At 42.5% G+C, this 144,179-nt stretch overlaps 3 protein-coding genes across 4 annotated transcripts; 1 reads left to right on the top strand and 2 right to left on the bottom strand.

Annotated features, from left to right (window-relative positions):
• Positions 1–39,494: 39,494 nt before the first annotated feature.
• LOC135505573 (rho GTPase-activating protein 18-like) lies at positions 39,495–84,170 on the bottom strand. The gene is made up of 15 exons (XM_064924640.1): positions 83,968–84,170; positions 53,209–53,411; positions 50,719–50,942; positions 50,304–50,364; positions 48,397–48,563; positions 45,340–45,505; positions 44,551–44,642; positions 44,274–44,351; positions 43,876–44,035; positions 43,442–43,524; positions 43,135–43,341; positions 42,883–43,029; positions 42,287–42,414; positions 41,900–41,955; positions 39,495–39,675 (listed from the first exon to the last, which is right to left on the bottom strand). Exons 1-15 carry the CDS (start codon positions 84,105–84,107, stop codon positions 39,581–39,583), a joined length of 2,007 nt encoding a protein of 668 aa, XP_064780712.1. The 5' UTR covers positions 84,108–84,170; the 3' UTR covers positions 39,495–39,580.
• Positions 84,171–87,177: 3,007 nt separating this feature from the next.
• tmem244 (transmembrane protein 244) lies at positions 87,178–89,393 on the bottom strand. The gene is made up of 6 exons (XM_064924638.1): positions 89,289–89,393; positions 88,801–88,886; positions 88,431–88,507; positions 88,163–88,288; positions 87,739–87,783; positions 87,178–87,591 (listed from the first exon to the last, which is right to left on the bottom strand). The coding sequence occupies exons 1-6, from the start codon at positions 89,391–89,393 to the stop codon at positions 87,494–87,496; spliced, it is 537 nt and encodes a 178-aa protein (XP_064780710.1). The 3' UTR covers positions 87,178–87,493.
• Positions 89,394–92,059: 2,666 nt separating this feature from the next.
• On the top strand, positions 92,060–141,417 carry LOC135506025 (lethal(3)malignant brain tumor-like protein 3). 2 transcript variants are annotated; one of them, XM_064925366.1, is made up of 22 exons: positions 92,060–92,263; positions 93,867–93,991; positions 95,639–95,750; positions 96,971–97,136; positions 98,178–98,325; positions 99,024–99,108; positions 99,372–99,466; positions 99,768–99,872; positions 100,231–100,366; positions 101,005–101,096; positions 101,789–101,940; positions 103,769–103,845; positions 105,040–105,125; positions 105,280–105,390; positions 108,957–109,071; positions 113,065–113,167; positions 114,908–115,063; positions 115,387–115,488; positions 125,172–125,263; positions 132,287–132,444; positions 132,537–132,599; positions 134,548–141,417. In XM_064925366.1, the coding sequence occupies exons 2-22, from the start codon at positions 93,884–93,886 to the stop codon at positions 134,689–134,691; spliced, it is 2,406 nt and encodes an 801-aa protein (XP_064781438.1). In that variant the 5' UTR covers positions 92,060–92,263; positions 93,867–93,883; the 3' UTR covers positions 134,692–141,417. The 2 variants fall into 2 exon arrangements, with proteins under 2 accessions (XP_064781438.1, XP_064781437.1); XM_064925365.1 differs by having other exon boundaries at positions 92,061–92,263; positions 132,284–132,444.
• The last annotated feature ends 2,762 nt before the right edge of the window (positions 141,418–144,179 follow it).

The raw sequence follows: 144,179 nt of genomic DNA, 5'->3' as shown, positions 1-144,179 counted from the left end.
TGGATTTTTAAGTGTATTGATGCCTCTCAAAGGTACTGTATGAGTGCAAGACTCACTCAGATGAACAAAAATATATATTGGAAGAAACCAAAAAAAACTAAAAATCCACCCTAAACTACATAATCAGCACCCAAGCTCTTAGCCACTATCCATCATACAGATAGATCCGGTGGGATTCATCCTTCCTCGGGCCTGGGAGACCGGCACTTCTACTGGCAACATTTCCTGTACTTTAACAGATATGTCTTGAACTTCCATAAAAATGTCAGCTGCTTTCACAACAATGCCAATTTTCTATGGCCTGTTTTCTACTTGCACAGCACAACCATCGTGATGAAGCCAGGAATCTTCATTTGTCAAAGCACATTTTCTGGGGACCACAAGTTGTAATGGGAACATTCACATGTTGCCGTTGGTCCTTCTGTAACAGCGGCGGGGAGAGCATTCCCTCCCCGTCCTCCACAACCCTTTTCACTGTACTGCATACCTAATGTAACACCCTGTCCTATTCTGACTTTAGTTACCTGTATCTGTTTCACTTTTACCAGGCACTCTGAAGACCTGGCTTCATGATTAGCTTTGGAGTTACTACACTGACTGGGTTTGTCCTCCAGGCATGTCTCCACGTAATGAAAACCCTCACATCTGGCACATCTAGTCTGCTCCTTACCTACAAACTGATGCTTCATCACTTCATGGCAGTGAAATCCTTGCAGCACAGGAGGCATGAATTCTTTAACTGTGTAGCTAACATTTGATAACATTGCCCGAGAAAGGAGAAACTCCAAATCAAACCACCATACGGGTCAGACAACTCCATGATTTACTTCTTTTTTTTAACCTTCAACCGTACTTCAATCAACAAAGAATCATCGTGGACAGGTCTTCCCACTCTTCAGACACCGAAGCCGCTCCTTAATTTAATACTTCATCCTCATTCTCTGACCATGATCTCTCTTTTGAATAACATTTCAAGACCATTTCAAGGTCAGCTTTATTCCATCTACATAACATTGCAAAAATCAGAAACTTTCTGTCCAAAAATGATGCAGAAAAATTAATCCATGCTTTTGTCACTTCTAGGTTAGACTACTGCAATGCTCTACTTTCCGGCTACCCAGATAAAGCACTAAATAAACTTCAGTTAGTGCTAAATACGGCTGCTAGAATCCTGACTAGAACCAAAAAATTTGATCATATTACTCCAGTGCTAGCCTCCCTACACTGGCTTCCTGTCAAAGCAAGGGCTGATTTCAAGGTTTTACTGCTAACCTACAAAGCATTACATGGGCTTGCTCCTACCTATCTCTCTGATTTGGTTCTGCCGTACATACCTACACGTACGCTACGGTCACAAGACTAAGGCCTCCTAATTGTCCCTAGAATTTGTAAACAAAAAGCTGGAGGCAGGGCTTTCTCCTATAGAGCTCCATTTTTATGGAACGGTCTGCCTCCCCATGTGAGAGACGCAGGCTCGGTCTCAACTTTTAAGTCTTTACTGAAGACTCATCTATTCAGTAGGTCCTATGATTGAGTGTAGTCTGGCCCAGGAGTGTGAACGGAAAGGCAAACGGAAAGGCTCTGGAGCAACGAACCGCCCTTGCTGTCTCTGCCTGGCCGGTTCCGCTCTTTCTACTGGGATTCTCTGCCTCTAACCCTATTACAGGGGCTGAGTCACTGGTTTACTGGGGCTCTCTCATACCGTCCCTGGGAGGGGTGCGTCACCTGAGTGGGTTGAGTCACTGATGTGATCATCCTGTCTGGGTTGGCACCCCCCCCCCCTGGGTTGTGCCGTGGCGGAGATCTTTGTGGGCTATACTCAGCCTTGTCTCAGGATGGTAAGTTGGTGGTTGAAGATATCCCTCTAGTGGTGTGGGGGCTGTGCTTTGGCAAAGTGGGTGGGATTATATCCTTACTGTTTGGCCCAGTCTGGGGGCATCCTCGGATGGGGCCACAGTGTCTCCTGACCCCTCCTGTCTCAGCCTCCAGTATTTATGCTGCAGTAGTTTATGTGTCGGGGGCTAGGGTTAGTTTGTTATATCTGGAGTACTTCTCCTGTCCTATTCAGTGTCCTGTGTGAATTTAAGTGTGCTCTCTCTAATTCTCTCTTTCTCTCTTTCTTTCTGAGGACCTGAGCCCTAGGACCATGCCTCAGGACAACCTGACATGATGACTCCTTGCTGTCCCCAGTCCACCTGGCCGTGCTGCTGCTCCAGTTTCAACTGTTCTGCCTTATTATTATTGGACCATGCAGGTCATTTATGAACATTTGAACATCTTGGCCATGCTCTGTTATAATCTCCACCCGGCACAGCCAGAAGAGGACTGGCCACCTCACATAGCCTGGTTCCTCTCTAGGTTTCTTCCTACATTTTGGCCTTTCTAGGGAGTTTTTCCTAGCCAACGTGCTTCTACACCTGCATTGCTTGCTGTTTGGGGTTTTAGGCTGGGTTTCTGTACAGCACTTTGAGATATCAACTGATGTACGAAGGGCTATATAAATACATTTGATTTGAGTATCTTCAACTCCTTCAAACTCAATCCCTCCATGGTCACTATTAACAAGAGGAAAAAAGTACTCAGAATCAGTCGTTTTTGTATATTTGCGAGGACCAAGTTTATATTTGGAAGACGTAGGTTTATATTCGAGAGATGCAGGTTTGAGATTGCTTGGCGCCATTCTTCCTCCACTTTAGGATCCTCAACCTGGGGTGCATTCATTAGTCGGATTCCGTAGCAAAACATTTTGTCTGATGCAAAAATAACCCGTATACCGTTTACTCTAGGAAGCAAACGGAACAAAATATGGAGGGACCTATTCGTCCAATAGAAACTCTAGTTTTTGTTACGAATTCTTTTCTTTTTGGAGTAATTCGACTAATGAATACGACCCTGGAAAAGACACGCAGGATGTGTGCCCTCTTTCTGTGTGGATTGTCAGGCCTTCCTCTGTAACAGTGGGTCTTTAAAAAACATGTTCATTTATTCAGGAGAAACTGGAAGGACATGACAAGTCTACACATGATTTGTTTTGTGTGTGTGTGTGTGTGTACTGTGCCCGCAAGTGTGTGTTTTGCTTTCCTATTGCTTGTGGCATGTTGAACACTCATAATGGGCTGCCAAAAGCCGTTTCACACTCTATGTTAAATTTCACGCTTGAGATCCCTTCACCCGGTGCCGCTCCTGTTTAATCTCAAACCAGCAAAAAAACTCCAGGATTCTCCAAAGCCTAAAGAGTAGAGGACCAAGGACGGCTATCTTGAAGTGTTTTCAAAGAGCGATTGTGCCTTTTGAGGGAGCACTGGTGTGTGTGAGGGAATGGTATGAAACTAAACTTAACAGGGTGAAGGAGGAAGAAGCTGGGGCTCAACCCATTCCACCATGTCCCTCACATTGAAAAGCACTTCTCTCAGGCTGTGCCCCCTCCTCGGGTGGCAACACAGTCGCCCTTGTAAATACAGTAATGCCCCCTGGTAGAGATGTTGCCAGGCAACAAGCTACCATTAGCACCCCCATGCCCTTTGGGTTGACCCCTTGACCCCCAGTAGGGTGGTGTGTGTGTGTGTGTGTGTGTGTGTGTGTGTGTGTGTGTGTGTGTGTGTGTGTGTGTGTGTGTGTGTGTGTGTGTGTGTGTGTGTGTGTGTGTGTGTGTGTGTGTGTGTGTGTGTGTGTGTGTGTGTGTGTGTGTGTGTGTTATAGCATGTGATGATGACTGTTCTGGGCCCTTCATTAGTAATATGCAAAGATTGCATCATATTAACACCAGTATCAACCTCACCACCCCTCTACCACTGCCATACAAGGTCCTCTACCAGTTTAAGAACATGACAGTGTAACTCAAGGTGAATAGAAGGCACCCAAACACTTCCCTTTGTGTTCTCTCCAAAGAGAGTATTACATTATTTCTGTATAAAACAATTATATGATTATTCGATTTTAAAGATAAAGATTCTAAGCTGATATATAAAAAAATAACTTGGATTTTGCTAAGATGAACAGATTCAGTCGTGATTAAGTTACCCACCTGGACAAGGTGCTGTGTTAATATCTCTCAGCTGTTAGTGTCTCTGTGGGAGACGTAGAGCCCGTCACACACCGCGGCTTCAAACACTCCTCAAATCCACTCCAGACGACACCATAGCTCCACTCCGTTTAGCCACCTTTCCTTCTCATGCAAGAACAAAGACACAATCACCAGTATCTGTAGCAGTGATATATTACACACACAGCAGCCTTTAAACTTGTTGATAACGAGCGGTTTTGATAACAAGGGGGAATTTTCCCCAAATCCTCGGAAAGCAGAGGAGATGGAACTGGAGATATAAGACACAACAAAGATGCAGATTATTACTAAAGGGCATCCTGAGGGGGGCCAATGAAGATATCACTTGATTGCTCCCCTCTTGTGGAAAGCCAGATCATTGGCTCAAGCTGGGCTTTTAGAGTCCACTGAGCGTGATGCCCTTATACAGTCTCCGGTGCTCTGCTGTTTGTAAGTCTGTGAGGAGATATATGACAGGGGGCCTACTGGCATAACACTGATGAATTGGGCTGGGGTGCAAAGTTAAATACAGGGAATCGAGGGTCTGCTCACACACACTTCGCCTGCCAGAACTGTGGTGATTTAATGGTAGATGACCTTTCGGCACAGTACCCCACTCTGACTCTTTCCCCTCTGCGTGTGTATGTGTGTGTGTCTCCCCCACAGCACATGCTCTCGCCATATAATTCGCTGGAGAGGCGCCTGCAGCTGGCCGGCAGTAACCTAGGCAGCCTGGTGACAACCTACTGGTTAAATAGCCCTTGCACAGCCTGGAGGTGTGTTTCGGGTTATTGGCCTGTTAAAAAACAAATGATAGTCCCAATAAGCGCAAACCAGATCGGATGGCCTATCGCTGCAGAATGCTGTGGTAGCCATGCTGGTTAAATGTGCCTTTTAATTTTAAATAAATCACTGACAGTGTCACCAGCAAAGCACCCCCACACCATCATACCTCCTCCTCCATGCTCCATGATGGGAACCACACATGCAGAGATCATTCGTTCACCTACTCTGAATCTCACAAAGACACGGTGGTTGGAATCAAATATCAAAAATTTGGACTCATTAGACCAAAGAACAGATTTCCACCGGTCTAATGTCCATTAGTTGTGTTTCTTGGCTCAAGCAGGTCTCTTCTTATTGGTGTCCTTTAGTAGTGGTTTCTTTACAGCAATTCGACCATGAAGGCCTGGTTCACGCAGTCTCCTCTGAACAGTTGATTTTGAGATGTGTCTTTTACTTGAACTCTATGAAGCATTTATTTATTTTGGCAGCAATCTGAGGTGCAGTTAACTCTAATGAACTTATCCTCTGCAGCAGAGGTAACTCTGGGTCTTCCTTTCCTGTGGCGATCCTCATGAGAGCCAGTTTCATCATAGCGCTTGAGGGTTTTGCGACTGCACTTGAAGAAAGTTCTTGAAATGTTCCGTCTTGACTGACCTTCATGTCTTAAAGTAATAATGGACTGTCGTTTCTCTTTGCTTTCTTTGAGCTGTTCTTACCATAATATGGACTTGTTTTGTTTTTTACCAAATAGAACTATCTTCTGTATACCACCCCTACCTTGTCACAACACAACTGATTGGCTCAAACACATCATGAAGGAAAGAAATTCCACAAATTAACTTTTAACAAGGCATACTTGTTAATGAAATGCATTCCAGGTATCTACTTCATGAAGCTGGTTGAGAGAATGCCAAAGGTGTGCAAAGCTGTCATCAAGGCAAAGGGTGGCTACTTTCAAAAATTTCAAATATAAAATATATTTTGATTTGTTTAACACTTTTTTGGTTACTACGTGATTCCATATGTGTTATTTCATAGTTTTGAAGTCTTCACTATTATTCTACAATGTAGAATACAATGTAGAATGTACAATAATTGGGGCGGCAGGGTAGCCTAGTGGTTGGAGCGTTGGACTGGTAACTGGAAGGTTGCAAGTTCAAACCCCTGAGCTGACAAGGTACGAATCTGTCGTTCCACTCCTGACCAGGCAGTTAACCCACTGTTCTTAGGCCATTATTGAAAATAAGAATTTGTTCTTAAGTGACTTGCCTAGATAGATTATAGAAAATAGTAATAATAAAGAAAAACCCTGGAATGAGTAGGTGTGTCCAAACTTTTGACTGGTACGGTAGAATGTTCTGTTGCAGAAAGATCTTTGGATAGAGCTCTGTTACCAAAACAACCCACTGTCTAAAAGACATCTTTACTTCTCATTTCTCTGAAGAAAACACATTCTGACATTGACATTTAAACAAGACCACTCTGTTAGGTTGTTTGGTTTAGTCCTAGTCTGTTACATAAGCACAGCTAATCTATTTTGTGATTCACTCATTCTATAGTCCTGACATTGTTGTTTTGTTCCTCGCTGCAGAACAAAGATATATCTTTTCTTTTGAAGCCTTGGTTATTGTAAGAAATCCATATATTTTCATTGACATTGGTTCTTTGTGTATGTACTAGGTTGTCTCTTTTGATTTGAACACACAGAACAGTACTTAGCTATTGACCTTGATTTAGCTTTTATGAATGGTCTAAATCAACTCTGACTGCTGGTTCTGAAATAGATTGTTTGGACCAGTCACTCTGAGGCTGTCCCTTAGACCATTGGGGGCCACAGGATTCCGGATTGGAAACGTGCAGTTAACACACTAGGCACAATTTCAAATAAAATAAAATCAAGTTGTAATAGTCACATGCGCCGAATACAAAAGGTGTAGACCTTACAGTGAAATGCTTACTTACGAGCCCCTAATCAACAATACAGTTTAAAATAAATATGGATAAGAATAAGAAATAAAAACAAACAAGTAATTAAAGAGCTGCAGTGAAATAACAATAGCGAGACTATATACAGGGGGGTACAGGTACAGAGTCCATTTGCAGAGCACCGGTTAGTTGAGGTTATATGTACATGTAGGTAGAGTTATTAAAGTGAATATGCATAGATGATAACAACAGAAAGTAGCAACGGTATGAACACAATTGAACTTCTATTCCATGTTGGTTCAACATAATTTCATTGAACTGACAATATAACAAAAGTTGATTCAACCAGCGTGTGTCCAGTGGGAATTGTGCATCTTGAATAAACACTCTGAACACTGGCCCATCCTGGATTGGTTTGTCCATCCAACTGATTGAATGTGTGTGTGTTCTCTCCCAGGTGACCAAAGTGTCGGCAGACGGCGAGCAAACAGACGGCGATGCTGAGAGAATCCACAAAAGAGCAAAAGACCTGGAACTATTCGTCAAGAACAACCTACTGGCTGCAGAAGGTACAGTACATTTGTCTACATTCATATAACATAAGATTCTCCCATAAACGAGCACATCTAAATGACATTCCTGCTGTACTGCTGCAGAGCACTGATTCAGTGTCGTAAAGGCCAGAGCGTCAGGATATTGTGGAAATCAGTGTCTGGGCTCAGTGCTGTGTCCTCTGCTCTGTGATTAGACGCCATTGTTTTGTAACATTTTCTACTGGGTTGAAATTGGAAGAAGATTCTGTTAATAAAGGGCCTGGTCGGTGCAGAGCGCTGGAGCGGTGTTGCCATGTAAAGGCCTAATTAATAGGGATGGAGGATGGGTTCTGGAGAAGGAGGTACAATCAGAGAGGGCTGGCATGTTGAGGCTCCTCACCATGGGTGACATGATTAGTGTCAGCAGGGAACCTTTCTCCCCCAGCCTCGCCAGCATGGACCATCCCTGCTACAGTTGAGGTCAGACGTTTACATACACCTTAGCCAAATACATTTAAACTCAGTTTTTCACAATTCCACAATTTTCATAATCCTAGTAAAAATGCCCTGTCTTAGGTCAGTTAGGATCACCACTTTATTTTAAGAATGTGAAATGTCAGAATAATAACAGAGAAAATTATTTATTTCATCTTTGATTTCTTTCACCACATTCCCAGTGGGTCAGACATTTACATACACTAAATTAGTATTTGGTAGCATTGCCTCTAAATTGTTTAACTTGCCTCCCACAAGCTTCCCCCAATACGTTGGGGGAATTTTGGCCCATTCCTCCTGACAGAGCTGATGTAACTGAGTCAGGTTTGTAGCCCTCCTTGCTTGCACACGCTTTTTCAGTTCTGCCCACAAATGTTCTATAGGATTGAGGTCAGGGCTTTGTGATGGCCACTCAAATACCTTGACGTTGTTGTCCTAAAGCCATTTTGCCACAACTTTGGAGGTATGCTTGGGGTCATTGTCCATTTGGAAGATCCATTTGCGACCAAACTTTAACTTCAAGACTGATGTCTTCAGATGTTGCTTCAATATATCCACATCATTTTTCTTTCTCATGATGCTACCTATTTTGTGAAGTGCACCAGTCCCTCCTGCAGCAAAGCACCCCCACAACATGATGCTGCCACCCCCATGCTTCGGCTTGCAAGCGTCCTCACTTTTCCTCCAAACATAACGATGGTCGTTATGGCCAAACAGCTCTAATTTTGTTTCGTCAGACCAGAGGACATTTCTCCAAATAGTACGATCTTTGTACTCATTTGCAGTTGCAGTTTATCTATGGCGGTTTTGGAGCAGTGGCTTCTTCCTTGCTGAGCCTTTCAGGTTATGCCGATATAGGACATGTTTTACTGTGAATATAGATACTATTGTACCTGTTTCCTCCAGAATCTTCACAAGGTCCTTTACTGTTGTTCTGGAATTGATTTGTACTTTTCACACCAAAGTATCTTCATCTCTAGGAGACAGAACCCGTCTCCTTCCTGAGTGGTATGACGGCTGCGTTGTCACATGGTGTTTATAGTTGCGTACAATTGTTTGTACAGATGAACATGGTACCTTCAGGCATTTGGAAATTGCTCCCAAGGATGAACCAGACTTGTGGAGGTCTGCAAGTTTTTTTCTGAGGTCTTGGCTGATATCTTTTAATTTTCCCATGACGTTAAGCAAAGAGGAACTGAGTTTGAAGGTAGGCCTTGAAATACATCCACAGGTACACCTCCAATTGACTCAAATGATGTCAATTAGCCTAGCAGAAGCTTCTAAAGCCATGGCATCCTTTTCTGGAATTTTCCAAGCTGTTTCAAGGGACAGTCAACTTAGTGTATGTAAACCTCTGACCCACTGGAATTGTGATACAGTGAATTATAAGTGAAATAATCTGTCTGTAAACAATTGTTGGAAAAATGACTTGTGTCATGTACAAAGTAGATGTCCTAACCGACTTACCAAATCTATAGTTTGTTAACCGGAAACGAGTTTTAATGACTCCAACCTAAGTGTATGTAAACCAACTTCAACTATACATGCTACAGCAGGTGGGACTCGCACTGCCAGAAGCATACGGCACAAACACCCACATGAGCAGAGACACAGACACACATGCACACACATTCAAAGGAATGTACACAAAAACCACATGCACACACAAACACACACACTGTCATAGGAACGCAAACACACACACACACACACACACACAAACTTTCACTGAACCTCAAACACAGTCTCTAACCGATTAGAGGATTGGACTGGTTCAAATGGGCTATTTACATGTCTACTGATTGTCGGCAATGACTGACTTCAGTGATGCCATCCTCATTTACATAAAAATGGTATATTCTGAAATATTTCCAAAAAAGAACACACTCAAAGTGGGATGCACAGAGCATGTCTCCCTTGACTTCCTCGCAGAGATTCATGATCACATAGAGTTTCTTGTAAAAGCATTAAGGAAGAGATTGGACTGTTTTTTCATGCTGATGTATTCGTAAAGGAGACAATCTGATTATGCAATCCACCAAACATTTAAGTGTCTAATTGCCTTTGAAACATGCTATGTAACTATTCCGTGCCGGAGTACTTTAATAGGTATATATTTTGTCTTTGTAATCACATTAAGTGTTTACGTTTGAACTGTTCAGGAATGTCGGGAATGCATCCAATTAAGCCTCATTTTCAATTTGATGATTTATATTCAAATTAGAACCCAATTGGAGCAACTTCTCTCTCCGTTTCTTTTGAACTGATTGGGTTTAGATTTCAAAGACCACATTCATTTGATTACAGTACATTGGTCTGCCAAACAGAATTGGAATGTCTTTGAATCAACTTATAAGAAGCCTCCATCGCCATTGAATGGAAAGTAAAAAGTGCTTTTGTTGTGATCCACTTTGTTCTGCCTTGCTTTGAGCAACTCATCTAATCTGGGCACTCGCTAGCTGCTTCTGTAGCTCATCCCTCTGTGCTCTACAAGCACACACACAAAGGCTTGGCTGTACGCAAATAACACACATACGAAGATGAGCTCTTTGCTGATGATGGCGTCTAGTGTAGTGTAGTAATACACACTTCCTGTACTAACTAACTGGCCCTTGGGTGGTTTCGAGGCCAGTGTGGATTTGGCATGTTTTTTTGACGTTAGCAGCATAGCAAACAGATGCACAGCCCTCCTCTCTCTCTCTCTCTCTCTCTCTCTCTCTCTCTCTCTCTCTCTCTCTCTCTCTCTCTCTCTCTCTCTCTCTCTCTCTCTCTCTCTCTCTCTCTCTCTCTCTCTCTCTCTCTCTCTCTCTCTCTCTCCCTCTCTCACTCCCCTCTCCCCTCTCTCTCTCTCCTCTCTCTCTCTCTCTCCCTTCTCTCTCTCTCCCTCTCTCTCTCTTTCCTTTCTCCTCTCTCGCTCTCTCCACCTCTCTCTCTCCTTCTCTCTCTCTCCACCTCTCTCTCTCTGTCTCTAATGGTCATCATGGCAGCAGCAGGATAAAAACCTGGGTTTTGATGAGAGGAGACATGTATCAAACACTGTTTGATTTATAACACATTCTGTTCTCAGCCTTTCAGCTAGAGGTGACAGTGTAGGACAGAGTGTCAGGAGATAGAAAATTGTGCCTTAAGGCAGTGTGTGTGCGTGTTCCTGCGTTCGTGTAAAACTTACAATGTCCTCTATCCTCCAGCTCTGAAAGTCAAGGCTAAAGAGCTGAATGAGACTCTGGGAAGGAATGGAGCTCCAGAGAAGAGCCTGAATGAGATGCACCAGGAGACCATGGTAGCCAAGCACCCCAAACACCAGCTGGGAGGCAAGAACCACATCTCAGAGGAGGAGCTGGGGTAAGGCCTGACTGGTCAACCCCAGATACCAACCTCTCGTCAACATCAGATCACAGACTATAATGTCAGTCTATTATGGTTCACACAGGGATGGGACTAGTGTATCCAAGCATAGCAGCACACCACAGGAGGTTGGTGGCACCTTAATTGGGGAGGACGGGCTCGTGGTAATGGCTGGAGTGGAATCAGTGGAATGGTATCAAACATGGTTTATATGTGTTTGATGCCATTCCATTTGCTCCGTTCCAGACATTATTATGAGCCGTCCTCCCCTCAGCAGCCTCCACTGCAGGACACAGGTCACACCACATATGCAGCACACAGGTCACACCACTCACCTCATATTTTTAGGAAGGTATCCCCTGCTTTGCCTGGGCCACTGTAATCACAGCTAAATTAATGCCGTCATATAGTAAACAAAGAGGTGATCTATTTAAAAACATATTTGTGTACTGTAGTAATTTTTTAATTTGCATATTTATTGATTCACTGTTTTTTTAAATATTATACAAATAATTTTGCGGCCAAGCAAATCTCAACTGAATGAAGGAAGTTTACTTTTCTTATGTGAAACCTTAATGAGCTAATTAAAAGTTGCCTGAGGTGTGTGTGTGAGGAATATTATTAATTCTAATCAAACCAGTTTACTCATGTTTCCTTCTGGCTGAGGCCTGGATGAGTCATGCAAAAAGAAAGAGGGACATCTAGTGGCTGGTTTGATCCACAAATGGAGGAGAAGAAGAAAGAAAGGAGAGAGAAAGAACATGTTCCTCTCCTCCTCACGCTATACAGTACTCTGATCTTCCCCTTTCCCTTTCCCCATCGCTCTCTCTTTATCTCTCTCTTTTTCTCCGCCCCATTCTCTTCCCCTCTCTTCTTCCCTCTCTCTTTCTCTCTCCCTCTCTCCCCTCCTTCTCATTCCACCCCTCCACTCTCGCTCCCCAGACTGGCAGAGGCCCTGCACCAGAAGGTGAAGCTTCTCTTTGGGGACCCCCACCAGGCTACGGAGGACCTGAAGGCCGAGGTGACCGAGAAGGGTGACCACCGGTCCAAGCTGGACGAGGCCCAGGCCCTGCTGAAGGATGCCCAGGGGAAGAGCAGGGAGGCTGGGGCCCTGTCTGGACAGAACCAGTGCAACCTCACTGCCCTGGAGGTAGGCAGCTTGTACACACACACACACACACACACACACACACACACACACACACACACACACACACACACACACACACACACACACACACACACACACGCAACCATACACCTCCCATTTCACCCTTTTGATAATGGGTAGTGGTGTCTATTCACAGTTACGGTACATACACCGTTTTGTGTTGTAGTTTCTGTAAAGTTAGTTGGGCTGATTGTGTTCTCTGGTCTGCTTGCAGAGATGGAGGGATTCTTTGAGCTCAGTGAAGAAAGGAACTGAAGACTTGCTGGAAGACAGAGAGCGCATTCTGGCTGAAGCCAATGGGCTCTCAGACAACATCAATAAGGAGATTGATATAGTCTCTAGACACCACACACACACACATCTTAAACTCAGGCCTGTCAAGCCCCCGTCATTGGGAGAGGAAGACACACTTTTACTCTGTTGGAATGCTTTCATGTCAGACAGATGTTGCCTGGAGCACTATTGGACTTGACCTTTTCCCGACCGGGCCGTTATTTGTACATATGTCCCACCTGCATCAAGCCAGGGGTTCAGCTTCATCTCTCTCCCTCTTTCTTTCTCTCTCTTTCTGTTAGTTTTTCTGTCTGTCTGTGTTGCTCTCCTGCTCTATTTGTCTTTCTGTCCGTCTGACTCTCTCTTTCTCTTCTTCTTTCTCGCTCTTCTGTGTAGGATCTGGAGGAGATGGAGCGTGAGCTGGGTCCTCTCCATGAGCACCTGGACTACAGGGTGAGTCGTCTGACTAAGGGCCCGAGTGACAACACCCTGACTGATCTGCTGCAGGACGCTGAGAACCATGCTGCCCAGCTCAACGAGTCCTCTGGCATCCTGGACAGGTACGGGACAGGCTGACAGACACACATACATCAGACGTGTAGAACTTCTGTTTGCTGTACCTCTGTTATAATGATATGGTGGATTGAAAGTAATTGTTGCTCTTTAATATTTTGTTCATGTGTTGGATGGTGTCCTAACCAAGTCTCTTGCTAACCAAGAACCTGTCCTTTAATGCCACGGCAGCGTTCAACGCGTACAACAACATCATCGAGGAGGCGCATAAAGAGGCAAAGCAGGCCAGGGCACACGGGACAGAGGCCCTTCGGCTGGTGAGTGCATGCACACACACACACCTACACACACATCACACCTTGTGTGTGTGTGTGTGTGTGTGTGTGTGTGTGTGTGTGTGTGTGTGTGTGTGCGTGCGTGCGTGCGTGAGTTGAAGGATTCAAAGAGGACCCCTGTCTCTAATGTGCTGAGCAGCAGAGATTTGGCGTTCAAACGTTTTTGCATTTCCTTATTCACTTCCATTTGTCACACTGTAGAGATCAAAGTCCCAGCGCTGTCGTCCTTATTATCGTGACTCGCCCTCCTGCAGCAGGAGCCAGCGGAGGTGAAGAGAAACCTTTTCCCCCTCTCTTTCTTCTTCTCTTCTTCTCTCTAAAGGAGAGAGGGAGAGGCTCAGAAGTCTGAGTGGGAACATTGGTCCCCTCTGTGGAAAATCTCCTCAGCCCGTGTGTCCTCTGTTCAAAAACACAGCTTTATACTCCACACATTATTAATACAATGTTGAAAACGACTACGGTCGTTTTCCAAACTGTGTTGCTATTTTTTTATTAATTGATGTGCTTTAATATATTCAGTTATGATGAATACTCTAAGAAACAGAGCCGTATTTACCTGGGGTTCTCTCTATGAGGAATATTAATCAGCATTTGTCCTGTTTGTACATTGTGTAGTACCCAGGGGTACGTATGTTTGCACGTACGTAGTACCACTGTATGTTTGCACGTACGTAGTACCACTGTATGTACGTAGTACCACTGTATGTACGTAGTACCACTGTATGTTTGTACGGACGTAGTACCACTGTATGTACGTAGTACCACTGTATGTTTGTATAGACGTAGTACCACTGTATGTTTGTATGGACGTAGTACCACTGTAGAATGCATTATTCTGATAATCACACTTACATTCTTGGTGCACGCACGCACGCACACGCACACACACACACACGCAGGCCTCAGGACCTAAAGACTCTTTGAAGAATAACGCCAAGAACTCTGTTCAGAGGAGCATTCAACTGTGGAACAAAGCCAATAAGTTAAGGAGCAATGTGAACAGTAAACTCAGTCCCCCCCATACAACACCCACCAACTGTGATGATAAACGGCAGAAATATTTCAAAGAACTGTCTGAGGACCGGTTGCTAAACAAGTGGCGGATGCGGTCTTTTTCAGAGACCGCTGAGAGTGTGGGCAGTCTCCAGGCCCAGGTGACAGCTGGTGGCTTGAAGAATCAAATCAAATGAAATGTATTGGTCACATACACATGGTTAGCAGATGTTAATGCGAGTGTAGCGAAATGCTTTTGCTTCTTGTTCCGACAATGTAGTAATAGGGGCATAATTGGGGCGGCAGGGTAGCCTAGTGGTTAGAGCGTTGGACTAGTAACCGGAAGGTTGCGAGTTCAAACCCCCGAACTGACAATGTACAAATCTGTCATTCTGCCCCTGAACAGGCAGTTAACCCACTGTTCCCAGGCCGTCATTGAAAATAAGAATTTGTTCATAACTGACTTGCCTGGTTTAATAAAGGTTAAAAATAAATAAATAACCAACGAGTAATCTAACCTAACAATTCCAAAACTATTACCTTATACACACAAGTGTAAAGGGATAAAGAATATGTACATAAAGATATGAATGAGTGATGGTGCAGAACGGCATAGGCAAGATGCAGTAGATGGTATCAAGTGCACATATGAGATGAGTAATGTAGGGTATGTAAACAAAGTGGCATAGTTTAAAGTAGCTAGTGATACATGTATTACATAAAGCTGCAGTAGATGATATAGAGTACAGTATATACATATATGATGAATAATGTAGGGTATTTAAACATTATATTAAGTAGCATTGTTTAAAGTGGCTAGTGATATATTTTACATCAATTTCCATCAATTCCCATTATTAAAGTGACTGGAGTTGAGTCAGTGTGTTGGCAGCAGCCACTCAATGTTAGGGCTTGCTGAAAGATCTCGACAGTACATTAGGGAAGCTAAATGCAATCCCCAATGGTAAGCACACAAACAACACTATAAAATGCCTTTTGTTTTAAAGGAAGAAGTTAAATATTTCTCATTGATATTGCTGGAGAAATGTGTCAGGCTGAGCCCAGGATGTGGGACCAGAGCGGATGGATAGTAGTATAGTGGTGTAGGTATTGGATTAGGGGACATCCTCAAATCAAATCCAATTTTATTGGTCACATACCTTGTATATGTGTTTAACAGATGTTATTGGTCACATACCTGTATACGTATAACAGATGTTATTGGTCACATACCTGTATACGTATTTAACAGATGTTATTGGTCATATACCTGTATATGTGTTTAACAGATGTTATTGGTCACATACCTGTATATGTGTTTAACAGATGTTATTGGTCATATACCTATATATGTGTTTAACAGATGTTATTGGTCACACACCTGTATACGTTTTTAGCAGATGTTATTGCGGGTGTAGTGAAATGCTTATAGATCCAACATGACAGATGTCGAAGCAGCACCATCCAGGTTAAATATGGGAAAGTATCAGTCACTGAGGAAACTGACAGACAGGCTGTATGGTGCAGTAGAAACATCTGAAAGGTGAGCAGCAGTTCACAGAAAGGTTTCTTTAAGTCATGCATGACTGACTACCTTCAATAGTCCGTACCATGTTGGATTACCGTTCTCTCTCTGATTTACAGTAAGACTTTGATTATTGCTTTCAAGATTAAATGAGTACATACTGTATCGTCCAGATGCAGAGGCTAAGCTACAGGCCATGTCCAAGGCAGGAGATGCCAATGACACAGCAAATAATGTGCTGGCCAGAATGAGAGACATGAACCTGAACTTGATGGGCCTGCAGAGGAACAACAGCAAGCTGGAGGACGACATCATCAAGGCTAACAACATGATCCAGGATCCTGAGGAAAAACAGTAAGAGATCTTCTGGGTGTTGTAGTTCTTAAGCGTAGTCAAGCCTTAGCTACAGTATCTACTGTATATGAAATGATTGTCTGTGCCATATCATGAGCTGATTGACTCAAAATGCATATATTTTTTCAAACCTGTATTACTCTGGCACGTTTGTCTCACACAATGACATTGTATAATTCTGTATCTCACATATTACTTTCTTTCTGTCCCATTTTTCTTTTGAACCCCAACAGCTATAAGTATGTCAAGAAGAAAGGACCAAGGCACTCTTTATATAATTAATTAAAATGCCTTTATTTGTATGGCATATTCAATAGAAACAGGGCCTTCTTGAATGCATAGCAATCTTTCTTCTCATAACAGCTTTCAGCTCTTTACCTTTGATGCTTCTAAATAAGTGATTAAGATGCCGCCATCTCTCTGCTGATCTCTGACTAATAGGCCTGGCTCACAGAAAGCAGTGGCTGTGAACGTGCTACAGTAGTTAATAAGGAAGAGTGATGTTTTTAGACTGATGTCTCTTCCCTGTGTGTGTGTGTGTGTGTGTGTGTAAGGGTTTTCCTGTGGTGAAGTAGAGGAGGGCCAAAATGCAGCGTGGTTATATTGATTCATGTTTAATTAAAACAGATAAACATGAACACTACAAAACAATAAACGTGGAAAACCAAAAACAGCCCTATCTGGTGCAAAACACAGAGACAGGAACAATCACCCACAAACACACAGTGAAACCCAAGCTACCTAAGTATGATTCTCAATCAGAGACAACTAATGACACCTGCCTCTGATTGAGAACCATACTAGGCCGAAACATAGAAATACCCCAAAACATAGAAAAACAAACAGACTGCCCCCCCAACTCACGCCCTGACCATACTAAATAAATACAAAACAAAGGAAATAAAGGTCAGCACGTGACTGTGTGTGTGTGTGTGTGTGTGTGTCCTTACGTGCGTTGTGGTGGCTAATTTCTCCATTACCAAATGAGGAGAGTTACAAACTTCACACACGTCAGAGTTATACTTGAACTACATCTTTAATAATAAGAGCTTTGCATTAGCAATGACTTTCAACGATTCGCCATTTCTAATGAACCGTTGATAGTGACAACACAGAAGTACAAAGGTCTTTTATAGCCAAGATACACCCCTCTCAACCTACATGATGAACCACAGACCTTCAGGAACAGTCAACAAAGGAAGACTTTATAATGAGAAAGGAGTATCCCTTAGCCAGATAGCATTAAATTATCATTCAGTTTGGTCCCTAAAACGAGGTTCTAATCTCGTTCCTGGTACTTCATAGCACAAAAACATTACCTCATGTTATCTGGAATGCTCTTTAGGTTTTATCACCCAACGACATCGTAAATCTCCTCTGTCAGTGTTATCTCATAGAGGCCCATCCTCAGTAGAACACACACACAATAGTTAACAGAATACTACATTCTGTCGAATAAAACCACCATTATAATGCAATACAAGCACTATAACATAATCTTGCAATTTTCCACGACAGCGTGTGTTTGTTCGTGCTTGTGTGTGTTTCTGTCTGCCTGTGTGGGTGTGTGCTTGCGTGTGTCTGCTTCTACATGTGTGTGTGTGCCCATGTGCGTGCCCGTGTGTGTCTATCAGTCCATGCAGCGAGGCCCAAGGTGAAGGACCTGAAAGACAAGGCAGGCAGACTGCTGGAGAAACTGAAGCCCGTCCAGGAGCTACCGGACAACCTGTAAATCCCTGTAAATCCCTCCACCCAGCTTTACCCTGTGGTTCACATGCATTGCCACCGTTTGAGTGAAGGCTCGGTTCAAAAAAGAACAATTAAATCAATGTCAAGGCTTTTCTTAAATGTATTTTTTTTACAAAAGTGTAAAATAACAAATTGTTTCTCTTGCCTCTAAAGGACCTTGTATTTTACTTCTGTCACTACACAATTGTGTTTTTTTCCTGAGTGTTCCTTGGGCCTTTTCATTGCTATTAGCTTGTGAGCATCGTAGAGCAAATCATATCCGTGTTCCTGAGAGTCTAACATTTTCAGAATGGGAACATAACTGTTTGTAGCTAAAATCGGTCAGATTTTACAGCTTTACAGACATTACAAACACTGCTGTAGCTCAGCTTCCGTCCACCTCACAAACTAGTAGCAGGCATCTACGGATTCAGTGGAAATAAGACACATCCAATAGAAGATCCCTGAGCGTTCCTTGGGCTTTTTAAGTGCTCTCTGTCTGGTGATCCATGTGATGTCTCTCTCCACAGATTAAAGTGCCTGTGTCCTCCAGGGGAGACTGTGTCCGTGCATATGGACCAGAAATCAAGAAGGGTCGCTACAACACCATCAGTGTGAATGTGAAGACCACCTCCCCTGATAACCGACTCTTCTACCTGAGTCAGAGGACATAGCACCACACTGGGATGTTAGTCACCTCGTGTGTGTGTATACAATCCCCCAGTAAATCACTGAACCATAATAAGGGAAACCTCAGGGCAACAAATAATGTGTGCGAAACGTAACATATTAGGGCCATTTAGTGTTCAGGTTTGGCTCATCTCTATTCTGGGGTGTAATGTGTTGTTGGCCAATTCATTTCCAATCATTCCACCAGTGGTTACTTCCCAACATACTAGATAAATACCAATTATCTTAAAGTCAGAGAGAAAATAATAAAAGGTTACTTGTTTCCCTGTGTGATCCCCAGGAGAGAGGAGGTGATATTGCCTCTATATACTGCAACAGCAACCACAGCAACCACAGCAATTAGCCGCCAGTTCAAACCGGACTATTTCATCTGTCTTCATCACTGATTTCCCTGGGGAAATCACATTGCTGTTGTTCATCTCTTGATTTGCCTGTGATTCTTCCCCATTATCTTATTCTAATGTGTCCTGCTCTGTTCTCCTGCACTGTGCTACCTACACTACACTACAGCAACCAAGAGAGACAGAATAATAATGGACCTGTAATGTTATCAGATAGGAGATTGCAGTGCTGCATCTTATTGGCTCATCATCTGTCTGCCTCGAGATTGACTTCCTGGCAATTGAGATGTGTAAGGGCAAGGTCAACTTCCTGTAGGATGTGGGCTCCGGAGTGGGTAACGTGGAGTACCCTGACACGACTATAAACTATGGCAACTGGCATCGCATCGTGGCCTCGCGGTAGAATACCATTGTTATTCATTTTCTATACCAGATATTTTTCAGAGCAAAGATTATACAGGGATAGAGAGATTTGTCTATCAGTTTACTTATTAATTCATTCAGATTTTAGCATTGATTGTGCCAGGTAAGCTTCTTATTCAAAAATCAGACTTCTCCAAAAAAACTAAGCTAGACTAGCCTACTTTAACAACAGCTAACTAACTAACCAAAAATACAGTGGGTGGTCCGCCCAGTTCTAACAAAGTCTACCTACGGGTAGTGTATGCACATGGGCGTCTTGTCTTGGTTTCCCCTTTTCCCACCAGCAATCAAACACAAACACCATAACCAAAACAATACTCACAGGTGAAGACAAAGTGCTATGGAGGTGCTCAAACAAAAGAGCGGTTAATGCACAACGAGAGCGTGAACCACAGAGACCTACAGACACGGCATTTACAGAGAGATTGAGCTCTAGAGCAAACAACTGACATGGTTTTTAAACCAAGGGAAAAGAACTGTGATAGGGTAGGAAAACAGGAGGAGGTGTGTCTTCTGATTGATGATTTATTGGTGACTGATTGGGGAGTGTTGATTTTCACCTGTGAGGGGAGAAGGAGAGCAAACATAGGATACATACATACACACACACACAGGATACCTGTATCCGTAACACCTGTATTGACGCTTTGCCTGTTTTATGGTTCGTCGGAGGGCATAGGGATTTCTTATTCGTTTCCGGGTTAGAGTCCCGCTCCTTGAAAGCGGCAGCTCTATCCTTTAGCTCAGTGTGGATGTTGCCATGGCTTCTGGTTGGGGTATGTACGTACACTCACTGTGGGGACGACATCATCGATACACTTATTGATGATGCCAGTGACTGATGTGATGTACTCCACAATGCCACCGGAAGAATCCCGGAATATATTCCAGTCTGTGCTAGCAAAACAGTCCTGTAGTTTACTATCTGCTCAATCTGACCACTTTTTTATTGACCTGGTCACTGGTGCTTCCTGCTTTAGTTTTTGCTTGTAAGCAGGAATCAGGGGGATAGAATTATGGTCAGATTTTCCAAAAGGAGAATATTATTGAACCAGCAAGTAATACCTTTACCCTTGTTAGTTTCCTCCCACCCCAGCTACGGTGGCCATCGTGGACATATACTCCAATGAAGAGGAGAATCTGGTGCTGTCATTTCAAGGCTCTGCCACTTGGCTCAACCTCAAACTCTGTGTCTGCATACTGAACACTACCTTTGATCATCAATCTCACTTGGGTTAACATGTGTAAAGGTCTGTAAGAAATCCCAATATGGTCATTTGGAACATTCTTCAACTAAAGTTGAAGATTTGAGTTTCCATTAGAACACCTCTGTCTGCTCCCGGACCTTGAGTCAGTGTCACCGTGTCATTGTCGCTGGCCTCTCTGGTGTTAACTCTTTAGGAACTGTCACATAAATAGTAACAATAGGTTATGTAGATATGACCTTCACAGTCTTCGGCAGTATGAGAGGTGTATTCTATAGGTCTTTAAATCACACATGGAGAACTGAATATACTTTTTAAGTTTCTGTCTACATGTGTCATACTTGTCTTATTATGCATATACTTGTATCTTTTGCTCCTACAGTATTAAAGCAAGGTAATACATGTACTGTTAAAGTTTATTGTATCACCTCTTGCATGTACTTAGCATAGCCCATTACTCTCTAAAGCATCCCTGGTACCCTGGCTTTATCATACAAGTTACCATGCATTTACTTCACAAAAGTATGCTTACTTAGCTCATTGTAAATAAGAATTTGTTCTTAACTGACTTGCCTAGTTAAATATATATATAAAAAATAAAACATTTTTATATATACCTATATATATATATATGTGTATATATATATATATTATTGTAGATGCTTTAATGCAATATATGCTGGCCAAATTGCAATTGAGACAACTCTCTCTTCTCTTTACAGGTCAGAGGTTACCAAGAAGAGGTATGCTGGCTGTATGAGAGACATTGAGGTTAACAGAACCCGCTGTAACCTGCTGAGCAGCTCAACCCTACACCAGCCTGACCAAAGACTGCTCTGTAGAGGTCAGTTTAGCACATCTTCTCTTTCATCTTCCTCTCTTTTTCATCACCCCTTTAATTATTCAGAGTTACAGGCACACTCATGAAATATGGCCAAACATTTTGCGAAAAAAACAACTAGAATAATAAAAACGAGTGGGGCATATAAATAACAGATAAATCGCTGCTTCTGAAATAGTTATTTTAGTTAGGGGAGAATAGTTATACACACATTCACACCACAGACACAGAATGTAAAAGAGTGTAGCAAAGAATTGAGTGGGAGAAGTCATTTTTAATTTAGCAACGGCTGGTTTGTACGTCTCAGGTGTGTTCAGTTGTGTTTGTAAAATGTTTGCAAGATTTCACACTCACTTCAGTAGACCTACATCCATTTCTTGTTGACCCTGTGTCAATCCCTGATGATGCATCTGAAAATGCATACTGTGCTAATAAACTCTACTCTAACAGAAAAGGTTTATTATTATGTTCGATATAACTCTGAAATTGATATGGACATTATAAACAAAACAACACAACGTTATACTATATTGTTCTATTATACAGTATTCAGATTATAAAAAGAACTCTGCCAATTACTGATGACTTTCAAATGATTGTGCTGTGAATGAACACCATGACTGGTCTCTCTCTCACCAACAGAACCTCCATACAGTGAGCTTCTCCAAGCCAGGCCACGTGGTACTGAAGACCATGCCCTTTGACGCTGGTATGGAGATCAGCCTGTCCTTACGCAACCAAGAGTGACAAGGGCATCACCCTGTTTGGCAGTGGGGGCACCAATGGGACCAGCTCCCAGTTCCAACTCCCCAAGAGGAGACAAAGGCAGTCTGGGGAGGTAAGAGGAGGTGGATGAGACACACATGCATACACGCATACACACACACATACACTCCTCGTACACACACACACACACTCCTCGTACACACACACACACACACACACACACACACACACACACACACACACACACACACACACACACACACACACACACACACATAAACACTCACTTCAGTGTTACAGCTATCAAAGCGTGCTAACACAGCACTAAGTCCTCTATAATGTCACCTCCTTGTTCTTTATGTCATTGGATCCTATTACCCAGTAGAACTGGAATGGCTGTTGGAGTTGTTTCTTGGTTCCTGTAATTGAATAAGGAGCACTGTGCTGTCTGGCTGAGTTGCTTTGAAAAACTAACAGCACATTGATAATCAACTCCTGCTGTGTGCGAGGCTCCTTATTAAACTAACTATAAAAGAGATGGATTGCCTGTGAGGTTTAATGATTATACTTTCACCCGACAGCAAACAAAAATTGATAATCTTTCACAGAGGGCTAAAGGCTGGGAGATTTGCGATGACAGTTTTGATTAAAATATGACTTTCTACATCTCTGTTAGGGCACCTTTCATCTCTCTCTCCATCTCTCCTTCTCTTCATCTGCAGACCACCACATCAATTAGTGCCTGTGGCTGCTGGAAATGATAGTGGGTTTAACCTCTAACATTCTCCCTGCAAGTGTCGTTAGTAAGAAATACATTATACAACAGTCCTCTGATGGATCACGTCCAATTTAACGATGACCCTTTGTAAAGGTCCAGACCGTCACCTTTAAAAATCATTAGACCTTGTAAATTAAGTGAGTGTCATTTCGAATGAGTACACGTCGGCCTCATCTGTCTCTCTGTCCTCGTCGTTCATTCTGTCAATTTGCGCAGGGGACAGGAGGAACGCGTGCTGAATCAGACCATAGTTATTGTAGCAGTAGCACTTCCCCTCACTCTCCCTCACTCTCCCTCACTCGCCCCAGGCAAACTCCCTCTGTGCATACTAGTCTGCAATTCCAACGCTGTGGTGGGATGTGCTCACCATCTCGCTGGACTGATTACAGAGAATTTAATCATAACAAGAGGCACTTAAATCTATCTACTTCTTGTCTAGTATGTTTCAGAGAGGGCTGCGCTTTCTTTGAAGCTCTGCCCAAACAGAATCCAATCAAGGCGTGTAGAGAAATGGAGGACTTACATAAACGCTACAGGCCCTCAGGGTTGAAAAGCATATCGGTATGCAATTATGTAAAGTTGACTTCCTTTCTCAAAGTATCTGAGGTTTCATCATTATTGAACAGATTTTTCTTAATGTTTCTGGGCATAAAGTTCTTATTGTCTTTGAACATTGAAAGCTCCACATTGTATGAAGCCTGTCCTGACTTGCTCCATATTGTATGAAGCCTGTCCTGACTTGCTCCATATTGTATGAAGCCTGTCCTGACTTGCTCCATATTTTATGAAGCCTGTCCTGACTTGCGCCATATTGTATGAAGCCTGTCCTGACTTGCTCCATATTGTATGAAGCCTGTCCTGACTTGCTCCATATTGTATGAAGCCTGTCCTGACTTGCTCCAGATTGTGTCTTCTAACCAATGGTTTTATGCACTGTGTGTTTATGTATTGATTATCTGTATAACCCTGTGTCCCTGAGTCTATGCTGAGGTTGTGTTGGTCATTTAGATTGGGTGGTCCCGCCTCACGCACCCTCTCTTCTCCACTGCCTCCTGCAGCCCTTCCTGGCTGTGTTTCTGAACAAGGGGCCCTGGAGGTGCTAGTGTTTACAGGCAGCCACAGCCCACGCAAGGTGTTCCGCAAGCCTGACCAGGGCATCCTGCATGACGGGAGAGAACACACCCTGCGCATTGAGAGATTGGGCAGCAGGTAAGATCACACACACACATTGCTATACACTGAACAGCCTCATATTGCACAATAACTTGTGTGTGTCTTAATGAACAAGTTTCAAGCCATTCTTTTTTAGCTAGCTCTACACAGAGCTGGCTCAAAATGTCTCACTGTCCTGCGTGTCTCTGTCCAGGTCATTTGCAGTCCAGGTGGATGAGGAGCTGAAGAGGGAGCAGGGCCTTCCCAACGAGCAGCTAATGGGCGTCAAGAGACTGTTCATCGGGGGTATCCCCGCTGACATAGAGTTCAGCTCCCAGAGACCCAACGTTCACTTCGAAGTCTGCATCCCAGCAGCGCCTATTATCTCCCTACTATCTCCATATAACGATTCATTATCCTGATCATAGATATTGGCTCATTATTAGTAGATATTATTCATGGAAGGCTATGTGGGAGGTGTTGTAAATGTGAAGTATTTGTTTCATGGTGCGTTGGTTTCTCCCAGTTAAACAGGTTGTAAATGCAGTCATTTGCCCCCTTGACCTGTTTTGACTGTTTTTGTCTATAGATGATAATACATTCATATCATTAGGCTCAGGGCTCTCTCTCGCTTCCCAGTGGACTAAACACAGGTCACCCATATTTAGCTGGCTGTAATGGGGCTATCCTCTGTGATAACCATGTTCATAATTCAACTGATTACACATCATCACCCATTAACACGCTTTCTGTGTATTTGTGTGTGTGCACATCCATGTGTGTGTGTGTTTGCTTGTGCACGCCCTACAGCCTCACAGACTTCTCCCAGCCCGTAGCTTTTGAGAACGCAGAGATTGGCCAGTGTAACAACCTGGCCCCTCCCCCTCCCCCGCTTCCCCTCCCAGAGGAGGAGCCTGATGAGAAAGAGAAGGCCAAGGAAGAAGACGTGTCCCAGACGGTCCAACCTGAGGCTCCACCACCCACCCCGACACCAGACGGACCCTCTCATGTCCCACTCGTATGGGTATCAGGGAGTAAAAGATGAAAAAATGTCACATTAAAGGACTAAGTTCCCAGCCTATGATGGAGTGATATATTATCCCCATAAAGAGCTGTCATCTGTCCCCAGCACAGCTCAGCCAGACAGACCGGTTGGCCCTGAGTCTAAATACACCATCAGAGAGGTTGATGTGGCTGGAATAAAGAATGGGCCGTTTTCCAATCCATTAGGTCTGCTTTATAGGTAAAGCTGCAGTGTTGACAGGGCTCTTTCTCATAGCTCCACTGCTCCATCTATCCTCTCTAGCTGACAGCTGAGGTACTGTAGCAGTATTCTCTCTGTCCTCCTTGCTCTCTCTCTCTTTCTGTCTCTGTCCTCCTCTCTCTTTCTGTCTCTCTGTCCTCCTCGTTCTCTCTCTTTCTGTCCTCGCTCTGTCTCGATCTCTCGGGCCTCTTCGATATGTCTCTCTGTTTATCTCTCTCTCTCGCTCTCTCTCATCCATCCTTCCAGACTCATTCATTCTCTGCTAACCAAGCTGCCTGCATTGGCCAACACCACCGGTATTTTCCTCAAATATTCTCTCAATGTATCTCCATAGTATGTGTCATTGTAGGCAAATTAATAGATTGCTACACTATTGCCACTGGTAGTACAATATTTTCTTGTAGAACTAATCTTTTTCTTAGCATTGTTCCTCTAGCTACCTGCTGTGCTGACTTTCGCCATTCATGACATCAGTGACATCAGACGTGTGTCTGTGGAACCTTCATTTGAATGGATTTCAGCCATAGACCTTCAACACCAAGCCTCCTGTGTGAGGAGATGTGTTGCTCGTGAAATATACATGCACACACTTTCCATGTCCATATTCCAAGTATTGCCAGAAGACATTTGACTTTCAATAGGGATTTTCTTAATTTCTTTCTAAGTAAATCAATCTGGTTTTAGTAGTTCTGCTTTATAAACAGGCTACATATGATATATGCTGTACCATGTGCAGTGTGAAATAAGTGTATGCAGTGTAAAATAAATGTATCTTTAAGCAATGGGAGCCTTCGTGGCTCAACAAGAATATAGAAAGAAAGGACCATTCTACATTGAGAGAGATGTATTGTATAATGCAAGGTCAGAGGAATAGGGATGTATTCAAGTTCTGAACAGAACAAAATAAGTGATTCAGATGTTGGCCTTGCAAAAACAAATGTACATTTTCTGATAGACTCAAAAGCACATCCATGTCTTTTTCAATAGCACCATCTATTGGCACGTTAGAATAGCACTTCATCTAGAAACAGAAAGCAGGTCAACTATATTCATATTAAAATGAATGTTTGCATTGTGTTTTTAATGCATTCTTTGAATGAGATCATCTTAGCTAATATGAATGGTTTAAGACGACTGCTACTCCCCCGTCCTCTACAGGCCTCCCGTGCTGCCGAGGAATCTCCAGTGGTCTTAGAAAAAGCCAAACAGTTTGGGTTCTCCAAAAACAGTCATGTTGCATTTGAATTTGATGACACAAAGGTCAAGAACAGGTATATAGAGTTTCAATTTCTTTGAAAAGTCCCAATGAGACCTTTCTTTTCTAGATCATGCGTCAGTTCTGTAAATATCATATTGGACTGACTGTTGTGAATCTGTTTGCTTACAGGCTAATCATAGAGTTTGAGCTGCAGATCAGGCCTGGTGTTCTACATGCCGAGGATCAATCACGCTGACTTCGCCACCATTCAGGTGGAGGGCATGGCCCACCTCGGCTACAACCTGGGCCACGGCAACATCTCCGTTATCAACGATGGACACTAGTACAAGGTCTGGGATCACCTAATGTACCTCTGGAGTCACAATAGTAATTTAGCATGGTGTACAGTCTGTTGGCAGTTACCATCAGTTCTATTTCACTGTTTGAGTGAGTTTAGATTGTGAGAGCAGACAGCTAAATACTGTGTCACAATGACACAACTACAAAACCACATCATTTTCTATTTGACTAGTTCATTGACCAAAACAGGAGGCAAGCAAAGTAATCAGGAACTACAGCTCTTTATTTCCATCATGTATTAAAGATATGTATTGTTATTGTCCTTATTTACCTCTGACTCTTTCCCTTTCTGCGGTCTCCGATCCAGGTGGTGAGAAAGAAACAGAGAGGTGTACTGGTGATAGACAACCACTACTCCAAGCACACCACCAGCCCCAAGAAGGCTGACATCCTGGATGTGGTTGGCATGCTTGTACATAGGTGGCCTACCTGTCAACTCCACCACCAAGAGGATCGCACCAATACGTTCATACACGCTTCCTCACATTGCATTTGTAGGAATTAAAACACAAAGCCGTATACACTGTATTACTGTACTTGTATGTATTTACATGTGATCAGTTGAAAGGGTTGATGTTCGAAGTAATCATTTACAATTTATGGGAAAGATTCAACAGTAAATGAAACTTCTCAGTGTAAAGTCATATGTTATAGCATAGTTAAAGGTGTGTTGTGTTCTTCTAGGTCTTGTATCGGCTCAATGGCAGCATCGGGAACTTCAATATGCTGGGTATTGTGTTGGACATGGATACGCCCACCTCCAACCACCAAGCGGGCAGCTGGTTCATCATCACTGAGAAGGGAACCTACTTCGATGGCATTGGATATATTTAAAGCCGGTACGTTCTGACACTCAATTTAGAACTATAACTATAGGAAAGACTCCAGGCTATAGTAGCATACCTATAAGATCCTGGGGTTTTCCTGACCAGGCTATAGTAACATAACTATAGGATCCTGGGGTTTTCCTGACCAGGCTATAGTAACATAACTATAGGATCCTGGGGTTTTCCTGACCAGGCTATAGTAACATAACTATAGGATCCTGGGGTTTTCCTGACCAGGCTATAGTAACATAACTATAGGATCCTGGGGGGTTTTCCTGACCAGGCTATAGTAACATAACTATAGGATCCTGGGGTTTTCCTGACCAGGCTATAGTAACATAACTATAGGATCCTGGGGTTTTCCTGACCAGGCTATAGTAACATAACTATAGGATCCTGGGGTTTTCCTGACCAGGCTATAGTAACATAACTATAGGATCCTGGGGTTTTCCTGAACATAACAGGATCCTGTTTTCCTGATAGTAACATAACTATAGGATCCTGGGGTTTTCCTGACCAGGCTATAGTAACATAACTATAGGATCCTGGGGTTTTCCTGACCAGGCTATAGTAACATAACTATAGGATCCTGGGGTTTTCCTGACCAGGCTATAGGAACATAACTATAGGATCCTGGGGTTTTCCTGACCAGGCTATAGTAACATAACTATAAGATCCTGGGGTTTTCCTGACCAGGCTATAGTAACATAACTATAGGATCCTGGGGTTTTCCTGACCAGGCTATAGTAACATAACTATAGGATCCTGGGGTTTTCCTGACCAGGCTATAGTAACATAACTATAGGATCCTGGGGTTTTCTGGGGGAACAGGATCCTGGGTTTTCCTGACCAGGCTATAGTAACATAACTATAGGATCCTGGGGTTTTCCTGACCAGGCTATAGTAACATAACTATAAGATCCTGGGGTTTTCCTGACCAGGCTATAGTAACATAACTATAGGATCCTGGGGTTTTCCTGACCAGGCTATAGTAACATAACTATAAGATCCTGGGGTTTTCCTGATCAGGCTATAGTAACATAACTATAGGATCCTGGGGTTTTCCTGACCAGGCTATAGGAACATAACTATAGGATCCTGGGGTTTTCCTGATCAGGCTATAGGAACATAACTAAGATCCTGGTCAGGAAAAACTCCTGACCCCACAATGCAATATATCCTATCAATCACAAAATATAACTCCTCGTACACCAAAGTTTCACAGATCCAATTTTTATGACAGTATAATGACTCCCTGTCAAAATAAAGGTGAAATAAAGATAGATAACTTATTATTCAATCTCGTGGGATTTGTTGTATCAGTTCTGACTGTTCCCTGTATGTTCTGTTCTCTGGTCCAGTGAGTTCCTACTGGGTGGAAAGTGTGGACGTGTCTCTGGAGCTGGAGTTCCGTATGTCCCAGAGAAACAGGGTTCTGCTGGCCGTCAGCAGCCAGGTGGACACCAAGATGGAGGGCCTGGACATCGTACTGCATGGCAGAAAGGTACACACAAACATGCAATGCAATACAATAAAATTATAATCAGACTATACACTCTCTTCTGTAAGCCTAACAACAATGAGTGTGCAAAGCTATTGTACTGTATTAAGTCAATAATGGGTTTCAACAGAATCATGGCTGTTCATAAATAACAGTCATGTTTTATGACAAACTGCCTACTGGACAAGCCAGGTGTATTCTTTTTTTTTTTTTCTTTTATCCCATTTTTCTCCCCAATTTCGTGGTATCCAATTATTAGTAGTTAGTATCTTGTCTCATCGCTACAACTCCCGTACGGGGTCGGGAGAGACGAAGGTCGAAAGTCATTCATCCTCCGAAACACAACCCAACCAAGCCGCACTGCTTCTTAACACAGCGCGCATCCAACCCAAAAGCCAGCCGCACCAATGTGTCGGAGGAAACATCGTGCACCTGGCGACCTTGGTTAGCGTGCACTGCGCCCAGCCCGCCACAGGAGTCGCTGGTGTGCGATGAGACAAGGATATCCCTACCGGCCAAACCCTCTGTGACGGTCAGTGGCACTCAGTCACTGTCCACAAGCTCCGCCATAGGCTGGAGATCATTGTGGACGGCAGGAAGGAGCAAGCAGAGAGCCCCAACACCAGGTCCAACACCGCTGACATCTGGGACAGGTACATGATACGACAGCACTCACCAAGCATATCACACCTGGGACATGTTCAGTAGACGTGCCGTTGTGGAACAGTAAACATTCAGTTAGAACTGTATCATGTAGAACATCATGTAGAACAGACATGCCTCTGGAATCAGGTTACATATTAACTCCTGAACATGACCCTGGATACTGTGTGGGACATTAAAGTTGTGCCAAACCATGCTTCACTACAACGTTGAAGATGTTTGTGATTTACTTCCTATCTAAACCTCAGGAGATATTTAAAGTTATAACCTCCAGCAGTCATCGGCTTCCTGACTTATGAAATAGATTCATGAATTTGTTTAACGGGCCAGAAAATTACAATCATAAATCAACCATTGTCTTTTATCTCTTTTCCAGAGAGGCTCAAGCAGTTTGGCCTGACTACCAGCACTTCATTCAAATGAATGAAGATGACAAAGGCATCCAAAGTGTTGGAGGTTCAGTTCAACAGGGGCCTGGAGTTCAAAGGGTTTCAACCCCTCACCTGCCCAGCCAATGCAGCCTAAACACAGACTACCAAAGTCTGTCACTGCCAGAGGTACAGCAGCAGCACCAAAACACATGGAGACACAACTTACAGGACTGTAACTTCTCTCTCATTCTGGATCAGCGGGCCAACCAGCTTTATACCAAGGGTTTGGATTGCATTTTAGAGTGTGAAGTTTACAATACAAGTGAGTGGAACCTTTAGGAAGACATAGTATAAAATCATGGTTCATTTAAAGGACTATAGATCCTCTTCTTTATCCTGTATGTCCTAAGCCTCCTGTGTCTGTCTGTCTAAACTACATGTGATGTAGCATACGGTATGTATGTTGTGGTTGGAATTTAAGCAACAGATATGTTTGTAATTTTATTGGGAAGTTCATAATTTTCTTGTAATAATACCATGATGTATGAATGCTTAATTCAGCTGTACAATTGTCTTCAGTGCTATAACAACTATCTTTTCTGATTCATTTCATTCTTATGAGCTGTATTGGGAAACACCCCCGGGGGGGATAAACTCCCCAATCTGACGGACCAAAGGCTAACGACGCATGGAAACGGAGAACCGACTACGAGCATGGAATGTGTATGTGGAAAGGTCAGCAAGAATGCCCAAGGCCTAAAGATGAATTCATTCTGGATTAAATGTTTGGATGGGAAAGTAGCAACACAACGCACAGGTAGCAAACCTGGTGAGAAGCAGGAGGAGCCAGGCCCAGTGTTAACCCACAGAGCCCAGAGCCTCCATGCATTGCAACAAGTCCCTCCTGAAAGATCATCAGAGAAGCTTTGCATCAAGTGGCTGCAAACCTGCAAGACAAGTGTGGTAACAGTTCATCGAGGATTCAGACAAGGTGCTGGGCGCAACAGCAAAGGGAGACGCAGACAGGAGGCTACAAACTATAACAACAATCTTAGTCAGCCTCGCAGCGGAATGGTTTGGCGGTGTGAAGCAGAAGTCTACGAGAACAATGTACACCATGAACTAGAGAGCTGCAAAAATCCACAAAATCAGGCAGGAACTGAAGGTCCTCAAGAAACAAAGAAACAGCACAAGGAGGCCAGTGAGGAGCATCTTGAGAAAGATGAGTAGGGCTGAATGACATAGAAGATGGCGGAAAGAATGAGCCAGGAAGCGAACTGCCTTTATAGCCAATCCCTTTGGTTTCACAAAGCAGCTGCTAGGAAAGAAGCTCAGTGCGAACCTGGCTTGTCCAAAGAGGAGATTGACAAGCACATCCAGGGCACATACAGTGACTCCGACAAGGAGCAGGAGTTACATTTTACATTTAAGTCATTTAGCAGACGCTCTTATCCAGAGCGACTTACAAATTGGTGAATTCACCTTCTGACATCCAGTGGAACAGCCACTTTACAATAGTGCATCTAAGTCATTAAGGGGGGGTGAGAAGGATTACTTATCCTATCCTAGGTATTCCTTGAAGAGGTGGGGTTTCAGGTGTCTCCGGAAGGTGGTGATTGACTCCGCTGTCCTGGCGTCGTGAGGGAGTTTGTTCCACCATTGGGGGCCAGAGCAGCGAACAGTTTTGACTGGGCTGAGCGGGAACTGTACTTCCTCAATGGTAGGGAGGCGAGCAGGCCAGAGGTGGATGAACGCAGTGCCCTTGCTTGGGTGTAGGGCCTGATCAGAGCCTGGAGGTACTGCGGTGCCGTTCCCCTCACAGCTCCGTAGGCAAGCACCATGGTCTTGTAGCGGATGCGAGCTTCAACTGGAAGCCAGTGGAGAGAGCGGAGGAGCGGGGTGACGTGAGAGAACTTGGGAAGGTTGAACACCAGACGGGCTGCGGCGTTCTGGATGAGTTGTAGGGGTTTAATGGCACAGGCAGGGAGCCCAGCCAACAGCGAGTTGCAGTAATCCAGACGGGAGATGACAAGTGCCTGGATTAGGACCTGCGCCGCTTCCTGGGTGAGGCAGGGTCGTACTCTGGGATGTTGTAGAGCATGAACCTACAGGAACGGGCCACCGCCATGATGTTGGTTGAGAACGACAGGGTGTTGTCCAGGATCACGCCAAGGTTCTTAGCGCTCTGGGAGGAGGACACAGTGGAGTTGTCAACCGTGATGGCGAGATCATGGAACGGGCAGTCCTTCCCCGGGAGGAAGAGCAGCTCCGTCTTGCCGAGGTTCAGCTTGAGGTGGTGATCCGTCATCCACACTGATATGTCTGCCAGACATGCAGAGATGCGATTCGCCACCTGGTCATCAGAAGGGGGAAAGGAGAAGATTAATTGTGTGTCGTCTGCATAGCAATGATAGGAGAGACCATGTGAGGTTATGACAGAGCCAAGTGACTTGGTGTATAGCGAGAATAGGAGAGGGCCTAGAACAGAGCCCTGGGGGACACCAGTGGTGAGAGCGCGTGGCGAGGAGACAGATTCTCGCCACGCCACCTGGTAGGAGCGACCTGTCAGGTAGGACGCAATCCAAGCGTGGGCCGCGCCGGAGATGCCCAACTCGGAGAGGGTGGAGAGGAGGATCTGATGGTTCACAGTATCGAAGGCAGCCGATAGGTCTAGAAGGATGAGAGCAGAGGAGAGAGAGTTAGCTTTAGCAGTGCGGAGCGCCTCCGTGATGCAGAGAAGAGCAGTCTCAGTTGAATGACTAGTCTTGAAACCTGACTGATTTGGATCAAGAAGGTCATTCTGAGAGAGATAGAGGGAGAGCTGGCCAAGGACGGCACGTTCAAGAGTTTTGGAGAGAAAAGAAAGAAGGGATACTGGTCTGTAGTTGGGTCAGTGTAACATCTATATACACCCACCAGCACCGGTCACAGAGTTTGACAACAGGGAGCTACTCCTGAAAGAAGTACAGAAAGTTGTGAAGAGGGCAGGGTCTAGCTCAGCTCCTGGACCAAGTGGAGTCCCGTACAAGGTCTATAAGCACTGCCCTCTGTTACTCAAGCGGCTCTGGAAGATCATTAAGGTCAGCTGGAGGAGAGGCAAGGTTGTACAGCAGTAGGGATTGGCCGAAGGAGTTGGATCCCAAAGGAAGAGGATTCTGAGAGAATCAACCAATTAAGGATCATCTCATTGCTAAGTGTCGAAGGGAAGATTTTCTTCAGCATTGTAGCCAGGCGGCTGGCAGACTTCCTCTCTAAGAACGGCTACATCGGTACATCGGTCCAAAAGGGACCTAGGTGTCTGGAGCACACAGGTGTGGGACCCAGCTCATCAGAGAAGCGCAATAGGACAAGGGTGACTTAGCAGTGCTCTGGCTTGTCCTTGCCAATGACAAAAAATGTATCCCTCTTAAGCTGGTGCAGACTACAATGAAAAAACACCATGTCCTAGACAGTGGCAGACCTCATCCTAGACTACTATAACAGGTACAGCATGAGAGTCTCATCAGGGTCAGTAACATCAGTGGTACAGACTGGAGGTGGGAATCATCACAGGCTGCACCATCTCCGTGATCCTGTTTGCCCTGGCGATGAACATGATCGTGAAGTCTCCTGAAGCTGGGGTGCAACAAACAACAATCGGAACCGTTATGGATGAACTGACAGACACCACAGAGTCATCGCCAGGAAGCAGGTGGATTCTGTAAGGGTTGTAGAAGCTGATTGGATGGGCGAGAATGAGCTACAAGCCAACAAAATTGAGGTTGATGTTGTTGAAGAAGGTCAAGGTCGTAGACAGATTCCACTTCGTCATCGCAGGAACACCAATCCCCACAGTCTCGAAAAAGCCAGTGAAGAGCCTAGGCAAGGTGTTTAACAGCAGACTGAGGACACAACATCAATCCAGTCCACCTGTCAGGAGCTGGAGACCTGGCTGAGAGCAGTTGACTGGTCAGGACTTCCCGGTAGTTCAAGGCGTGGATGTATCAGCATGGCATCCTCCTGAGAATACTCTGGCCACCGCTCATCTACGAAGTCACCATCTCCACAGTCGAGAACTTGGAGAGGAAGGTCAGCAGCCATCTCCAAAGGTGGCTGGGGTTTTCCAGAAGCTTTAGCAGCATAGCTCTCTATGGGAACAGCAACAAGCTGAGGCTGCCCTTGAAGTCCCTGGAAGAGGAGCTCAAGGTCACTCGGCCGAGGGAAGTGAAACACTACCAAGGGGAAGGAGAGACACAGGCTGGTTCAGGAGGAGATGAGAGCAGCTGTGAAAGAGGTCCATCAGAGCAGTGGGAAAGAGACAGCAAAAAGCCTGGGCGAGGTACGACCAGGCAGTGTAAGCGAGCTCGGCCCAACTGTCAGAAGATCACATTCGTTTCAGCCAGGCTCAAAATCCAAAACAAAATCTAAAGTACGAGGGACTGGTCATCGACTGTTGGAAGTAGGGTGTGGAAGGCTAGGTGTGTGCCTATCGAGGTAGGCTGTAGGGGTTTAGATGGGCAATCCCTCTTCAGAGCCTACAGTACACTCAGCATCAATGGATCGAAGAGGAGGAGAGCCATCAGCAACAACGTCAAGGCAGCTGTAAAAGCCTCAATATGGCTCTGGATCAAGAGAGGAGATCCTTGGGGCGCAGCATCATGCCACCTGGACACAAGTCGGGTTCTGATCAACCTCGGCCGGGTCACACGCTTTCTTCAGCCTCCCAGTCTATTAGGACTATCAGGTTTAACTTCTTATGGGCAGCAGCGCCCCACCCGGCCAACATCCGTTGAAATTGCAGAGCGCAAAATTCAACTTTTATAAAATCAAGTGTAATACATCAAAATAAAACTTGACTTCTTGTTAATCCAGCCGCTGTCATATTTCAAAAAGGCTTTATGGCGAAAGCATACCATGCGATTATCTGAGGACAGCGCCCCACATACAAACACATGAAAAACATATTTCAACCAGGCAGGTGCGACACGAAAGTCACAAATAGCGATATAACAAATGCCCTACCTTTGATGATCTTCTTCTGTTGGCACTCCAAAAGGTCCCAGTTACATCACAACTAATCAAACCTTAGGTACCCTAATATGTAAATAAACAATCAAATTTAAGACAGAGAATCGTTATTGTCTTTAACGGAGAAAAATACCAAAGAACGCGCTCTCTTCCACGCACTTGGAAACACTACAGCCAAAATGGGAGCCGCCTAGAAAAACTACTCATTTTTCCAAAAACCAGCCTGAAACTCTTTCTGAAGACTGTTGACATCTAGTGGAAGCCCTAGGAACTGCAATCTGGGAGGACTTGACCTTATATTAAAAGTGATAGCCATTGAAAATAGTGGGAGGCTGATTTTTTGTTGTTGTTGAGATGGTTTGTCCTCAGGGTTTCGCCTGCCATATCAGTTCTGTTATACTCACAGACAGAATTTTAACAGTTTTAGAAACTTTAGAGCGTTTTCTCATGTATATGCATATCCTAGCTTCTGGGTCTGAGTAACAGGCAGTTTACTTTGGGAACGCTTTTCATCCGGTCGTCAAAATACTGCCCCCTACCCAAGAGTGTTTAAGGAAGTGAGATTATAGTGAGAGTGTACCACTACATCCAAGTGTAGAAGTAGAACTGATTCATCCATCCTGTGCTGCTCTGCATCAGTTGTCATGATGAGGGCTCTGTTCAGACTGACCCAGGAAAGAGTCCTCTCCTTGGGGCAGAGAGAGGAGAACCACCCTGGAGCTCTAAGGCAGCTCCACTCCAGCTCAGCACTGGTGAACAGACAGCGTAGACATCACCATGACCCAGTCAGGTAAGGTATGATGTCTTAACTGTGTGTGGAGTCGAGCTGGAGCGCACATGATAACATAGCTCAAAGTGTGAACAACTCTCTCTCTCGATCTCTCTCTTTCTCAACCTCTCTCGACCTCTGAATGCTCAGCTATGAAAAGCCAATTGATTTTACTCCTGAGGTGTTGACAATGCTGGTCATCTTTGAACGTCTTGAAGAAGGATCTGGCCTAAATAGCCATGTACTCTTATAATCTCCACCAGGCATTAGCATTTACGTCTCAAACTGCATGTTGTATTTGTGTTGTGGACATCATTGTGTGGCAATATTTAGGTGGGGTTCTGTTTAAAGATACACGGAGGACAGAGGCAGTCAGGTCGATACAGACAGCTCAAGAATTATGCTTATATATGCAAAAAAAAAAATGAATTTTGAACAATTATTATGTCTCTAGACTGCAAGAAAAAGGTGTTTGTATTCAACATTCTCTAATTTACTTTGCTCCCTCAGATGTTTGCACATGACCCCCCCCAGGCAGAGTTCACATTTGTTTTCATGTTCAACATAATCTCAAATGATTCACAAATTGCCACGTAAATTGTAGACTAAATGTAACCTTGCTTACAGTATACCCTTGACATCTCTGGTTTCTTTGGCTCTTCAACAGAAATGTCTTATTTTTAAGAACATCTCACATTACAAGTATTCTGGATGACACCGTGGAAAAGGAACAATAGTAAAGGTCAGCATGCTGCACAAAGCTCACTCCAACCCACAAGTGCACACATTTTCTTTTGACTTTCAAAATATGAAATGTGGCGTCGTGTCTCTCTGTGTGTCCCCTGCAGGCCATGGTGACCTCTGTGTGTGGCCTAGTAAAGTCTAGCCAGCACCAGCCACCTCAGTTTGCCCAAGTCCCCTTCCACCACTACAGCCAAGCCCTCCAGGCCCCTATAGAGGCCCATCAAAGGAAACATGGACTACTCATGTAGGCACAAGCAAAACAGAACACAATATTCTCCTTTGGGAAAAATGTGTTCACTTTGATTTTCTATTATTGTTGTTTTTAATGTATTTTATTGTGTATACATGAGAACATTACACATTAAATATGAGCAATTACACATTTATAAAAAGTGTAGTGGTCATTTCAGAAGTAGTATAACATACAGTATACAACATCAAAATGAACATCTTTCAAGTCATATTCACAGTATCAAGAACAACATAAGGGCAGGTAGAGTGTATAAAATACAGTACATATCTGAAATAATGTTATTCATGTTTTCTAAATTGAAATGATCGGTCATACATTGCATTATTCAAAACGGATCCCTCCATCGAAAGTACCTTTTGAGAACGACACATGTTAATGTTATTAGGAAGCGACCTGGAATTCCAGCTTAGGACCACAGCTTGAGAACCGGTTCTACCCAACACATATTCATATGAACACAATTTTGGCTAGCAGGGTTGAGGTCAATTCCATTTAAATTCTAGTCAATTAAGAAAGTAAACCAAATTCCAATCCCAATTGTTCCCAATTGAAAAGCATTGAAGAGAATTGGAATGTCAGGGTACTTCCTGAATTGACTGAAACTGAAATAGAATAGAATTGACCCGGGTAGTTTGGGGAGGCCTGTATGCTACGTTTTAGTTATCTTACAATGGAGAATAAGCTGCAGAGTAAAGAAAATCCTATTAGTGTTTAAATGATGTCTTAAATGTCTATCATTGAATGTAAAAACATTGTCGTTGTCATTTTTAGAACAATCCATTACAATATACTGTTTCCTCAACTGTTGTTTTCTTGGTTTGGGGCATTTACTGTATTGATCAATACCACCACAGATTATAGTTCAGTGGCTCTCCTCAACTCCTCAAGCTCTTGGCAGTTGGACTTCCAGTAGCATACATGTCAATCAGGGGAGTGCTTTATCCCAAACAGTAAGTACCCTGTACACAAGTGGACCTAACACACCACAGGGCATATATTTCACAGGAAGAGCCCTCATCTACTTAAACTGTATTCTAAACTACAGCATCAAAGGACAACAACTTTAACACTTCTGTAATGCCTGTTCTGCTGGGTCCAGTGGTCAGCCTTAACGTTACCCCCATACGTTATCCTTTAAAGGCCCAGTGCACTCAAAAACATGATTTTCCTGTGTTGTATATACACTCACTGGCCAGTTTATTAGGTACAACACCCCGTTCACAAAGATGCATCACACCAATAGACAATTAGACACGTGGCCGTGGCTTGCTATATAAAGCAGGCAGAAAGGCATTCAATTGAACGTTAGGACGGGAAAAATTTGTGAGCTAAGGGACTTTGAGCATGGTATGATCATCGGTGTCAGGCGCACCGATTCCAGTATCTCAGAAATGGCCGGGCTCCTGGGCTTTTCACGCACGACAGTGTCTATGGATTACCAAGAATGATGCGAAAAAACATCCAGTCAGCGGCAGTCCTATGGGCGAAAACAGCTCGCTGATGAGAGAGGAGAATGGAGAAGGAGAATGGCAAGAATCGCGCAAGCAGGCGGGCCACAGGTAGGCAAATAACAGCGCAGTACAACAGTGGTGTGCAGAACGCCATCTCAGAACTCACAACTCGTCGATCATTGTCACGGATGGGCTATTGCAGCAGACGACCACATCAGGTTCCACGTCTATCAGCTAAAATCATAAATTGGTTTCAGTGGACAATTGAGGAGTGGAAAAACATTGCCTGCTCTGACGAATCCCGGTTCTGGTTGCATCATGCTGATGGCAGAATCAGGATTTAGCATTCGCAGCATAAGTCCATGAACCAATCCTGTCTGGTGTCAACGGTACAGGCTGGTGCCGGTGATGTAATGGTGTGGTGAATGTTTCCCTGGCACACATTAGGACCCATGATACCAATTGAGCAATATTTGAACGCCACAATTTGTAGAAACCACGCCACAAAGAATTCAGGCTTTTCTGGAAGCAAAGGGGGGTCCTTCCAGGTATGAGATGGGTGTACCTAATAAACTGGACAGTGAATGTATATTTCCACACTATGAGGTTGGAAAAAGTCTGTGAAATTGTATAAATTATGATAATGCCCTTTTAGTGCAAGAGCCGTTTGAAAAGACCGCCTGAAATTTCAGCCTGTTTCAGTGGGATGGAGTGAGGCCTGCCTAGCGACCTCTGCCAATAACAGCTAGTTATCAGGTTACATATCACTCCCATTAGGCTCGTGCAATCAGGCCCCTCACTCAGACCCGACAGTCCTATCAAAATTCATGCTTGAGAAATTGTCCTTTGCAAATAAGCTATTTTTGTTTCATTTTTACCATTTTAATAGAAAACAATCACAGTAAGGTACTTTATTTGTTACCCAGAAATGATTTGATATTGAGATAAAAATGGCTGCATTGAACCTTTAAGACATGGCTGGCAGGGTGTGAGTATCCTATCTCTGGATGACCCACTTGATGACCCACTTTGCACTGGGGTTCAGCTCCAACAGGTCTTTCATATAGGTATCCTCATCCAGACAGCGCTCCTCTGTTCAGGAACAACACACAGCAAATAACTAATCAGGTACTGTCTGACATATTGGGAAGGTGACGCTTTGAATATGGTCTGAATATAGTCTACTGTAGGATGTTGTCATATCTAAAAAAAATATGTAAGTACCAGTCAATAGTTTGGACACACCTACTCATTCCAAGATTTCTTTATTTTGTTGTTTTCTGCCTTACATCAAAACTATGAAATAACACATATGGAATCGTGTTAAACAAGTCAAAATATATTTTACATTTGAGATTCTTCAAAGTAGCCACCCTTTGCCCTGATGACAGCTTTGCACGCTCTTGGCATTCTCTCAACCAACTTCAAATCAAATCAAGGTAGTCATGAGGTAATCATGAGGTAGTCAACTGGAATGCATTTCAATTAACAGGTGTGCCTTGTTAAAAGTTAATTTGTGGAATTTCTTTCCTTCTTAATGCGTTTTGAGCCAATCAGTTGTGTTGTGACAAGGTAGGGGTGGTATACAGATAGCCATTTTTGGTAAAAGACCAAGTCCATATTCTGGCAAGAACAGCTGAAATGAGCAAAGAGAAATGACAGTCCATCATTACTTGAAGGACAGTCATTTCAGAAAATTTCAAGAACTTTGAACGTTTCTTCAAGTGCAGTTGCAACAACCATCAAGAGGGATGGTGAAACTGGCTCTCATGAGGACCGCCACAGGAAAGGAAGACCCAGAGTTACCTCTGCTGCAGAGGATAAGTTCATTACTTACCAGCTTCAGAAATTGCAGCCCAAATAAACGCTTCACAGAGTTCAAGTAACAGACGCATCTCAACATCAACTGTTCAAAGGAGACTGCGTGAATCAGGCCTTCATGGTCGAATTGCAGCAAAGAAACCACTACTAAAGGACACCAAAACGAAGAAGAGACTTGCTTACGTCAAGAAACACAAGCAATGGACATTAGACTGGTGGAAATCTTGTTCCAACCTCCATGTATGTGTGAGAAGCAGAGCGGGTGAACGGATAAACGGATGATCTGCATGTGTGGTTCCCACAGTGAAGCATGGAGGAGTAGGTGTGATGGTGTGAGGGTGCTTTGCTGGTGACACTGTGTGATTTAATTATAATTCAAAGCACACTTAAACAGCATGGCTACAACAGCTGTCTGCAGTGATACGCCATCCCATCTGGTTTGAGCTTGGTGGGACTATCATTTGTTTTTCAACAGGACAATGACCCAACACACCTCTGGGCTGTATAAGGGCTATTTGACCAAGAAGGAGAGTGGTGCATCAGATGACCTGGCCTCCAGAAACACCCGAGCTCAACCCAATTGAGATGGTTTGGGATGAGTTGGACCGCAGAGTGAAGAAAAAGCAGCCAACAAGTGCTCAGCATATGTGGGAACTCCTTCAAGACTGTTGGAAAAGCATTCCAGGTGAAGCTGGTTGAGAGAATGCCAAGAGTGTGCAAAGCTGTCAAAGGCAAAGGGTGGCTACTTGGAGTAATCTAATATATCAAATACATTTTGATTTGTTTAGCACTTTTTTGGTTACTACATGATTCCATAGTTTTGATGTCTTCACTATTATTCTACAATGTAGAAAATAGCAAAAATAAAGAAAACCTCATGAATGAGTAGGTGTGTCCAAACGTTTTACTGGTACTGTATATTAATGCCACAGAATACACAGTGCACAAAACATTAGGAACACCTTCCTAATATTGAGTGGCGCCCCCTTTTGCCCTCAGAACAGCTTCAATTCATCGGGGCTGGGACTCTACAAGGTGTCGAAAAAGTTCCACAGGGATGCTGGTCCACGTTGACTCTAATGCTTCCCATAGTTGTGTCAAGTTGGCTGGATGTCCTTTGGGTGATAGACCATTCTTGATACACACAGGAAACTGTTGAGCGGGAAAAATCCAGCAGCGTTGCAGTTCTTGACACAAACCTGTGCGTCTGGCACCTACTACCATACCCCATTCAAAAGGAACTTAAATATTTTGTCTTTCCCATTCACCCCTGAATGGCACACATACTCAATCCATGTCACAATTGTCTACAAGCTTAAAAATCCTTCTTTAACCTGTCTCCTCCCCTTAATATACACAGATTGAAGTGGATTTAACAAGTGACATCAACAAGGGATCATAGCTTTCACCTGGGTTCACCTGGTCAGTCTGTACACTCAGTGTATTTGAGATGGTTTGTGTGTTGAATGACTGCACACCACCATGGAATACTTACTGATATTGCCCCCTATTTCATAAAGGCACAGGTCTTCTCTCTTCACAGACACAGAGCTAGAACACACAGATGACATAGTGAGGGATAAATAAAAACCTGTGTTACAAATATAGAGTGACATTCCAATAGAATGTCAGAGCTATGACATTTTAGTTTTATGTAACAGATGTGGGGAAATCTGAGCCATGCCATGCAGTGTCACTCAACTGAGTTGGGGCAGAAGTAACAGTCTCCATAGCCTGCTCAGTTATACCACACACAGGGTGTAAAAGTCTCTGTACTGTAATTTAGCTGGACTCAGAATGCAACCCATTTGTGTATGACGGGCTTGACAGTAGTTCCCCAGGGAGGACGTGGACAGGGGAGAGGGAGGGGTGTTGGTCTCACCTCTTCTGGCTGAGGAAGTGACTGAGGACGTCAGACGCCTGCAGCTCTTCAGTCAACTGGACAGCCATGGAGACCTTAGAGAACTGAGGGGCCTGGACCCTGATGAAGCCCTGAGAACTACTGTCCGCCTAAGGATAGACAACAAACATGTCTCCGCTAACCATCATAATAGTGTACACACTATAGTGTAGCTACTGTACTTCATACTACACCAATACAAACTGTACAGCAGCTATATTCTTGTACAACATATCAAGCGTTTCTTGAAAATTGCACTTCAATATCAATATACATTGAAGGTATTCAAATTCTATGCTAAATTATACAATTCGTCATAAATCCATATTCTTCATTATTAAGTAATTTTTCAAACAAAAACATTACAGTTCTACATATGTCCACTAGGCGTCACAGGGGAGCCATTCCCTTTTAACTCAGTTGAACCAGGAAGTGCAGAAGGCATTTGAGTTGAGTCATTCACATATTATCCTCTTGATTCACTCAGGAGCATGGGTGTTCCCTCAGCCATAACTGCTTTTCAGTTACCATACACAGGTGCTAGACAGACGGCCTCATTTGTTTTCTGCTGCTCTCACCTCTGAGGGGGGTTTCTCCTGTTTTTCGGGTTTCTCTCGGTCATAAGCAATCTTCTTTAAGAGTTTCCTCATGGCACGCTCTTTGCTAATTTTCTTCTGGTTCTCCGTGTTTTGTTTCCTGACTTGGTTCATTATGAATTTAGGAATCTGAAGTGAAAAATGTATAATAACATTACAAATACCAAAGTGTAATTTCAACTACAGTAGGCCTATAAAGTATCTATGTCAAAAAGGTAGAAGACTGGAGCGTACCGTCCAGAGCAGGTTTTGGTATCGGATGAGCAGTCTGACGATGTTGGCGGTCTCTGTGGCCATGGATAATTCCTGCTGCATACTGATCTTGTTGCGGAAGCCTTTAAACATGAATATGTTTGGAGCCATCACCACGGCAACGTTGTTCAAGGTCATCTTGTTCTGCTCTTTGTGGTCTATGACCCTCTGAAGGAACTCCATCAGCGCCTGAAACCATCATAAGATACATTATATTGTGTCCAACAGACACAATGAGTCTACACTGTATTGGCTCGAAAACTAGCACAGAGAAAGCAGTTCTATCTACCTTCAGTACATCACGGCTGGACTCTGGAAGTAGCAGAACCACTAAGTTGAGAGCCTGCAGCTGTTGCGTCTTAGTGGGCAGTTCTGTAAGGCAAGCAAGCAAATCACATCCACAATGGATTGGTTTACTAACCCATAACTCAACATATGATAAAACTCAATGTGAATCAAGGTACATTTGTGAAGGAGTATACCACAGGAGGTTGGTGGCACCTTCATTGGGGAAAACGAGCTCGTGGTAATTGCTGGAGCGGAATTAGTTGAATGATATCAAATACATCCAACATGCAGGTGTTTGATACCATTCTATTATTATGAGCCGTTCTTCCCTCAGCAGCCTCCTGTGGAGTAAACATATAGTGCACCAGTGTGAGAAAGTGTGTAGCATAAGGAGAGTCTGGTGCATAATGTAGTGCAGTATATAATGGGACTGACTGAGCACTGCCATGAAAGCAATGAGGTACTCCACAGTGAGCAGTGGGTGGGGCAGCTCCCTGATGAAGAGCTTGAGCAGGCTGGCTGCATCGTGCTGCTTCAGACTCTCCCATGAGAACAGGCCCTCATAGAACTTCCCCTCCAGCTCCACATGCACCGCCTGCCAGCAGGACACACATGTTAATATACACACATACATTGTAGGCTTCATCACATAGGCCTACAGTACAACACTCATCATAAATTCCACACAGTCTGTCACCACACCAGCCCCTCCGTTAGCCAAATGTTCATTTCTCCATTGCTACATTATGCTGATTTTACAGCATGCAAGTCCTTACCCAGACACCGTATAGGCATAAACCGTAAACCATCTATCAACAATGATGAACAATGACCTTGACTCTCGTGGCTGATCCGGGTATCCGTAGAAGCCACTCTGTGTCCAGACCTTCCTCCTCTATGTGAAAGATCAGCTGGAAACAATAGAACACTCATAAGCTTTAACCACCAAATCAACAGCACACATGAGAATACCATCACCACTACAGCAAACTGCAAAGATTTCTACTTCAGGGCACACATTTAGACATACCGTATGATTAAAGTGAACCGGGATCAGATTACAGTGCACCAGGATCCCTAACTGTGTTACTGAGAGGTTGTGCTGCTCACCCTCTGCAGTATGATTGGCACCTTGGTCCCTGGCTGTCTCCTCTGGTCCTGCTCCAATAGGGTGGCCAGGGGAACTCCAAACAGGCCAGACTCTAGAACACAGACACAACAAACATAAATTCCTCAGAGCTTCCTGAGACTAAGGGGGCTTTCACACCAAATTGGTTTGTAGTGTTTTTTCCAAACTCTGGCGTGTTTTCCCCCTTAGTTTGGTTCGTTTGGACAGGTGTGAACACTCTATCCGTACATGGGAGCCCACTAAACAATACACCATGGTTCGCTCAAAAAGGGTGGTCCATTCGTACCATGGTGCATTCCGCTACAGGTGGGAACACAGTTCGGACCAAATACAGGGAAAGAACCACAGGTATTATTGGTTACTTGAATGCGAGCATTGGATAAAATAACTTCATATACCTGAAACATTATGTGAGTAACGGAGCATTTATGATTATTGTGCCGTTTCCTCCCATATGTTGTTGGAAAACCAAAGGGAAAGTACTAGGCCTATGAAGTTTGGGACACACAGGTTATGCTTCTTGAAAATCGTAGATGGATTTAACGTGAGAATTTTTCTCCAATAAACAAATTACCTGCATGAACACATGTTTAGGCATTTTAGTTTGTTTGACATTTGGCAATGTGAAACCAACCGGAACAAATGAAAAAAATGTAACAAATAATTAAACTTTGATTCGAACTATAGCTCAAAATGGGATAGTTATTAGGGCACTTAGATATACTGTTATATAGTACTTCCATGCTAACAGTTGTAGCATACTGGCTCACCTTTGACCTTGAGTTTGACTGCTTTGTGGGCCTTGAGGTCGATGCCTGCCGTGTCAAACAGAGCGGTCATCTCTATCAGTACCAGGCGGTGCACCTTCTTCATATCCTGAGGGGACAGGTCCCCCATCTTGGTCAGCCCAGTCTTGTCTCTGCTTAGCTTGAAGTTCTGTCACACAGAGAAGAGAGAAGCAGAGGTTAACATAGGCAAGTTAGCGAACCCGACATAATTTGAGTATCTGTGGTTATACTTTAATGTCACCACCAGGTGTCCCTAGAGCCAGAGACTAAAATGCACAAGTAGGCTAGAATAGTTTGGAATGTGAAATGTATTAGACAAAAAGTACTCAAAGGTTCTGATTGATCATCTGTGCAAATGGCAGCATTCAATGTCATATAAAACTTATACTACTACACAAGCAGGGGGGGGATATAAGAAACAAGACATAAGAAAGCTCAGGATTTGTGTTGTTGACATTTCTTTGGGCAAAAAACTACTTCCATAGTTCCATTCATTTTTTAAACCAATACCGGTTTACATTCAGACGATTCCCGTGACGCCTGTGAGGGTAGTAGAACAAATGGAGAACACTGTCGTGTTCCTGAGAGTTAACTCGTTTGAAGCCCAAACGGTTCGGATGCTACAGACAGAAGTTGGCACATCGGTGGTACAGACTTCAGATGAGGCCCATGGGGCTCATGGGAGTCATGGGCAAAACGGAGAACACCATCGTGATCGTGAGTCTCCTCTTTCCATACAGTGGTCATATTAGTTGGGATGCTACATTAGTTTTTGTGAGAGGAACGATTTTCAGGATGTCTCTTGGTCTGGCAAACACCGCTGTAGCTCTGCTACTTTCTACCGCGGATGCGTAAGGCCAACATACTATGCCTTCAGGAAGTATTTTTCCACGTTTTGGTGTGCTACATCCTGAATTTAAAATATATATTTTTTGTCACTGGCCTACACACAATACCCTATAATGTTAAAGTGCAAGTATGTTTTGTTCAGAAATGTTTACAAATGAATAAAACATTTATAAAATACATAAATAATCCAAATGAAAATAAATATCTTGATTCAATAAGCATGCATCCTTTTTGTTATGACAATCTTAAATAAGTTCAGGAGTAAACATTCCCTTAACAAGTCACAGAATGAGTTGCATGGACTCATTCTGTGTGTAATAATAGTGCTTAACCTGATTTTTGAATGACTACCTCTTCTCTGTCCCCCACATATACAATTTTCTGTAAGGTCCCTCAGTCGAGCAGTGAATTTCAAACACAGACTTAACCACAAAGACCAGGGAGGTTTTGCAATGCCACAAAAAGAAGGGCACCTATTGGCAGATAAAATAAATAGACACTGACTATCCCTTTGAGCATGGTGAAGTTATTAATTACACTTTGGATGGTGTATCAATACAAAGTGTTATGTTTGGGGAAAATCCAATAAATCACCTAAATATCTTCATATCTTCAAGAATGGTGGTGGCTGCATCATGTTATGGGTATGCTTGTAATCATTAAGGATTGGGGAGTTTCAGGATTTAAAAAAACAGAATGTAGTAAGCACCAGCAAAATCCCAGAGGAAAAGCTGGTTCAGTCTGCTTTCCACCAGACACTGGGAGATGAATTTACCTTTCGGCAGGACAATAACCTAAAACACAAGGCCAAATCTACACAAGTTGTTTACTAAGAAGACAGTGAATGTTTCTCTGAGTGGCTGAGTTACAGTTTTGACTTAAATCTGCTTGAAAATATATGGCAAGACCTGAAAGTGGTTGTCTTGCAATGATCAAAAACCATTTGATAGAGCTTGAAGAATTTTGAAAAGAATAATCAGCAAATGTTGCACAATCCCTGTGTGGAAAGCTCTTAGAGTGTAATCAATGCCAAAGGTGTTTCTATAAATTATTGACTCAGGGGTGTGAGTACTTATGTAAATGAGATATTTATGTATTTCATTTCCAATAAATGTAATTTTTGAATATAAACTTGTTTTCACTTTGTGATTATGGGGTACTGTGTGTAGATAGTTGAGAAAATATATATTTATTACATTTTGAATTCAGGCTGTATACAACAAAATGTGAAATAAATCAAGGAGTATGAATACTTTCTGATGGCACTGTAGGCGAATGCGGTGGATTGAGACGCAGCCCAAACAAAAAAAATTATATCTCTAGTTTAAACAGACGGATTTCAACGGGAATTGTTTATTATGTTAATTATACTGAACAAAAATATAAATGCAACAACTTCAAAGATTTTTCTGAGTTACATTTGAGTTCATATGAGTTAATATGAGGAAATCAGTCAATTGAAATAAATAAATTAGGCCCTAATCTATGGATTTCACATGACTAGGAATACAGATATGCATCTGTTGGTCACAGATACCTTTAAAAAAAATTGACCTAATAATGGGCCTCAGGATCTCGTCAAGGTATTTTTGTGCATTCAAATTGCCACTCGATAAAATGCAATTGTGTTTGTTGTCCGTAGCTAATGCCTGCCCATACCATAACCCTGTCACCACCATGGGGCACTCTGTTCACAACGTTGAGATCAACAAACCACACGCCCACATGATGCCACACACATGGTCTGCGGTTGTGAGGGCGGTTGGACGTACTGTCAAATACTCTAAAATGACGTTGGAGACGGCTTATGGTAGAGAAATTGACATTAAATCATCTGGCAACAGCTCTGGTGGACATTTCTGCAGTCAGCACACCAATTGCACACTCCCTCAACTTGAGACATCTTTGGCATTGTGTTGTGAGACAAAACTGCACATTTTAGAGTGGCCTTTTATTGTCCCCAATACAGGATGCACCGGTGTAATGATCATGCTGTTTAATCAGGTTATTGATTACCACACCAGTCAGGTGGATGGATTATCTTGGCAAAGTATAAATGCTCACTAACAGGGATGTAAACAAATGTGTGCACAAAATATGAGAGAAATAAGCTTTTTGTCCATGACATGTAAACTTTACTCCAGCTGAGAGGCTCAGTCAATCTGTGTGGTGGTGTTAATGTTTACTCACAGGTAGCGTATCGTCTGTGTCCGTCAGAGCCTCACTTCTGGCCTTTGAGTCCTCCTTATAGCTGAGGGCCTGATCAGAGAAGGACAGCTCTAGGTTGATGTCAGTCTCAGGTTCAGACACACTCTGCTCAGAAGGGCCATCCCCATTCCCCTGCCCCACCACCTGACCTGTACACACACACACACACACACACACACACACACACACACACACACACACACACACACACACGTGTGAATCTGAACCATGGATATGCCAAACGTTGTCAATAAGCTAGATTGAATTCTCTATTGATAAGACTTAAAAAAATAATAATCAATAATTATAATATAATTTGAATCAAAATGAAACAACAACTTGTTTTAATATATACTATGTCAAAATACCGTTACAGGCACCATAATTGCTCCCCGTGGGCATATCATATTAAGGTAGACTATGGAGGCTTTTACGAACATCCAAATTAATAACGAGTGCAGGCTAAAATAATGATAAAAAGGGAGGTCCGCTCACTGTTTTGCTGCTTCCAAACTTGATCTTTTAATAAAGCTTTGGTGATTCATATTTATTTCAAAGCAGTCTTATTTCAACCCTTTATTGATATGCTGCTATTAGGCGAATGAATTTGGCAGGACAAAAAAACAGCCTTCATTGAGGGGAGGCTATAACTGGTTTTTAATCACATGAAAAACAAGGCATCTGTTTTTAAAAACAACAACATTTCTAAATAGGATGGGGTCAGAAGCATGAGATCATAAATCACATCACTTGTTGAATGGCACTGTGTGCACACGTAGGCCTAAATGTCTTTACACATTACATTTGCACGTCTTTACAAAATACTACGCTCCTGTCAATTGTATCGTTGCCTATGTGCGAGGCACATTCTCAAAATAATCTGCCGTTGTAATGGCATTATAGGACTGAATAGTTTGGAGGATCACGTCTTTGGTAATCGGATGAGGGGTACTCTTTGAAAATGGGGAAGGATAGCCTACTTGAACAAGCAAAGTGAATTGTGAATCATGAAAAAGCACGAGGGCAAAAACCTCCAAAATATTTCAAGGCACTCTCAGTAGACCATTTAAGACCCCTTTACTAAAGACTTGGCTAATGGAGTGGCAGGTAGCCTAGTTAGACCGTTGGGTCAGTAACCGAAAGGTCTCTGGTTCGAATACACGGAGCCGACAAGGATAAAAATCTGTCTGTGTCCTTGAGCAAGGCATTTAACCTTCATTTGCGCCGAACAACTATGACTGACCCCATAAAACAACACATTTCACAGCACCTATCTGGTGTATGTAACAATACAACATAATAAAAAAGATGCACCTATGTGAAACCAGCCTTGATTAAAGGGATATTTGGAGATTTTGGCAATGAGTCCCTTTATCTACTTCACCAGGGTCAGGTGAACTTGTGGATGACTGGACGTCTATGAGTATCTACTAGCATGCTAGCAGATACCCATAGACTTCCAATCATTGTGCAAATTCTAGTCAGCATTGGCAAGTGAAACTACCTCTAAATGGTATCCACGAGTTCATCTGACTCTGGGGAATTAGATAAAGGGCCTTATTGCCTCATAAACGAAATGGGGGGGAAACCAATAGTTTTTTTATGTTTCGAAAATACGAGATTCACCAGCATAAAAGGCACACCTCTCTTTCAATGGGCACTGAGAGTCACGGCAGGACAGGCTGCGCTGCCTCTCTCAAAATCAATGCCATTATCAACTGCATTACCGTTAAGACCTGCTTTTTGGGGGTCTTAAAACTCCCCTTTAGTGCTGCATGAAATGTTCACTTTTGCACTTGATTTTAAGGACACACCTCAAATGTTGCCAGTGTGCCAGTTTTTACATGATGAAATTGACCCTTGCGCCTACTAGAACTTGTGGTACATACCATCTGTCGTAATATTCATTTTTCTGTTTTCACTTCTCTCTGTTGACTTTGCTTCATCCTCCTGCAACATAATACAGAATAAAAACAGGCTCTCATCAGAATTCAATATAGCTTATTTTGCACAATTACTGAATCAAACAAGTTTATGTATCTGCTGATATTGTAGAAAGTCGATATGTTTCTATTACCAATTGTGAACAGACTAAAGACAAGACTCTCATTAGGATAAGATATCCAGTTACCTATTACCTCACATTCTGGTGTCCATTAACAGACCATCTCCATGTGATTAGTAATGATGTTAACTGACTGTGGTACACAAGTCAATGGGTTCTTTCTGCAGTGAAGCATCTCAGGCATGACTGAGTTCTAAAACCAGGTTTCTGAGTGTTAACAGGACTTGTGGTAGGCTGACCTTTGACTCCAGTGTGCCTGGGAGTTTGAAGATGTCTCTGACGTCAGGTATGTGGTGCTGCTTGTTCCTCTTCCTGATGGTTTCAAAACGTTTCTCTACGGCGGCAGCCTGTGTGCGCGTCAGTGTGAACAACAGCCCCATCATATCCTCGGGGTCCGACGCCGACTCGTCAAACAGAGAGGCCAGCCCTGCCTCAGTCAGCCATGCCTTCTCCTGTTCCCCCTCTACAGACAGACAGATGCACAAGTTCAGTTAGGTCGAGTCATATCAGTTGATGATACACCAAAAGAGCTGTAGTATGTTAATGGTAAAGTCTAGGTCTAAAGACTGAATAATAAAGATACAAACTAATTCATAGATTATTTCTGTGTAATTACTATTATATTATGCCATTTCTCTGTACCGAGGAGTGGGAATAGAAACAAACAAGGACATGAAACAGTGAAGGATGTCTCACTCCTAACCCAAACGTTTTTGTCCCACGACCCCATTTTGATCAAAAATTCTCACAACCCATGTGGACCATGTGTAATTAACAGCCAATGATCATTTGATAATTTGATAATTTGGGGGGGGGCTATGACAATCAATTGAAAAAACATTCTAACAGTATTTCTGATTGTCTTCAACTCACCATCACATACTTTTAATGTGGGGCTAATTTGTCTGACGTAATGTGTCTTATCTCACCACCACTAATGAAATAGTTGTGCTTGATGACTGTTTTGTTGGAGCTTCTCAAAGTCAGGGGGCGCGGTCGACAGTAACCACGTCATCTCTGCGTTCACATTCAACCCAGATCGACATTTGGTTTTAACGCAGACGAGAGCACTGAAACCAGCTTCACACAGATATGAGCTGGCGAAGGGTACCATGAGTTTTAATCCTAAATGGGAGACAGCAGGATATTCCCTTTGAGTCAGGAACCAAAATTATTCCGTAGTGACACATGAATGTGTTGTCTGCAGCATTCGGTCACATGACAGCTCGATCAGCTGTTCGACTTCACTTAACGGCATGTCAACTGAGCCATTCAAACGGATTGGGAAGAAAGTCCCAAAGTGCTCTTCCAAGCGTTGGAGGTGAGCAGTGTTCACTCGTGTGGGACACTTACTGATGCTGTTTTCTGTTAGAAACATGCACAGCTGAGCGAAGGCATGGTTCGCTTTCGAAAAACTCTCTCTCCAATAAGCATTCTTTCCTCTGAATCCACTGATCATCTGTAGAATGTTTTTGTATTTCCCCTGCATGCTTGCGTTCAGTTAGTTCCCAAATACTGTATGTCTGTTACATAGGCAAGGAGACATTTCATTTTCATTACATCCATTGTGAATGACAGTTACTCTCTAAATGCAAAAAATCCCCCAACATTAATTGCGAACAAAGGTAAATCCATGGGCATCTCGGCCCTCACAGCTAACGTCCATTTGGAGAGGATAAACTGGGGATTTTGAGTCGTTCAGTCAGAGTTTCCTCTCGATTGCTCACAATAGCATCAATCATTTGTTTAACAAAGTAATCTGACAAAGGTATTGATTGATGTGTTTGTGTGCCTCTGTCACCCCACACATTGTTTTCACCATATCAATTGCGGCCAGTAATATCAAAGTCTCTGCAATAGTGTGTGGTTTCATAGTGTAACAGGCCTAGCCATTCACCGTGGGAATAATTCAAGTGCAACGGTCAAGTGCAGCATTTTCCTATGATCTAAGAGCGCTCTCTGGTTGAATTTATTAATTTTAATTTAGATTTTTAAGGTTAACCACATTCCAATGATTTTGAGATAGACTATATTATAATAATTTTTTGGGGGGGTTGTTGTTTTTCAGAATTTTGGGAATTCTCTCGCGACCCAATTTACATATCAGATGACCCTTCGTTTGGGAACCGCTGCCTTAACCGGTCATACACCAACATTCGTGATATAAGAAATAACAGAAGGAAGTTCCTACGTTTAGTGCTTCAGACAAAACAATGCATTTCAACTTTATAAACAAACTTCTGCAGGGCTTTTTATAGGCATTTCCTGCCCCTGTAGGATCAAGCCAGGCTATTGTATTTTGTGGATGAAAGAAATCAGTTATCATTATGTCATTAGAACGGACCAGTATGTACTGCATGTGCTCTACTAAAAGAATCCTTTCAGACAGTGATCTAGGTAAATCACAGTCATATACTGTACCATAGAAATAGAATGAATTCATTATATTTCTAATGTACATAGTACATACACACTGGCAGACTTACCGTTAGGCAGAAGAGGCAATTGCATCAAGTGGCCTCGTAAGCTGAGCATAATGAAAAAATATTTATTATTATTTCTTCGCTAAAGCCCCCCTTGCTCAGCTCATCACTCTCATTCAATCTTGTTTCAGCAGGTTGGTCTAAAATGTTACTTTGAAGCAGCAGGGCATATAGTCCTTCCACTATAACAACCCCATCTCATCTCTACTTCAATTGACACTCCTGCTATAGTGTAGAGCTCCATACCATCAGGCAACTTCAGCTGAACCACCTCCTGTGGCTCTGCATCCCCCTTTCCCTCGCCGCTAAGGGTGATGTTCTCCACCTCTGTCCAGTATTCATCCATGAACAGCTCGTCCAGTGAGTCCCGGGAGTTACAGCAGTGGTATGGGGGCTTTCCTGAGGCCTTTTTGGGGCGGCTCTGGACACTGTAGAGGCCTGTCCTGCGACTGAGGAAGAAAGAGGGTCAAAGTACGAGGACTAGTTCAGTGTGAATTTTATTAGGGTTCAGGTGAGTTATAAATATTACAAGCCATACCATACAACAATGTGTTGAATTTCCAATCTGAACTCTAATGAGAAAACCAACTGTGGTTGTCCGGTAAATATTTTTTAATTGCAACTCTGTGAATGCTGTGTTGTCACATATGATTGTATTTTCCGCATAGAAGTTAGTTTAGCATGAACGTGAAGGGTTAACTAATTTCAGTCATTCAATGCAGAACTGTTTTCTTCTGACCGAGTCACACTAAAACAAGGAGTTCTGTGCACCCCTGCTGTTACCTGCTGTTAGCTGCTGCTAGCTGCTTGTTAGCTGGCCCAGGACCAGCCCCTATATTAACCTATTACAAAATGCCAAGTTAGTAGTTTAAAGCTGTAATCCATACTGGTGAAACAGCCACATCCGTTTGAGATATTAAAACAACTAAGTTACAGCAAACAACGAACACAGTATTTTTTTAAAGTTGCACATGCAACGCACGTAACAAATAAACTTTGATTTGATTTGAACTGCATGTAGTTTTATTTCATATATATCTATATATTTTTTAAATAACAATGACCGTGGGGCAGACAGTGGCGCTAATTTGCACTAATGCGGATTCCATCTTTAAGGTGATACAGCCCGACAGGATGCTTTCGATTGTGTATCTGTAGAAGTTTGTGAGTGCTCTTGGAGACAAGCCGAATTTCTTCAGCCTCCTGAGGTTGAAGAGGCGCTGCGGCACCTTCTTCACAACGCTGTCTGTGTGGGTGGACCAATTCAGTTTGGTAACTTAAAACTTACTACCCTCTCCACTACTGTCCCGTCGATGTGGATAGGGGGGTGCTCCATCTACTGTTTCCTGAAGTCCACAATCATCTCCTTTGTTTTGTTGATGTTGAGTGTGAGGTTATTTTCCTGACACCACACTCCCGAGGGCCCTCACCTCCTCCCTGTAGGCCATCTCGTTGTTGTTGTTAATCAAGCCTACCACTGTAGTGTCGTCCACAAACTTGATGATTGAGTTGGAGGCGTGCATGGCCATGCAGTCATGGATGAACAGGGAGTACAGGAGAGGGCTCAGAACGCACCCTTGTGAGGCCCCAGTGTTGAGGATCAGCGGAGTGGAGATGTTGTTACCTACCCTCACCACCTGGGGGTGGCCCGTCAGGAAGTCCAGTACCCAGTTGCACAGGGCGGGGTCGAGACCCAGGGTCTCGAGCTTGATGACGAGTTTGGAGGGTACTATGGTGTTAAATGCTGAGCTGTAGTCGATGAAAAGCATTCTCACATAGGTATTCCTCTTGTCCAGATGGGTTAGGGCAGTGTGCAGTGTGGTTGCGATTGCATCATCTGTGGATCTATTGGGGCGGTAAGCAAATTGGAGTGGGTCTAGGGTGTCAGGTAGGGTAGAGGTGATGGTCCTTGACTAGTCTCTCAAAGCACTTCATGATGACGGAAGTTAGTGCTACGGGGCGGAAGTCGATTAACTTTGGTTTTCTTTTTGTAATCCGTGATTGACTGTAGACCCTGCCACATACTTCTTGTGTCTGAGCTGTTGAATTGCAACTCTACTTTGTCTCTATACTGACGCTTAGCTTGTTTGATTGCCTTGTGGAGGGAATATCTACACTGTTTGTATTCGGTCATGTTTCAGGTCACCTTGCCCTGGTTAAAATCAGTTGTTCGCGCTTTCAGTTTCACGCGAATGCTGCCATCAATCCACAGTTTCTGGTTTGGGAATGTTTTAATAGACGCTGTGGTTACGACATCGCCGATGCACTTTTTAATAAAATCGCTCACCGAATCAGCGTATTCGTCAATGTTGTTGTTGGACGCAATGCGGAACATATCCCAATCCACGTGATCGAAGCAGTCTTGAAGCGTGGAATCAGATTGGTCAGACCAGCGTTGAACAGACCTGAGCATGGGAGCTTCCTGTTTTAGTCTCTGTCTATAGGCTGGAAGCAAAAAAAATGGAGTACTTTGCCACCTCTGCTGAAAAAATCCTAGGGGAAACACTGAAGAGGACTCCTGATGGGCATCAGAGAGCGGCTAACCTCCCCTCCCCCTATAATCTCTGGTGGTTGCACTTAAAGGAATGCCTAGAGTGGCTTTTTATCAAACCTCAGCAGTTTTACATTCCTTAATGACTGCTACTGCTTTATACACTCAATACTAAACACAGTCAATCTGGGTCATGCCAGGCTACACCTCGGCTTAAATGCAGCAGTCAGCAGTAAGGTTTGTTTTACACTACCAAGGTGTCAGCATGCAAGGAGAAATATGTGATGACCTCAATACAAATTAGCCAAGATAATTCCAGTTTAGTGTTCTTCACGGCTGTGAGGTATACAGTCTTTCTTGAGGTGAATTGTCATAAACAGGACGGAAGACAAATGAGCTGCAGGCCTTAAAGGCTGTTCGGTCTCACCTAAAGGTCTGTGGAGGTGGTCAAATGAGCATAAGGTCTGTGGAGGTGGTCAAATGAGTATAAGGTCTGTGGAGGTGGTCAAATGAGTATAAGGTCTGTGGAGGTGGTCAAATGAGTATAAGGTCTGTGGAGGTGGTCAAATGAGTATAAGGTCTGTGGAGGTGGTCAAATGAGTATAAGGTCTGTGGAGGTGGTCAAATGAGTATAAGGTCTGTGGAGGTGGTCAAATGAGTATAAGGTCTGTGGAGGTGGTCAAATGAGTATAAGGTCTGTGGAGGTGGTCAAATGAGTATAAGGTCTGTGGAGGTGGTCAAATGAGTATAAGGTCTGTGGAGGTGGTCAAATGAGTATAAGGTCTGTGGAGGTGGTCAAATGAGTATAAGGTCTGTGGAGGTGGTCAAATGAGTATAAGGTCTGTGGAGGTGGTCAAATGAGTATAAGGTCTGTGGAGGTGGTCAAATGAGTATAAGGTCTGTGGAGGTGGTCAAATGAGTATAAGGTCTGTGGAGGTGGTCAAATGAGTATAAGGTCTGTGGAGGTGGTCAAATGAGTATCAGCTCCCTCCTAGCCACAGGACAGGATCAGTAATACCTGACATTTCTGGCCCTGGATAAATAACAAACACTACCTGCACAAATCTGAAACTCAGAGAGTGTTGGGGAAATGCTCTCACAAAGGAATTGCTCTGTCTATTTTCTTTCTAGCTTTCTTTGATATTTCCACCCTGTTTCAATTTTAAAAGAATAAGTGCTGTAATGTTTTTTATTCAAATGTTCAGCCGTGTAATTACCTTTTATGGGGAACAACCCAAAACACAGCACACATATTTGGTTTAGAGGGGCATTTTTATAAACACAACAACCACCAGAAAATGCAGCGAGAAAGAGGAAAGTGTTTCACTGATAATAGGTAATCCATCCCAAGACAGAAATATCTCCCGCATTAAGAGAAATGATGCAAGGTTTGAACACAGCCACTCAAGATGACCAGGAAGGAAACCAAGTACACCAACAATGCAAGCAGCACCAATGTTATCCCACAGCCAGCCCCATTCCATTGAAAGGTCAGCTATTTTGCTGGCTCCAAGATTGACAAACTGCCAGTGCACAAGGACAAAAGGGGAAACAATTTAGTCTTCCTCTAGTGTTTTGCCTTGTCATTTTGCATACAGGCACAAATCCGAGGAGCCATAGTAATACAGTCATACAGAAGCTCTGACGTACAGGTCAGATTAGGGGCACACAGGTATACTGTCCCCACCGAGGCTTACTAAATCTGAGACTGTGTGGTAAAAAAGTATTTCTACGTAGTGACAGAAAATGCACGCGTTTAGCATGGGAACAGGGAATTACAGTACTATCAATCACATGCACTAGCAATCAAGTTTCACTTAACTCGTAATACACATTTCAAACATCCACTACTGTTAATACAAGGGCCTATGCCTGTTGGTTACTGCGACAACCCCAACAGAGACATGGAATGTTACTGCCGGGGTTCTATCTGTCTGGCCCTCCACTCTTCTGTAGTGTACACTCTCAGAGGACATCTCATTTCCAGAAGACTGGAGAATTGCCTGATAACATGTGGGGGCAAATACTGTAGTACCTAGTGAATGGATGCACCATGGAAACAGTTCCAAGGAATTGAGGCAAAGCTGTACTGGACAGACTGTACACAAACACTGTACACCTTCAAAACATGGTAAAACTAGGGTTTCAAAGGGTTGGATACTTTCCGCATAAATTTACGGAATTTGGGGAATTTTGCTTAAATTCATCAAAAAAAGTTAGCTTATAACAGTGAACCTTTTTTTGTGGGATACACAAGTAAATTGTAGGTCTTGGGGATAGTTTAACCAAAATATGGCACAATTCAATGGAATTGCAACCCTCTTCATGCACAGTGTATTCCTCCATCCCATGTACAGCTGATTCTCAAGATGTTGCACACTAATGAGATGCTATTGAGCCCACACTACTATACTGTGTGAGCCAAGGACTACATGCTTTCTGGTAATTGTTGCACTATTTGGCACTATCTGATGTGTGGAGACATTTCACTGCAGCTAATATAGAAGGAAAAGCTGTGTACATTTGCAAATACTGTGCAAAATCATATGTGAAGAATGCAACAAAGATGCAGAATCATCTGGCCAAGTGCATAAAGTTCCCTCAGCACTCACAACAAGCAACCTCTGACAAAAGTCCCTCTACTTTTATTTGAGGTGAAAATTATGAATAAGGCACCTTATCGATAACAACAGCTCACGGTCCTCCTGGAATCAGGTTTTTTTTGACTCAATGGAGGAATGTAGTCAGAGAAATGCTGATTAATGTCTTGCTGTGTATGCAACTGGTTCACCTCTGATGCTCAGAGGCAATGTGTATTGGAAGAGATTTCTGAATGTTCCCTCACCCAGCATACACCCCTCCAACTAGACATGCTTTATCTACTAATTTGCTAGATGCAGAGTTCAACAGAGTTGAAGTGAATGTCAAGCATATCATAGAGAAAGCAGAACGTTTTGCAATCATCTCTGATGGGTGGTCGAATGTTTGTGGAATAATTAACGACATCATCTCAGTATTCTACAAGAGCACAGACACAAGGGACAACATGACCTTGGAACACAGAAAGGTATTGGTCTAAAGTGGAGGTGTCCTACCCTCACATCACACCCATTGGCTGTGCTACTCATGCATTGAATCTGTTCCTCAAGTACATCATGGCACTGAAAACAATGGATACTCTACAAGAGAGCCAAGCAAATGGTTAGGTATGTGAAGGGTCATCACGTTTTAGCAGCAATCTACCTCACCAAGCAAACTGAGAAGAATAAGAGCACCACATTGAAGCTGCCTAGCAACACCCGTTGTGGTGGTGTTGTCATCATGTTTGACAGCCTCCGGGAGGGGAAGAAGTCTCCAAGAGGATCCTCCTGGATGATGTATTTTGGGAGAGAGTGGTAAGCAGCCTGAAACTCCTTAAACCTATAGCAGAAGCCATTGCACGGATTGAGGGAGTTAATACCATCCTGTCTGATGTTTAGACTCTGCTTGCAGATGTAAGATAATACATCTGCCCTGCCCTGCCCACTTCACTGTTGCTCCAAACAGAGAAAACTGCAGTTCTGAATTACATCAAAAAGCATGAAGACTTCTGCCTGAAGCCCATACACGCCGCAGCGTACATGTTGGACCCCAAGTATGCTGGCAAGAGCATCCTTGTCATGTCTTGTTATGTCTGTTCCTGTCCTTTCTCTTCACTCTGTCTCTCTCTGCTGGTCTTTTTAGGTTACCTTCTCTGTCTCTCATTCTTCAGCTGTTCTACATCTCCCCTAACTAGCTCATTCACTCTTTCCCACCTGTTCTCTCTTCCCCCTCTGATTAGGTCTCTATTTCTCTCTCTGTTCCTGCTACTTTCAGTGTCTGATTCTTGTTTGTGTTTTTGATGCCAGAAGCAAGCTGTCGTCGCGTTTGCTTCCACCTTGTCCTATCCTGTCGGAGTCTGCCTGGCAGGTGCATCCTGCATTATACTAACGTTCTTTTTGTTCCATTGACTACGTTGGAAGAGGATTTATGCCATTCCTGTTTTTCATTAAAGAACTCTGTTTTCTGTTAAAACCGCTTTTGGGTCTTCACTCAAGTACATAACAGAAGAATCAGACCAAGAATGGACCCAGCGGCTCCGGACCCTTTTCACTCCGCCGTCGAGATCCAGGGAGCGATGCTAGGCAGACACGAGGAGGAATTGTCTGCTGCTCGACATGCCGTTGAAACCCTGGCCGTCCAAGTCTCCGACCTCACAAGACAGGTTCACCAACTCCACCTCGATCCACCGCCCACTTCCAGGGTTTCCGAGTCTCCGGAGCCCAGGATCAACAACCCGCCGTGTTACTCTGGGGAGCCCACTGAGTGCCGCTCATTCCTCACTCAGTGTGATGTGGTGTTCTCTCTCCAGCCCAACACTTACTCCAGGAGCGCAGCCCGCATCGCCTACGTCATTTCTCTCCTTACCGGACGGGCGCGTGAGTGGGGCACGGCAATCTGGGAGGCGAGGGCGGAGTGTATTAACCAGTATCAGGACTTTAAGGAGGAGATGATACGGGTTTTTGACCGTTCTGTTTTTGGGGAGGAGGCTTCCAGGGCCCTGTCTTCCCTATGTCAGGGGAATCGATCCATAACGGATTATTCTATTGAGTTTCGCACTCTCGCTGCCTCTAGTGACTGGAACGAGCCGGCTTTGCTCGCTCGTTTTCTGGAGGGTCTCCTCGTCGAGGTTAAGGATAAGATCCTCTACCGGGAGGTTCCTTCCAGTCTGGACTCCTTAATAGCTCTCGCTATTCGCATAGAGCGACGGTTTGATCTTCGTCGCCGAGCTCGTGGAAAGGAGCTCGCGTTCTCCGTTGCTCCCCTCTCCACATCACTGCCACCTGCCGCATCACTGCCACACTCCTCCGCCGGCTCGGATGCTGAGCCTATGCAGCTGGGGGGTATCCGCATCTCGGCCAAGGAGAAGGAACGGAGAATCACCAATCGCCTCTGTCTCTACTGCGGCTCCGCTGGTCATTTTGTCACCTCATGTCCAGTAAAAGCCAGAGCTCATCAGTAAGAGGAGGGCTACTGGTGAGCGCAACTACTCAGGCCTCTCCTTCTGGATCACGCACTACCTTTCCGGTCCATCTCCGCTGGCCCGGTTCATCTGCTTCCTGCAGTGCCTTGATAGACTCTGGGGCGGAGGGCTGTTTTATGGACGAGACCTGGGCTCGGGAACATGACATTCCTCTCAGACAGTTAGGGGAGCCCACGGCCTTGTTTGCTTTAGATGGTAGTTCTCTCCCCAAGATTCAGCGTGAGACGCTGCCTTTAACCCTCACTGTCTCTGGTAATCATAGCGAAACCATTTCTTTTCTAATTTTTCGTTCACCTTTTACACCTGTTGTTTTGGGTCATCCCTGGCTAGTGCGCCATAACCCTTCTATTAATTGGTCTAGTAATACTATCCTATCCTGGAATGTTTCTTGTCATGTGACCTGTTTAATGTCTGCTATCCCTCCTGTTTCCTCTGTCTCTTCTTCACAGGAGGAGCCTGGCGATTTGACAGGGGTGCCGGAGGAGTATCACGATCTGCGCACGGTGTTCAGTCGTTCCAAGGCCACTTCTCTCCCTCCACACCGGTCGTATGACTGTAGTATTGATCTCCTTCCGGGAACTACTCCCCCCCGGGGTAGATTATACTCTCTGTCGGCTCCCGAACGTAAGGCTCTCGAGGATTATTTGTCGGTTTCGCTCGACGCCGGTACCATAGTCTCCTCCTCCTCTCCCGCCGGAGCAGGGTTTTTTTTTGTTCAGAAGAAGGACGGGTCCCTGCGCCCATGCGTGGATTATCGAGGGCTGAATGACATAACAGTTAAGAATCGTTATCCGCTTCCTCTTATGTCTTCAGCCTTCGAGATCCTGCAGGGAGCCAGGTTTTTCACCAAATTGGACCTTCGTAACGCCTACCATCTCGTGCGCATCAGGGAGGGGGACGAGTGGAAGACGGCGTTTAACACTCCGTTAGGGCACTTTGAATACCGGGTTCTTCCTTTCGGCCTCGTTAACGCTCCAGCTGTCTTTCAGGCACTAGTTAACGACGTCCTGAGAGACATGCTGAACATTTTTGTTTTCGTTTACATGGACGATATCCTGATTTTTTCACCGTCTCTCTCGATTCATGTTCAGCACGTGCGACGCGTCCTCCAGCGCCTTTTGGAGAACTGTCTTTATGTGAAGGCTGAGAAGTGCATTTTTCATGCCGCCTCTGTCCCTTTTCTCGGTTCCGTTATTTCCGCTGAGGGCATTAAGATGGATCCCGCTAAGGTCCAGGCTGTCATTGATTGGCCCGTTCCTAAGTCACGCGTCGAGCTGCAGCGCTTTCTGGGCTTCGCTAATTTCTATCGTCGTTTCATCCGTAATTTCGGTCAGGTGGCAGCTCCCCTCACAGCCCTTACTTCTGTTAAGACGTGCTTTAAGTGGTCCGTTTCCGCCCAGGGAGCTTTTGATCTTCTTAAGAATCGTTTTACATCCGCACCTATTCTTGTTACACCTGACATCTCTAGTCAGTTTGTTGTTGAGGTTGACGCGTCAGAGGTGGGCGTGGGAGCCATTCTTTCTCAGCTCTTCTCTGACGGCAAGGTCCATCCTTGCGCGTTTTTCTCTCATCGCTTATCGCCGTCAGAACGTAACTATGATGTTGGTAATCGCGAACTGCTCGCCATCCGCTTAGCCCTAGGCGAATGGCGACAGTGGTTGGAGGGGGCGACCGTTCCTTTTGTCGTTTGGACTGACCATAGGAACCTTGAGTACATCCGTTCAGCCAAACGACTTAATGCGCGTCAGGCTGTTGGGCTCTGTTTTTCGCTCGTTTCGAGTTTGTTATTTCTTATCGTCCGGGCTCAAAAACACCAAGCCTGATGCTTTATCTCGTCTCTTCAGTTCTTCTGAGGTCTCCACCGACCCCGAGGGATTCTCCCTGAGGGGCGTGTTGTCGGGTTGACTGTCTGGGGAATTGAGAGGCAGGTAAAGCAAGCACTCGCTCACACTCCGTCGCCGCGAGCTTGTCCTAGGAACCTTCTGTTCGTTCCCGTTCCTACTCGTCCGGCCGTTCTTCAGTGGGCCCACTCTGCCAAGTTAGCCGGCCACCCCGGCGTTCGGGGTACGCTCGCTTCCATTCGCCAGCGTTTCTGGTGGCCCACTCGGGAACGTGACGCGCGTCGATTTGTCGCCGCTTGTTCGGTCTGCGCGCAGACTAAATCTGGGAACTCTCCTCCTGCCGGCCGTCTCAGACCGCTTCCCATTCCCTCTCGACCGTGGTCTCACATCGCTTTAGATTTTATCACCGGACTGCCTTCATCAGCGGGGAAGACAGTTATTCTTACGGTTGTCGATAGATTCTCTAAGGCGGCTCATTTCATTCCTCTCGATAAGCTCCCTTCTGCTAAGGAGACGGCTCAGATCATTATCGAGAATGTTTTCCGAATTCATGGCCTTCCGTCTGACGTCGTTTCCGACAGAGGCCCGCAGTTCACGTCTCAATTTTGGAGGGAGTTTTGCCGTTTGATTGGGGCTTCCGTCAGTCTCTCGTCCGGCTTTCATCCCCAGTCTAACGGTCAGAACGGGCCAATCAGACTGTTGGTCGCATTTTACGCAGTCTTTCTTTTCGTAACCCTGCGTCTTGGTCAGAACAGCTCCCTGGGCAGAGTACGCCCACAACTCGCTTCCCTCGTCTGCTACCGGTCTATCCCCTTTTCAGAGTAGCCTCGGGTACCAGCCTCCGCTGTTCTCATCTCAGCTCGCCGAGTCCTGCGTCCCCTCCGCTCAGGCTTTTGTCCAGCGTTGCGAGCGCACCTGGAAGGGGGTCAGGTCGGCACTTTGCCGTAATAGGGCGCAGACTGTGAGGGCCGCTAATAAGCGTAGGACCAAGAGTCCTAGATATTGTTGCGGTCAGAGAGTATGGCTCTCCACTCAGAACCTTCCCCTTAAGACAGCTTCTCGCAAGTTGGCCCCGCGGTTCATTGGTCCGTTCCGTATTTCTCAGGTCATTAATCCTGTCGCAGTGCGACTTCTTCTCCCGCGCTATCTTCGTCGCGTTCACCCGGTCTTCCATGTCTCCTGTGTTAAGCCCGTTCTTCGCGCCCCGCTATCCTTGTCGAGGGCGCACCCATCTACAGGGTTCGTAAGATTTTGGACATGCGCCCTCGGGCCGTGGTCATCAGTACCTAGTGGATTGGGAGGGGTACGGTCCTGAGGAGAGGAGTTGGGTTCCCTCTCGGGACGTGCTGGACCGTTCGCTGATCGATGATTTCCTCCGTTGCCGCCAGGTTTCCTCCTCGAGTGCGCCAGGAGGCGCTCGGTGAGTGGGGGGGGGTACTGTCATGTCTTGTTATGTCTGTTCCTGTCCTTTCTCTTCACTCTGTCTCTCTCTGCTGGTCTTTTTAGGTTACCTTCTCTGTCTCTCATTCTTCAGCTGTTCTACATCTCCCCTAACTAGCTCATTCACTCTTTCCCACCTGTTCTCTCTTCCCCCTCTGATTAGGTCTCTATTTCTCTCTCTGTTCCTGCTACTTTCAGTGTCTGATTCTTGTTTGTGTTTTTGATGCCAGAAGCAAGCTGTCGTCGCGTTTGCTTCCACCTTGTCCTATCCTGTCGGAGTCTGCCTGGCAGGTGCATCCTGCATTATACTAACGTTCTTTTTGTTCCATTGACTACGTTGGAAGAGGATTTATGCCATTCCTGTTTTTCATTAAAGAACTCTGTTTTCTGTTAAAACCGCTTTTGGGTCTTCACTCAAGTACATAACAATCCTGTCTGGTGCAGAGATCAACAAGGTCTATGGTGCCTGGTGATGTACACTTCCAAGCAAGGGCTTTGGGATGGAGATGCAATATGGCAGTCGTGGCAACATATCTCATCAGCCACCTGATGGAAGGGACTTTGTGGATCTGAGTCTCTTTCCCATGTTGCCTCCATCATCCTCCAAATCCTACCAACATCAGCCGCCTCAGAGCGCAACTGGTCTTTGTTTGGGAACACACACACCAAAGCACACAACAGGCTGACCAATACAAGGGTTGAAAAATTGGTGGCCATCCAGGCAAATTTGAGACTTTTTGGGTCTGATAACGAGCCATTCTCAACAAGGTTGAAAAGTGACAGTGAAGATGAGGCCTCAGAGTCTGATGTTCAAGAGGTGGACATTGAGGAGGTCCAGGGAGAAGACATGGAAGCCTGAGGAAGACAACCAAAGCTTTAGTTTCTAGACTATCATTTTACAGATTGGGAGATGCGATGGATCATTGGGGATCATTCAATATTCCCTTTCTTTTGTTGTTCATTGAAATAATCCCACGTGAAGCGTTAAAGTTCAATTCGTAACTACAATATTTTCTATATTTATATTGTAAGGATTTAATCATTTGCAATAATGTCTACTTATGATAAGGTAAATGGTTTATGTTTCTGTCTCCATATGATATGGTAAATATATCCAACGCAACAAACATCTACATTTAAATGGTATTAATATTAATTTGCATATATTTCTGTTAATTCCCATATGTTCCCGTTAATTCCCACGGAAAGTTTCCACCTCTGAATATAACCCAAAATGTGCAACCCTAGATAAAACTATAATTTTGATTTCATGTATGGTCAGTCCTTGCATCCATAGCCCCGTCTATGAATCTTAGAGAAGTTACATTCCTCCAGACCCATCCCTAAGCAGTGTACCCAAAAAGGTGATGGGGCGGCTGCTTTGTTTATTGTAGAACTGCAGATTTCCCCTTTAAAGGATGTAAAAAGAGACACAAGTAAGAATAATCTTTACTAATCTCCAACCTCAGGGAACAACAGGAAATGTAAAGAGAGTGCTGCTGTGTCAATGTAAAAACGATAAAACCACAAAGATTTCCCCTTTAAAGGATGTAAAAAGAGACACAAGTAAGAATAATCTTTACTAATCTCCAACCTCAGGGAACAACAGGTAATGTAAAGAGAGTGCTGCTGTGTCAATGTAAAAACGATAAAACCACAAACAGCGACAATATCACTATGATGATAACCCATGTTGATTCTGTGCACTGACTCATGTTTACATTGCTGGAGGTATTTTAAGACCGGTGGTCCCTGAGTTAATATTACATCTCATTCATATTAAACTCAGATGCTCACCTGATTGGAAGGAAATAATCATAACACAGGCTGTTCATTGGCACTTGACTTGAACCCACTAACCCTGCGTTTTAAACGTTAGAAACTCCAATTGGAGTTATCAGCTAACATAATGCTGGCTTTGATTTGGTATAATAACCTGACCAACCACATTATGTAAAGGATTCCAAAGGACTTGATCAATGATTGATTCATGCATCATCCACAGAACATATATATATTTTCTTACTGTATACATGTAAAGGACATCACACTGCTTGCTTAGTGACTACCACTTCCTCCTGATTCAGCTCCCACAAGGCTCGAAACCCAGGACCTCTCCCTTGGTAGCATATGTGACCGCTCTCCTGAAGCATCGGTCTCACCAGACTGAGGAGTAAGTTTCACAAGTTTCACACATTCCAATAACACATATCTGTATATCACATTCTTTGTACTTGTGTAAACTGTTATGTTATCAACTAATTAAAAGTGATGTACTCCGCTGTTTCTATTGGTCTACATGACTTGTTCATACTGTAAGACCAGAATGACTCAGTAACCTGATGTCTCTTGTTGAACTTTTAATTGTAGGCTATTATTCCAACAAACTGAACAACATTCATTGACCACAACTTTTTATTTAACCAGGCAAGTCAGTTAAGAACAAATTCTTATTTACAATGACGGCCTACTGGGGAACAGTGCCTTGTTCAGGGGCAGAACGACAGATTTGTACCTTGTCAGTTCGGGATTTGATCCAGCAACCTTTCGGTTACTGGCCCAATGCTCTAACCACTAGGCTACCTGCCACCCCTTGCATCCTTTTGTCTTTTCCCATGCAGAAGCACAGATGCAAGACAAACTGAACTGGCACATGGGACAAACAAGTCAGGCAAGTCGGACATTCCAGGACTGAAGGGCAGAGTAACTGAAAGCAGTCGTCCCTAACTCAGAGGAGACCTGTGAAACCTCTAGTACCAACCAGTCTTGAGTCTTATAATTACTAGCTTTCCAATTTAGACGTGAGTTGAGGTAGTATGGGATATTCTGGAGAAATGCCCTATATACGAATAATAGTCAATGTTAGGCCCTTCTGGTAGTCAGAGATTCCAAGCCATTAAAACTATATAAGAGACAATGATACTCTTCCTGTAGTCAGAGACTCCCAGCCAACAAAACTATATAGGAGACAATGATACTCTCTTCTGGTAGTCAGAGACTCCCAGCCAACAAAACTATATAAGAGACAATGATGCATACAGAAATGATCACTAGTGATAAAATCAAGGCTGAGTGATAGACTGAATCTATAGGTTTTAACACAGAGGCTGACCCGTGCATGTACTGTAGAATGAGTCGCCATAGTCAATTACTGGGAGAAGTGTCGCTTGAAAAATCTTCCTCCTATTTTCAAAAGCGAGACAGGATTTAGGATTCTATACAGGAAACCAATCTTTACTCTCAACTTTTTAGTCAGTTTATCAATGTGTGTTTTAAAGGACTCAATCGTCAAGTTTGCAGACGACACTACAGTGGTAGGCTTAATTACCAACAACGACTAGACGGCCTACAGGGAGGAGGTGAGGGCCCACGGAGTGTGGTGTCAGGAAAATAACCTCGCACTCAACGTCAACAAAAGGAGATGATCGTGGACTTCAGGAAACAGCAGAGGGAGCACCCCCCTATCCACATCGACGGGACAGTAGTGGAGAAGGTGAAAAGTTAAGTTCCTCGGCATACACATCATAGACAAACTGAAATGGTCCACCCACACAGACAGCATGGTGAAGAAGGCGCAACAGCGCCTCTTCAACCTCAGGAGGCTGATGAAATTTGGCTTGTCACCAAAAACATTCACAAACTTCTACAGATGCACAACTGAGAGCATCCTGTTGGGCTGTATCACCGCCTGATACGGTAACTGCTCCGCCCACAACCGTAAGGCTCTCCAGAGGGTAGTGAGGGCTGCACAACGCATCACTGGGGGCAAACTACCTGCTCTCCAGGACACCTACACAACCCGATGTCACAGGAAGGCCAAAAAGATCATCAAGGACAACAACCACCCGAGCCACTGCCTGTTCACCCCGCTATCATCCAGAAGGCGAGGTCAGTATAGGTGCATCTGGGACCGAGAGACTGAAAAACAGCTTCTATCTCAAGGCCATCAGACTGTTGAACAGCCATCACTAACATTGAGTGGCTGCTTCCAACATACTGACTCAAATCTCTAGCCACTTTAATAATTACAAATTGGATGTAATAAATGTATCACTAGTCACTTTAAACAATGCCACTTTATATAATGTTTACATACCCTTCATTACTCATCTCATATGTATATACTGTACTCTATACCATCTTGCCTATGCCGTTCGGCCATCGTTCATTCATATATTTATATGTACATATTCTTATTCATTCCTTTATGGTAGTTGTTGTGAAATTGTTAGATTACTTGTTAGATATTACTGCATGGTCGGAAATAGAAGCACAAGCATTTCGCTACACTCGCATTAACATCTGCTAACCATGTGTATGTGACCAATAAAATTTGATGATTTGATTTGTGCATTACCAAATATACTTGAAATTATTTTGCTGCAACACTGCATCCAAGTTACTTGACATAGGCGTTTCAAAGAGTTGTCAGTCAAGTCAAGCTGATGAATGTCCATCTTTCCAAACTTCCTGGTAGTTAGCCATTAAAAAAAATGCATTTCTATCCCCATAAAATATTATGGGAGATACTTTAGTCACTCAAAAGGCTATTTTACGTGGTAATCAGAATGACTGTTTGGGACCTTTAAGAGAACGCCATCAGCAGATGTACTGTACGTTGACTTCTATCGTGCAGATAATTTCTTTAACCAGCCGCAGGCCGCTTGGTCTTGAAAAATGTTGGATAGTCTCCGTAGCAACAGTGCATGATCAACTGTATTGAATGTTTTCCACATATCAATATAAAGGGAAAGGGGGATACCAAGTCAGTTGTCCATCTGAATGTATTCAACTGAAATGTGTCTTCCACATTTAACCCAACCCCTCTGAATCAGAGTGCAGAGCAGTGCTGTTAACTATGTAATTTATTAATAACTATGACATTGGTGTCCTGGCCTAAAGCCTGACTGGTGAGCATTCAGAATACATTTTCCATCTAAAAAAGGACCGCAGTTGAGAACGTATCAAGAGTTCTAATATTTCCGCTAGACATGAACGTTTTGAAATTGGGCGATAATTATTAAGATCGCAGGGCTCACCACCTTTGTGGAGCGGGAGAACAAGGGCCACCTTCCACACCTTAGGAATAATACCCAAGAGAATGTATAGATACAAAATGTGTCAAAGGCTCCACAATCAGAGGGGCAGGAAGCCGAAGAAGACACAGGTCAAGCATGTCTGCCCAAGACGATTTCTTTACATCAATAATTAAGAGAGCATCCAGAACTTCCCTAGTTGTGACTTGAAGAAAAGAGAACAGTGGGTTACTATTTACAGTAGCAGGCAAGTCTGTGGTTAAACAGGGGTGTATCAGAGATGAGCTTGTTTCATGAACAGTCTTTTCAGAGTTGTCCTTATTGCTGCTATTTCCCCTTTCAAAGAAATTGCCCGCTACAATAAAATTTTGGTTAAATGCGTCAGTTATTTCAGTTCTCTGTTATAGTATTGGAGTTAAATAGAACCTCATTGGGCAGAGAGGTGTGGCTGCTTCTTTTTAGCAATTTATTAGCCTTCCAAAACATAGCTGAATAGTCACAAGGGTCAGGAATAGAATTAATGAAATAGATTGATTTAGTCCATTTTATGGAAGCTAAAGTTGTCTGAAGGTGAGCCAGTTAGCAGAGCTACCAGTGTGTCTTGTTTCAGACCAAGCTTTCTTCCTTAGCTGAATCAACTCGGCAAGTTCAGGCGTTGACCAAGGGTTGGCCCTATCTTTAATTCTTAATCTCTTCATAGAAGAACAGAGATAAACATACTAGAGAATTGTTGAAGGGCAAGTTCCAAGAAACCTGAATGGTAAAGATAATGTAAGAACCCTTGCTCATGGAAGTGTTGAATGTTTATTTTAATAACAAGGCGTGGTTTAGTTTTAGACATCTTGTGTTTCTGACATAGACTATGGGACAGTGATCACCGAGGTCCATATCAAAACACTACTAGTTGACTATTTATGAGGGTTATTTGTAAGTATGCGATCAATCAGAGTTGATTTAGCAGGACTTTTACATTCAAATGAGTGGGCTCTGAAATCAGTTCAAATCAATACATGCTGATTTAACCCGTGTGTTCTCTTAAGGATAAAAAATGACCCGCCACTAAGTTTAACAGCAGAGAAAACCCCCTAAATTATATTTTTTCACCTTGAAATTCGATTACTTTTCCTAGAGTGACCCCAAAATTAGAAAAAGTGAAACATCGCCTTTGTTCATATTTCCATGAAAGCTGTACACCACCAGGGTACAAAGATTGTCTTAGGGTAATTTTTGACCCGGCAGTTATAAAATAATTTACACACCACAAAGACACACACACACACACACAGAGAGAGATTGTGTGCTACTGATTGAACAACACTAAAACTTTCTTGTGCATGTGCAGTATCTCCCCTCCATGACCCCACACATGGCTCAAGTTCACAGACAAAATAAACTACATTTCATATAATAAACATTTCTTGAAAGCATTGTTTACTAATGGGGAATGCAAAGTCTATAAAAGGTGCTGCAGATAACAGTCCCCCCATTTCTCTCTTTGGTGAAGCCATGAGTGCATGTTTCAGTGCCCAACAGGTAGTAGATCTGATTTTTTCAGATGTCTAGGAGGAACAAGAGAACAATGATTTAGAAGCGGAGGTATCTTAAGAAGAAGTTGGGGAAGAATACAACCCAGAGAACGATGCACCATCTTCAGATGAAGAAGAAATCCCCCAAGCTGAAAGAGACATTTTTGTCAAAGAACAGCAAAATAACATGGTCCTTGTCACCGTATGATAACCAGGGCAGGATGGCAGCACAACATTTCATACGGATGACCCTACATAGGGCTGTTATTCTTAGTGGGTGAGTATAGGTCCCAAGGCGAGGCTACATGTAGTCTCTGGGATGCAAAGAGTGGAAGGGCATTTTCAATGCCACTGAAAGTCTTTCACACGTTCTCAAGAATGCTGCAATTTGATAACCGTGAGTCAAGACCTGCAAGACGTGTGAGAGACAAACTGGTGGCCATAAGAGAGGTGTAGGAGAAGTGGGTGGAGCATCTGCCATACCTCTACAATCCTGGGCCTGAAGTAACAGTGGATGAGCATCTGATTCCATTCAGAAGTACATTTTTATTTTCATATCTGTAATATAAGGGATTTCCACTGCTCATTTTATTATGTATTGCTGTAATGTCATTGATTTATGTGATTGTTTTCTGTGACCCTGATACTAATTACAGATAGTAATCTATTTTGTCAAAAGGTCCCTGTCCTTTCCGGCAGTATATGCCCAGCAAGCCAGCAAAGTATGGCATCAAGATATGTGTGGCCTGTAACACACAATTCAGCTTCGCTTGGAAGATGCAAGTCTACAAAGGGAAGCCGACCAGTGGAGGCCCAGAGAAGATCCAGGGGATGCGGGTTGTGCTTGATGTGACAGATGGACTGAGGGGGCACAATGTCACGTCTGACAATTTCTTCACCTCTTATGAACTCAGCCAGCAGCTCCTGAAGAGGAAGATCACCATGGTTGGCAGTTAGAAAGAACAAGCCTGAGCTCCCCCTGCACTTCTCGCAAGGGGGAGAGGGGCCTTTCTCATCTAAGTTTGCCTTCACCCCCACCACCACTCTAGTTTCTTACCTCCAAAGATGAACAAGAATGTGGTTCTCCTAAGCACACTGGACACAACGGTTGAGATCAGTGATCGTGAGGACAGGAAACCAGCCATAATCCTGGACTACAACCACAACAAAGGAGGCACGGACAACCTGGGCAAAGTGATTGGAACTTACAGCTGCAGGAGGATGACTGCCCGCTGGCCCCTGGTCATCTTCCACAACATCATTGATGTGTCCTCATACAATGCCTTCATGCTATGGAACAAGATCAACCCTACCTGGATGCGTGGTAAATGGAACAAGAGGAGGGTGTTCCTGGAGCAGCTGAGAAAGACACTTGTAACCCCACACATTCAAAGAAGGGAGCGCCTTCTGCACAAAGCAGCATCTGCAGCGCTTGTGAAAGCTGTTCAGGGGGCTGAATCTTGTCCTGATCCACCTGAGGCTGCAGCAGGCAAGAGGAGGAGATGCCAATTTTGCCACCCAAGGAAGTACTGTAAAACAAATACTATGTGCTGCACATAGAGAACATGAGAAATGCATCTGCAAAGTCCATGCATACACACTTGCATACTGTCCAACATGTGCTAATTAGAGTTGATTGATTTATGTTCTTCATGTTTTTGTTTTGTATCTATTATTTTATTCCTATTCATTGTTGTTGTTTATACACTTTGTGGGTGTGGGCAATGGTTAAAACAAATAGGAGAAGACTAGTATTTTGTAGTTGAATTCCTCATTGTATAGTATAAGAATATATCACTATGTTGCCAAAAAAGTTCAAGACTGTTATTGTTTCCCATCAATAAAATGCATTCAAAGCTATATTCTGCACATTTCTGCTACTTTCTTAGGCTATACAAGTGCTATCTCTTGCTAAACAAATTATTTGTACACCTATGCAGTACCTTTAGCAATAATAATAATAAATACAACCAAATACAACAGGTGTAGACCTTACAGTGAAATGCTTACTTACAGGCTCTAACCAATAGTGCGAAATGTTTTTATGTGTCTGTAAGTAAAGAAATAAAACAACAGTAAAAAGACATTTGAAAATAACAGTAGCAAGGCTATATACAGACACCGGTTAGTCAGGCTTATTGAGGTAGTATGTACATCTAGATATGGTTAAAGTGACTATGCATATATGATGAACAGAGAGTAGCAGTAGCAAAAAGGGGGGTTGGCGGGTGGTGGAACACAATGCAGATAGCCCGGTTAGCCAATGTGCGGGAGCACTGGTTGGTCGGGCCAATTGAGGTAGTATGTACATGAATGTATAGTTAAAGTGACTATAAATATATGATAAAGTAGCAGCAGCGTAAAAGAGGGGTTGGGGGGCACACAATGCAAATAGTCCGGGTAACCATTGGGTTACCTGTTCAGGACTCTTATAGCTTGGGGGTAAAACCTGTTGAGAAGCCTTTTTGTTCTAGACTTGGCACTCCGGTACCGCTTACCATGCGGTAGTAGAGAGAACAGTCTATGACTGGGGTGGCTGGGGTTTTGACAATTTTTAGGGCCTTCCTCTGACACGCCTGGTGTAGAGGTCCTGGATGACTACCCTCTGAAGTGCCTTGGGGTCGGAGGCCGAGCAATTACCGTACCAGGCAGTGATGCAACCGGTCAGGATGCTCTCGATGTTGCAGCTGTAGAACCGTTTGAGGATCTCAGGACCCATGCCAAATCTTTTTAGTTTCCTGAGGGGGAATAGGCTTTGTCGTGCCCTCTTCACGACTGTCTTGGTGTGTTTGGACCATTCTAGTTTGTTGATGTGGACACCAAGGAACTTGAAGCTCTCAACCTGCTTCACTACAGCCCCGTCGATGAGAATGGGGTTGTGCTCGGTGCTCCTTTTCCTTTAGTCCACAATCATCTCCTTAGTCTTGGTTATGTTGAGGGATAGGTTGTTATTCAGGCACCACACAGCCAGGTCTCTGACCACCTCCCTGTAGGCTGTCTCGTCGCTGTCGGTGATCAAACCTACCACTGTTGTGTCGTCTGCAAACTTAATGATGGTGATGGAGTCGTGCGTGGCCATGCAGTCGTGGGTGAACAAGGAGAACCGGAGGGGACTGAGCACGCACCCCTGGGAAGCTCCAGTGTTGAGGATCAGCGTAGCAGATGTGTTGCTACCTACCCTCACCACCTGGGGCGGCCCGTCAGGAAGTCCCGGGTCCAGTTGCAGAGGGAGGTGTTTAGTCCCAGGTTCCTTTGCTTAGTGATGAGCTCTACTTTAGTAAAGAAAACTATCATGACAGGTGTGTTGCAATAAAAATGAGTGATGTCCACTGATTAAATGCAGTCTCTCTGCATTGTGAAGAGGGAAAATCAATATATTCACAAAGTTTGTGATGAATGACAGGTTATTTCTTCATGCAAAATAGATTTGGGGTTTAAAATTCAATCAAGCTGCTATATTTTAGTGGTTTAGTAAAGGCGGGTCATTTTTGACCCTTCGGACAAGGGGAGTATACAGAATGTTACACATGACTACACAAGGTTTAAGATAATCAGACGACGGTGTAAGCCAATCGAGATACAGATGCTCCTATATCACTATTTCAGAGGCTCTGAATGGGGCGAGTGGTTCAGAGGCAGCATTGATTGCTCCTGCTGTGGCAGAGAGAGGGCCATTTGTCCCTGCAGCATAGAAATGAACATTCTGGCAAATAACAACATGTATAACTACGTAGTAGCTCAAATTGCTTTGGAAGTGAAACATTGAGAGATTGGGTAGCCTTAAAGTTTATTACTTTATTTATAGATTTTCAGATATAACAACAAAAACAGTACAACCCCAAACCCTCATTCTCCCATCCATCCATCCATCACCTCCCTCCCTCCAACCCTTCACTCCCTCCCTCCAAACCACCCACCCGCCAAGGCATCTATAACAATAAGCTAAATAGGAAAGAACAACAGAAACAAAAAGTAATAGAAACAAAAACGGAGAAAAAAAAATTAAATATAAAAATTCTTATCAGCACAAATGGACAGACAAGACTGCTTACCAAACTATACAAAGTTACACTAAGTAAGACCGGCTCTCCACATTGTAAATTCAGCAAAAAAAGAAACGTCCTCTCAACTGCGTTTATTTTCAGCAAACGTAGCATGTGTAAATATTTGTATGAACATAACAAGATTCAATAACTGAGACATAAACTGAACAAGATTCACACACGTGACTAATAGAAATTGAATAATGTGTCCTTGAACAAAGGGGGGGGGGTCAAAATCAAAAGTAGTTTTCATGGCTTGGAATTTTAGTCACAATACTGTTTTCAACATTATTTTAGAACTGATGCCCAACAGCATTCTGCTCAATTGGCACAGAGTACATTTCATCAAAAGTGTATTAAAGTGGCTTGGAAATACAATACATTTCTACCTTTTGTCATCATTGTGATGTAACCAGATTGACTGTAGATGCAGTAAAACGTTAGCTATCTAGTTAATATTGAGGGGAGACCAACAGATTTTTAGCTAGCTAAAGTTATCATTGCTAGCTATTTTTGATTAACTTTGCATACTAATAAAAACATTGTCATCTGTCTAAAGTAAATTTAACAACATGGTAATGATGGCAAAGTTTCTTCCTACCAACTACACTGAACAAAAATATAAACGCAACATGTAAAGTGTTTGTCCCATGTTTCATGAGCTGAAATAAAAGATCCCAGAAATGTTCCATACGCAAAAAACGCTTATTTCTCTCATATCAAGATGCTGAATAAACAGCATGATCATTACATAGGTGCACCTTGTGCTGAGGACAATAAAAGGCCACTCTAAAATGTGCAGTTTTATCACACAACATAATGCCACAGATGTCTTAAGTTCTGAGGTAGCTTGTAATTGTCATGCTGACAGCAGGAAATTCCACCAGAGCTGTTAGGGACTAATGGGACAAATGGCCTGTTCCTGGTGCTTCATTGGCCCTGATACCCACTCAGCTAAGGAAAAGGAACTGCAAGTGGTGTACTGCTGTTGTTATGACATTGTGCCAGAGAATTTAATGTTTATTTCTCTACCACAAGCCGCCTCCAACATCATTTTAGAGAATTTGGCAGTACGTCCAACCAGCCTCACAACCACAGACCTTGTGTAATCACGCCAGCCCAGGACCTCCACGTCCGGCTTCTTCACCTGCGGGATCGTTCGAGACCAGCCACCCGGGTAGCTGATGAAACTGTGGGTTTGCACAACCAAATAATTTCTGCACAAATTGCCAGAAACAGTCTCAGGGAAGCTCATATGCATGCTCGTCATCACCAGGGTCTTGTCCTGACTGCAGTTTGGCGTCGTAACTGACTTCAGTGGGCAAATGCTCACCTTCGATGGCCACTGGCACACTGAAGAAGTGTGCTCTTCACGGATGAATCCCGGTTTCAACTGTAACGGACAGATGGCAGACAGCATGTATGTGGTCGTGTCGGCGAGCGGTTTGCTGATGTCAACGTTGTGAACAGAACGCCCCAAGGTGGTGGTGGGATTATGGTATGGGAAGACATAAGCTACAGACAACAAACACAATTGCATTTTAGAAATGGCAATTTGAATGGACAGAGATACCGTGACAAGATCCTGAGGCCCATTGCCGCTCCATCGCCTCATGTTTCAGCATGATAATGCATGGCCCTGTGTTGCAAGGATCTGTACACAATACTGACTGCTTTTCTTATTCACGCCCCTATCTAAGGTATCTGTGACCAACAGATGCATATCTGTATTCCCACTCGTGTGAAATCCATAGATTAGGGCCTAATGAATTCATTTCAATTCACTGATTTCCATTCAGTATATGAACTGTAACTCAGTAAAATCTAAGACATTATTTCATGTTGCATTTATATTTTTGTTCAGTGTATTTGTCTACTTTAGCAATGTCATCGACATGTTATGAATGTGTTAGGGTACACTTTTCCCCTTCACCTCTCTCAAATATATGTTTCCGTCTGAATTCACCAGGCCATTGAGAGAGGGGGAGAGCCGCCACGGAGTAGGTTTTTACCATCTCTAAATCTGACATGTCAGGACATTAGATCCAGAAGATGGGTGCGTGTAGTGGAACCCATTTGGTCCCTCTCCAGCTACTGGCAAGCGCAATTTTAAATGAGAATAGAAATGGATCTGCTCTGACAGCATTACCAAAACGGATATAAGCAAGAGTAATGCTGGACAGTAAGCCATTTATCTTCACAGGCATAGGAGGGGGTGAGGAGGGGTGTAAAGGTGATCAGCTTTATCTCTGCAGCATGACAGGGGCTCTCTCTGATGGCTGATTTGATGACCAAGTCCATCATAACATCGATATCTCTCCTGAGCTCTCAGACAAGTCAAAATGCCTGGGTTTTAAATCTGCATATGTGGTTTTATTGAAAGGCTGTCACTCATAACAAGGGATTTATTTCTGGTAGGAGAATCTTGAATTAAGATTTATTCCTGCTCACTTTATCCCCATTCTGTGTAGGACATTAGATTTAGTCGTGGCATCATATCAGTTAGAGGACCATACACTGAGTGTACAAAACATTAAGACACCCCTTAAATATTTTGTCTTGCGCATTCACCCTCTGAATGGCACACATAAACTCAGCAAAAAAAGAAATGTCCTCTCACTGTCAACTGCGTTTATTTTCAGCAAACTGTGTGTAAACATTTGTGTACATATTTGTATGAACATTTATAGGAACATAACTAGATTCAACAACTGAGACATAAACTGAACAAGTTCCACAGACATGTGACTAACAGAAATTGAATAATGTGTCCCTGAACAAAGGGGGGTCGAAATCAAAAGTAACAGTCTCTGGTATGGCTACCAGCTGCATTAAGTACTGCAGTGCATCTTCTCCTCATGGACTGCACCAGATTTGCCAGTTCTTGCTGAGATGTTACTCCACTCTTCCACCAAGGCACATTTCTGGGGGGAATGGCTCTAGCCCTCATCCTCCGATGCAACACGCCCCAGGCGTGCTCAATGGGATTGAGATCCGGGCTCTTCGCTGGCCATGGCAGAACACTGCCATTCCTGTCTTACAGGAAATCACGCACTGGACGAGCAGTATGGCTGGTGGCATTGTCATGCTGGAGGGTCATGTCAGGATGAGCCTGCAGGAAGGGTACCACATGAGGGAGGAGGCTGTCTTCCCTGTAAAGCACAGCGTTGAGATTGCCTGCAATAACAACAAGCTCAGTCCGATGATGCTGTCATGACGTTGACCTGGGGTTAGGTTTATGACAGTCATAAATACCTCTTCCCCCCTTTTTCCTCTCTCTACCCTACTGATGTTACATTTGCAAACCCCTTGGTTAACATAGAGATTCTGGGAACATCATAAGGTGGGGGTAAATTAACTATATTCTGGTAATCCGACCAATTGAACATATGCGGTGGTACTTAATGAATATGATGTCAGTTTGGTTGTCATCTGAGACATTCTCATCAATGATAAGATGACATAAACTCTACAGTGTAAAGTCTACACATCAGTTATCGGATTCACATAGAATTGTTGTTCAATTTAAATGTTTGAATATGACATTATTCGTGATGGGATGAAATATGATTTTAGCTTTTAAAATGTGAGATTTGGGTTTTCATAAGATAGGGCTCACCTCAATCAGTGGTCCGCCCCTGTGAAGGAACATGGGCTATACAACTTTTCAAACACGCGCTCCTCTCCCTTCCTATATAAAGCCTTGACGACAATATAACCTCCCATTCCGAAGATGTGAGGACAACGGTCCGATATCAGAATGGTCCAGATAATAACTACAGAACGAAGCCAACATCAGCGTGAGCTTTGGTTGCGAATGGTATGAACATTGAATTCTTATTCACTACAGAAGTGATACCTCCTAGCCGTTGAGTTAGTAACAGCAGCTACAAACGAGGGTTAGGAAGGAACAGACAGAGTATCCCGTCTATCACACAACGACGTTACTACAACATATTCAATTGACCACCAGAGACATTCTTCAAAGGACAATGGACTCGGGTTTGGCAACACGGCCTTCCATCTACCACCAACCTCAGAGTAAATATTTATTGCATTGTCCTTTTCCAAATGGGAGGTAATTTAGAATGCATAAGATACTGTATTTACGATACCACAGCTTCGCCCTTTGTTCCTCAGTCTTCCCGCTCTTTCACTCAAACCCAGACCCTTTTCTTTTGTGTAACAAGCTGTCATATCTGTTCCGCCCGCTAGGGACGTTTTCCTTTATGACGTAATTTGTAATCAGTTAAGATTAATTATGTGTATGTGTAATTCCATGTGATTAGTTAGGTATTTAGTAAATAAATAATTAAACCCAATATTGTATTGCTGATTTAACTTGTTAGCCAGAGTTCGTGAAGATATCTGAAAGTTGTAAATTCTTGGTTGAGACTGACTTAAGGTGATGATTAATATTGACTGATATTGATGTTAAATATTACATGGTCTTTAAGAGTTTATTCGGAAGATAACAGCTCACCCTTTCGTGGTGCCCCGACTCTCTAGTTAATTACATTTACATGATTAGCTCAATCAGGTGATATTAATTATTAAATTATTTTATAGAATAGCGTGTCATATCACTTAATCCGCCATAGCCAAAGACACGACAATGCTGTGACACACCGCCCCAGACCAGAGTGCAGGCCTCGATGTAACGCTCATTCCTTTGACGAATCCAACCATCACGCCTGGTGAGAAAAAAATGCAAAACATCGTCAGTGAAGAGCACTTTTTGCCAGTCCCTTAAGATCTAAGCACCTCTCAACGACACTTAGTTGGCTCGAGTGGAAATTAAGGAAAATGTTTTTTTTTGGCAAAGCTGCTAGTTTGCAGGATTCTAAAAAGGTGGGTATTGGGAATATTATGGTCAACCCTCAGAGTATCGAATGTGTTATCAACAAATAGGTCACAAAAAAACACCAGACCGTTCCTATGCCAGAACTGGAATGTTGTGTCAACGACAAAAACCCTTTTGCAATTATGTTAGCACACCTGAAACTGTTGTTCTGATTAAAGAAGCAATAAAACTGGCCTGCTTTAGACTAGTTGAGTATCTGGAGCATCAGCATTTCTGAGTTTGATTACAAGTACATTAGAGTGTCTAGTTTGAGAAACAGACGCCTCACATGTCCTCAACTGGCAAGCTTCATTTAATAGTACCCGCAAAACACCAGTCTCAACGTCAACAGTGAAGAGTTGACTACGGGATGCGGGCCTTCTATGCAGAGTTGCGAAGAAAAATCCATATCTCAGACTGGCCAATAAAAAGAAAATATTAAGATGGGCAAAAGAACACAGACATTGGACAGAGGCAGATTGGAAAAAGTGTTATGGACAGACAAATGTAAGTTTGAGGATCACAAAGAAGAACATTCAGGAGATGCAGAAAAAATGAAAAGATGCTGGATGAGTGCTTGACACAATCTGTCAAGCATGGTGGAGGCAATGTGATGCTCTGGGGGTGCTGGTAAAGTGGGAGATTTGTACACTCCATTTGTACACTTATCACTCCATTTTGCAACGCCATGCCATACCCTGTGGATGGCGCTTAATTGGAGCCAATTTCCTCCTAAAACAGGACAATGACCCAAAGCACAGCTCCAAACTATGCAATAACTATTTAGAGAAGAAGCAGTCAGCTGGTATTCTGTCTATAATGGAGTGGCTAGCACAGTCACCAGATCTCAACCCTATTGAGCTGTTGTGGGAGCAAGAAGTGCCCATCAAGCCAATCCAACTAGTGGGAGGTGCTTCATGGGATGAAATCTCATCTTTCCTCAACAAATTGTCAACTAGAATACCAAAGGTCTGCAAGGCTGTCATTGCTGCAAATGGAGGATTCTTTGACGAAAGCAAAGTTTGAAGGACACTATTATTTCAATTAAAAATCATTATTTATAACCTTGTCAACATCTTGACTATATTTCCTGTTCATTTTGCAACTCATTTCATGTGTGTTTTCATGGAAAACAAGGACATTTCTAAGTGACCCCAGACTTTTTAACAGTAGTGTGTGTGTGTGTGTGTGTGTGTGTGTGTGTGTGTGTGTGTGTGTGTGTGTGTGTGTGTGTGTGTGTGTGTGTGTGTATTAGAGGTCGACCGATTAATCGGAATGGCCGGTTAATTAGGGCCGATTTCAAGTTTTCATAACAATCGGAAATCTGTATTTTTGGACACAGATTTGTCCGATTTTTTTTGTATTTATTTTTTGTATTTTTTATTACACCTTTATTTAGCTAGGCAAGTCAGTTAAAGAACACATTATTATTGTCAATGACGGCCTAGGAACGGTGGGTTAACTGCCTTGTTCAGGGGCAGAATGACAGATGATTTCCTTGTCAGCTAGGGGATTCAATCTTGCAACCTTATGGTTAACTCGTCCAACGCTCTAACCACCTGCCTTACATTGCACTCCACGAGGAGCCTGCCTGTTACGTGAATGCAGTAAGCCAAGGTAAGTGGCTATCTAGCATTAAATTTCTCTTATAAAAAAACAATCAATCAATTATAATCACTAGTTAACTACACATGGTTGATGATATTACTAGTTTATCTAGCGTGTCCTGCGTTGTATATAATCGATGCGGTGCGCATTCGCGAAAAAGGAATGTCGTTGCTCCAACATGTACCTAACCATAAACATCAGTGCCTTTCTTAAAATCAATACACAGAAGTATATATTTTTAAACCTGCATATTTAGCTAAAATAAATCCAGGTTAGCAGGCAATATTAACCAGGTGAAATTGTGTCATTTCTCTTGCGTTCATTGCACGCAGAGTCAGGGTATATGCAACAGTTTGGGCAGCCTGGCTCATTGCGAACTAATTTGACAGAATTTTACGTAATTATGACATAACATTGAAGGTTGTGCAATGTAAGGAAAATATTTAGATTTAGGGATGCCACCCGTTAGATAAAATACCGAACGGTTCCGTATTTCACTGAAAGAATAAACGTTTTGTTTTCGAAATGATAGTTACTGGATTCGACCATATTAATGACCAAAGGCTCGTATTTCTGTGTGTTATTATGTTATAATTAAGTCTATGATTTGATAGAGCAGTCTGACTGAGCGATGGTAGGCAGCAGCAGGCTCGTAAGCATTCATTCAAACAGCACTTTCGTGTGTTTTGCCACAAGCTCTTTGCAAGCACAGCTCTGTTTATGAATTAAAGCCTATCAGCCTAATGGCTGGTGTAACCGATGTGAAATGGCTAGCTAGTTAGCTGGGTGTGCGCTAATAGCGTTTCAAATGTCACTCGCTCTGAGACTTGGAGTAGGTATTCCCCTTGCTCTGCAAGGGCCGTTGCTTTTGTGAGGCGATGGGTAACGCTGCTTCGAGTGTGGCTGTTGTCGATGTGTTACTGGTTCGAGGAGAGGGTAGGTGCGAGGAGAGGGACGGAAGCTATACTGTTACACTGGCAATACTATAGTGCCTATAAGAACATCCAAAAGTCAAAGCTATATGAAATACAAACGGTATAGAGAGAAATAGTCCTATAAATACTATATTAACTACAACCTAAAACCTCTTACCTTGGAATATTGAAGTCTCATGTTAAAAGGAACCACCAACGTTCATATGTTCTCATGTTCTGAGCAAGGAATTCAAATGTTAGCTTTTTTACATGGCACATGGCACTTTTACTTCTCCAACACTTTGTTTTTGCATTATTTAAACCAAATTGAACGTGTTTCATTATTTATTTGAGGCTAAATAGATTTTTATTGATGTATTATACTAAGTTAAAATAAGTGTTCATTCAGTATTGTTGTAATTGTCATTATTACAAATAAAAAAATATATATTGTTTATTAAATCGGCCGATTAATCGGTATCGGCTTTTTTGGGCCTCAAATAATCGGCATCGGTATTGGCGTTGAAAAATCATAATCGGTCGACCTCTAGTTAGAATTAGGGTTAGGGGGGCCTCCCGAGTGGGGCAGTGGTACCTGTGCCACTAGAGACCTTGGGTTCGAGTCCAGGCTCTGCCACAGCCAGCCAGATGTCCTTGTCCCATTGCACACTTGGGTTAGGGTTATGCGTAGTGCACACTGACACGGTTGCCAGGTGTACAGTGTTTCCTCTGACACATGGTGCAGCTGGGTTAAGTGGGCATTGTGTCAAGAAGCAGTGTGGCTTGGTTGGGTTTTGTTTCGGAGGATGCACGGCTCTCAACCTTCGCATCTCCCGAGTACGCAGCGATGAGACAAGACTAACTACCAATTGGATACCACGCAATTGGGGAGAAAAAGGGCAATAACAAAAAATGTGGTTTAGGTTTGTGTGTGTATGTCCTCTGTAGCCTCTGCATGGGGTTTGATATTGTTATTTAAACATTTGCAGAACAAACAATGTTTGTGTAACAAAAATGATATATACTGAACAAAAATATGTTCAATATGCAATATGTAAAGTGTTGGTCCAATGTTTCATGAGCTGAAATAAAAGATCCCAGAAATGTTCCATGGGCACAAAATCTTATCTCAAATTGTCTGCACAAATTTGTTTACATCCCTATTAGTGAGCATCTCTCTTTTGCCAAGGTAACCCATCCACCTGACAGGTGTGGTATATTAAGAAGCTGATTAAACAGCATGATCATTACACAGGTAAACCTTGTGCTGGGGACAATAAAAGGCACTCTAAAATGTGCCGTTTTGTCACACAACACAATGCCACTGTCTTAAGTTTTGAGGAAGCTTGCTATTGGCATGCTGACTGCAGGAATGTTCACCAGAGCTTTTGCCAGAGAATGTAATGTTAATTTATCTACAATAAGCTGCCTCCAACATCGTTTTAGAGAATTTGTCAGTATGTCCAGCCGGCCTCACAACCGCAGACCACGTGTCACCACGCCAGCCCAGGACCTCCACATCTGGCTTCTTCACCTACGGGATCATCTGCGACCAGCCACCCCGGAGTATTTCTGTGTGTAAAAAAGCCCTATACTGGGGGGAAACTAATTCTGATTGGCTGGGCCTGGCTCCCCAGTGGGTGGGTCTTTCTCCCAAGTGGGTGGGCCTCTGCCTTTCCAGGCCCACCCATAGCTCTGCCTAATGAATTTATTTAAATTAGCTGATTTCCTTATATGAACTGTAACTCAGTAAACTCGTTGAAATTGTTTCATGTTTCGTTTACATTTGTGTTCATTATATATCCTGTAAGGGCTTGCTCTAAGGTTTTCTGTAGTCTAATAAAAAGTGGGGTTATGGACAGTCGAATTTTGGCATAATGACGTAGCCTAGTTTAGCCTACACTTGGTATTTATACTGCTTGCCTTGTCATACGCTCGGGTGTATCGTCACTGCTTGTTTAGTCAATGAACTCATTTGATTTCAAATATCCATCATAGAAAACAATGTATCAACACATGGAAAAGTCAGCGGTGGCTTGAAGGCTACTGAGTGTTCTGTTAGAGGTCAGATTACAAGCCGGACAACTGGTAGCCATATCTGACTAAAAAGAGAATATGCTAGGCAACTGCACCTCTCGTTACTATTCGAGCGGCAATGTTACATACAGTACGCTATGTTCAATAACAGACTATCCGCTCACCTCAACGATGAAGACTCGATCTCTTCGGCATTATTGACAACTGAGGCGGGAGGTGAAACTTCACTATTGCTCAAATACCCGGTCAAGATTACTCCCTTGGCGTCCTGCTGGCGATTCATGTTGCGCGACTCATGCTGCATTATTGTTGCAGTTCGCAGGTGACTTAGAATGTACACAGCTCTAGGGGTAGTAACGCTGTGTGTGAGAGGGGAGCTGTTTCAATGATCTCACTCACTGCCTCCCTGATAACATGGATAATCAACAGCTGCCTGAAAGCACCGCCCAGAATGCCGCTGAGTCGTGTAATTTGGGCTGAGCCACTCCTATAAACCTATGAAAGATCACTTTTTTTCTTGTCCCAGTCTTCTACCGTATCTACTTACTTTATATGGTCCACCAGCAATTGGTCCCAGCACTACTAATATCCTACCTGGGGCATGCATTCATTAGTCAAGTAACAGGGCACTGACCTGAAAACAGCACAATCATGTTTTACTGCTCTAATATTCCAAGTTACTGTATGTTATAGCTCATCCTTGGCCTACATTGATATTAATTATGATTCAGGATGCATTATAATGCTATATAATTCCACGTGTACTTAGTGAATTGGAATTCACCGTTCTGATCCTGATATTGATCTGATGTCCTCTGTGACTATTGCATAGTGTTATGGATTCATGGCTTTTAAGCCTGCATTATCTTGGTCTTATAGCTGTGTAGTAAGGCTGTAATAACTGCAGTACAACAGTTATTTAATTTGCGTATTTTGTGTGATTTATGTCAATGTCCATATCTCCAATTAGAATATTGATTTAGGAACTATGTAGGGGCTCTTGTGCGTGCCAGAAGAAAAAGCCATTATGTTACACTTACAAACTGTTACATTCTGTTCCAATCAATTAGTAAATATGTATTAGCCTGGCAGGCTGAATCGGAAGACCTTTCTCCTGGTGTGATTAGTTATCAGACCAGCTCCAACGCGCCTCAAAGGTTTGACATCTGAGCTGCATTGGTCATTACAATAAAGTCCTCCCATAATACAGTATATTAGTAGGCTACCTCTATACTGCCATCTGGTGCTCGGTTACAACATGTTCTATGTCTGTTGGGTGCAGCTGAGGAAATCCCTTTGTTTTCGATTCACTGGTAATGATGCTCAAAAACAATCTGGGTTCATTGCTGCGATAACGTCTGTCAGTGGGAGTGTATAGAACAAAATGGGGGCAGTATAAATCACAATTAAATACTTAATAGCCACTAAACGAAGCAAACTAACTTAAAATAATATCACTGTAGGTTAATTGAAATGTTACTGTTGGTATTGAATTTTACATGGTAATGGCTGTGTATACCTCTGGTACCAGTCATCATACATGGACTGTTTGGTTAGGACTGGTTAGGCAGTTGACCTTTCGGATTACGAATTATGCCATGTATTTTGTGTTTATCATGGCTTCATAGTCATAGTCAGATTAGAAAATGGATCTGATGGTAAGTCTACTGCTAAATCTACTGCTGGTAAAGAGGTCTGTCCATTATAACGCATTGCTCTGTTTTCTTGACATCTAAGTCAAGCAGACAGGTCCTACAGACCCTAGTTTTGTCACATCTGGAATACTGCCCAGTTATGTGGTCAGGTGCAGCAAATTGCAGTTGTTCCAGGACAGAGCAGCACGTATTGCACTTTGATGTACACAGAGGACGAATGTCAATAACATGCATTTCAATCTCTCCTAGCACATGTAGTAGTGCTATGTACTGTGTATTATGTATATTATCTATTTTATTTGTTATGTTTTGATTCCTGTTTGGACATCAGGAAGAGTATCCGCTGCCTCAGCAGCAGCTATCCGGGGATCCTAATAAGTACTACTAATACTACTATTACTCTGATCAAGTTTTTGAAATACAAGTAGGCATATAAACAAAACATTGTGTCAATTCACTAAACAGAAACATTTATATTCTTGGCATGTTACTTAAGACTTTAACCCTTATATACATTTGATATTAGATTAATAACGGCCTCTGTCAATCCATCTGGAAAGGTGTGGACACTATGATCTGAGCAAAGCTCTTACCAAGGTCAAATCTACACCTGCAGGTACAAGAATGGAGTGATACTAGTTGATGTGGCAGGTAACCTAGGGGTTAAGAGCATTGAGCAGGTAAACAAAAGGATGCTGGTTCAAGTCCCCTAGGTGACAAATCTGCTTGTGTCCTTCATTTAACCCTAATTGCTCATGTAAGTCAATCTGGATAAGAATGACTGCTAAATTACCAATATATTATGGGTAGATATACTTCCTGTTGTAGCTTTTTCATTATTTTAGTTGAGTCTTTGATTTACTTCACTGTCTGGGGTGTGTCTGTGTAAATATGGTGGTCACTGGGATTACAACTGTGACTAGGGTCAGTATTGCAGACTGTAATGATCAACAGACTGACCTGTTCAAGAGGTGGATGTGCACTTCAGTACTGAAATAACACCATTCAAAATAGTAAGGAGGAGCGACTGACTGACTGCTCGCTACTGCCTCAGTAATTCTAAGCATTCTTAATCCCAAGGGCTTTAACTGACAACAGATGCTCAGGCTTAATAACAATCACCACTGTGCTATCCCTAAGGTTCCTTAGTGTTTTAATTAGGTAATGTGTTATAAGACACTAATACCACTTTGTTTTAACCCTAATTGCTCCTGTAAGTCGCTCTGGGTAAGAGTGTCTGCTAAATTACTAAAATGTCAATGTAATAACACTTTGTTACAGTAATAGCACAGTAATAACGCTTTGTTACAGTAATAACAGTAATAACACTTTGATATAAGTAATACCACATTGTTAGAGAAATAATAGAATAATAACAGTTTGTTACAGTATTAACGGTTTGTTACAGTAATAACACAGTAATATCACTTTGTTACAGTAATAACACTTTGTTACAGCAATAACACTGTAATAACACATTGTTACAGTAATAACATAGTAATATCACTTTGTTACAGTAATAACACTTTGTTACAGTAATAACACAGTAATAACACTTTGTTACATTAATAACATAGCAATAACACTTGTGTTTATTCCATCTCTAAAAATAGTAATTCCTTATTATTTCCAATGGCATGGATATGAATATGAACAAGATATACAAAAACATTGTTGGCAAGAAGTGTTTAATATATATATTTTTTTACCTTTATTTAACTAGGCAAGTTAAGAACACATTTTTATTTTCAATGACGGCCTAGGAACAATGGGTTAACTGTCTATTCAGGGGCAGAACGACAGATTTGTCAGCTCAGGGATTTAAACTTGCAACCTTTCGGTTACTAGTCCAATGCTCTAACCACTGGGCTACCCTGCTGCCCCATATTCTCAACTATTCTTTCCAAACAACCTTTAATTGCAATATATAATGTGTGGATTTACAGAGTACCAAAGTTGTGTAGTACAAAAAAAATGAATATAAAAAAATATTTGACCCTACATCATTTTGTAGAAGAAAAGCTAAATGTTTTTCTTAGAAATGTTGGAGCTCATCCGGATACACAAAATTATTCCTGAAGAGCTTATATGCTACAAGTTGGCCTCCGAAAATCATCATCACCAATCCAGAACCTGTGACACAAGTGGATTTAAAGGATAGACAGACCTATTTGAATGCATCAAGTATTGAATCACTTGCAAAATAAATGTAAGTCGACTAATTAACAAATCATGTTTTTATTGGCTCCAAATGGCCTCAAATCAAGTATGATTCCTTACCAAGGGCAATCCAATAATGTTCTGTTGACGGGAAATCAGACATAACTGGATGAAAGAAACAGACAGGATATTAATTGAATATGACACATATTCAACTACATCAAATAAACTAATACATCAAATCAAGATTTCTGTCAGCTTGTGAAACTGTATGATCATGATGTTCTTCTGACAAGCCTGTTTATACTAAAGTGGCCTTACAAGACAGAACCAGACAGACAGAACCAGACAGACAGACGCCATCACACTATAGGACTGGTTGCTATACAATATCGACATTAATTGATGTTAACCAATAAAAATAGGGACTCTTGAGGCATGGTGCTTGACACAGATTTAAACACAAAGTAGACCGCTGCATATACACAAGGCAGTGATTAGACCATATGTACATACTTGTAAAAATGGCTCTCTTGCTGCTTACCTGCTACCGTCAGACCGATGTGGATTAGTGTGACTGTGATGGCGTAGTCCCACACCCACTCCTCGACAATCCACGCAAATATCAGGCCTCCCAAAAGATAGGTCAGCTCCATGGAGATCACTGTCACTATGCAGGAAATACAAAACCACACACCTCAGCCAACATGCTTACCAACATGAACACACATAATTCAAGGTAGTCTATCTAAAAAAGGGATGTTGCTAACTACTGACTAACAAGAATAGAGCAGAGTCTTCGATCAACTCACCTAGGTATTTTGGACTTTGCCATGATGGCTGTGTTGTGTAGTCAAAGGGCGCTAAAAGGCTGTCAACCTCATGTACCCTGCAGAGATGATGAATAATGAGAAACTTGGGTCATAAATGGTATATTTGCTGTTAACTGTAGTTACAGTAAATGTGTGAGGTAGCACTGGAGACATATTGTGATGCTTTTTGGTAGAAACCAGAATGAGGATTCCATGCAGACACTGCATTTTTTTGTGGATAGTTTCTGTGTTCATGAGACAGGAAGTACACGTCAATCAAGTACCACAACATATGACAATGAAACTATATGAAAGACAGGATATACCTTCTTTTGAATATTGTGGAAAATATCTATTATTTTAGACTCACCTGAGAATACCAATGCAGAGACTGACCACTATGTAGTAAACAGCATAGAAGGATATTATGCACATCAGCAAGTTCTGGAGAACAATCTGTAATACATAACATCACATCAGACTCCGTCACACAAGACCCTCAAAATGTCAGATGCTCATTCTTAATAAAACCTCAAATATGATCCATAATAATATGGATTCATTTGATCATTGCTGTTGCCACAAATCTACAAAAAAGAAAGGCCATTTAGAAAGTTTCGGACTGAAATACTTGCATAAACTGAACTCAGATAGGTTCAGTCATTTCATTGAAAGGTATTAGAATTCTATAACAAATGCTCTAACTTGAATAGTGAGCTGTGTTGCCAAAACTACAGCAGCACATGAACTATGTACACAGTGCCACACTAAGTAGACACTGGTAAACATGTACACCTCCTGTGGTTCTCTACTACTACATTTCCTGTGGTATCCAAAACTGAAGTCCAAGGTCTTTACCCATGTTTCACTGATGTTGGTCTTGATCTTGACTGATGTTGGGCCATAGCGCTTCAGAGTAGACCCACAATACCCACAACACCTGCAACAGTAGTCCAACAACATGAATGGCCGCCTTGTCTTTTATCAGTTGAGACGGTAGAAGGCCGCCTACAGTAGAGCAAACACACCAGGGGATGAGGGCTGGTCTTAATGGTTAATGGGATTACACACACGCAAAAAGCTTCCTGTCTCAATCCAGGCTGGATAAAGCACGCCCCAAGGCCCAGACCACTTCTACAGCATCACCAACACTCAGTGGCTAGAAATACACCTGAGTGGGGTGACAACCAACCTCTCTTCACATCACTGTGATGTCACTGCATACATATTCACTGGACGGTATAATTTTTTAGCTATTAATATGTGATGTTGGCCTGTTGGGGTGTATATACTGTAACAGCTGCTGGAGCACCAGGAGGCAAGCCAGACATGACTCTGAGTAAATTAAATGTAAATAGGTCACACACTTCTTTAGAACAGTGGAATTCTCTGCTTCTCTGGCCAGTTGATCAACAGCATAAAGCACAGCAAATTGGCCAGTGTTACCTAGTGTAGATTTTTCAGTGTAACTTTTCTATGGTTGATTTAGGAGTGAAGTTAACTCTGTAAGTGTTAATTTAACACTCATTGGTGTAAAATAACCAGAGTGTTGGCATTAATAACCAAAGTTGAGCTCTATTGCCAGTCGGTTTTTAGAACAGTTTTATTCAATATCTATGATTTTCATGTATATTGATTGATTTATTAGTCTTATGCTACTCAAATATAAACAACATTTTTCTAAATCTGTTACTTGGACTTATTCCACCGGCTACTGAAATGGTTGTTCCAGTTTAGATGCTTTAGGTTGTCTCATATTTTAGTCTTCCCAATCCAGGCAGTCATTCTCAATACAGGTTCCAGGCGAATACAAATTCCAAATGTTGGATATTCCCAGTCCAGCTGTATTCCAATAGGAATTACAGGTCACTTTGCAAGCCAGCATGAGTTTCAGGTCACTGTATTAGGTTACAACTAGGCCCTCAAAATAAGGCGTTATGAAATATGTATGGTATTGTCTTAAATAATGACAGTTTAATTATAACATATTCACTTAGGATCTCACTTGGTGAGGTCCATAGGACTGAAAATGAATGAATGCAACAACGATGTCACTGTCACTAACAAATACAGTCATGGGTTGTAAACTCTACAATTCACTCAATAGGAAAGGCACACTGGGAAATAAGACTTTACACTTTACAATGTGTTACTTTAACACTGAAAACTGTGGACTGTATAGACACTGGAACAATGTTAAATGTAACACTCTACAGTGTTGATTTAACACTGGAGAATCTGCTGTATGTATGTGTGTGTGTGTGTGTGTGTGTGTGTGTGTGTGTGTGTGTGTGTGTGTGTGTGTGTGTGTGTGTGTGTGTGTGTGTGTGTGTGTGTGTGTGTGTGTGTGTGTGTGTGTGTGTGTCCTACTACATATGATTTCTGTAAAACTGAACATATTCTTGAATGTTTAGAGTTGAGACATTGAACAGGCTCCTGCGACAGTTGTTAAAACGATGACAGAACTTTGAGGGAAAGCAAACAAGTCCTAAGCACTTAAATCATTATCCCAGTCATAAACCCAGTCTTCAGTATGTCTTTTGACAATCACCCTCAGCACAGCATCATTTGAGCTTCTTTTCTTTTTAGCGAATTAGTGACACTGTAACTCACTAATCACTAATGTTCTATACAGTGAGTGGATTGTGCGGTGACGCCAATCATGCATTAGAGAAGAGACAGATCACCAACACAAAGCATGTCTTCAGTTAAATACTCAGTCATATGCAAGAAAGGGCTCCCAATGAAATCTTTGCCCGCATGCCATTCCAATATGCACATTCCATGAATTGAAATTGAGCTCCATAAGTAACAAATTAAATGTACACTATGGTGATATGCAACAGCAGTAACACCCAATCCAGCATGCATTAGCCAGACATGCTCTCACAGAGCAGTCCATAATAATTTGATGACAAAGCATGAAAGATTTTATAGAAAAAGTAGTCATACTCATGATCATACATTTTTATTTTATAACTGAATGCATTGGTAATGATACGCAAGATTGACTACAAATCTGCACAGATAGTTACTGTACATTTGTCTCTAGACAGCCATTACTGATGAAAGTCATACATAATGTATTCTACTCTAACGTTATGTATTCTATTATGTACGGCTACTTTTACTGAAACAACTCTAGATAAACTAACTAGAAGTCTAATAAAGGTATTTGAATTAAAAAGTAGGCCATGGATACAGCCTATTAGTGTTTTTCATTTTGATGTCATTACATCAAGTTGAGCCAATTTGTTCATAGTAATGGAACTATAGCATGACATAAAGAAACGTTGTACATCAATATTTGCATGGTTTCTTGCACAGGACTCACAAGCACAGATTCATTTTAGTATATCAAATGCAACGAAAACGAGCTTGCTGCGTACTATAAACCTAAGCACAAAATTGAAAATGTGTTGATGGCGTACTACGTACTATACAACACAATGTCGGTAGTGAAACGTTTTCTGACGTTCTTTGTGCTATTTCGCAAGTCACCCCGTTTCACTGTCGACAAGCACACTGGGTTGTATTTTTAGTAACATGGTATTCGTGCTCTTGTATTCCCATTATCGCATATTTCATTCTCCAAATATCCACAACTCATCAATAATCATTTGCTGGTGCTTTTATTTCGATGGCAACGTTATGCGACAAATAATGGTTAAATCTATAAATATTTTGTTACTCAACCAGCTAAAACTTTCGATATTGCCATCATGTGTTCTTCAGTCGAGCTGGGGCACTCACTGCAAGCACTCGCTCAGAGCCACGCTCATGCGCATTGACGGCTGCCTGGGCAATTTGTCAGTACTCGTGGGAGAATTTGGGTAAGAAACAGACAAATTAAAACAAATGTACTTTACGATAAAACAGTTAATGCAGGAAATTATGTCTTATTGTAATTAGTGGTCTATTGTGTAGTCTAATACTTTCGTGAGAGGTTCATTGCGACGGAATTTGACCAAAACTTAGCAATAAAGTACAAAACGACTGGACGTGTCATCAATAATATCAGCCAGGAAGAGGTTCAATGTAAAGCGTTAATCTATTGCGTTCTAAAATTGTAACAAAAGTTGCGTTGAAAATTACTGCAATCGATAGAAAATATGTTGCGCTACATTTCTTGTCTCTTAGAGACGTATATAATAATGGTATATTGTACTCTTTCAAGAATAATGCGCTTCAGTGTAATTCCCGGTTATGGATGTGGAAAGGAGGAACTGTTCGCTTTACAAGCGATTTGGACTAAAATATTTATATCACCATTTCCTTCCAAAAAGCTGTCAAGGCAGTTAAATATTATTTTTGTTGTAGTGCAACGAGTCTGCAGGCCTGCCGGTGAGAATTATATAGAGTATATTCCAGCTCCGCCATTTTGGGAAACTGCCTTTAAAACACATTAAATAGTATCAGAGCAAAGAAAAGTGTTTAGATCTGATACAATGCATGTTGGGCGTCTTGCTAAGGGACATCGCTACATACCTGTAACACTCCTAGTTGGAATACAAAGGAAATGCGAACTGGTTGCGCCCAACCGAATAATTTAACCCCACTCGTAATAAAAACTATTTGACTCAAAGAGCTCGAAATAAATATGAATAACGCTCACAACCGGTAGTGAGCATCTGATGATAAAATCTAACACACATGGAGAATAATATGTGCACAGTCAACATGCGGAATTTTCCTTTGTAATAATATTTTTGGATCATTCAAAAAAGTATTCCCGCAACGATGCAATATTGACGCTTAGCAGATAGGAGTAATCCTTCAAATAGTTTGGGTTGTAAATTAAATTATATGCTTGCGTCAATTTGAAGTTACTTTCATATTGCAATTTCAGAAATGATTCAACGATTTGCTGTTGATATAGGCTACTGTAACTGCCTGAATGCCTATAGCTTATAGGCGCATACATAAAACATAAATTATAGCCAATACCCTACCCCAATGTCAGGAATTGTATTTGAAAGACAGCAATATTGATGCATCATATTGCATAAACTATCAATAATTCATATTTTCTATCAAATACGTTAGACATTTTCGTCTCGATTTTTTGTTCAGTGATTTCATTGTTGAATAGGGTCTGAAAGTTTCAAACGCAGTCGTCTTAATGTTGTCAGCAATGACCTCTAGTGGTTGATGCACGTCATCGAGTTTCAATCACATGGCTTCCGCTGTTTCGACAATAGTGAAATATTGTTGCAAAGCAGCTCTGTGAAATATTTTTGAAACATTGTTGCCAATCGGCTCTGTTCAACGTCACTTTGTTTTTCTTCATTTCATTTGAGTTGCACTTTAGTTAGCTAATGTTATAAAAAGCCTTATAAAGTCAGTTTATGTAGATTTAGTAGGCCTATGACATATGTATTATGCATTGCATTATTAATTGTCTGGCTTGGCTTCATCTATCATTGTCTATTTCAGATATCACCATTTTTAATATGGATGAGTCTACAAACATCACAAATTCAGTAACCCCTGATTTTGATGTGTATGGTGCCATGGACTGGAGTGAGGGTGTCGGGACCTTACCTGGGAGTGAGCTTAAGGTACAGATCACCACAATAGCCAAAAAGGTTCAATATTGTCATATACATATACATATATATATATATATAGTACCAGTCAAATGTTTGGACACACCTACTCATTCAAGGGTTTTGCTTTATTTGGACTATTTTCTACATTGAAAGCGTTGCACACTCTTGGCATTCTCTCAACCAGCTTCACCTGGAATGCTTTTCCAACCATCTTGAAGGAGTTCCCACATATGCTGAGCACTTGTTGGAAGCTTAACCTCCACTCTGCGGTTCAACTTATCCCAAACCATCTCAATTGGGTTGAGGTCAGGTGCTTGTGGAGGCCAGGTCAACTGATGCAGCACTCCATTACACAACCTGGAGGTGTATTGGGTCATTGTCCTGATAAAAAAAAATGATAGTCCCACTGAGCTCAAACCAGATGGGATTGTGTATCGCTGCAGAATGCTGTAGTAGCCATGCTGGTTAAGTGTGCCTTGAATTTGAAATAAATCACCAGCAAAGCACCATCACACCTCCTCCATGCTTCACGGTGGGAACCACACATGCAGAGATCATCTGTTCATCTACTCTGCGTCTCACAAAGACACGGTGGTTGGAACTAAAAATCTCACATTTGGACTCCACCAGTCTAATGTCCATTGCTTGTGTTTCTTGGTCCAAGCAAGTCTTTTCTTCATATTGGTGTCCTATAGTGGTGGTTTCTTTGCAGCAATACGACCATGAAGGCCTGATTCACGCAGTCTCCTCTGAACAGTTGATGTTGAGATGTGTCTGTTTCTTGACCTCTGTGAAACATTTATTTGGGCTGCATTTCTGAGGCTGGTAACTCTAATGAACTTATCATCTGCAGCAGAGGTAACTCTGTGTCTTCCTTTCCTGTGGCGGTCCTCATTAGAGACTGTGTCATCATAGCGGTTGATGGTTTTTGCGACTGCACTTGAAAAAACTTTCAAAGTTCTTGAAATATCTGGATTGACTGACCTTCATGTCTTAAAATAATGATGGACTGTCATTTCACTGTGCCTATTTGAGTTCTTGTCATAATAAATCACTCCCAACATCTTGTTCTTGTCATAATATGGGCTTGGTCTTTTACCAAATAGGGCTATCTTCTTATTCCAATCCTACCTTGTCACAACACAACTTATTGGCTCAAACGCATTAAGAAGGAAAGAAATTCCACAAATTAACTTTTAACAAGGCACACCTGTTAATTCCAGGTGATTACCTCATGAAGCTGGTTGAGAGAATGTCAAGAGTGTGCAAATATGTCATCAAGGCATAGAGTGACTATTCTGAATAATTTGTTTAACACTTTATTTGTTACTACATGATTCATATGGGTTATTTCATAGTTTTGAGGTCTTCACTATTGTTCTACAATGTAAGAAATAGTAAAAACATAAATTAGTAGGTGTGTCCAAATATTTGTATTATACCTAGCAGAAAAATGAAACATAATGAAATTAAATGAACCGTTTTTGTAATGACAAATGCAATGTTATATATAATTGTGTACATCATAAATTGTAAAAAATCATAATTCGTTTTAGTTTTTCCTGACCATGTTGCATGGCCCTAATCACAGTATTCATCTAAATAAAATAAATATAATTACTCCTCACGTGTGTGTGTGTGTGTTATGTTTATCAGTTTAAGGTGAATGAGTTTGGAGTCTTGGAGGTCCTAACAGAGGAGGGAGATGATGAGAGGGTGAAGAAGTCTCATGCTACCACAACATGGGCAGTGCCCACTGTTCAGGAGGGTAAGATGGCATGGTTCAATGTACACAACTTTGATATGCTCCCAACAGGGATATATTTGTGAGATGTAAGCCTACACTTGTACAATGTTTGTATCCCCATTGGGATCTTACATAATATGCACCTGTCTCTCTAGCACCTGACCTGGTGGGATGTGCATACATTTACTCTTTCATCTTCCTCTTTCAAGTAGGCATGTTTAACTGACGGTTTTCACTACCTTACCACATACCACATACACAATCTTCACGAAACGACTTCACATCAGTAGTGGTGGCTTTGTTTTTATGACTATTCACAACACCAGATAATTACATCAGAGAACTGTGCTGTCTGAAATGCTTTCATCTTTTAGTTTAGGATACCTGTGATATATGCATTTTCCAGAATATTACATTGTCATAATTGTGTCTAACCTTATAGGTCTGAGAATGAGTTAAATTGAGCTCAAAGCTAAGAAAGTGATGAATAATGATCATTAAAAGTGGTCAGCTGTCAGCTTTCTATTGGAGCGTTTCTGATTAGCTGAGATCTCAAATGCCTTTAATGTACAGTATGTGTTAGTTTAGCTCGTGGCTATATTGTTGTTTACAAATATCAAATAGGGTATCAAATCAAATTGTATTTGTCACATGCACCGAATACAACAGGTGTATATACTGTGAAATGCTTACTTACAAGCCCTTAACCAACAATGCAGTTCAAGAAATATAGTTAATAAAATATTTACTAAATAAACTAAAGTAAAAAATAAATCAAATCAATCAAAAGTAACACAAAACATTTCCATAACAATATTGAGGCTGAATACAGGGGGTACGGGTACCGAGTCAGTGTGCGGGGGTACAGATTAGTCAAGGTAATTTGTAAAGTGACAATTCATAGAAATAACCAGCAAGTAGCAGTAGTGTAAAAACAAGGGGGGGGGGTCAATGTAAATAGTCCGGGTGGCCATTTGATTAGTTGTTCAGCAGTCTTATGGCTTCGGGGTAAAAGCTGTTAAGGAGTCTTTTGGTCCCAGACTTTGCGCTCCGCTACCGCTTGCGGTGCATATGACTTGGGTGACTGGAGTATTTGACCATTACCTTGTTCTTATTGACCCTGAGCTTAGAAACGTTTCATTAGCCACACAGGAGATGGATGAGGATGACTTTGTGACTCTCTCTCTTTCCCTTTCTCCCTCTTTCTCTCTCTCTTTCTCCCTCTCTCACTCCCTCCCCAGCCCTCTCAGACAGTGCGTGTGTGGCAGTGAAAGAGGAGAGGCAGGAGGGTCAGTGGGCCCAGAGAGGCCTGGTGTGTGTGCGTTGCCAGAGGAAGGGCTCCCCCGTGGATTTCCTGTCTGACTGCCTTCACTGCAGCGAGCGCTGTCTGCAGCAGGACCAGCAGGAGTGAGTGGGCTGGGGAGGACTAGAGATTTATTAGGGTCCAGGGGGTCTGGTCTGGTCCTAACTGCAGTGTCTGCCTGATGCTGTGGGAAAATATCATGCTACTTTCTGGTAGTTGAACTGCTGTTTATTGAGCTCTTGAGGTTATTCCTTTTGTAATAACTTTCCCTTATGTACAATACACTGAAATAATAGCGGTGGCAGACTCACATAGTCAACGTTGATATCATACACTGATGCCAAATTATCATGTTCAAACTATTTTGAAACACCAATATAGATTAAAAAAAGGTTTTACTGGTATCATATTTTCTCTTTCTCAATTTGCTCATATGAACAACTATAAACATCCTTCATTTGCTTAAAAAAAATCAATGAGTCTTTCTCCTAAAATGTTTTTGTGGCCAGCCATTCTATGCAGAGTGGAAGCCAGGAATAATCGATCAGTTAGTTAATGTAAAGACTGGTGGTGATGCTAATGAATGCTCTGAGCTGGAGAGAGAGAGAGAGCCAGTGCTGCATTGCCGTGGGCACCATGTATCCATTGTCTTATAGGAGGAGAAGCTGCCAACAGAACGTTACATCTTAAAGTGGTATTCCCTCTGTGGATTTACGACTGCCATGGCAACAGAGAAAGAAAAATACTGCCTATGCATCCTATAATAAATAGTTAATTACACTTAATTAGAAACATTTTGAGTTAGATTACAATAAAATTAAACTATTTTTTTTGATTTTGCCCATTTATAGCTGATGATGATACGATTATTCATAGGCAGCCGTCACCAGGAATAAGTCAATGTAGGCGCAATGCGTTATGAATATGAAATACATGTGGTCCTCATTTACATTTTTGACTTCAATTATTTGCCGTGAATGAACACTGTATTGAGCTGGTCATACTTTAGATATTTTGACAGAAAAATTTCCCAGTTGAGTTATTACTGAAACGATAGTTTTTAACAATGATAATCCTTTTTGCATAACCTTTTAGAAACCTTCTAGTTTCTAAATCACTGGTACTCTGTGTTCTTTCCACTGCAGTGAGCTGAAGCTGAAGAAAGAGGTGTCTAAGAGCAATGGGGAGGTGGTGGGGGTCAGCTGTAAGAGGCCTCTGCAGCAGTACAAGGAGCGCCTAGCTGACAAGATGGACACCACAGAGGTCCTGCCTGAGGACCATGATGAGGACTATGTCAGTATTACTTTATACTCCAAGGAATATTGGACTTTTTGTTTTTTTACCAATGTTGTTAATCCGGAATTCTTATACCTAGTATCACCTACCGAACTCTCATTTAATGCATATTTTTCTCATTTTGATCCTTACTCTAATTTTTATTCTGAAGCAAAGTTTCTTATACAATAACTTTCACTTTTACAGACATTGTGTACCTACTAAATCACTCCCAACATTTTAAGACATTTACTGATATTTCTTGATATTTCATCACATTTTGTAGATGTTGCTTATGTGATTTTAAAGACGCTATAGACAAATAGTTTCAGAGCTCTCAGTCTGTACATTTTTTGCATCACTCCAGATTGCACAAGATTGTGAGGGATGATACATTAGCCTTGCATGTCTTTCACTGCCGAGGTGTCGTAACTAAATTAATACCTCTCACAAAGTTCTGTGACCTGATTGGTGCTGAAAACTCGCTGATAGTCTCTGATTTATCATTGATGTTTCAAAATTGGAAACATTTCAATGTATACACTAATTCAGAATGATTTCCTTACTACCTCATAAACACTGTCCTGATTGCCTGCACCAACATATCACATTGCTCTAGTCTATACTGTATTTGTGAGTATTCTTAGTCTCATTAGAATGTTCCTGAATATTATAGTGTTCTAGTGTGTAAATCCTGCTGTTTGTGCATCAAACAGGAGGAGAAAGACAGCAAGAAGATGACGCGTGGAGCTCCGCGAGGCAGGAGGAAGCGGAGGGGGGATGCAGCCCTGCTGAGACACAGTAAGTAGAAACAGGCAGTGGAAGGGACACCTGTGAGGGGTGTGTCCCAAATGGCACCCTATTCCCTATGTAGTGCACTAGGGGGCCTGATCAAAGGTAGAGCACTATATAGAGGATCGGGTGCCATTTGGGACTGTGTCTTGGGACAGAATCTTCTCACTATTTCCAAATCACTATTCATATAATCACTGCCATTGCACACACACAAACTGTATGTAATTTAATTTATTGCGTGTTACAATCAAATGATTTATTTATGGCAGCTGTTCCATATGGAGGGAAGAAGAAGTCTTGGTGTTGGGCCTCCTATCTGGAGCAGGACAAAGCCATCGCTGCCCCCACTAAACTGTTCAAAGAGGTGAGCTATCATACCCCCCAGGCCTGTCTAGAATTGGTTATTAACTGAGGTCTAACCCATTCTCTGTTTCCTTCGAGTCATTCTAATCTTTCTCCTATTTCTCCTTTACAGCTTGTCATTCAGCGTTTATATGCAATTTCACAACAAGGCCTACATTGTGTCCTGCATGTTTAGAGTTAATTTATTCATCTCATTAATCATATTATTATTTTCCTACAGCAACACTGTTAAGTTCATTATTTATTCTACATAAGTCTGGGAATATGTATTTTAAACTAATTATGTCCCATTTTCCTTTCAGCACCAGGCCTTCCCCCAGAATAAGAATGGATTCCGGGTGGGGATGAGGCTGGAGGGTGTGGACCCAGAACATCCCTCCATGTACTGTGTGCTCACTGTAGCTGAGGTAACCTCTCACCTCGACTCATCATCGCTGCCCTCTCAGAGGAGTCTCAACTCATGGCATGGATTTCTTCAGCTTTGGGAAGATCTGAAGCAAAGTCTGCATTGTCATTGTTCTTGTTCCAGTGCAAAGCAATAGTTGTGTTCACTAACATGTACTGTATGTGTTGCTATGCAATGGCATTTAGCAAATTACAGTATTAATATGACCATAAATGCTTGTTTGGTTTTGAGTTATGTCTACTTTTCTATTTTGGCATCATGTGCACTTCTGGTCAGTATTCTGCTACTTCATCTCTGTGTAGCAAACACAGGATGACCATGTTAGGTATGAAGATGTTTAATGCTTCTTCCATGTTTAGGTTTCAGGACACCGAATACGGCTTCACTTTGACAAGAACTTGGACTGCTATGACTTCTGGGTGAATTCCAACTCTGCAGACATCCACCCTGTGGGATGGTGTGAGAAAACGGGACACAAGCTGCACCCCCCCAAAGGTAAGAGACATGCTACCTTTGACAGATATCCACCTGGAAAAGATAATCACGTATGGATTGCTTGTCATTTTGGATGGGATATTTTGAAACGTTTACTTTAGCACTTCCTCATCTTCTTCTCATTAGTATTTCCTTACTACTGTATTTTAATTTGAGCTAGTTTGCATCAACAGGGAATTTGAGTTATTATTATGTGGATTATTATAATTGGCCATTTTTGTAGGGGTTGATACATTTTTTTGTAAGGGAAAATCAAGTCTGACATTTCAAAGTATAATTTTTTTTACCTCAAATACACTACACGCTTTAAATGTCTTGCATTGCAGGAAAGTTCTCCTGCAACAGGGTGATCAAATTAATATCCTACATCTGTATGAGAGACTAGTCATTTAGGGATGGTTACAGTGTGTATACTTTGACAAGCAGGTGTGCAAGCAGGTTACCCATGGCAACTGGAAAACGGTTCTAAACTATTTTGAAAACACAAAGAACACAAAGATTTTATTTATATGACTTCTATGTATGATTACTAGCACTGTAATTTAACCAGCGATATTTAATAAGGAGTAAAATAATTTCCCCCCAGTTCTTTATGGAAACGTGAGTATAATCCTTGTCATTTCTCTATGGATGGACAGGTATGAAGGATGAGGAGTTCAGCTGGTCGTCATACATCAAACAGAGCAAAGCCCAGGCAGCTCCCAAGGCCCTGTTTGAGAATCAGAACACGGTAAGAGAAGCTTACAGACCTAGATTTGGCCGGGGACACACTCCGATGCATGAACACAAATTAAATCAACATACATAATTGTCCATTTTTGAGCGTAAAGAGTACAACTCAAGTAAACTATTTTCGGACGAGTTGCATTCATTTTTTGTCAATCATCCCCGTTGTCATTCATCCTGCAACAGATGACTCCCATTTAAAAAGCATTTGCTCCATCCGAAATTCTCTGACACAAAATCTCAATGTGTCCACTTTCATATTGCTTTAGTAGTAGCGTTTTACCACCACTTGGTAAAACTGTTTAGTTAAGACTACACGTCATTCATTGAAGTACAGTACTTGACATCAGCCCATTCAACATAGATTTGACGCAGATGCATGTGCAGTTTAAAGGGTTTAAAGTACAGGTGCGGTTTTCTACAGCAGGAAAATAGTCCTGCAGTAACAGGAAATGTAAATTATTATGTGGATTATAATGAATTGAAGGGGCTGATACATTTTTTCTTAAGTCTGACATTTCTAAGTGGAAATTACAAACCTCAGAAGCCTTCAGAATACACTACAAGTTTAAAATGTACTGCATTGCGAAAGTTATCCTACAACAAACAGGGTGATCATATTAAGATCCTATATCTGTAGGGTTATGGATGAAGTAACTTTTGCCTCTGAGTAACCGTCCTATGTATATTTTCCAGACTGTCACCCCTTTAGGATTCAGAATTGGGATGAAGCTGGAGGCCATTGACAAGAAGAACCCCTCCTTCATCTGTGTTGCCACAGTAACAGACATGGTGGACAGTCGATTCCTGGTGCACTTTGATAATTGGGATGAGAGCTATGACTTCTGGTAATGTCTAACTTTGTGATTACATTTCCTTCAGTACTCAAAATCAAAGCACTGTATCATCACCAGCAGTGATTTGTGTTAACTGATGCCGTATCATAATCATATTGCTTTGGAGTCTGTGTTGGTTTAGCTTGTTGCAGAATTGGGCACTAGATGGTGCTAGATTATTAAACCAGAAGGTTTGTGTCTGGGAGGAGAAAATCATTGCCTCTTACCAAAGTGTTTGTTATTTATATTTTACATAAGCAAACATGCTACATCACTTGAATCTGCATTATTGCTTTCAGATTTGAAAGACAAAAATGTCTGTACCATGAATTATTATTTTGACACTGGCACGCACCTCACTTTTCTCACAATTAATTAGTCTTATTTCTGATCCCTTTTATTGGTTTCTTATTGCATTTGTTTGACTCTCACACTTCTTAATGCTTCCGTTTCCCCCCTCGGTTTCCATCACTCCAACCCTTGTTGATCGTCACCATTGCGTGACTTTCTGACTGAGAACTGTGTGTGTGGTTACAGTCGTTACTGTCAATTCGTTACTGTAGGAGCAGACTCATCCAGGGAGATGACTTTCTCACACGTGCTGTCACTACGTATCACATCAGCCAGTTACAGCCAGTCACAGGCCACTCCAACATCACAGCACGGGCCAGAGAGCAGCTAAACTACTCCACTCTGCTCCACCCTGGCCTGGCCAGAGAGTCGGACACTAGGGGGAGTGCAGCGATACAAATAATTTTGGTTTCCTGTGCTGAAGACATCTATAAATCGGTCTACTAATACAGGACTAGTAAAAGCCCATTGCACTACTGAGATTATTCCACACTGGCACACCACAATAGGGATTGGCTTTGCAGTATGTTGAGTACATGGTGAAATAGTAAACAGTTTAACTCTCCTAAGATATTTCAGTAACAGCCTATTGGACAAGTAAGGAGGGTTGCAATATACTAAACAGATTTGCAAGCCCCTTGCAATTTATCCAGCAATGCCGACGCAATAACGGCATCATAACAGTATTAATACCTGTAGTTGCACCTAAACAATGCTACTCATCAGGTCAATGATGTGCCCTCCATCATTCAGTGATGAGTGAATTGTTGTCCTACTGATGTTTGTCGTCCAGAGAGGTATTCTTAGGAAGCTGTGAGAGAAGTGTCCTTTCTCACCCTCACTGTCCCGATACATCAAAGTGTATGTTGCATAACATGCCATCATGGCTAAATGCACGCCACAGTGTGTCAGACTCTGTCACATTGTCAATTGATCTATTCCTCTGTCTGTATTCGCAGTCATTAACATGATCCTTATTCAAATACTCATAACAGTGGGGATTCATATCATAAACTTCATGTCTTTAACAGTTTATGGAGACAGGGGGAAAGGGGGATACCTACTCAGTTGCACAACTGAATGCGTTCCACATTTAACCCAACCTTTCAGTTTCTGGCCGAATGGCAGGTAGCCTAGTGGTTACGAGTGTTAGGCCAGTAACCGAAAGGTCACTGGTTTGAATCCCGAGCTGGCAAGTTTAAAAATATCTGCTGTTCTGCCCTTGAGCAAGGTAGTTAACCCCCAACAACTGCTCCTCGTGTGCTGATGATGTCGTTTAAGGCGGCCCCTGCACCTCTCTGATTCAGAGGGGTTGGGTTGAATGTGGAAACATATTTAGCTTGAATGCATTCAGTTGTGCAACTGACTAGATATTCCCTTTCCCTCTTAATGGCTAGGCTAACTGCCGGCAAGGCAATAGGAAAGGGGAAATTTGACATTGGTGAGCTGATGGCATTTTAACCATTGTCCTTCTCCTGCTCTTCTGTAGGTGTGATGCAACCAGTCCCTACATCCACGCAGTGGGCTGGTGTCAAGACAATGACAGGATTCTCACGACCCCTCCAGGTGACATACTAACTCCTGTCAATCATTATTGTCACTATTTGTCCTGTAGATACCAAGATGTAGTGTGTAATGATGACTGACCATACAGTTATACACGGAACCCAAACTGGCTGCGTGCGTGCGCCATTGTGCATAAATGTATTTTGTCCCTCAACACCAAACGCGATCATGACTTGCAGCGCGATCTGCGTCATAAATAGAAAGGAGTTCTATTTTATCCCTTGGCATCGCAGACGCTCGTTAGCGCGCGCGAGCAGTGTGGGAGCAATAATTGAATAACAGATTTCTACATTTATTTTGCGACACTCGCGCACGTGAATTGTCCGGTCTGTTAGATGCTGACCAGACCGCATGTAACATGCTGACCAGACCGGACACGTCGTGTGTGCGGCGTCGCAAAATAAATGTAGAAATCCATGTTATTCAATTATTGCACCCACACTGCTCGCGTGTGCCAACGAGCGTCTGCGATGCCAAGGGATAAAATAGAACTCCTTTCTATTTATGACGCAGATCGCGCTGCAAGTCCTGCCTCTCCCATCCCCTCATTGGTTATACCCACGTGGGTGATTGAAAGACAAAGTGTTTTGCCAGTTGTTGTGGTAATACTATGAAAGTGTAGATGCCAATCACCATATAAGTTCAAAGATAAAAAAGCCTGAAGGAGAAGAGATGACTAGAAACAATTTGGTTGGCCGTTTTGTGTGGATTCATTGTTCGAGTAGAGGACCTTGTGCATTTCAGGTAAAATAACAACTCAATGTTTATATCCCAGGACAAATTAGCTAGCAACAGCAAGCTAGCTAAATAGGACAAATTAGCTAGCAAGTGCAAGCAAACTAGCTAAATTGCCATACATGTTTAATGCTTTTCGACCTGTCCCCAAATTAATGTCATTGGTTCAGAGTTTGTTTTGATATTTTAACCTGCGTGTCGTGATCGCATTTGGTGTAGGGGGACAAAATAAATGTATGCACAATGGCGCACGTGCACAGCCGGTTTGGGTTCCGTGTTAGAGTAAAAAAACACATGAAGTTTCCAAACAGATGATCTGATCTATAAATGATGTCATTCCGCTGTGGAGTAGACAGATGGTTCCGAGTACCAGAAACCACAAGGGACTTTACCCGCCTGCCCACTCACTACATAATATAGCATATAGTAATAACATCCTCATCTTTTTCCTTGCTCTAGGTTACCCCAGTGTCAAGGATTTCTCCTGGGGAAAGTATCTGGAGGAGACCAACTCATTACCGGCCCCTGCCAGGGCTTTCAAAGGGGTGAGGCTGTTTCTCTCTATCCTCGGCCCGTAAGACGATGTGGCAGCCCCCCATCCACATCCAAACACAATTTAATAGAGTAGCCTAGCTGGCTGTCTGCCTGCTGCAGAGTGACATATGACATGCGGCCTCACACCCCCCTCTCCCTCTACAGAAACCCCCTCACACCTTCTTGCCACTCATGAAGCTGGAGACGGTGGACAAGAGGAACCCCATGCTTGTCAGAGTGGCCACCGTGGTAGACACTGAGGACCACAGGATCCAAGTGAGAACATATCTATCACTCTCTATCTACTGTAAACCTCTCCTTAGGACGCGCACCCAGCCCATCCATGTTTTTGATCTATGCCAGAGCAAGCACACCTGATTCAACTTGTCAACTAATCATCAAGCCAATGAGTAGGTGAATCAGGAGAGCTAGTTCAGGGCTAAAACTAAATAGTGAAATGTCTGGGGGTCCCCAAGGAGAGCTTTGAGAACCAATGATCTATCTGACTCCTGTCACTGTGTCTATCATTATCTATCTGTGTCTATCTGACCCCTTTGTCTACCGGTATCTACAGTATCTGCACTCCACACTGGATTCATTCAAAATGGCAGTGTCACTCAGCGGAAGCAACACTTCTATCTGTGTCAATAACTAGGAATGCTCCCTTCCTCCTATCACTAGTGTGTAGCTCAGACCGGGAGATGAGTTTCACCAGGTGTTATGTGTGTGGTTCAGTTCAGCTGTACAGAAGGATTAGCCAATACATCACTCATCTGCACTCTGAACTACAATATGTCACTTTTTACATTTGAAAGAGTATAATCTTAGATGACAGAATGATATGCCTAATCTGAGCTCTGTATAGCGCCTATATTTCAACATTTCGCTGGAAAAAATGTAAAGGAATTTCACATAGAAAGTTGGAAGGAAATGAAAGGGTCCTTTATATAGCAAATAAGTGAATTGCACTAATGTACTGCATTGGGAATGAATCGAAAAATGATTGAAGTCGCTGGCATTGTCACATCCCATTGTCCCAGTTATTTTTTATGTAATTTGTTATATTTAACTAGGCAAGTCAGTTAAGAACAAATTCTTATTTACAATGACGGCCTACTCTGGCCAAACCCGGACTACGCTGGGCCAATTGTGCGCTGCCCTATGGGACTCCCAATCACGGCCGGATGTGATACAGCCTGGATTCGAACTAGGTACTATAGTGATGCCTCTTGCACTGAGATGCAGTGCCTTAGACCCTCGGGAACCAGAGTGGTGTCAAATGAACATCTGCCTGAATTTCTCAGTGAGATCATTTTGAGGAGCACTATAAGCTTCACTTTCCATGAACTCTGAAGTGAACAGTAGTTCAGTGCCAGTGGCCAGCCTGCTGCCTGGGGGGAGTCATGAGGGGATTGCATTGTGCTGGGACATTAGTGCAGGACAGGTATCTATCCGCAGAGGGCAGTAGTGTCACCTCCCCCTTCTTCTCTCATCCCTCTCTCCTCTTCCCTAACCTGCTGCTCCTGCTGATGGACCATAGAGTAGTCTTTCTTTCCCCTGCTCTCTAGCCCGACAGTATGTCAATGCCTTTACCTCAGCCTTATTTATGTCTATACTGTTCAGTCATCTCAGTCTAAAACATTCTGTCCATTGAGCAAAATAACACTTCATAGCATATCTCCACTCTATACAGTCCCTCGGGTTTCTAAAGTCCTAACCCCTACCTGTCCACCTACTGGACGATTACCCTGATTCATTCTCTGATTCATTCTCAGTTTACAGATTTATTCATGGATCTACCGACTCCAGGAGAATCCTTTTTCAAATCAAAGACAAAATGTTTATTTTTATTTGGAATTATAAACCAGATCAAATTAAACAGGCAAATTTATAAAACGAACATGAGTTTGGAAGGTTAAAACTATTCGATTACAAGGCATTAAACCTCTCTCTTACAGCCTTCATTAGTCAACAATGATATCTAAATCCAAAGTGGTTACTCAGAGAGGCCCATCCTTAAGAGTGGGCTCTTTGCCTTTTTGCAGATTGAAACATTTTCGGTTTATTGACAATGGATCCCTGTTTAAGTATCCTCCTTTATAAAATAAGCCATAAAGAGTTGGTTTCAATTTCATCCTCCAGGAAAGGCAGATCAAATATTACAGCAAATAATATGGCTGAACTCCACTGTACTGATAGAGAAAACAACCATTTTCTTAGAAAACATTTACAAGAAGGGTATAATATTTATGAAGAACATTGTAAACAAGGATGGTAAAATGATGTCACACAAGCAACTAACCCCCCCCCCCCTTTCCCCCTGGATTCACCTGGTTAGTCTATGTCATGGAAAGAGCAGGCATTCATTTCAATTTAAGCTATTATATAAATTCCTTGCTACAAAAATAATACTCAATATAAGGGGCACTGAACAGTCAGCATTGTGCAGACTCTGCCGCGAGGAAACAGAATCAATAGAACATGTTTTCTGGTACTGTCCATTGGCAGCTCGCTTTTGGAGGAATGGTCGTTATGGTTGTTATGCCAGGAATGGTTGTTATGTCATAATATCAGGGTTCAGATGGGCCTGCAAACTGTATTGTTAGTGGATCTGAAAAAAATGTGATCAGTCATTGTGAAATATCATTACACTCTTCTGTAAAGTATTTATTTTTAGTGCAATATCGTCAGGAATGTTACAAATAGGGAGGTTCAGGACCCTCATAACACATCACAGTCAAGTGGAGGGATGTATTGCAAAAGGAAATAGCAAAACTGTATTATACTGGGAAAGATGGGTTAGACTGTGGACATTGGAGGGTCGGAGTTAAGATCACAATGAATGGTGGATTTACTCGCTGTGGGTGAACATTCAGAACTTGCAGAATGAGGAAATTAGGAATAGATCTATAATTATTTAACTACATGTACCGTACATATGAGCGAAAATTGCTGTAAGTAGAAGTATTGTTATCAGTTAGTTTACTCCAGTCAGGAGAGGGGTGATACGGTTGGAGACAATACATAAGTAAGGGGAATTAGAAATTATGCAAACATTTAAATTGATAGAACCCAATACCTATCAACAACATTCAAGCTGATCTACCTCCCCCCACACTCACACACAAATATATTAAACAAGTCCTAACCCCTAAACTGTACTCTACTTTCACTCCTCCATTTATATACAAGCCTTTAGATGTGATCTGGACCTCTGTCCTGACTTTTATCTTCCATTCCACCACCACCATTCCAAGGCAGTGTTTTCTAAATCTCCTTCCATCCCCACCATCACCATCACTATCACTCACACACAAACCAACACTACATGCATTTCATGCTCTCATTGTCCTTCAACAATCACATGTGTTATCTTACTGCTTCCCCTTCTCCAGTTCCTCTGAAAACCATCACTTGCTTCATATTTCATGTTGTCTTCAACTGTAAAATAGTAATAAGGGTGTTCAGCCAGGGAGGGAAGAAGGCTGTAGACTAGGACGGTCTGCCTTTCCACAACTCCCTGATGTGCTCCTGTCTCCTCTTGTTTGCCCCAGACTGTGAGGCACACTCTCATTGTCAGGAGTGTGAATCAGAACTGAGGGAGAGATAGTGATCAACTAGGCTGTGTGTCTGCCTCACATAGATAGCAGGGCAAGCCAGCTGTAAGAGGCAGCGACAGGGGCTTCAGTCGGAGACAATACTTGTCAGGTAGACTGGCGCAATCAGTAGTTCTGCTTCTTACCTCCAAGACATGTCCTTATCATGTCTACCATGGTTTTGACAATCTCTTTTCCCCACATTTCTATATTTAGCTATTGTCCTTGTTTTGTGTGTTCCTTTAGATCCATTTTGACGGCTGGACGGATAAGTATGACTACTGGGTGGACACAGACAGCCCAGACATCCACCCTGCGGGCTGGTGTGCTAAGACAGGCCACCCCCTCCAGCCCCCGATCAGTGAGTGGCTTTATGACTCATCCTAATCTATTCATGTCCAGCTCCCTGCCTCAGTTCAAGACCTACGGTTCATAGCAGACACACTTAGAGCCAGGCCTCCATCGATGCTGCTATTTCTCATCCCATTCCATCATAAATGGCGTAATATGCTTTCCCTGAAAAGACGGTTCCAACTTCGCATTGTTTGAATCTGATCTGCCGTCATTATATTTAAGAAGTAGTTGGAGCCTTGTTTGTGAAAATAATTGCTCAAAATAACTCAAGATGTTTGACGGCTCCTGAGTCCGGCTCCTGAGTCCTGTCCTGAAATCATGTGGTCAATATCCTGTATTTTACCCAGAGGATGCTGGGTGCAGAACAAAGAACTTCCCTCTGCCTCCCCTTCCTGATCATTTCTCCCTGTGTAATGGTGTCCATGGAAACGTGGCGTGGAGAAGTCGAGCTGCCGTCATATTTCAGAGTACAGAGCTACTGCTTCACATGGCAGCTCACTCGTGTCATAAGGACAGATTCAGGGAGATATCTGCTTTTTCTCTACCTGTATGGCTCTCGTTAGTACCAACTCCTTCTGAGGTTGACACCTACTCCTTGTGACTCTGAGGCTCTCCTAATATGGACATTGTACTGCCCATTAGCATTACATGAATCCAATAGATTTTGTAACATTATTCTAGGATGGTTTGCCTGAAGTCATGTTGTGGATAATCTCACTAGGTACAGTACAAGTCAAACGTTTGGACACACCTACTCATTCAATGATTTTTCTTTATTTTTACTATTTTATACATTGTAAAATAATAGTGAAGACATCACAACTATGAAATAACACACATGATATCATGTAGTAACTAGAAAAAGTGTTAAACAAATAAATATACAGTGCCTTGCGAAAGTATTCGGCCCCCTTGAACTTTGCGAGCTTTTGCCACATTTCAGGCTTCAAACATAAAGATATAAAACTGTATTTTTTTGTGAAGAATCAACAACAAGTGGGACACAATCATGAAGTGGAATGACATTTATTGGATATTTCAAACTTTTTTAACAAATCAAAAACTGAAAAATTGGGCGCGCAAAATTATTCAGCCCCCTTAACTTAATACTTTGTAGCGCCACCTTTTGCTGCGATTACAGCTGTAAGTCACTTGGGGTATGTCTTTATCAGTTTTGCACATCGAGAGACTGAAATTTTTTCCCATTCCTCCTTGCAAAACAGCTCGAGCTCAGTGAGGTTGGATGGAGAGCATTTGTGAACAGCAGTTTTCAGTTCTTTCCACAGATTCTCGATTGGATTCAGGTCTGGACTTTGACTTGGCCATTCTAACACCTGGATATGTTTATTTTTGAACAATTCCATTGTAGATTTTGCTTTATGTTTTGGATCATTGTCTTGTTGGAAGACAAATCTCCGTCCCAGTCTCAGGTCTTTTGCAGACTCCATCAGGTTTTCTTCCAGAATGGTCCTGTATTTGGCGCCATCCATCTTCCCATCTATTTTAACCATCTTCCCTGTCCCTGCTGAAGAAAAGCAGGCCCAAACCATGATGCTGCCACCACCATGTTTGACAGTGGGGATGGTGTTTGGTGTGTCTCCCAGGTGGCTTGTGGCAAACTTTAAACAACACTTTTTATGTATATCATTAAGAAATTACTTTCTTCTTGCCACTCTTCCATAAAGGCCAGATTTGTGCAATATACGACTGATTGTTGTCCTATGGACAGAGTCTCCCACCTCAGCTGTAGATCTCTGCAGTTCATCCAGAGTGATCATGGGCCTCTTGGCTGCATCTCTGATCAGTCTTCTCCTTGTATGAGCTGAAAGTTTAGAGGGACGGCCAGATCTTGGTAGATTTGCAGTGGTCAGATACTCCTTCCATTTCAATATTATCGCTTGCACACTGCTCCTTGGGATGTTTAAAGCTTGGGAAATCTTTTTGTATCCAAATCCGGCTTTAAACTTCTTCACAACAGTATCTCGGACCTGCCTGGTGTGTTCCTTGTTCTTCATGATGCTCTCTGCGCTTTTAACGGACCTCTGAGACTATCACAGTGCAGGTGCATTTATACGGAGACTTGATTACACACAGGTGGATTGTATTTATCCTCATTAGTCATTTAGGTCAACGTTGGATCATTCAGAGATCCTCACTGAACTTCTGGAGAGAGTTTGCTGCACTGAAAGTAAAGGGGCTGAATAATTTTGCACGCCCAATCTTTCAGTTTTTGATTTGTTAAAAAAGTTTGAAATATCCAATAAATGTCGTTCCACTTCATGATTGTGTCCCACTTGTTGTTGATTCTTCACAAAAAAATACAGTTTTATATCTTTATGTTTGAAGCCTGAAATGTGGCAAAAGGTCGCAAAGTTCAAGGGGGCCGAATACTTTCGCAAGGCACTGTATTTGATATTTTAGATTCTTCAAAGTAGCCACCCTTGGCCTTGATGACAGCTTTGCACACTCTTGGCATTCTCTCAACCAGCTTTACTTGGACTGTTTTGTCCAAAAGTCTTGAAGAAATTCTCACATATGCTGAGCAGTTGTTGGCGTCTTTTCCTTCACTCTGCAGTCCAACTCATCCCAAACCATCTCAATTGGGGTCAGGTCAGGTGATTATGGAGATCAGGTCATCTGATGCAGCACTACACCACTCTCCTTCTTGGTGAAATAGCCCTTACACAGCCTGGAGGTCCTGTGATAGTCCCACTAAGCTCAAACCAGATGGGATGGCGTATCGCTGCAGAATGCTGTGGTAGCCATGCTGGACAAGTGTGCTTTGAAATCTAAATAAATCACTGACAGTATCACCAGCAAAGCACCCCCACACATCACACCTCCTCCTCCATGCTTCACAGTGGGAAGTAGACATGCAGAGATCATCTGTTCACCTACTTTGCGTCTCACAAAGACACAGCGGTTGGAGCCAAATATCTAAAATTTGGACTCATCAGACCAAAGCACAGATTTCCACCGGTCTAATGTCCATTGCTTGTATTTCTTGGCCCAAGCAAATCTCTTCTTCTTATTGGTGTCCTGATTCACACAGTCTCCTCTGAACAGTTGATGTTGAGATGTGTTTGTCACTTGAACTCTGTGAAGCATTTATTTGGGCTGCAATTTCTGAGGCTGGTAACTAATGAACTTGTCCTCTGCAGCAGACGTAACTCTTGGTCTTCCTTTCATGAGATCCAGTTTCATCATAGCGCTTGATGGTTTTTGCAACTGCACCTGAAGAAGCTTTGAAAGTTCTTGTCATTATCAGGATTGACTGACCTTCATGTCTTAAAGTAATGATGGACTGTCATTTCTCTTTACTTATTTGAGCTGTTCTTGCCATAATATGGACTTGGTTATCTACCAGATAGGGCTGTCTTATGTATACCACCCATACCTTGTCACAACACAACTGATTGGCTCAAACGCATTAAGAGGGAAATAAATACTACAAATTAACTTTTAACAAAACACACCTGTTAATTGAAATGCATTCCAGGTGACTGCCTCATGAAACCATGCCTTTTGCACACAATGTATATAGACCCTTTTTTTCTAGTGTGTTATTGACTTGTTAATTGTTTACTCCATGTGTAACTCTGTGTTGTCTGTTCACACTGCTATGCTTTATCTTGGCCAGGTCGCAGTTGCAAATGAGAACTTGTTCTCAACTAGCCTACCTGGTTAAATAAAGGTGAAATAAAAAAATAAAAATAAAAATTGGTTGATAGAATGCCAAGAGTGTGCAAAGCTGTCATTGAGGCAAAAGGTGGCTACTTTGAAGTATCTCAAATATAAAATATATTTAGATTTGTTTAACACTTTTTTGCTTACTACATGATTCCATGTGTCATTTCATAGTTTGGATGTCTTCACTATTATTCTGAAATGGAGAAAATAGTAAAAATAAAGAAAAACCCTTGAATGTAGGTAGGTGTGTCCAAACGTTTGACTGGTACAGTAGACCCAAATGTAATATCTCCCCTCTCCTCATCCCCAGGTCCACAGGAGCTGTTTGAGTCATCAGGGCAGGGTGGATGTCCCACCCCAGGGTGTAAAGGTGTGGGCCACATCAAAGGAGCCCGCTACTCTGGCCACCACAGGTGCTCTCTCTCTCTCACAGCACTCAATCTGGCTGGCCAGGATTAAAACTACCATCTACTGGAAACTGACACTTATAGGGCTCCCGAGCAATCTAAGGCAATGCATCTCAGTGCTAGAGGCGTCACTACAGATCCTGGTTCGATTCCAGGCTGTATCACAACCGGCCATGATTGGGAGTAGCATAGGGTGGCGCACAATTGGCCCAACGTCATCCGGGGTAGGGTTTGGCCGGGGTAGGCCATTATTGTAAATAATAATTTGTCCTTAACTAATTTGCCAAGTTAAATAAAGGTTAAATAAAAATTATAAAAATAACACCAACAGGCTTCATATCACTACAGGCCAGTGAATGGTCAAACTGGGTCTTCTTGCTCATTGATCAACCGGTTACATGTATTAGCCGATATTGTAGCATAGACATCCGTAATGCAAAAGACACCCAATATATGCCTACAGCAGCTGTGTTAGGTCTGGATGTCAACAGTATTGGTATTGTACATGATCCACACGTACCTGTATGCCCCTGAGGTGAGGCTGTATATAGGCTGTATAATTGGCTGTGTGGAGCTAGAAGCACAGCCGTGTAAGCGCATGAGTGTCACTCTCTCCCATCAGTATTCATCACCATTCTTTCCCTTTTCTCCTAAGAAACCACATCTCCACTCTCCATACACCTACAATGATGCATCTGCATCAGCTGGCTTTCTTACAGCATATACCCTTCCAGGTGTAGTATATCTACTAATGTGAGCAGAAAAATATTTGCAGAAAAGGCAATATGACTCTGACGCTTAAGTCCTACATTATATAGTTACCTGAGGTCATAGATACTGCTGTAGAGTCACTTTTTAATGGGGACACTGTACCATGGTTCAGTATCTGTAATGTAAGCTGATTAACCTTGGAGTCTGAGTACATAATGTAGTTTATTAAAATGTATCTATGGAATGAAGGGCGCTTTATCAGGATTTGTGGGCTAACCTGGCATATTAATCAGGTAGCGCCACAGCTAGCTATGGGCAGAAATAATAGGGAAGATCCTCATTTTAATAAAAATGTGTGACAGTGGCCAGGGAGTGGAATGAGAGAGGGATTAGAGGAGAATGAGAAAAACGCTTCAATTTCTCTTCTCTCCTCTCATCAGTCAGTGGTCGCAGTTACTCAACCATCCATACCCCCATGTATATGCAAATATGTTGTTTATATATTTCCTTTTTAGTGGAGTTAAAGTATGTTTCCCCCAAAGTTAATGAGAAGTTGTACATTACACAGGTGGGAGGTGATAATGCACTGTAAAGAAGTAGTCACAGTCTGCACACTGCTATTGTCTGCAGCAAATGTAATGCTTCCAAATTGAGATTCATCACCCTGGAATTAATTACGTCAACCCCAGCGACTCAGAATTCTTTGGTTTGCTGCAGTGACTACTGAGAAGTACTTGGAACTGTGTAAACTCACATGTTTTATAGCAAAATCATCTTTTGCCCGGTTAGACAGGAAAGAGAGTCTGTGACACGCTCTCAGTGAGAGACAACTTCCCGAATCTCATTATTTATTATTGCTTTTATTGATTCTGTCCCCAAGAACATTGATGTGTGAAATCATATCTTGTCTGATGGTGACATATGTTATTAATACCTTATTAAGTTATAATGAAGTCCTATTATGAAGTTGGTATTACACAAAGTCCTTTTTTTGAAATCAGTCATTTGTAATAATGTCCGTTTTCTGATTTGCAGTGCGGTGGGATGCCCATACTCTGATCTCAACATCAACAAGGACTCAGTGCTGCCAGACCGTCTGAGTGGTGAGATGCCAGGGTCAGGAGGACTGGGCCGACCCCGACGGGCAGAACCCAACCCAGAGAACCACCCAGCTCTAGCTCTCACTGCAGAGTAAGGACCAATTAGTAACCAGAACACGCTCAGAATGCTCTTAACTAATCAACATTCCCAGACAGATGTTGTAGGGGGAAATATATACAGTATAATTCCTGAGTTTGGCTGAAACTATCATCGTGTAGCTTCATATTTTGAAATATAACTGAATTCTAAATTCCTTGAAGCATTTTAGCAGCTTAACACCCAAATAAGTGTGAACAGCCCTCATCTATTTCTGTCTGAAGTGACTAAACATTCTTAACAGTCCCCGCCAGCCTCATTATGGATGTTCTTTCTGCACAACTTAAAAGCAACTCCTTTCTCTGGCAATTTCTTAGCAAGCACTTAAGCGCCAACACAAATCACCTGGAAAAGCCTGGCAGGTGTGAGATGGCTGGCAGCGGCATGGCGAAACCCGCCGGCACAGAGCCCAAGAGGAGGTGAGTGGCCCTTACAATGCATTTGAATAACCCTGCTCTCCGGAATGGCTGCCAGACCTCGCATTAAATCTGAAGGTGGAGTGGTGTGACTGTACTGTGTTATTACTGCCTGCCCGCCTGCCTGCCGGCCCAGTGTTGGACTCTTGATAGGATTGTGAGGATTTGATAGTCACGTAACAGGTTGTGACGAGCTTGTGATGTTGGTGTGAAATCTGCGAGACATGACTCGATCTTCACTTCTCCCAAGCCTGTTGGGGAGTTGCAGTGATGAGACAAGATCGCAATTGGATATCACAAAATTGGGAAGAAAAAGGCAGTGAAATACAATACAAAATAAAAATGCCCTCCCCCAATTGTTTTTTATATAGTTATATTATGTAAGAATAATGGTGCAACACTAATAAATCTAATAATATTTTATAATAAATGTGCGTTCTTACACGTTGGATAGCAGTCACTGTCCGCGGTTCTGAAACATAATCTTCAGTTTGCCGTTGAATTGGTGCCTTTCCCTGTACAGTACCAGTCAAATGTTTGGACACACCTACTCATTCACTTTTCTGGTTACTACATGATTCCATATGTGTTATTTCATAGTTTTGATGTCTTCACTATTATTCTACAATGTAGAAAATCGTTTTTTTTAAATAGCTGGAATGTGTGTCCAAACTTTTGACTGGTACTGTATGTTGCTTCTGTATGTGCATAATAGCAAAGTTAACCAGCATATTGGTGTTGAGAACACCAAACCTCACTCAACCACAAACTGTAGCATAAAGCAATTTCACAAATGTGCTGTTTTTAATCTTTGCTATGCTGTAATAAAGACTTTTTCCCAGTTAGACTGGTATTACTTTTAAATGATTTAGTGTTGTTTACACTGTTCCAAACATTGTGATCTAACAACACCTGTTTGTCACACATAATATGCACGCAGCCTTGTATAACCAGCACTGAGCTGAAGACCAAAGAGCGCTTCCTGTTTAGTCTTAATAGCGTAACCTTCTTAGGCCTATATTTCAATATATACCGTAGGCTACTGCAGGGGTTCCCTAACTTTTTTTGCCCACAACCCCGTTGTTCTCGCAACCCCAACCACGTGAGTTGTTTTATTTGGGACTATGCTAGTCAACATTATAACAGTATTTCTGATGGTCTATTCAACTCAGCCCCACATTAAAAGTATGTGATGGTATGATAGTCAATTGCAAATGAGTCTGACATAATGTAACTTATCTCACCACCACTAATGAGATGGGTGAGTTTGACCTTCTCAAAGTTAGAGGGCGTGGTCGACAGTAAACACCTCATCTCTGCTGTCACATCCAACCTGGGTCGGTATTTGGTTTTAATGCAAACAATAGCACCAAATCCAGCTTCACACAGATATGAGCTGGCAAAGGCTACTGTGAGTTTTATGGTGCTTTCAAGACAACTGGGAACTCTGAAAATAAGTCGAATCATGATGTCCGTGATCTTCAGGTCAGAAGGTCGGGGCTCTAGAAAGAGGCCTGAGTTCCCGAGTTGGAATCCTGAGTGAGGATGATCAGAGTGAGACTGACAGCAGGGTATTCCCTTTGAGTCAAGAACCAAAACTCCTCCGTAGTGACCCGTGAATGCATTCGGTCACATGATTCATCCGTTTTTCATCAATACAGCCATGCAGCACACTGAATATCCCCTGGCTGTTGTATTCTCGGGAATCGTGAGACAGAACAATATGTCCTGGTGAATAACATCCCCCAACATGTATGAACAAAAGTCAATGCATGCACATCTTGGTCCTCACAGCTAAAATCCATTTGGAGAGCATAAGCTGGGGAGTTTTTGAGTGATTCAGTCAGTTTCCTCTTGATTGCTCGCATTAGCATCAATCATTTGTTTAACAATGTAATCTGACAAAGGTATTGATGTGTTTGTGTGCCTCTGTCACCCCACACATTGTTTTCACCATATCAATTGCGGCCAGTAATATCAAAGTCTCTGCAATAGTGTGTGGTTTCATAGTGTAACAGGCCTAGCCATTCACCGTGGGAATAATTCAAGTGCAACGGTCAAGTGCGGCCTTTTCCCATGATCTAAGGACGCTCTCTGGTTGAATTTTAGATTTGAGTAATTTTCATTTAGATATTTAAGGTTAACCAGATTGCAATGATTTTGAGATACACTTTTAAATTGTATATTAATGGTTTTATCCCCGACCCGATCAGGCGACCCTAAATTGCATCGCAACCCCCAGTTTGTGAACTGCTGAGCTAATGTATCAATCAATTATTTGTTCATGTCATCCCACAGCATACAAGTCATTCATGCTTTGATAAGCAATCAAGCATAAAATAAGGGAGCTGAATAATTAGCCTAAACAATAAATAAATCGCAATTCGCGAATGCATGTAACTGTTTTTGATCTTTGCTTTCTACAAAAAATGTTTTGGTTAGAACAGACACTGGTACACAATTTAGTGTTGTTTACACTGTTCCAAATGGTCAAAAAATATATAATATTGTAATCTAACAGCACTTGTTTGGCACACATAATACTTACACAGCGCGCTTGCATGATCTACAGTATTTTCCACAACTAAGTCAAATACATCTGACTTCCCCTTTCCCTCCTGGGAACCAGTAAACATTCGCCAATTTCAAGTTCCTATTTCCCATCCGCTGCATAAATTTTTCTGTCATGTGTTATGGCGTTCAGAGTTTGTTCTAACCAATTTATTGATGTGATTATTATTTTTTATTTAACTAAGCAAGTCTTGACGGATTAAGTGATATGACATGCTATTCTATAAAATAATTTCTCCGTAATTAATATTACCTGATTGAGCTAATCATGTAAATGTAATTAACTAGAGAGTCGGGGCACCACAAAATCATATTTATAGAGCTGTTATCTTCCGAATAAACTCTTAAAGACCTAGTAATATTTTACATCAATAGCAGTCAATATTAATCGTCATCTTAATTCAGTCTCATCTGAAAGTTGTAAATTCTTGGTTATCTGCACGAACCCTGGCTAACAAGTTGAATCAGCAATACAGAATATTTACAGTGTTGACCCTTCTTTTTCAAGACCTCTGCAATCCACACAGGCATGCTGTCAATTAACTTCTGGGCCACATCCTGAATGATGGCAGCCCATACTTGCATAATCAATGCTTGGAGTTTGTCAGAATTTGTGGGGTTTTGTCCACCCGCCTCTTGAGGATTGACCACAAGTTCTCAATGGGATTAAGGTCTGGGGAGTTTCCTGGCCATGGACCCAAAATATTGATGTTTTGTTCCCCACTTAGTTATCCCTTATCCCTTTTGTCTTATGGCAAGGTGCTCCATCATACTGGAAAAGGCATTGTCCGTCACCAAACTGTTCCTGGATGGTTAGGGGAAGTTGCGCTTCGGGGATGTGTTGGTACCATTCTTTATTCATGGCTGTATTCTTAGGCAAAATTGTGAGTGAGCCCACTCTCTTGGCTGAGAAACAACTCCACACATGAATGGTCTCAGGGTGCTTTACTGTTGGCATGACACAGGACTGATGGTAGCGCTCACCTTGTCTTCTCCAGGCAAGCTTTTTTTCTGGATGGCCCAAACAATCAGAAATGGGATTCATCAGAGAAAATGACTTTAACCCAGTCTTCAGCAGTCCAATACCTGTACCTTTTGCAGAATATCAGTCTGTCCCTGATGTTTTTCCTGGAGAGAAGTGGCTTCTTTGCTGCCCTTCTTGACACCAGGCCAACCTCCAAATGTCTTCAACTCACTGTGCGTGCAGATTCACTCACACCTGCCTGCTGCCATTCCTGAGCAAGCTCTTTACTGGTGGTGCCCCGATCCCGCAGCTGAATCAACTTTAGGAGACAGTCTTGGCGCTTGCTGGACTTTCTTTGGTGCCCTGAAGCCTTCTTCACAACAATTAAATCACTCTCCTTGAAGTTCTTGATGATCCGATAAATGGTTGATTTAGGTGCAATCTTACTGGCAGTAATATCCTTGCCTGTGAAGCCCTTTTTGTGCAAAGCAATGATGACGGCACGTGTTTCCTTGCAGGTAACCATGGTTGACAGAGGAAGAACAATGATTCCAAGAACCACCCTCCTTTTGAAGCTTCCAGTCTGTTATTTGAACTCAATCAGCATGGCAGAGTGATCTCCAGCCTTGTCCTCGTCAACACTCACACCTGTGTTAAAAACTAGCGTCCCACCTCGACAACTTCCGGTGAAATTGCAGAGGGCCAAATTCAAATTCAACTACTATAAATATTTAACTTTCATGAAATCACAAGCGCAATACATCAAAATAAAGCTTAATTTGTTGTTAATCCAGCCGCCGTGTTAGATTTTAAAAAGGCTTTACGGCGAAAGCAAACCATGCGATTATCTGAGGACACCGCTCAGCACACAAAACATTACAAACAGTAACCAGCCAAGTAGATTAGACACGAAAGTCAGAAATAGCAATAAAATGTATCACTTACCTTTGATCTTCATATGGTTGCACTCACAAGACTCCCAGTTACACAATAAAAGTTCATTTTGTTCGATAAAGTCCCTCTGTCCCTCTGTCAAGTATTTTGTGTTTTTCTTCATGTATTGGGTCAGGCCAGGGTGTGGCATGGGGTTTTTGTATTGTGGTGTGTTTTGTCTTGGGGTTTTGGTGTGTATGTATTTGGGATTGTAGCTAGTGGGGTTATCTAGCAAAGTCTATGGCTGTCTGGAGTGGTTCTCAATCAGAGGCAGGTGCTTATCGTTGTCTCTGATTGGGAACCATATTTAGGCAGCCATATTCTTTGAGTTTGTCGTGGGTGATTGTCCTGAGTGTCTTGATGTCCTTAGTCTGTGTTAGTTTGCACCAGTTAAGGCTGTTTCGGTTTTCACTACGTTTATTGTTTTGTAGAGTTTGTGTTTTGGATTCGTGTTACGTTGTGTAAATAAACATGGATCACAATATACGCGCTGCAGTTTGGTCCGACTCTCCTTCACCATTAGAAAACCGTGACAGAATCACCCACCGTAAACGGACCAAGCAGCGTGTCAACAGGCAGGAGCAGCCCAAAGAGGAGCTGCGTATTAAGGATTTCTGGACATGGGAGGAAATCCTTGACGGGAGAGGACCCTGGGCTAAACCAGGGGAGTGTAGCCACCCAAAGGTGCAGCAGGAGAAGAGGAAACAGGAGCCACAGGAGAGGCAACAGAAGCAGCTTCAGTGGGAGAGGCTACACCACTTGGAGAATTGGACATGGGAGGAAGAACTGGACGGAAAAGGACCCTAGGCTCAGCCTGGTGAATATCGCGGCCCCAAGGAGGAACTAGAGGCGGCTAAAGCGGAGAGGCGCTGGTATGAGGAGGCAGCACGGCGACGTGGATGGAAGCCCGGGAATCAGCCCCAAAAATTTATTGGGGGGGGGCTATCAGGGAGTATGGCTACGCCAGGTAGGAGACCTGCGCAAACTCCCTTGCTTACCGGGGGGCTAGAGAGACCGGGCAGGCACCGTGTTATGCAGTGGTGTGCACGGTGTCCCCAGTGCGGGTGCATAGCCCGGTGCGGTATATTTCAGCTCCGCGTATCGGTCGGGCTAGATTGAGCGTCGAGCCAAATGCCATGAAGCCGGCTCTGCGCATCTGGTCCCCAGTGCGTCTCCTTGGGCCGGCTTACATGGCACCAGCCTTGCGCTCGGTGTCTCCGGTTCGCCTACATAGCCCAGTGCGGGCTATTCCACCTCGCAGCACTGGCAGGGCAACCGAGAGTATTCAACCAGGTAAGGTTGGGCAGGCTCGGTGCTCAAGAGCTCCAGTGCGCCTGCACGGTCCTGTCTATCCAGTACCACCTCCACACCCCAGCCCTCCGGTAGCAGCTCCCCGCACCAGGCTTCCTGTGCGTGTCCTCGGCCCAATACCACCAGTGCCAGCACCACGCATCAGGCCTACAGTGCGCCTCGCCTCTACAGCCCTGTCGGAGCCTTTCTCCTCTCCAGTGCTGCCGGAGCCTCCTGCCTGTTTGGAGCAGCTAGAGCTGCCAGTCTGCATGGAGCAGCTAGAGATGCCAGTCTGCATGGAGCAGCTAAAGCTGCCAGTCTGCATGGAGCAGCTAGAGCTGCCAGTCTGCATGGAGCAGCTAGAGCTGTCAGTCTGCATGGAGCTGCCAGTCTGCATGGAGCTGCCAGTCTGCAAAGGAGCTGCCAGTCTGCAAGGAGCTGCCAGTCTGCAAGGAGCTGCCAGTCTGCCCAGCGTCGCCAGTCTACCCAGCGTCGCCAGTCTGCCCAGCACCGCCATTCTGTCCAGATCTGCCAGTCAGCCAGACTCTTCCAGATCTGCCAGTCAGCCAGACTCTTCCAGATCTGCCAGTCAGCCAGACTCTTCCAGATCTGCCAGACAGCCAGACTCTTCCAGATCTGCCAGACAGCCAGACTCTTCCAGATCTGCCAGACAGCCAGACTCTTCCAGATCTGCCAGTCAGCCAGACTCTTCCAGATCTGCCAGTCAGCCAGACTCTTCCAGATCTGCCAGTCAGCCAGACTCTTCCAGATCTGCCAGTCAGCCAGACTCTTCCAGATCTGCCAGTCAGCCAGACTCTTCCAGATCTGCCAGTCAACCAGACTCTTCCAGATCTGCCAGTCAACCAGACTCTTCCAGATCTGCTAGTCAACCAGACTCTTCCAGATCCGCCAGTCAGCCAGGATCCGCCAGTCAGCCAGGATCTGCCGGAACCACCAGCAAGCCAGGATCTGGTAGATCCATCAACCTGCCTGAGCTTCCTCTCACTCCCGAGCTTCCTCTCACTCCCGAGCTTCCTCTCACTCCCGAGCTTCCTCTCACTCCCGAGCTTCCCCTCAGTCCCGAGCTGCCTCAGTCCCGAGCTGTCATTCAGTCCCGATCTGCTCCGCAGTCCAGTGGGGTTCTGGGTGAAGACTACTAGGCCATGGTCGGCGGCGAGGGTGGTCTATCCAGGGACGCAAGGAGAGGGGACTAAGACATTGACTGAATGGGTTCCACGTCCCGCGCCGGAGCCGCCACCATGGACAGACGCCCACACGGACCCTCCCTATTGTTTTGAGATGCGTTCGGGAGTCCGCACCTTGGGGGGGGGGGTCTGTCACGCTCTGGTCTAAGTATTTTGTGTTTTTCTTCATGTATTGGGTCAGGCCAGGGTGTGGCATGGAGTTTTTGTATTGTGGTGTGTTTTGTCTTGGGGTTTTGGTGTGTATGTTTTTGGGATTGTAGCTAGTGGGGTTATCTAGCAAAGTCTATGGCTGTCTGGAGTGGTTCTCAATCAGAGGCAGGTGCTTATCGTTGTCTCTGATTGGGAACCATATTTAGGCAGCCATATTCTTTGAGTTTGTCGTGGGTGATTGTCCTGAGTGTCTTGATGTCCTTAGTCTGTGTTAGTTTGCACCAGTTAAGGCTGTTTCGGTTTTCACTACGTTTATTGTTTTGTAGAGTTTGTGTTTTGGATTCGTGTTACGTTGTGTAAATAAACATGGATCACAATAAACGCGCTGCAGTTTGGTCCGACTCTCCTTCACCATTAGAAAACCGTGACACCCTCTTTATATCCAAAAACCTCAATTTTGTTGGCGCGTTTTGTTCAGTAATCCAATGGCTCAAATGTAGTCACAAGAGACAGATGAAAATTCTGTAAAGTTCGTAGAAACATAGTATCCGTAATAGTATCCGTAAAGTTTGTAGAAACATGTCAAACAATGTTTATAATCAATCCTCGGGTTGTTTTTAGCCTAAATAATTGATAATATTTCAACCGGACAATAGCGTCGTCAATATTAAAGAAAAACAAGAAAGGCGCGCTCTCGGGATTGCGCACCAAACAGGTTGGGGATTTTCCACTGGCCTCTCATTGAAACTGCTCCTTCTCCCTAATTTTTCATAATAAAGACCTGAAACAATGTCTAAAGACTGTTCAGAGCTAGTGGAAGCCATAGGGAATGGAATCTGGGTCCTATCCCTTTAAATGGTGGATAGGCTTTCAATGGAAAAACACCCATTTCAAAATAATAGCACTTCCTGGATGGATTTTCCTCATGTTTTTACCTGCTGTTTCAGTTCTGATATACTCACAGACCTTGTTTTAACAGTTTTGGAAACTTTATAGTGTTTTCTATCCAATTCTACCAATTATATGCATATCCTAGCTTCTGGGCCTGAGTAGCAGGTTTACTTTGGGCACGCTTTTCATCCAAAATTCTGAATGCTGTCCCCTATCCCAAAAATGTTAATGAGAAAATCACTGGCATGACAGCTGGTTCTTTTATGGCAGGGCTGAAATGCAGTGGAAATGTTTTTAGGGAATTCAGTTTATTTGCATGGCAAAGAGGGATTTTGCAATTAATTGCAATTCATCTGATCACTCTTCATAACATTCTGGAGTATATGCAAATTGCCATCATACAAACTGAGGCAGCAGACTTTGTGAAAATTTGTGTCATTCTCAAAACTTTTGGCCACGACTGTATATATGTAAAAATACATATTTAAAAATTTCGCTCAATTGAACAGACGACTATTGGTCGACCAAGATTTTAAACTTTTTTTTTCGGGGACAGCCCTGTACAGTATTGTTCTTGAAAAGCCCAGAAGGGCGAACCTTTCTGAGAAACTGGATCCGGTGTGCCTGGAGCCGACGATCATACCATGATCAAAGTTGTTTAGGTCACCAATTTTGCCCATTCCAACATTCAATCGAACAGTAACTGAATGCTTCTATGCCGACTTTATATAGCAAGCCACAGCCACGTGACTCGCTGTCTGTAAGAGTGATCCATTTTCATGAACTGGGTGGTGTACACATCCTCCTTCAAGTGACCGATACACAATTGAGGTTATTTCTTTAAGTGCTTTTTTCTGGACTTGAGAGTTTAATGTTCATGGGCTAAGATCAGCACCTATCTATTTTCACCAAGCCTCTCTACATCAGCTTCCCCAACATTTGTCAAACTGTCATCTGACTAATGCCTGCTCTCCAGTTGCCCTCCTCTCATTGTGGTTATTGAAGGCCTAGTAGTAGAAATTACTCCTCAAGCATACACTACCAAATCCATCATCATCAGCACTCAATCCCATTTCACTATAAATGTACAGTATCTCTACCCCACAAGATTGGCCACAGAGCTGTTGGCCATATGTGGGCAGCTTGATTTGTATAGGCTAACATGAAATTCACCAAAAATGTCACTTTATTCTTAAAATGTTCATTAAAAAATGTTGATTGTTAAAATGTTGAGTAATGTTATTTGCACAGAGAAATTGGTTGTTAAGGGACTGGCACCAAGTTTTATCTCTGTTTTATTACGGAGTTGGAACCTGCTTTCAGTCCAATGCACAAAACAAATTCTGAAGACATGGAAAAGAGAGGGGACCGAAGGTGTTCGCTAAGTTTAATTTAGAGAGAAGCTCAAGTCATTACTCTGTTAATTATGCATTATCAAGACTCATCAGAGCAGCATGTTGATTGAGTTTGACCAAACAATTTTTGGGATTTGGGAGTGATTACAATCTACATTACATTTTCATCCCAGGAGTAGTGAAGGTATTAGAACATATTGGAATGTACTGTGATAATTAAGTAATAACTCAGTATGTCATTAAAAATGTTTTTCCAAATTGTGTGATCCCAGGTCCTGCAAGACTGCCCTGTTTGTGTGTCTCTATTGACCCCCTTCTCTCTTCCAGGGTTGGGCGGCCTTGCAAGCAGAAGAAGGTAGAGGAGCTGGTGGAGGACGAGGAGATGAAGAGTGAGGTGTCATGCATAATTGAAACCAAAGGTACTGAACTGTTGTTACGGCTCTCGTTTGTTGCATGAAGAGTGGACCAAGGTGCAGCGTGGTAGGCGTACTTCGTTCTTTTTATTGATGACACCAAAAGCAAATTAACAATGACAAAAACGAAAGCACACACAGTCAGTTTTGTAAGGCAAAATAAACTATACAGAAAACAAGATTCCGTAAAACCCAAAAGGAAAATGACAACTTATATACAGTAGGGAGAACAAGTATTCGATACACTGCCAATTTTGCAGGTTTTCCTACTTACAAAGCATGTAGAGGTCTGTAATTTTTATCATAGGTACACTTCAACTGTGAGAGATGGAATCCAGAAAATCACATTGTATGATTTTTAATTAATTAATTTGCATTTTATTGCATGACATAAGTATTTGATCACCTACCAACCAGTAAGAATTCCGGGTCTCACAGACCTGTTAGTTTGCCTTTTAAGAAGCGCTCCTGTTCTCCACTCATTACCTCATTACTCAGCACCTTTTTGAACTCGTTACCTGTATAAACGACACCTGTCCACACACTCAATCAAACAGACTCCAACCTCTCCACAATGACCAGAGAGCTGTGTAAGGACATCAGGGTTAAAATTGTAGACGTGCACATGGCTGGGATGGGCTACAGGACAATGGGCAAGCAGCTTGGTGAGAAGGCAACAACTGTTGGCGCAATTATTAGAAAATGGAAGAAGTTCAAGATGACGGTCAATCACCCTCGGTCTGGGGCTCCATGCAAGATCTCACCTCGTGGTGCATCAATGATCATGAGGAAGGTGAGGGATCAGCCCAGAACTACACGGCAGGACCTGGTCAATGACCTGAAGAGAGCTGGGACCACAGTCTCAAAGAAAACCATTAGTAACACACTACGGCGTCATGGATTAAAATCCTGCAGCGAACGCAAGGTCCCCCTGCTCAAACCAGCGCATGTCCAGGCCCGTCTGAAGTTTGCCAATGACCATCTGGATGATCCAAAGGAGGAATGGGAGAAGGTCATGTGGTCTGATGAGACAAAAATAGAGCTTTTTGGTCTAAACTCCACTCGCCGTGTTTGGAGGAAGAAGAAGGATGAGTACAACCCCAAGACACCATCCCAACTGTGAAGCATGAAGGTGGAAACGTCATTCTTTGGGGATGCTTTTCTGTAAAGGGGACAGGACGACTGCACCGTTTTGAGGGGAGGATGGATGGGGCCATGTATCGTGAGATCTTGGCCAACAACCTCCTTCCCTCAGTAAGAGCATTGAAGATGGGTCGTGGCTGGGTCTTCCAGCATGACAACGACCCGAAACACACAGCCAGGGCAACTAAGGAGTGGCTCTGTAAGAAACATCTCAAGGTCCTGGAGTGGCCTAGCCAATCTCCAGACCTGAACCCAATAGGAAATCTTTGGAGGGAGCTGAAAGTCCTTATTGCCCAGCGACAGCCCTGAAACCTGAAGGATCTGGAGAAGGTCTGTATGGAGGAGTGGGCCAAAATCCCTGCTGCAGTGTGTGCAAACCTGGTCAAGAACTACAGGAAACGTATGATCTCTGTAATTGCAAACAAAGGTTTCTGTACCAAATATTAAGTTCTGCTTTTCTGATGTATCAAATACTTTTGTCACGCAATAAAATGCAAATGAATTGCTTAAAATTCATACAATGTGATTTTCTGGATTTTTGTTTTAGATTCCATCTCTCACAGTTGAAGTGTACCTATGATAAAAATTACACACCTCTACACACCTCTACATGCTTTGTAAGTAGGAAAACATGCAAAATCGTCAGTGTATCAAATACTTGTTCTCCCCACTGTATGATCCCCAATCAGAGACAACGATAGACAGCTGTCTCTGATTGGGAACCATACTCAGCCAAAAACACAAAGAAAGAAATAGAAAACAGATTTTCCCACACCCTGACCTAACCAAACATAGAGAATAATAAGGATCTCTACGGTCAGGGCGTGACAACTGTCTCTAAATAACATTAAATTCTTCCCATTGGATATCAAGAGCATCACTGCACAGTGTTTCCCCCAATATAGTCTGATCTATCGCCTCCCACTCATCTTACCCCGTGCCTTCCTTCACAGTATGAATCAGTAATGTAGATTAATCAAGAATTACATCACTTCCTCTGTCTTTTATTATGCTGAATGTGTACACCTCTTGGGATTTTTCTCCCCTTACTCTGTCGTGCCAGGGCTAGGCACAAGCTGTCAAAACAGTTTTACACAGTGCAATTATGTAAATGTTCATGTCTTTGGCACAGATAATATATCTTGTTTCTTGTCCTAGCTCCTTTGGTTTCAGTTGATTTATTGAGCGAAATTCCAACATTCACATCCTCTCCAAATGAAACCAAACTGCACAGCATACCAAAGCAGTCCTTGTAGTGTAGTGTGAACATAACCATTAAGCAATACGAGACCTTAAAGCAATAGGACTGACTCACTCCTTCTACAGTACAGTCTCTGGATTCGGGGTTATTTGTGTGATGTCCCTGTGTCAGAGCATCAAAGGCTCTGCTCTGGTCCTTTGTGTCTTTGTGAGTTCTCACTCTTCTGAAGGGATAGAAAGGTGTTAGATGCTAAATAACAGAGTAAGAAACTGACGGACACTATAAAAGCTCCAACAAAGTTTATTCACCCAAAGGATCGAACAGCTGAACAGACAAAGACATATTTCAATAGAATACCTGATAGTTAACAATATTTTAAGTTTATAGTCAGAACTCATCAAAGGCTAGCAAGCTGGAAGCAAATATTATTTGAATACCAAAGACAGACAGAATTAGTTTTCGTTAGGGTTGGGCGGTTCAGATTTTCATACCTTCATACCGTTCCTGTACCCATACCGTGGTATATGTTATTACTGGCAGTGCACACAAGGGGCGCTACTTCTTTCAAAATCTTTTTTTTACACACAACAAATTTAGGCAGCATTCTCATTTCGACGCCAAACGCACCCCTGGTGTGCATGGCCAAATAGCTGTATTTCATGTTATCCAACATATGTAGTTTTGAGTTTACACATGGATTGGAACCAGTGCTTTGGTGAGATGACATGAAAATAGAGCTCCTGAACTACGCGCTCCAGTTGTGGGTTTGCAGTCTCAATTGGAATGCATGAGCAGAAAAGAACCCTATACCACATACCTACCCCTACCTACTAAATGGTGGTGGATGTTATGGGGCTATTTTGCTTCCATTGGTCCTGGGGCCCTTGTTATGGTTAAGGCATCGTCAACTTTACCCAGTACTAGGACATTTTAGCCAAAAACCTGGTTGTCTCTGCCAGGAGGCTGAAACCTGGCTGCAAGTGGATCTTCCAGCAAGAAAATAACCCCAAACACGCATCAAATTACACAAATAAATGGTTCATTCGACAGAAAAACATAATTTTGCATTGGCCATCTCAGTCTCTGGACTCTGGATTTAAACCTGTGGTTTAAATTGAAGAGGGCAGTCCATAAGCGCAGACTAATGATACAAAGGCTTTGGAAGGATTCTGTATGGAGGAATGGTCTAAGATCCAGTGGTGGCAGCTGATTGGCTGAATACCAGGGGCGCGGGGTCATTGGAGTTGTCAACAAAGCAGCATGACAAAAATATGATGCAAAGTTTTCGAACTACTGATAGTTTCTTTGAGAAGATATAGAAGCGATCTGTGCATTTGAACAACAGCATAAATATATTTCACTTTTGCATGTCAAAAAACGAAAGACAAATGCTGCATATGCTGCCACTGTTTTGAACAGATTAGATTATACTATTTAGAATGAGCAGCCAGCTCACGAACTAACGGGTGCACCTGGGAGAACTCAACAAGCATGCAGATGCAATAAGTGAAAATACATGATCTAAATGGGGATAGCTAGCTAACATGTCACAAAGTATGATGCGCTAGCTAGTTTCATTCTGAAACAACTTAATATTTCTGAGTTAGTCACATATTAGTTTAGAAAGACTAATTTGGAATGGGAGCTAACTAGCTAGCTATAGCTAGCTAGATGCTTATCAAAGGTAGATAACTGGTTAATTTGACCCAAAAATGTACCAAACTATTTCTCAATGTTTCTAAAAATGTATTATAGCTGGCTAATTAATTTGATCAAGCTTTGTGATACACCCAGTTTATGAATACCATGGGGGGAATTGGCCAGCCACTGTCATGCTTTTTTTTCCTACCAGATCCACGATGAGAAGGTTTGAGCTAGTGTATCTCTCAGTCCTACGACTCTTGTTGGATCTAGATGTCCGGTTTATCAGGTCCCAGACTTCGGTGACTGTTATGATTATTTATTTCATTACAATTTGCTTTTAGCTTTAGTGCCATCTGTACCTGATAGAGCAGATCTAATCTCAAGCCATCTGGTGCAGGAGACTCATTGGGAGGGAGACTAGAGCAGACCCAGAGGTTTTGACTGAGTCCACATTTGAGTGCCACAGGATGATCCATTTACTTTGTGCTGTTATAATTTATGCTATGAAATCCTGCGATTTCATTGGGGCAGTTCCCCCTCATAGCAAATGGCTGGTAAAACAATCCAAACAATGTTCGCCGGGCCTATGCGCACGCGGAGCTGTTGCTGCTGGCAGAATCACTGAGGGGTAGTGCTGAGTGATTAACCAACATTTATTTTCTCCGGGTTTAAATAACTAATTGGCCAATGTTGGTTCAATTTCTTGAATTCCATTTAGTTCAGGGGTTCTTGTGAGCCCAATGCGGCGTTTCGCTAGAGAGAATTTAAATAATTTACAACTGAAATCAAGGCAAGAATTTTGCGGGATGCTGGGCTTAAGAGAGTTGTAGTTTTCATTTAAGCAAATATTCAACCTAGTTCGACAACGACCCCCATTGTTAGGTCCTGGAGACATGGGCATCTCTTCATTATATATACAATACCAGTCAAAAGTTTGGACACTCCTACTCATTCCTGTATCAGCCAACAAGTGCTCAACATATGTGGGAATTCCTTCAAGACTGTTGGAAAAGCATTCCAGGTGAAGCTGGTTGAGAGAATGCCAAAAGTGTGCAAAGTTGTCATCAAGGAAAAGGGTGGCTACTTTGAAGAATCTCAAATATAAAATATATTTGGATTTTTGTAACACTTTTTTGGTTACTACATGATTCCATGTGTCGTTTCATAGTTTTTATGTCTTCACTATTATTCTACATTGTAGAAAATAGTGAAAATAAAGAAAAACCCTTGAATGAGTAGGTGTGTCCAAACTTTTGACTGGTACTGTAGGTCTCTGGATGGATACACTCTTACGCCTGCTACGTTAGGTTAGATTTCCACACAGATCACACGATAGATGAATGTACAGAACACAACAACGAGAGGGACAGAGACAATTTGTGAAAGTATGCCTTATCTACTTTGAAAAACGAGTACAATTATTTAATCAGACAGCGCTGTCGCTTACTGTATGTAGGCTACAGTACTTAGGCAGGCTAGCTAAATGGGATGACTAAAGACAGTACAGTATGGGGAGCACATAGATAACATTAGGTTTAGCTGGCAGACTGCTACTGCATGAGCAGAGATGTGATGATGACTTTAACAAATGAAAAATAATTAAGATATTAAATAAAAACTAAATAAAAAGTAATATACACAACTGAAATATTTTTGTATTTCATAATAATTTCCTATTTTTCTATTTATGTCTACCCAATGTGGACCTGACAGAGACATTGCAAAATGTTCAATGTTTTGGAAATGTAATTCTCACTATTTCGGGGTTTGGAATTTCCATTAAAAAGCTTTATTTCATAATGCATTTCATGTATAAAAAAAAAATCTAAAACCTGATTATTTAAAAAATAATCTAATCAAAACCGTACCTACCTCAAAAAGCACTAATCACTCAGCACTACTGAGAGGCTGACTAGTAGGTAACTGAACAGCTTGTTTTAAACAATATAATTTTGAAACCGGAAAATGTAAATGTTTACCACACTTTTATCAGCATTTTAAAATATAATCCATGAATGATATAATATATTTGTTAACAGTTTATCACAAGTGGGGTGCCGTCCCTAACGCCTTAATGGGTGAGCCGCCATTAATAAGATCCTTTCCAATGTGTTCTCCACCTCATAAAACAATTTAGAAAAAGGCTCAGTGCCGTTATTCTCGCAAGGTGAAGTATTGAAAACAGGGGTGTCAATCATTTTGAGCCCTACCTTTTGAGAAAATAGTATTACTTGTTATACAGAATCTCTTTATCTGAGCAATTGTATTAATATAAAATAAAATACAAAATAATTCCCAATTTTTTGGAGCATACAATATAATTGAATTACATTTTAATTTCGGACCCCGCTGTATATTATAGATTTAATGAGTAGTGGTCATTCTCTAACATGCATTTTCATATATAACACCACATGTCCCAAAGGTATTTACTCAGCAGAATGGCAAGAGAAAACTCCTTGAGTGCTTTGTTGTTAGTTTTCTCCATCCACCAAAGTAAAGTAACATGAAGTTGCTGTGTCACAACTGTCATTCAATTTGTACTAAAGAGTTATGACCCATCCGTTTGTGACTGTGGCCTTTGCTATTGGCTGAAACCTTGGTGGTCCTCCCTCTCTTGCTACAGTAGATTCGTTCCTCCCGGGGCAACATTTATCTTTATGTTCCATCAAACTTTAGAATTACTCTCAAAACATCAAAATATTTTGCTTCACTTGAATTGTCACTACCAATTATACATTTTAAGAAATAATCTTTGGAAGATGCTCAAAGATGTGTTTATGCCTGGAGCAAAGTAGCGGTCAGCATTAACTCACTATCTGATTAGACTTGTTGCACCTGGTTCCTAATATGGTTAGGAGTGAGCATCAAGCATCTGCGTTCTGTTTCTTCTAGCATTTCTAGATACTTCCATCAGATCACTTGCTGATTTAATATCAAGCAGTTTATCTACAGGTAGCCACAGCAACAGATCCCTTGTTAAAATTAAGTTAATTCATTCAAGGTTTTGTATGTTTATTTTCTTCTCTTCCATACAGTAGAGCTGACACTACAGGAAGCCCTTCACCAGTCAGTGTTCATGCCATGCACCTCGCCATCCCCCAGCAGCACTCCTTTCTGCTGGGACCAGCACAGCAAGCTGCTACCCACTGTGGCTGGCATCACTTCAAGCAAAGTGGCTGTGTGGACAGTGGAGGAGGTACTGGATAACTTACATTGTTTCTTGCAGTCTAAATAACTGTCTGGGTAATTTGGATTACTGTACTAACCATGATGTTCAATGTGTTACAGGTGATTGAGTTCATCCAAGGTCTTCCAGGCTGTAACGAACACGTGCACACTTTCAGAGATGAGGTACAGTTTCAGTACACTACAGCTTTTAGCTCACTGACCACTGATATACACACACACACACACACACACACACACACACACAAACACGCGCGCGCGCGCGCGCACACACACACACACACACTTCTGGGAAAAGGACTTCCCATTTACTGTCTGCTTGTGGGATTATAAAGATCCCATTTTGGTTTCATCAGATGCATTACCTCCACATTATCGCTCTGTGGTCTCCACATCTGTGTCTGCACTAGAGCTGAAACTTTTACTGCAGTGGGTTAAATCAGGGTCACACAGAGTGTTTCTTGGTAGTCCTAAATACATCTACTTTGAAACAAAAGTACACACCTCACACACACGGTTATGAGCTTAAAAAAAGAAGACACCTGCACCATGTCAGATCTAGATTTGAAATGTATTCAATTTGGGGCATCACAATATTAATCAAATAAACAGTGACGGTGATGGTACTTGAATTATTATTTTTTGCATGCTAGTACATTAAAAAAAGTGCCAATATTTCATGAATAAGGTGCAAATATTTTGCAAATAAAGTAAACATTTTTAGAATAAAGTCTGTTATATTTCAAGATTAACGTAGGGGATTTGTTTAAGTGCATGTCTCCCTGGCTCCCTAATGCTGTGCACGCCATCATTGAAATGTCTTAGTTACTGTAGATGACCTGGTGAAACTATACTTTAGAATTGGCTTTAGTAAGAAGCACATAATTACCATATTATTATAAGTATTAGGACCTGGAAAAGGTTGTGCCACAGATTATTTTCAGAAGGAGGAACCGTTGTTACATACAGAGACGGGCGGGTTGTGTGTGTATGCAGGTGTGGGTGTGTGTGTGTGTGTGGGGTGGTACAAACTAGGGGCAAAACAAACTAATGGCCATCAATCTAATGCTCTAATACACTCATTCAAACAGGCGTTACTGCACATGATCTATTAGCTCGCACACACACACACACACACATACACCAAGTTTCCCCCTGTCAATTTCATACTATAGGTGTACACTCTTCTAACGACCACGGAGTGTTATGAGCACAAACAAAAAAGTCAGTCTGCGCTCCGGATTCGCTACAACGTTCTGCTGCGTACTCTAGGCGAACATTTTGCAAAAATGTTTTTACATAACTAATAATGACCTTATCCATTGTGTTTTACTAACAGTAGTATTTCGCCCTTATGGCAACTATCCTTCTAATGGCTATACGCTAGTTGGCTCCATGAGCACACCCAATAAAACACATCATCTTGGGATCCTGGAGACTGGGGACTATGCGTGTGTATGTCCCATGTCAAACTGCTCTCCAAATTCGGCACAAAACCACTATTTTGCAGCCCATTATAAAACTATAGCGGCCTACTAGATTGAGTACCCTAGGCTAATCATATGCTACAGTGGGCAAGTAGAAGTAAATGATATGCCTATCCAACGGCTGCAGGAAGTATGAACAATGAACAAGAGGGTTTTACGTAAGTGTCTGTGGGAGGAGAGGCAACACAAGTACCACTCCTACATGCGCAAACCAGCTCATCTAAGGCACTGTTTGAATATATTCATTTGTCGGTCTCCCTATAGGATGGGAGGAATGAAGGATGCATAGGTTATCCCAAAACAAGAGCATCATTATTATGCCATTCTTGTCAGCGTTAATAGCGGGTGATATTACGACAGCTTTTTAAATTAAGAATATGACTCAATCCCTGAATAACCCTCCCTCTAATGAGCCATGGTCATTTGTATGGTGGAGAATCTTTAAAAACCCTTTGCTTTGAAGTTAATTCTTTATGCACCACTATGTCTAAGCTGCCTGTTTTTGGAGGTTGAAAGTGAAACATATTCCTTGGGCAAAAAGGTTCATTAGGAAAGCGCTTTGATGGTGGACATTTTCAAACGTGAGACTTCTCTAACTCTTCCCTCCCTCATATGTTTTTGTCCAGCAAATAGATGGTGAAGCCTTCCTTCTGTTGACTCAGGTTGACCTAGTGAGGATCATGAGCATCAAGCTGGGTCCAGCCATAAAAATCTACAACTCAATCTTGATGTTCAAGACGGCAGAGGAATCGGCATGTAATGAGCTCTAACGAAGGTCGGAGGCCACTATTTTTACCCTGAGCAGAGAAGAGCCAGAAGAAGAAGGTCTACAGATAAGGATGTGAAGCACAAATAACCATTCTTCCCAGAGGAAGCAAACTGAATGCACATGTGAATTGCACAAGTTATTTTTTTTAAGACAGCCATATTGCATACTGCGAATATCCAATGTGATTGACTCATTGGAGAAATGTCATTTTCAATCATCAGCTCTATTATGTGTAATATTATTGTACAGTAAAGGCTCTTTTTATATTAGTGTTGGGGTGGTGCCACCAGGATGCTCGTTCTACCTAAAAACTGGAAATGTAGTGCAAATGCGTAAGATTTCCTTTAGTGCATCACAATCAGCAATCTGACATTTTCATCATGTAGAAAGTCCCATCTGCACAGGGCTTTAGCTATTCCGGTCTCTCTGGGATGCTGATGTCATGCAGATCAGAGAGATTCTAACTGAGAATGGAAGCTCAGTGATTCCCCAGGTGAGTGGCACAGAGAAATTAATACATTCATTAGAAAGTCCTCATGCTTTAAAAAAATTCCTTGTTACTTCTGTCTGGCTGCTGGGGTGGTGGTGCTGGTGGTGATGGAGGACAAGGCTGTATAACTGAGAGGAGAGAGGGATTTTTATTAATTCACCAAACCAACAGGAACCATACTGTAAAACAAGCCATCAGGCCCTGCATTTAATTTCCTTTTTGGTAAATACACCCACCTATTATGCTTTATGGATAGCCATATACAGTACCTGTATAAAGACCGACATGGGTCACCCTGGTCTGGTTTCTCCTGTGTATTGTACAGTCATCTCCTCATCAGTACTGTTCAGGCCCTATGAAGCAGAGACAAGTGTCTGTTTACTTTAAGGTACTAACCCCAGGGAAGGGGTTGGGTTGAATGAATTCAATCTAAAAGTCCATATAGACAATGGTATTTCTTTACGTGGACTGCTGTTCACTTGTTTATTTACAGTGCATTCGGGTGGTATTCAGAGCCCTTGACTTTTTCACATTATGTTACGTTACAGCCTTAATCTAAAATTGATGATTGTGTGTAGATTCCTCGTCAATCTACACACAATACCCCATAATGACAAATTGAAAACAGGTTTTTACAAATATTTGCAAATGTATAAAAAAATTAAAAACAGATATTTACATAAGTATTCAGACCCTTTACTATGAGACTCAAAATTGAGCTCAGGTGCATCCTGTTTCCATTTACTTTCCTTGAGATGTTTCTACAACTTGATTGGAGTCCACCTGTGGTAAATTCAATTGATTGGACATGATATGGAAAGGCACACGTCTGTCCATATAAGGTCCCACAGTTGACAGTGCATGTCAGAGCAAAAAACCAAGCCATGAGGTCGAAGGAATTGTGTCTAGGAACAGATCTGGGGAAGGTTACCAAAACATTTATGCAAAATTGAAGTTCCCCAAGAACACAGTGGCCTCCATTCTTAAATGGAAGAAGTTTGGAACCACTAAGACTCTTCCTAGAGCTGGTCGCCTGGCCAAACTGAGCAAACGGGGAGAAGTGCCTTGGTCAGGGATGTGACCAAGAAGCAGATGGTCACTCTGATAGAGCTCCAGAGAAGGGAGGACCTCCCAGAAAGACAACCATCTCTGCAGCACTCCACCAATCAGGCCTTTATGGTAGAGTGGCCAAACGGAAACCACTTCTCAGTAAAAGACACATGACAGCCCGCTTGGAGATTGCCAGGAGGCACCTAAAGGACACTCAGACAATGAGAAGCAAGCTTCTCTGGTCTGATGAAACTAAGATTGAACTCTTTGGCCTGAATGCCAAGCATCACATTCTGCAGGAACCTGGCACCATCCCTACGGTGATGCATGGTGGTGGCAGCATCAGGCTGTGGGGATGTTTTTCAGCGTCAGTGAATGGGAGGCTAGTCAGGATCAAGAGAAAGATGAAAAGAGCAAAGTACAGAGAGATCCTTGATGAAAACCTGCTCCAGAGTGCTCAGGACCTCAGCCTGGGGCGAATGTTCACCTTGCAACAGGACAACAATCCTAAGCACACAGACAACGCAGGCGTGGCTTCGGGACAGGTCTCTGAATGTCCTTGAGTGGCCCTGCCAGAGCCCGGACTTGAACACGAGACCTGAAAATAACTATGCAGTGATGCTCCCCATCCAATCTGACAGCGCTTGAGAGGATCTGCTGAGAAGAATGTGAGAAACTCCCCAAATACAGGTAGCGTTATACCCAGTAAGACTGGCTGTCACTACCAAAGGTGCTTTAACAAAGTACTGAGTAAAGGGTCTGTACTTTGTAAATGTAATATTTGACTTGTTGTTTTATTATACATTTGCAAAAATGTCTAAAAACCTGTTTTTGCTTTGTCATTGTGGGGTATTGTGCGTAGATTTTTTAAATTTATTTTTATTTATTTCACCTTTACTTAACTTATTATGGCAACATCCTCTGACATCATCCGCTGAAAAGGCAGACCGCAAAATTCAAAAATATGTTTTTGAATTATTTAACTTTCATACATTGATGAGTGCAATACAACAAATTAAAGCTGAACTTTTTGTTAATCTAACAATCATGTCCGATTTCAAAAAGGCTTTACAGCGAAAGCACACCATATGATTATGTTAGGTCAGAGCCTAGTTACAAAAACACATACAGCCATTTTCCAGCCAAAGAAAGGAGTCACAAAAAGCAGAAATAGAGGTGAAATTAATCACTAACCTTTGATGATCTTCATCAGATGGCACTCATAGGACTTCATGTTACACTATACATGTGTGTTTTGTTCGATAAAGTTCATATTTATATCCAAAAATCTCAGTTTACATTGGCATGTTATGTTCAGTAATGTTGTGCCTCGAAAACATCCAACGAATTTGCAGGGAGCCACATCAATTTACAGAAATACTCATCATAAACTTTGATAAAAGATACAAGTGTTATGCATGGAACTTTAGATAAACTTCTCCTTAATGCAACCGCTGTATCAGATTTCAAAAAAGCTTTACGGAAAAAGCAAACCATGCAATAATCTTGAGTACAGCGCTCGGACACAAAAACAAGCCATGCAGATACCCACCATGTTGTGGAGTCAGAAATAGCGTTATAAATATTCACTTACATTTGATGATCTTCATCAGAATGCACTCCCAGGAATCCCAGTTCCACAACAAATGTTTGTTTTGTTCGATAAAGTCCATCATTTATGTCCAAATACCTATTTTTGTTAGCACGTTTAGTTCACAAATACAAACTCACGATGCGCAGGCAAGTCCAGGCGGAAGTTTAGACGAAAAGTTCAAAAAGTTATATTACAGTTCGTAGAAACATTTCAAACGATTGATTCTATACATCTTTAGGATGTTTTTAACATAAATCTTCAATAATGTTTCAACCGGAGAATTCCTTTGTCTTTAGAAATGTAATGGAATGCAACTACCTCTCACGAGTGCACGCGTGATCGGCTCATGGCCTTCTGCCAGACCTCTGGCTCAATCAGCTCTCATTCTCTCCTCCTTTACAGTAGAAGCCTCAAACAAGGTTCTACAGACTGTTGACATCTAGTCTTAGGAAGTGCAATATGACCCCATAGACACTGTATATTCGAAAGGCAATGAGTTGAAAAACTACTAACCTCAGATTTCCCACTTCCTGGTTGGATTTTTCTCAGGTTTTCACCTGCTATATGAGTTCTGTTATACTCACAGACATCATTCAAACAGTTTTAGAAACTTCAGACTTTGTTCCCTATCCAAATCTACTGATGATATGCATATCTTAGCTTCTGGGCCTGAGTAGCAGGCAGTTTACTCTGGGAATGCTTTTCATCAGAACGTGAAAATGCTGCCCCCTATCCCAAACAGGTTTTAACCAGGTAGGCCAGTTGAGAACAATTTCTCATTTACAACTGCGACCTGGCCAAGATAAAGCAAAGCAGTGCGACACAAACAACAACACAGAGTTACACATGGAATAAAGAAATGTACAGTCAATAACACAATAGAAAAAATCTATATACAGTGTGTGCAAATGAGGTAAGATGAGGGAGGTAAGGCAATAAATAGGCCGTTGTGGCGAAGTAATTTAGCAATTAACACTGGAGTGACAGGTGTGCAGAAGTTGAATGTGCAAGTTGATATACTTGGGTGCAACAACAAAAAACAATATGGGGATGAGGTAGTTGGATGGGCTATTTATAGATGGGCTATGTACAGGTACAATGATCTTTGAGCTGCTCTGACAGCTAATGCTTAAATTTAGTGAGGGAGATATGAGTCTCCAGCTTCAGTGATTTTTGCAATTCGCTCCAGTCATTGGCAGCAGAGAACTGGAAGGAAAGGCGGCCAAAGAAAGAATTGGCTCTGGGGGTGACCAGTGAAATATACCTGCTGGAGCACGTGCTATGGGTGGGTGCTGCTATGGTGACCAGTGAGCTGAGATAAGGTGGGGCTTTACCCAGCAAAGACTTATAGATTACCTTGAGCCAGTGGGTTTTGCAATGAATATGAAGCGAGGGCCAGGCAACGAGAGCATACAGGTCACAGTGGTGGGTAGTATATGGGGCTTTGGTGACAAAACAGATGTCACTGTGATAGACTGCATCCAATTTGCTGAGTAGGCTGTTGGAGGCTAATTTATAAGTGACCGGTAGGATAGTCAGTTTTACGAGGGTATGTTTGGCAGCATGAGTGAAGGATGCTTTGTCGCGAAATAGGAAGCCGATTCTAGATTTAATTTTGGATTGGAGATGCTTAATGTGAGTCTGGAAGGAGAGTTTACAGTCTAACCAGACACCTAGGTGTTTGTAGTTGTCCACATATTCTAAGTCAGAACTGTAGTGATGCTGGACGGGCGGGCAGGTGCGGCCAGCGATCTGTTGAAGAGCATACATATAGTTTTACTTGCATTTAAGAGCAGTTGGAAGCCACGGAAGGAGAGTTGTATGGCATTGAAGCTCGTCTGGAAGTTAGTTAACACAGTATTCAAAGAAGGGCCAGAAGTATACAGAATGGTGTCGCCTGCGTAGAGGTGGATCAGAGAATCACCAGCAGCAAGAGCAACATCATTGATGTACACAGAGAAAAGAGTGGGCCCGAGAATTATATATATTTAAAAAATTTACCCCGTTTTCTCCCCAATTTCGTGGTATCCAATTGTTTAGTAGCTACTATCTTGTCTCATCGCTACAACTCCCGTAAGGGCTCGGGAGAGACGAAGGTTGAAAGTCATGTGTCCATCGATACACAACCCAACCAAGCCGCACTGCTTCTTAACACAGCGTGCATCCAACCCGGAAGCCAGCCGCACCAATGTGTCGGAGGAAACACCGTGCACCTGGCAACCTTGGTTAGCGCACACTGCGCCAACCTTGGTTAGCGCACACTGCGCCCGGCCTGCCACAGGAGTCACTGGTGCGCGATGAGACAAGGATAATAATGCTCAATAATGCTCATGCGCGTGACGAGGAAAGGCAGGTGTGAGTGATGGATGGCAGGAGTGAGTGATACAAGGCAATCTGGCGCTCTCAAGCTCCAGGGGAAGGGAAGAGCGGGAGCAGACGTGACAGTCCAGGCACAGCTGGGGCTGAAGCGGCAACGGTGAGAGACTTGTTTCTGGAAAGGTGGATTTTTAGAAGTAGAAGCTTGAATTCTTTGGGCACAGACCTGGAGAGTATGACAGAATTCTGCAGGCTATCTCTGCAGTAGAATGCAACTCCACCCCCTTTAGCAGTTGTAGTGTCCTTCCTAAGTCATGATGGATCGGCGGGGCTCCGTGTCGATAAAGGGTCCAGGCCAATTGGCAAGAGAAGTGTTGTAGTTGGTGTACTTAGTTTGCTATCGTGGAGACAGGCCTAGCTCGGGGCAAACTGGCGCATGCTTCTGGACAAGGACGTTAGCCACAATAGCTCCAGAGCTTGCGGCAGGAATCTGGTGATGTAGTTGATAAGAGCAGTCCGATATGATCAGGGCTGGTATCACGCTGGGCTGGTATTATCCAGGCTATCCAGGCTAAAACGGCAGGAGTCCGAGCTAGAGGTAAAGACCGTTAGCAGAGGCTAACAATGACTAAATAGCTAGTAGCTAATTAGCTGGCTAGCCTGTGATGGCGGTTCTAGTTATAAGATCTAAGAAAATAGCTGATCCGTACTACATTGGGTGAGGCGGGTTGCAGGAATGTATTTATTTCGAAAATGGACAAAAGAGATTGAAATGTATACAAAAAAACTGAAAAATACAATATTTACATGGGAGGAAAAACAAACACATCTTACTGTTGTGCCACCTTGGATTTGTTGTTGATGAAGGGGAAAAAACTTATCCATTATAGAAAAGGGCTGTAACGTAACAAAATGTGGAAAAAGAATAATTTCCGAATGCACTGAGAACTTGCATTTAAAGCAATCACTAAATATAATTGAATGGATACATTGCTGATCTTCTCAAAGAGCATACTTAGTGCCCTTGAAAAAAGTTGACTGTAATATGCTATTTCTATTTTCAATGGGCTTTACTGAAGCCTAAAGAGAAAATGTTTTGCTTTTATTGATTTAATAATGCTTTTTCTTTCTTGTCACACCAGTGAGTGAGACTGATGTGTATAGAATTATGCAATGCAATGTAAATGGGAAAAAAGCTTGCCATTTTTGCTGTGTAATAATGCTAAAACCTTTATTCCACCTGTATTGATTCACAAATAAATACAATGAGAAGTACACTAAGGCTGCCTTGTCTACTTGTGTCCCAGGTGTTATTGCTGTCTCAAGTTGTACTTTCAGTGTACACTAACCCCACTTTGGATTTGTTGAAGTCTTCAGTAACAGAATATTATGCATCTGTTCTTTAGCTAATTTCAAATAATTTTGACATCCTGTCACACTGTGCTATTTTTTCTCCTGTCACCTGGTTAACAACCTTTAATTGTTGCATGGTTCAACACAATCTTTTATTTTCTAGTATTTGTTATTACATGAACAACATCTGACAACTGTTGTTTGATCATTGTGTTTCTGCTCCATTCTTCTAAATTACCTCAAAGTACAACTCTATGATGAAAACTTTGTTAACCTCCGCAAGCGGAACCCCTCGCCAACAGCCAATGAAATTGTAGGGCGCCAAATACAAATCAACAGAAATCTCATAAATCAAATTTCTCAAACATACAAGTATTAGGCACCACTTTAAAGATAACATTCTCGTTAATCCAGCCACAGTGTCTGATTTCAAAAATGCTTTACAGCGAAAGCTCCACAAACGATTATGTTAGGTCACCATCAAGTCACAGAAAAACCCAGCCATTTTTACAGCCAAAGAGAGGAGTCACAAAAAGCACAAATAGAGAAAATGAATCACTAACATTTGATGATCTTCATCAGATGACACTCATAGGACTTCATGTTACATAATACATATATGTTTTGTTCGGTAAAGTTCATATTTATATCCAAAAATCTCATTATACATGGGTGTGTTATGTTCAGTAGTTCCAAAACATGCAGTGAGTTTGCAGAGAGCCACATTAATTTACAGAAATACTCATTATAAATGTTGATGAAAATACATGTGTTATACATGGAAATATAGATAAATGTCTCCTTAATGCAACTGCTGTGTCAGATTTCAAAAACAACTTACGTAAAAAGCATAATCTGAGTACGGCGCTCAGAGCCCAAAACAGCCAGAATAAATATCTGCCATGTTGCGCAGTCAACATTAGTCAGAAATAGCATTATAAATATTCACTCACCTTTGATGAACTTCATCAGAATGCACTCCCAGGCATCCCAGTTCGACAATAAATGTTTGATTTGTTCCATAAAGTCCATAATTTATGTCCAAATAGCTTCTTTTGTTAGGGCGTTTGGTAAACAAATCCAAACGCGTGTTCAGGTCCAGCCGAACGTCGGACGAAAAGTTCAAAAGTTATATTACAGGTCGTAGAAACTAGTCAAACTAAGTATAGAATCAATCTTTAGGATGTTTTTATCATAAATGTTTAATAATGTTCCAACCAGAGAATTCCATTGTCTGTAGAAAAGCAATGGAACGAGAGCTACCTCTCGTGAAATGCGCTTGACTGAGATCGAGGCTGCTGCCAGACCTCTGACTCAATCCCCTCTCATCCGGCCCCCCTTCACAGTAGAAGCCTGAAACAACATTCTAAAGATGGTTGACATCTAGTGGAAGCCTTAGGAAGTGTGAAATGACCCATATCCCACTGTGTATTCGATAGGGGCTGAGTTCAAAAACTACAAACCTCAGATTTCCCACTTCCTGTTTGGATTTTTTCTCAGGTTTTGGCCTGCCATATGAGTTCTGTTATACTCACAGACATCATTCAAACTGTTTTAGAAACTTCATAGTGTTTTCTATCCAATACTAATAATAATATGCATATATTAGCATATGGGACTGATTAGGAGGCAGTTTACTCTGGGCATGCTATTCATCCAAATGTGAAAATGCTGCCCCCTATCCCAAAGACGTTTTAAGGAATCATCGTCTTTGATTTGTTTTGTCTCGCACAATATTGCAGATATAAAATGTGTTATTTACTGCAGAGCATAAAGATGTTTTCAACAGCATTGGGAAATATGAATATGCATTGCAACAGATGTGGTTCCTGATTATTCTCATGATTTACCTCAATTAAATGTTTGGTGGTGCTAAGGAAAGTGTACAGCATGGAGGAGTCTAGATTAGGTTGGGTTCAGAGGAATAGCTTTAAGGGGAATATGTAATATTACCCTAAAAAAGGCAGCTATCTATAGAAAAACAGTGAGTCACTTGTCTCCAGTACCTCTGAAGCCAGAGTATTTCAGTTGTTGGCATCTTTTGGACATTTCAGGCTGAAGTTGGCATCTATTCTTGCCTTGTGAATATTTATTGTAACTTTTGGTGCTATTTTTCCACTTAATTAAGATAACAAGCTCACAGGCTTACGAGATTATGAATGCTTATGCATATGAATATGAATAAACATATACAGTGTGGCAAAAATGTATTTAGTCAGCCACCAATTGTGCAAGTTCTCCCACTTAAAAAGATGAGAGAGGCCTGTAATTTTCATCATAGGTACACTTCAACTATGACAGACAAAATGAGGAAAAAAAATCCAGAAAATCACATTGTAGGATTTTTTAATTAATTTATTTGCAAATTATGGTGGAAAATAAGTATTTGGTCAATAACAAAAGCTTATCTCAATATTTTGTTATATACCCTTTGTTGGCAATAACAGAGGTCAAACGTTTTCTGTAAGTCTTCACAAGATTTTCACACACTGTTGCTGGTATTTTGGCCCATTCCTCCATGCAGATCTCCTCTAGAGCAGTGATGTTTTGGGGCTGTTGCTGGGCAACACGGACTTTAAACTCCCTCCAAAGATTTTCTATGGGTTGAGATCTGGAGACTGGCTAGGCCACTCCAGGACCCTGAAATGCTTTTTACGAAGCCACTCCTTCGTTGCCCAGGCGGTGT

The sequence above is a fragment of the Oncorhynchus masou genome, chromosome 19 (assembly GCF_036934945.1).
Source record: "Oncorhynchus masou masou isolate Uvic2021 chromosome 19, UVic_Omas_1.1, whole genome shotgun sequence".
In the NCBI taxonomy this organism is placed as follows: Eukaryota; Metazoa; Chordata; class Actinopteri; order Salmoniformes; family Salmonidae; genus Oncorhynchus; species Oncorhynchus masou.
Note: the sequence above shows the minus strand (reverse complement) of the source record. Positions and strands in the feature narration are given on the sequence as shown.

Coding starts and splice junctions, on each gene's coding strand:
- LOC135505573 (XM_064924640.1), bottom strand. CDS start 84,107: ATGCAGCATGAGTCGCGCAACATGAATCGCCAGCAGGACGCCAAGGGA. Junction 50,943..53,208: donor TCAGCTGAAGTTGCCTGATG/GTATGGAGCTCT, acceptor GTCTGTCTGTAG/AGGGGGAACAGGAGAAGGCA. Junction 44,036..44,273: donor GATCAGCCACGAGAGTCAAG/GTCATTGTTCAT, acceptor TCCTGCTGGCAG/GCGGTGCATGTGGAGCTGGA.
- tmem244 (XM_064924638.1), bottom strand. CDS start 89,393: ATGTTGTTGGACTACTGTTGCAGGTGTTGTGGGTATTGTGGGTCTACT. Junction 88,289..88,430: donor GCAAAGTCCAAAATACCTAG/GTGAGTTGATCG, acceptor TTTCCTGCATAG/TGACAGTGATCTCCATGGAG. Junction 87,592..87,738: donor ACATTATTGGATTGCCCTTG/GTAAGGAATCAT, acceptor CTTGTGTCACAG/GTTCTGGATTGGTGATGATG.
- LOC135506025 (XM_064925365.1), top strand. CDS start 93,884: ATGGATGAGTCTACAAACATCACAAATTCAGTAACCCCTGATTTTGAT. Junction 99,109..99,371: donor TGCAGCCCTGCTGAGACACA/GTAAGTAGAAAC, acceptor TATTTATGGCAG/CTGTTCCATATGGAGGGAAG. Junction 109,072..113,064: donor CCCCCTCCAGCCCCCGATCA/GTGAGTGGCTTT, acceptor CCTCATCCCCAG/GTCCACAGGAGCTGTTTGAG.